We start from the raw sequence: 144,179 nt of genomic DNA, 5'->3' as shown, positions 1-144,179 counted from the left end.
TAACTGAAAGAAATCCAAAGAGGATTTTTGCTTTTATGACAAAAGGTGAAAATTGAAAACAGAGTGCAACATTTGTTTGGCAGGAGTCACTGTTGTAGTATTGCCCTCCTATCAAGATTCTAGGACTCCAACTCCCCCCTCCCCAGCCCCCAACTTTTTCCTTACAACACAACACACCTTTATTTCCCTAACTTCCTAACATGAAGATTTAAAAGAATTGGGTCAGTACTTATATTATCGAATGACTATGTACATACTGTTCACTGTAGTGGACCATCATGACCTTTCCTTTCCGGTACATCTTTGTGTTGCTGCAGTTAGTAGCTACCTTTTTTCTTTTCATTGGCTTAGATTTCTATGCGCCCAACACCATTTATCACCCTACTCTCCAAGAGCATCTTAAACCTGCTCTCACCCCTCAGGCTACTTCTCAGTGGTATTCCTTTTGGACCTCTGTCCAGGCTGCACAGGTTCATCCCTGGCCTGCTGCACAGCCATGGTTTGGGACTTCTTTTTACTATCATTTTGGAGATTGTCTTCCTTCTTTTCTGCTTCCTGGGTCCTCTGGTCTTTTCTTTTCCTTTTTCTAAATGTATTTTAATAAGCACTGCCTTTATAATTATTCAAAGTGTGTATATATTTTTGGGACACCCTGTATATACAATGGAGTATTACTCAGCCATAAATAGGATGAAAGCTTACCACTTGGGACAACATGGATGGACCTAGAGGGTGTTGTCTTGGGTCGGTTCCTCTGTCTTTTCTATTCTTCTGTTTGAGAGGTACATCTTTTAGAAACCTCCTGTGAAAGGTTGCATGGGCGGTATATTTCTTTGCAGACTGTTTTATGAAATGTCATTATTTTACCTCCTCACTGGAGGTTGGAAATAATTTTTCCTCAGAATGTTATGGGCATTTCTCCATTGTGTTGCAGGTTCCAACAGTACTTTTAAGAAGTCTTGTTATTTTCTAGCTAGATCATTTTATCTTCTCACCCTCCCACCCCTCCACCCCCATCAGCCACACTCAAAGCTTTTTAGGATCTCCTCTTGATCTCTGGTTCTAAATTTCACTGTAAAATATTTGGGTAACTTTTAGAAATGTAAGCTTTTTTGTTGTTGTTGTTAATCCTCACTTGAGGATATTTTTCCATTGATTTTTAGAGAGAGTGGAAGGAAGGGGGAGAGACAGGGACAGAGAGAAACATCAATGTGAGAGAGACACATTGATCAGTTCCTCCCAACCCAATCAGGGCTGGGGATCGAGCCTGCAACCCAGATACATGCCCCTGACTAGAATCAAACCTGATACCTTTCAGTCTGAAGGCTGATACTCTATCCACCGAGCCAAACCAGCTAGGGAGAAATGTAAGCTTTTTATAGAAGAATAGAGGCCCGGTGCACAAAATTTGTACACGGGGGCTGGGGGGGTTCCCTCAGCCCAGCCTGCACCCTCTTCAATCTGGGACCCCTCGGGGGATGTCCAACTGCCAGTTTAGGCCCGATCCCTGTGGGCCTAATCGCCCCCAACTGCCCTCCCCTGCTGGCCCGATGGCCCCCAACTGCCCTCCCTTGCAGACCTGGTTGCCCTTAACTGCCCTCTCCTGCCAGCCTGATCGCCCACAACTGCCCTCCCCTGTTGGCCATCTTGTGATGGCCATCTTGTGACGACATGTGGGGTGGCCATCTTGTGATGATGTGAGGGCATCTCGTGAGGGTGTGAGGGCCACCTAGGCTTTTATTAGTATAGAAGGGAGTGTAAATCATAAATATCATTTGCTGAACTTTACAACATGAACATACTGGGTCATTCCTAGATTAAGAAACAGAATAGAGCTGCTTCCAGCCTCTACCTGCCCCTATGGTAACCACTATCCTAACTGCCAACACCATAGATCAGTTTGCCTGTTTTTTAATTTTTATAGAAATGACATTGTATACTATGTACTTTTTTGCTACTGGTCTCCTTTGCTCACTATTAAGTTTGTGAGATTCATCTGTGCCAGTGCATACAAGTGTAATTCATTAATTTTTCTTCCACTATATTAACACATCACAATTACTTTACCCAGCTCTAGAGCCGGCAGACTTGATTGTTTGCAGTTTGGGGCTATTACAGATATTGTTGTCACCAACATTTTTGCACAAGGCCTTTGCTGAGCAGATGTATCACTTCTGCTGGCTTATGACTCAATGAGCCTTTCGATCTGAATATTTACTTTTTTCAGTTTAGAGAAATGCTTTGGTAATTTCTTTTTTTTTCTCTCAGTTTCATTGATTCTTTCTTTCTGGAACTCTATTATTCTCCAGTATTGATCCTCTAATCCTCTAAACTTTTTTCTCATATCTTTTTTTCATTTATTTTCTAGAAAAACATTTCAACTTTGTCTTCCAATACTTTTTTTTTTATTAAATCTTTATTGTTCAGATTACATTTGTTCCTCTTTTTTCCCCCCCATAACTCCCCTCCTCCCAGTTCCCTTCCCACCCTCCGCCCTCACTCCCCACCCACTGTCCTCATCCATAGGTGCACGATTTTTGTCCAGTCTCCTCCCGCATCTCCCATTCCCCTTTCCCCCCCAAGAATAGTCAGTCCATTCCCTTTCTATGTCCCTGATTCATTATAATCACCAGTTCATTCTGTACATCAGATTATTTATTCACTTGATTCTTAGATTCACTTGTTGATAGATGCATGTTTGTTGTTCACAATTTGTATCTTTACCTTTTTCTTCTTCCTCTTCTTAAAGGATACTGTTCAGCATTTCGTATAATACTGGTTTAGTGGTGATGAACTCCTTTAGCTTTTCCTTATCTGTGAAGGTCTTTATCTGACCTTCAATTCTGAATGATAGCTTTGCTGGATAAAGTACTCTTGGTTGTAGGTTCTTGGTATTCATCACTTTGAATATTTCTTGCCATTCCCTTCTGGCCTGCAAAGTTTCTGTTGAGAAATCAGCTGACAGTCGTATGGGTATTCCCTTGTAGGTAATTGAGTTTCTTTCTCTTGCTGTTTTTAAGATTCTCCTCTTTGTCTTTTGCTCTTGGCATTTTAATTATGATGTGTCTTGGTGTGGTCCTCTTTGGATTCCTTTTGTTTGGGGTTCTCTGCGCTTCTTGGACCTGTAAGTCCATTTCTTTCAACAGGTGGGGAAAGTTTTCTGCCATTATTTCTTCAAATAGGTTTTCAATATCTGTCTCTCATCTTCTGGCACCCCTATAATTCTGATATTGGTGCGTTTGAAGCTGTCCCAGAGGCTCCTTACACTATCTTCGTATTTTCGGATTCTTTTTTCATTTTGCTTTTCCTGTTGGGTGTTTTTTGCTTCTTCGCATTTCAAATCTTTGACTTGATTCTTGCGCTCCTCTGGTCTGCTTTTGGGTGTCTGTATAATATTCTTTATTTTAGTCCGCATATGCTTAATTTCTAGTTGGTTCTTTATCATAGCATCGAGGGTCTCATTAGTTTTCGTGAGGCTCTCATCAAGTTTATTGGCAGCTTCTAGCACATTATTGCAAGCCCTCAAAATTGCGTTTTTTAGCTCTATATCCTCCATTTCTGTCATGTTTTTTTGTCTCTGCATTTTTTATGCTTTCTTGGTGCACCCCCTTGTGGTCTTTGTGCGCAGTCTTGTTCTAGTTAAGCCTTGATTGTTGTAGTTAATCCAAATACTTCTATTGCTTTTTAAAAACTTTGTATTATTTTAAATCTCTGAGGTTAAAACATTTTCACCTTGTTTTTAAAATAGCATTCTGGCCGCAGCCGGTTTGGCTCAGTGGATGGAGCGTTGGCCTGTGGACTGGAAGGTCCCAGGTTCGATTCCGGTCAAGGGCATGTACCTTGGTTGCGGGCACATCCCCAGTGGGGGGTGTGCAGGAGGCAGCTGATGGATGTTTCTCTCTCATCCATGTTTCTAACTCTCTATCCCCTTCCCTTCCTCTCTGTAAAAAATCAATAAAATATATTTTTAAAAAAAATAGCATTCTGATCTTGTCTTATTGCCGCAATAGCTTCTCTTTAAAAATATTTTTTCTTATGTTTTCTGTAATATCTTGGTTTCAGTTCTTTCGTTTTTCCTGTTTGTATTTCTCTCCTTTTTGGCTGGGTAGCTTCCCTGAAATGTATGGTGGCCCTGGCTTGCCTAGTCATGTTTAAGAGTGAGGCATTAAAACCTGCCTGAGAGGAGCGCTCCATGAAGGTGTGCTTGCTATACAGTTCTGAGGTGGCATGCCAGATACACTACAGGGCAGAAATAAATGTCTGAATTTGTAGCTCTTTCCTCTTTGGCAGGTCAGTTTTTCTTAGAAAGTAATCCTCTAAACTGGGTCCCAAGAAGCAGAAAGGGTTGCAAGATCTCACCATTTAGCGTGAAGAAACTTATTTACTTTTCTTGCTTTTCAGTAAGATAATCAACCCATCCCTATTCCCAGCAGTGCCTGCTTTGCTGTCTCCATGCCTAGAGTTGTACTGTCCAATATGGTACCCATAGCCACATATGGCTACCTGAATTTAAATTAATTTCAACTAAATACAAAATGTAGTTCCTGGGCCACACTGGTCACTCTAACCACCGAGATGCTTGATAGTAGACAATGCTGGTATAAAACATTTTCACCACAGAAAGTTCTATCCGACAGTGTTGGAGAATAAACCTCTTGATTTATGCTTGGGGAGCGCAGTTTCTTAACTATACTGTGGACAAGGAGATTTGAAAGTTTGATTAATTTTTATGCAACCTTTAATTAATTCTTTAATTTTCAATCGGGCTCCAAACCCAACTTCAGAGGTACTCAAAGGCCCGTTTCTTGAAATTTGACTCTTAACTACTCCCCACTCCACCAAACACACTTGAGGCAGTAGGTTGCTTTATGCTGTTAGTAACCACTATCCATCTATCTTCCATCTTCTAAAACGTATTTCTATCTATCCTACTCCTTTCCTGTCATTTTAATACATTTTAGGCAGGGAGCACAGACAAACAAGTGTTCGATCTGTCATGTTAAGTTTGATGTCCATTTGAGAATGTTGTTAACAAAGCTGATGACAAAGTGAACAGGTTAAAAACAGTCTGAAGTTTAACTCTGTCAAGCAGAATCTCCCCAAGGTCTGCTCCTACTAAATGTTACAGTTTTCAGAAAATTTTATCACCTCTGATTTTTTTTCATATTCCATTGCTTTGTTCTTTTTCCAAATATTATTTGAGAACTTAGTGCAAGTAAATCTCTTGCTTACTTAGTGCAAGTAAGTTATCTTTATCCTTTCGCTTGTGGAAAATACTGTTGATAAACGTTTTAAGTGAAAGGCTGATAATATGTATGGTGGCAAAACCTAAAACAGGGCGAGGTTGTTTTCATTTGACTAAATATTAGTGTCCTTTAACCGGAGCCTGAAGCAGATTGCCCAGGCAAGCCCATCCTATATAAGTGAACCCTTTGGCAATTTTAAAACCCACGAGAATGAGAATAAACTGACATTAGCCACTGTATTTAAGGCAATTTGTTACACAGCATTATGGATGCAAGGGAAGTCTAGTAGCATGGGATGACAGGTCTTTACAAACAGGACTCCAGCATTGAAAGAAATAAAGGTGTGAGTTAGTCATGTATGTGTAGAAAATAAAAACTCTCACTCTACAATGGAAAGTCCCTTGTCATCATTTGTTGCCTTTTATTTAATGACTAGAAGCCCTGTGCACAAATTTGTGCACCAGTGGGGTCCCTTGGCCTGGTCTGTGGAATCGGGCCCAAACTGGCTGACATCCCCTGTGGGGTCCCGGATTGCGAGAGGGCACAGGCCAGGCCGAGGGATCCCACTGGTGCACAATCCAGGCCAAAGAGGGACACAGGAGATTGGCCAGCCACGGGAGGGCTCCAGGGCATGTCTGGCCCATCTTGCTCAGTCCCTACTGGCCAGACCCCAGGAGCAAGCTAACCTACCAGTCAGAGCGTCTGCCCCCTGGTGGTCAGTGCACATCATAGCGACTGGTCAACTGCCCCCCGGTGGTCAGTGCATCATAGCAAGCAGTTGAGTGGCCTTAGCATATCAGCATATTCTGCTTTGATTGGTTGAATTGACAACTGTATGACCAGACACTTAGCATATTAGGCTTTTATTGTATACAGACAGTCCTCGGGTTATGTCGGACTCGACGCACATTGTTTCGTGGTTATGTCACCATCTTCCATTTATTTATGTAAAAAAAGTTCCATCATTTCAACATATGTACATATGTACTTTATGTTTTTTTTATTTACTTACCACACGTAAAGGTCAGGAATTGTTATCTTTCTTTTAATTTTTTTTTACTATTTCACTTAATTACAGCTGTGTATATGCTCCATGTGAGTGACGTAGGTGCTCATGTAGGTGGGTTCTGACTTATGGTGAAAATCGCGTTATGTTGTACCGTAGGAATGGATCTCTGACGTAACCTGAGGACCTACTGGTAGGATGTTTTTTTCCTAAGAGAACTAGCAATAGCAACACTATTATGTTTCAGATTTTGTTGTTGTTGTTAATCCTCACCTGAGGATATTTTTTTCCATTGATTTTTATAGAGAGTGGAAGGGAGAGGAGGAGAGGACGGGTGAGAAGAGAGAGACAGAGAGAAAAGAGAAATACCAATGTTAGAGAGACACATCGAGTGGTTGCCTCCTGCACCCACCTGACCAGGGCCGGGGATTGAACCTGCAACCCAGGTACATGCTCTTGACCGAGAATCGAATCTGTGACCCTTTGGTGCATGGGCCAACACTATAACCACTGAGAAATACCAGCCAGGGCTGTTTCAGAATTTTAAATGGTGACATAAGCACCCATTGTGGCAAACCCTGATATAACAAATATTTTTTTCACTTCCATTAAGAAGGATAGTTCAGTAATAAGCTGTGGCTAGCACACAAATTACATTAAGATCTGTTTGCCTCTTTCCCAAAAGATAAATTACATGAATTGTAACAAAAAGAACAATGATTGTTTTCAGAATTCTTAGGAGAGAAGTCCCTCTTTGCCCAGAATTATGCTTGCTTCTCAGTGTTTTCACTCAGTCATGATAAGATGTCACTCAGGTCCTATAGTCATTGCTCCAGGGGACCTATAAAGAGTCAGACCAGCCCTGGCCGGTTTGGCTCGGTGGATAGAGCGTCAGCCTGCGGACTGAAGGGTCCCAGGTTCGGTTCCGGTCAAGGGCATGTACCTTGGTTGCGGGCACATCCCCAGTAAGGGGTGTGCAGGAGGCAGCTGACTGATATTTCCCTCTCATCGATGTTTCTAACCCTCTCTCTCTCTCCTTTCCTCTCTGTAAAAAATCAATAAAATATATATTAAAAAAAAAAGAGTCAGACCATCTCTCTCATGCTAGAAATTGCCCACAGAGCTCTTCTGTGAACTGTGGACCAACTCCTCAGGGCTTGTCCCTGAGACCGAATGAACCACACCATTTGGAAGTGCTGGCCTTGGACGGCAAAGGCCGTCACTGCAGTGCAAAGAGCTGGACACAGTCACTGTTAACAGTGTCCCTGACAGTCAATAAACAGTATGAGCTCATTTTGGTTGCTTTCTCTCTTGGTGTCCTGAAATTTAGTTTTATTGGGATCAAAAGAATTAAAGAAAAGTTGGGCCAGATTGGGGCAGCATTCTAAAATAACACTTTAGCAATGAATGCTAATTTTTAAAGCACACAAGCTTAAATTTTTAAGTTAATATTCATATTTACTATAAAGACTGTAAATGAAATGTGTGTGTGTGATATTAAAACAATTTCATGCTTTCTTTAAAACACTAAATTTAAACTCATTATCAAGTAAAAGGATGATAGTAGTCCTGTTATGACTATTGGGAGCTGTGATCCTTTTAGGAAGTCATGTGTGTTTACTTTTCATATGTTTATTCACATATGTAAGGACTATGGACCACTGACCTTGTGCTAGGCACCATGCTGAACACTAGGGATGCAATGGTGGTTGGCTTTCCTAAGACCTATGTCAGTCAAGAGAGGAAAGCAGACAGTTACTTATAAGCTATTATAAGTATGGTGAGTGCTGAGGGTGAGTAGGATGAGAGCATGTGGCCTTCCTAACATTGTGGGGGAGGGATGTCAAGGACAGAAAATCTAACTTGCGTCCTGAGGTCAGTCGTGTCTCCTTGACTTATGGAAGTTTCTCTTTGTACTATCATTTACTTGCCTTCCTTGTTCATCTCACCACCCACCAAAGGAATCCTCTTATACAATCCTCACCTGAGGATATTTTTCCACTGATTTATAGAGAGAGTGGAAGGGAGGAGGAGAGACATAGAGAGAGAAACATCCAACCAGGGCAGAATGGAGCCTGCAACTGAGGTATGTGCCCTTGACTGGAATCGAACCCAGGACCCTTCAGTCTGCAGGCCAATGCTCTATCCACCGAGCCAAATAGGGCTCAGCCAACTTCTCTTTTGCCAGAGCATTTGTAATGTCTAGGTGAGGTTAGCTTCAGCACCTTATTTGTTCTATCACTGCTACTCAAGCACAGGCATCACTCCCAAGAGGAAATTTCTACATTTGAAAACTAATGTAGCGCCCTGGCCAGGTAGATCAGTTGGTTAGAGCATCATCCCGATTTGCCAAGGCTTCAGGTTCAATCCCTGGCCAGAGCACATCAACCAATGAATGCATAAATAAGTGGAACAACTAATCACTTATTTTATTGTTTTTATTGTTTTTTCTTTCTCTCCCCCTTCCTCTTGCTCTCTCAAATCAACAAATAAAAAAATTAACAAAAATAAATTCATGTTGCACAAAATGTGTTTCCTACTTTGCAAGTTCTGTGAATGCATATTTCATGTGTTAAGTTTACTAAGAAGAAGAAATATTTGTATTTTCTAAACTGAAACAAACTAGCTTGTGGAAGGAGAAACAAATTCTGGACACATCTGATAGATTTTTAAAATTGCAGGTACTTTGAGTGGCACTAACTTGGCATGTGTTCACTTTAGATTGCATGTAAATCAGTCCAACAGGTGTCAGAAGACAGCTGTTCAGCAAATGCTTAGCCCTCAAGGAGAAAACATTCACAAAATATAGAGCATTTCCCCCTGAGTATCAGCAACTGAAGAAAACATTTTATTATCCACTGTAATTTCTATAAATAATTTTATAAAACTTATTGAATAACTGCTTTATGCCAAACAGTATTAGATATGGTGACAAAAGAGAAATAAAACACTGATTTATCAGTGATAACTAAAGAAGTTCTATATTTTATTCTTCCACAAGTCTTCCCTTTGGGCTTAAAAGACTCACCAAACTGAACTGAACTAAGTTGGCCTTCTTACGAATTCACTGAGTGAAATTGATTGCCAAGACCTGTTGACACTTCTGCCCTATATAGTTTTTAAGCTGTTTGCTCCATTTTCTCTCTGGCACCTTTTTCCTTTAGGTCTACATCTAAACTGCCGTAATATCATGTGAACTATTTTTTCTGTCATAGTGTTGCCCCTTTCTATACCATGCTTGTTAAACTGCTACTAATGCAATCACCTAAAACACAAAAGATGTGGGGAACCCTTCAATGTCACCCAAATGCCTCCAGGACACAGCCCAGCCATTCTAACACAGCCCACTGCCTTCTCTTGCCCCACTTTTGTCACTGTCCTACCATAAGCATTTAATGTTTCAGTCACACCTAACCACTTGAAATTTCTGAAAAGCCTCAAGCTTCCTCGTGCCTTGGTGTGTCTGTCACAATCTCATCTGAGATCAATCCTCCTCACCTTTTCCCAGTCCCTGGCCCATGGCCCCAATTCACTAACCTTTCTCTACATTTTTTTTAATTTTGGAAAATTTCAAAAGTTTAAGATTAATACAAGAAAAATCCATAGTCCTAGCTGGTTTTGCTCAGTGGTTAGAGTGTTGGCCTATAGCCCAAAGGGTCACCAGTTTGATTCCCAGTCAAGGGCATGTACTTGGGTTGCAGGTTCAATCCCCAGACTTGGTCAGGGCATGCTTGCAGGATGTGTCTCTCTCACACAGATGTTTCTCTCTCTCTCTCTCCCTCCCATCTCTCCTCCCTCCCTTCCAGTTTCTGAAAATCAATGGAAAATAAATCCTTAGGTGAGGATAGACAACAACAAAAAGAAACACCCATATATACTTCACCTATAATCATCAGTTGCTAACATTTGCCATACTTGTGTTCATTTACTCTCTCCCTACACAGATTTACTTTTGCTGAATTATTTGAGAGAAACTTGCAGACTTTATGATACTTTACTCTCAAATTCTGCAGCATGTATCTAACCACAGAACTTCCTCTTACCATCACCACAATACAACTATCACACTCAGGACATTTAATATTGAAATTTAATTGGAATATACAGTTAATATTCAAAGATTTCCCCAACTGGCTATTATTTATCTTTCAAGACTAAGCTCTGATAAAATGACATAACCATCTAATACACACACACACACACACACACACACACACACAATATGCACTAGGTGTCTCTTTTCTACAAAAGGTGGGGCAAAAGTAAGTTTATAGTTGTGAGTAGGTGAAAGTTTATTCTTGTATTATTATTTATTATTTATTATTATATTGTATTCCATATGAACAACTGTAAACCTGTTTTTGCCCACCCTGCATTTCTACTGCCTTTTGTATAGTTCTATTAAAGCACGAACCACATTTTGTCATATTGTTTATTTCTTTTTTTGTAGTATCTGAAATTTAACTAGACTCACTTCAACTCCTCTTGCACTTCATACTTTACCTGGTATTTGTTGTTGACTGAATGGATAAATGAGTGAATGAAGGGTGCCATTTGAGATCCTTATTCTACTCTCTCATTATAACTGTGTCTGGGTACCACTCAGGTCTTCTTGATTTCACCTGATTTCAAAAGCTGCCACTGGTGCCAGTCCTGCAAAGACTTCTACTGGCCTCGTGAAGGTGCCACTGACAGTACCTTGCCTGTGCCATGAACTCCTGATTCTGGCCACAGGGCCACACTGGTGCAAAGCTGGGCTCCATTAAATATTGATGATGGAATCCTGGACTATAAAGTCACTTTATAGTTAAAAGGGCTTTTGAGTTCTCCTAACACAATTCTCTACCATCCTACTTTGCAAATACCCAGCCTTTGCAAAAACCCTTCCAGGGAAAAGAACGCCTCTAGGCCAGTGGTTCCCAATGTGGGGCACACGCCCCACAGGGGGGTAATTTGATTTTTAAGGGGAGCAATTGGAGAATGAGTTATTAACAGTGGTTTTTTTTTGCATTTCTTATGGTTCTAGGGGCCTCATACACAGTATATAAACATATATTGTGACATATTTATGCATTTCAGTTTTCTATTATGTTTTGAAATTTTATTTGCTATTTGTTCATATCACTTCATATTATTTTTTAACAGTTTCTTAGTGATTTCTTCCTCATTACTTCAACTGTCCTTTCGTTCTTTTATTTTTCTCTTTCATGGATGCCATGTTCTCTGGAAGCTTGTTCAGACCAAGTTAATGGCCTTTTAGGCTTCTTCCATGTGAATAGGAGTTCACTTTTTGAATAATAAGAATTATATGTCACAAAAAAGGTTGGGAACCACTGCTCTAGACCAAGTAAATTTCATTTACCATGAAAATGCTGCTACATAATTATTTCTTAAATTGAGTCAAACTGTCTCTTTTTAGTCTTTCACCCATTGGTCCTTGCACTAACCTAGGAAATTATATAGAATACGGTTATGGAAAGAACAGGGGTCGCTGGGGAGAGAAAAACACAGAAAAAAAGAGTTATCCCTCCATACTCAGAGATGGACTTGAAATTCAGGTCTACCAGTTGGTCTGGGTTGAAGTGGGTTTTGAGTCTGGTGTCTTGTTACATGTGTCCCAGAGGTTCCTGTACCTGGCTCCCTCCTCTTTTCATATGTCTGGCATATCTTGTGTATGCTTGAGAAGGAGCCATGCTAAGGGTAATGACATATGTTCCTAAATTAGGATCACACAACTTACAAAAGTCGAGCCTATGCAAAAGCTATTAAAAAAAAAGGATAATGGAGGAAGAAGGATTTAAGTTGCTGCTGAGTTCTTCCTTCTTGCCTTTCCCTTGGAGCTTTCCCAGGCAAATGCTGAACAGAAAGCTCTTTTCGTCTCTTTGGACTTGTGGCAATCTGGAAACTTAACCCTTGCAACCTTAATTGCCTGACTACGTTTTTCAATAGAAAGGGGAAAAAATGAAAAAATAAAATATTCTAGAAACTCTGTAATTTTTTAAAAAAATATGTTATCAATTTTTTACAGAGAGGAAGGGAGAGAGCTAGAGAGTTAGAAACATCGATGAGAGAGAAACATCGATCAGCTGCCAAGTTCTCGCAACCAAGGTACATGCCCTTGACCCGAATCGAACCTGGGACCCTTCAGTCTGCAGGCTGACACTCTATCCACTGAGCCAAATCAGTTAGGGCTAGATACTCTGTAATTTGATGCAATTCAGTTTATGCTGATTTGGCAAAAGTGAACAGTGTTGAATTTAAAGAACTAGTGTCTATATTTTGCATATCACTGTTAGCCAAAATTGTGGAGTGTAAATGTAAAACCATTTGCTCACCAAGACCCCAGGAGGAAAATATAAAAAGATCATTGGCATGAACACATAATTCACATAAAAAAGAGATGGACATTTTTTAATTTAAAAAAAGATCAACCTGATCCGGCCAGGTGTCTCAGTTGGTTGGAGTATTGTCCTCTGCACCAAAAAGGTTGTGGGTTTGGTCCCAGTAAGGGAGCATATGGGAGGCAACCAATCAATGTTTTCTCTCTTTTTCTTTCTCTCTCTTTCCCCCTCTTTCTAAAATCCTCAGGTGAGGATTACAAAAAAATTTTAAAAAGTTCAACCTTGCTGACTTTAGGGAAATATAAGTTAAAACAGTTGGGCTTTCAGCAATAATACCAGTTCTCAGTGAAACACTGAGTCTATCTCTAGCAGCCATGGACTCTGAGATTTTCAAAAGACATTCTGATTGATACAGTCAACTCTTCCAAGTGTCCAATAAGTACTACAAATGTTAATCCTCAAAATCTGTTTTAGCTTGGCTACTATAACAAATTACCACCAACTGGGGATGGCGAGTGGGGGAGGAACCTTACACAACAAATATTCATTTCTCACAGTTCTGGATGATGAAAATCCAAGATCAAAATGCCAGCCAGCATGGTATGTTTCTGGTGAGGGCCCTCTTCCTGGTTTACAGATGCCCATCTTTTTTATTTTTTTAATATATTTTTATTGATTTCAGAGAGGAGGGGAGAGGGAGAAAGAGAGAGAAATATCAATAATGAGAGAGAATCATTGATTGACTGCCTCCTGTATGCACCCCACTGGGGATCGAGCCTGCAACCTAGGCATGTGCCTTTGACTAGAACCAAACCCGGGACCCTTGAGTCTGCAGGCCAACGCTCTATCCACTGAGCCAAACCAGCTAGGGCAATGTCCATCTTCTTCTTTCTTTAAAATTTTTTTTAAATTTTATTTTCTTGTTTAAAGTATTACAAATAGTAGTACATATGTCTCCTTTTTTTCCCCATTGACCTTCCCCCATCTTCTTACTGTGTCCTCACAAAATAGAGCAGAGAGGAAGCAAACTCTCTCATCTCTTCTTAGAAGGACACTAATCCCATTACCAAGGGCTCCACCCTCAGGGCCTACCTCCCAAAGGCCCACCTCCTCCAAATACTATCACACTAGGGGTTAAGATTCCAACATGTGGATTTTAGGTGGTGGTGGTGGGGACACAAACACTCAGTCCATAACAAAACCACAGGGGTTTCCTTTTCTGTTCTCCCTAACAATGATTCTCAAAGTGTTATCCTGGGCCAGCTTCATGGGCACTACCTGAGAACTTGTTAGAAATGCAAATTCTTAAACCCTACCCCAGATCTACTTACTGAAAAGGAAACTGGGGGGGGGGGGGGGGGGTGCATCAATGCATATTAAAGTTTAAAGACACCCATGGGTTATGCCCTTGAGGGCAGGGACCAAGGGTTGCTTAAAGTTGAAACCCTGGCTCACGGCTCATAATAAAGTGTGTTGAATGAGTGACAAGCCTATACATTTTCCCAGAAAACTCTGAATCTATCATTATTTTTTAAATGAAAAGTACCTTTTGAGTACTTCACTAGAAATAGGTAAATCAGTTTCTTGCATCTATCTTTAGGCACAAAGACACAATTATTACATATCCATTATCTCTTAGATTAGGATTTCTCACAAATGTCTCCACACATTGCCAGATGTATGAGGATGGGGGCAAAATCATCCCTGTGGAGAACCACTACCTCAGCTCATTCCTTACTGACATAGATTAGGCGCTTGCTGTGCTTTTAGAATGGTCAGAGAAGGACATCATGGCAGAACTGCTTTCTCATCATGACAATGGCCACTCAGAAAACAATGGACATTTTTATAGGTTAAATCCCTAATCCCAGTCAGATTGCTAGAATTTCAATACTGATTTTCAATGCTTCCTTGAGAAGCAAATTCAAATAATTTGTCAAAATTATGAAATGGTGGAGGTCAGATTCAAACCATATACTCTGTCCATACTTCCTTAAAACATGGGGTGTCAAAAGGGAGTGTTCATAAGTGTGCTTGTAGTAGGCTGTTTACTCTAACACATGAGACCTGCATTTACAGAGCTACATGTAGAAAATGCAATTTTTGAGTAAGTGGACAGAATTCAGTTTCAGATAGATGGACAACTAGAATGCTGTGAGTTCTGTTGCTGCTCAAGTAAGGCATACTGAAGAAAATTTACAAAAATGTGTTTAAGCCCAAGTCTCTACATAACTACTAATAGAAGGCTGGGAAGGAAAAAGCTAAAAATATAGAAAAAGTATAGAGAAAGGCTAAAAATATCTCTATTTGAAGACAGCAAATTGTGAAAGGATATGTAACTGACAATTATTAAATAATTAAGGGTATCACTAAGATGAATATTCATTTACTCACCAAAATCCCACATTGAAAAAATAAGAAGTAGTATAGTATAATAAATGACTCCTATGTTTGTTCCAGATCTCAGCTGCACCAAGATCAGGCCCCTAACCTATGCTCACACAATGCTTAGCAGAATCCGTAATGGTTAATGGCTGTTTGTGTGATTATTTGATTGGCTCTCTTTCCTTGAATCCTATAAACTCCACGAGGGCAGGGACTGTATTATACTCATTACTGTAGCTCCAGGGTCTAGCTCAATAAATATTTGTTGAATTAATCAAGAGGAACCCCAAAGCTGTAGGAGAGGAAAAAGCTAGAAAGTTGGGATAAGTGCCAGGGAAAGTAGGAGCATGTAAATCAAAGGAGAAAAGTTCCAAGGGGGAGGGTCAGCTGTGTCTAACATCACAAAGGCACAGTGTAAGATAAATTCAAAAAACCATCCATTGGTTGTGGCACCTTGAAGCTCATTAGCAAGTTGGCAAGAACGGTTTCATCAGAGGTTTGGGAACAGAAGCTAACTGCAATGGGTTGAGGAATCAGATGCACAAGAAAGTAGGGATTGCCAATATGAGGCCACTCTTTCAAGAAACTTGAATCTCAGGGTCATAGAGCGGGGAGAGTAGCTAAAAGGGAATATGAGGTCAGAGACTCTTTTTCCCAAGGAGGATAGAAGTATAACACTGCATAAAAAGTCAGCATCAACAGAGAAGTTCAGAACACAGTCCTGGAAAGTGGGAAGGGATTGAATCTGGCTGAGAGAAATGGAAGCACATTTCTTCTCTTGGGACAGAAAGTAAGGAAATAGGTTCCCATGGAGGTATATTTCTAAGTGTTAAGGAAGAGGCTGAGGAAATTCTGGCATGATGGCCTCATTCCACCACCCTGCCCATCACCACCTTTTTTTCCTTGTGAAGTAGGTGGCAAAGCAATTGCCAAGAGAGAGGGTAGTAGTAACAATTCTAAAGAATTTGAAGAGTGAACTGCAGTGGGAAGGCCAGAGAGAGTTGGGGGGCAGGAGGGAGGGGAGTAAGAGATCAACCGAAGGACTTGTATGCATGCATATAAGCATAACTAATGGACATAAGACACTGGGGGGTAAGGGAGGGTAGGGGTTTGTCAAGGGCGGGGGGGAAAAAAGGACACTTATGTAATACCCTTTGTAATACTTTAAGCGGAAAAAAAAAAAAAAAAAAGAATTTGAAGAGTGTTGGAAATTTGGAAAAATCACTTAGACCAGCAGAGGATGGAGTTCATATATCAGAACTAGCTTCAGGTCATATAGTTATACTGGAGGCCCAGTGCATGAAATTCGTGTACTGGGGGGGGGGGGGTGGCGGGGAGGAGTTCCCTCAGCCTGGCCTGTGCCCTCTCACAGTCCAGGACCCCTCGCTCCTTACTGCCAGCCTGCTCGCTGCTCCTTACCACTCAGCTCACTGCTCCTTAGTGCTGCCACAGAGGTGGGAGAGACTTCCGCCACTGCCACTGCGCTCGCCAGTCATGAGCCCGGCTTCTGGCTGAGCAGCGCTCCCTCTGTGGAAGTGCACTGACTACCAGGGGGCAGCTCCTGCATTGAGCATCTGCCCCCTGGTGGTCAGTGTGCATCATAGCGACTGGTCGTTCTGCTGTTTGGTCGATTTGCATATTAGGGTTTTATTATATAGGATACATGGAGCAAGAGACAAGAGAACTAGATGTTTGAAGAAATAAAAGATCAGCTGAAGGTAGTTAGGGCTAGCATGAGGTCAGAAGCACCCAGAAAAGTAGGGGGGGGAGCCAGATAATTCCCAGACTTATAACTCACACTGAATTCAAATAACAGAAGTGCTTTATTAAGTAGGAAAGTGATAGATTTAAGAAGACAGTAATATTCGTCAAAGAAAGTAGGAAGAAAACCAAGGCCTTCTGGAGTCAGGTGAGCCAAAAGAAGAGAGTATTTACAAAGGTGGGGATGGTCAATGACGTCCTTGTCTAGAGCTCAGAATGAGGAGGTAGCTGAGATTACCCAGCCTGTGTGTCAAATGAGCAGAGAAAAGGAAGATCCAGAGGAGCACAAACATTAAATGGGGTAGTGGTAGGAATATAAGAAGACAGGTTTGTGAAGGCTGAGCAGCTGTCAGGTTGGTGGACTCTGAGAAGCCATGGGGAGATAATGTATCTAGAAGGAAGGACAAATGAGTAACAGTGAAACTGCTGCCATATATAGGTGGCCAATAGTGACAAAGAAATCTCTAAGGACCCCTCTGAGAACAAAGTCAGTGCAATAGTAAGACAGACAGATGACATTGGGTTGAGGACTGAGAAGAGCATGAGAGTGTGTAAGTGGAAATAGAGTATATATTACTCTTCTAAGGCATTTAAGTATGGTTACGAAAGGGAATTAGCTAGAAAGGAGCATGTGGCTGAAGAAGAAATTTTTATATAAGGTAGGAGATACTCAAGCATGTTTAAATGTTGGTGGGATGAAGTTCATAGATCCTGAAAATAGACCTCTCTCTTGGAGACAAGAGTCAGGTTATGGCCACTCATTTAAAGATGATAGAATTACTTCCAGGTTGGCTGAAGGTGGTACTACTATTGTAATGGCAGGGGTTTGGCCTTGATGACAGGGAGCAAAACAAGGAAAAAGTTTCTGGTTTTCCATGTTAATGTTGAAACTAGAGGATTCCAAAAGGGTATGGTTAAGATGGTTTATAGAAGGCAAAAGATCAGTAACCATGAAAGCTTAGCTCTGGAAGAGGAAAGGGAATAGGTTAATGACCATGGAGTCAAACAGTTGGAACAGGAATGAATGTTCTACACACTTTGGAGTATAAATCAGGTGTCAGAGCTGAGAGATTTAGGTCCACACAGTAGTAATAGCAGAAAGTCCACTAGCCCTGCCTTCTAAGAGCAAGTACTCCAGCAAATTTTCTAGAATAAGAAAGATTTGCTTCAAGGTCAAAATAGATTCCTGCCTTTTATAGAAGCAGCTAGAAGTTTTCTTGTTTAAAGAATAGGGGGAAATCCCCACAAATTTAATTTCTAGTAGGGTGTCCCCCTACACTGCCTGGCCAATATTAATGTCACCTGGCTATTAATAAAACATTTTATTTGTTTCACTTGGTACATGATAGCCATGTGCTTCAAAATCTAGGAGTTTTTGTTGTTGTTTTTTCTTAAAATCTACATTTAAATTCTAGCCAAAAGTAACCTAGGACTTTCATGTTAGAGGTGTCTTTGACGTAAGTGCTAGATAGGAGAAATGTATTAATCAACTGAGGATTAAGACACCTCACTGCCAACTGAGATATGGTTTAAGGATTTGATGTATCCAGTTCATTTATTAACAACTTGTTAAGTTTAAGTTTCATTTGCTGGTTTTCTACTCTATAACTGTGTTCTTTTTTAAATTTACAAGGCAATGAAATTAAAATAGTAAATGGAAAACCTATCTTGCTTTTCAATAAAGAGTTAATTTTAATAATTTCAGGGGCATTGTGCTCAAAGTGTTTTAGTTGTGGAAATAAATTCAATTTATATTTTTAGGATCAATTTTATTGCAGTGATAGATTCTCAAAGGAAATGTGCATAAATGATGAAGGACAGCACATGCTTAAAATACCAACCTGTGCTTGCAGAGGTCTGCTTCTCTTTCGTTCTAAAGAGTGCTAGAAATAAATTTTAGTAGGTTTATGGTAACTAAGAACAGTCATTTCTGTCCTACATAAAGGTTCTGCCAAGGTTTTCTATTGTGGTTAGTAGTGGCAATAACCCAGAAGTCATATTTAAAGAATACAATTAGAACACCCAGCAGTTTTCAAATATGTACTTTTTAAATATCTATACTAATAATAGCCTAGGTGGCGTCACACCCTCACGTCATCACAAGATGGCCGTCACAAGATGGTCATCACAAGATAGCTGTGTGTACAGTGGAGGCGGGACCCAGAGGCCACTCTGTGTGGTGAGACCGGGGGTCCCACGGCTCTGTGTGGTGCAGAGGAGGCAGGTCCCAGCAGAGAGAAGGTGGGTTGTGTCAGGGCAGCCACAGGGAACTGTGGGAGATCAGGCTGGCAGGGGAGCAGTTAGGTGTCAATCAGACTGGCACGGGAGCGGTTAGGTGGTGATCAGGCTGGCAGGCAGAAGCGATTAGGAGCCAGTGGTCCCAGATTGTGAGACAGATGTCTGACTGCCAGTTTTGGACATCCCTTGAGGGGTCCTGGATTGGAGAGGATGCAGGCTGGGTTGAGGGACCCCCCCACCCTATGTACCCTCTCAGCCTGGCCTGCACCCTCTCCAATCCGGGATCCCTTGAGGGATGTCCAATTGCCTCTCACAATCTGGGACACTGGCTCCTAACCACTCACTTGCCTGCCTACCTGATTGCCCCTAACCACCTCTGCCTGCCTGCCTGATGGCCCTTAACCACCTCTGCCTGCCTGCCTGATCGCCCCTAACTGTTCCCCTACCAGCCTGATCGCCCCTAACTGCTCCCTTGCTGGCCTGATCGTGCCTAACCGCTTCTGCCTTGCCCCACATCCAGGACCCAGGATTCCCTCCTCCAGCCAGTTGCAGGCACCTGGGATCCGGGCTTCCCCCTCTCTGGCCAGCTACAGGCATCCAGGACCCCGGCCAGCTTCGCCTGGGCTGGCCACAGCCACAGGGGACCGTGGGTGGGTGGCTTCACTCAGGCCACAGCCGCAAGCACCCAGGACTGCGGGGAGGGTGGCTTGTCCCTCTCCCAGGCTGCAGGCATAGGCACAGCCACTGGTGCCGGAACCATGGGGCGGGTGGCTTGTCCCTCTCCCGGGCCACAGCCTGGCTGGTCCCCATTCCTTTCTTGCAAGCTCATCTGTGCCTGGCTGGTCCCCATTCCTCTCTCTCCAGTGTTGAGTGTCTGAGCCGTTATGGTGTGATGGTGTGACAACCGTTTGCATATTTGCTCTTTATTATACAGGATATATTGATTTTAGAAAGGAAGGGCGAGAGATAGATAGAAACATCAATGATGAGAAAGAATCATTGACTGGCTGCCTCCAGCACACCCCCTACTGAGGGGGATTGAGCCCGCAACCCAGGCATGTGCCCTGGGCTGGAATCATACCTGGGACTCTCTAGTCTGCAGGCCGATGCTCTATTCACTGAGCCAAACTGGCTAGGGCTCAAATATGTACTTTTATCCCTCTAATATTCATGATTCCAATTTATCAAATTGACGTGATGGCATAAACTGCACTCTATGATACCTTGTGATGACAGAAACTGGAGGCATAAATAGAAACTGGAGGCCAAAAAATCTGTAATCCTAAAACTCAGCATAGATCTTTTAACATTATAGTTATAACAATTCTCTTGCAAAGTGAGTTGGTAAGCTGTCACACCTTGGTTTAACTGAAGCATAAAAGACTATGGTCTCCTAAGTTAACAAATGAAAAGAGACAATGATAGCTATAATTAATGAAATACGTAGTTCTTTCTGGGCACTGTGGTATCTCCTTTACATAGCGATTATCTTCTATACTCATATTCTTAATCCCATTTCAGAGATGAAAAATTTTGGCTCAGGGATGTTATGTAAAAACTAGAGGCCCGGTGCCCGAAATTAGTGCATGGGAGTGGGGAGTCCCTCAGTCCGGCCTGCATCCTCTCCAATCTGGGACCCCTCGGACATCCCTCTCACAATCTGGGACCACTGACTCCTAACCACTTGCCTGTCTGATTGCCCCTAAACACCTCTGCCTGCCAGCCTGATCGCCCCCTAACTGCCCCCACCCCTGCTGGCCTGATCTCCCCTAACTATCTCTGCCTCAGCCCCCACCACCGTGGCTTTGTCCAGAAGTACGTCCAGAAGATGTCCAGTCTAATTAGCATACCCTTTTATTAGTATAGATGACAAAATAAGTGACAGAGCTGGGACCTGAATCTAAGTATGACTGAATTCATATTAAGCTTCCATTTCTGAATTTACATTAGGTCAAGAACTCACCTTTGGCCCTTAAAAATATTATTTGGGCCCCTAACCAGTTTGGCTTAGTGCAGGGGTGGGCAAACTTTTTGACTTGAGGGCCACAATGGGTTCTTAAACTGGACCGGAGGGCCGGAACAAAAGCATGGATGGAGTGTTTGTGTAAACTAATATAAATTCAAAGTAAACATCATTACATAAAAGGGTACGGTCTTTTTTTTTTTTAGTTTTATTCATTTCAAACGAGCAGGATCCGGCCCGCGGGCCGTAGGTTGCCCACGGCTGGCTTAGTGGATAGAGTGTCGGCCTGCAGACTGAAAGGTCCCAGGTTCGATTCTGGTCAGGGGCATGTACCTTGGTTGCGGGCACATCCCCAGTAGGGAATGTGTAGGAGGCAACTGATCAATGTTTCTCTCTCATTGATGTTTCTGACTATCTCTCTCCCTTCCTCTCTGTAATAAATCAATAAAATATATTTAAAAAAATATTATTTGGCCCTGGGACCTATACAGGCCAGTCATCATTTTCAAACCACCCATTATCCACTCATTGTAGGGCTCCTAGTGTGCTGCCACTAAAATTAAAATGCGAACATTTTGGAAGTTTTAACTCTGAGGGTTTAAGAAAGGAAGAAACCAAAAGCAGGCATAGCCTAGGGGAGTAGATTTCTAGGCAGAGCTGTCATGTGTATGAGTAACCTCCCAGGGTGAAAAATATATGCGCCGAAACTGCCAGAATATATGTCCTTTCACTTCATAACATTGCCTGAAGTCCTCAAAACTAGGACTTTATTTGGATCTCGTCTCAATTTTCAATGTACATATAAATCATCTGAGGATCTCGTTAAAATTCGGAACCTGTTTCAGGAGGTCTGGGGATGGGCTGGAGAGGCTGGCTGCATTTCTAACAAGCTCCCAGGTGACGCAATGCTGCTGGTGCTACAACCACATTCCCAGCAGCAAAGCCATAGGTGTCTGATTAATCTTCTCTAGCTGCCCTTTTGGAGGAAATCCTCTTTGTGCATTATACTAGTAGTGGGAGGGATGAGTTGAAAATTAGCATTTAGAATTAGAATGAGTTCTTCACTCCTTTGATTTGGTTAGAGTAAGTTCCAATGAGTACCTGGCAAGTGGCCTAGGTTGGGCCAATCACAAACTTCTTTCCAGGACCATGACCCCTGCGGCTACATTGCAGAGATGCAAGAGCAATTTAGAAACAGTTCCCAGCACGGGTGGCACTGGGAGTTCAATGTCAGTTGTTCCAGAGGCAGTGTCCTGTTCAGATTGTTCCACTCTGTTTGGCCATTTTCTAAACATGGTGGTGTCTGCCCAGCTTATAGGGAGGTGCCTGTACACTGCCCTCAGTCCCCAGGAGGGAAGTCTGGCAGCGATTTGATATAGGGCACCCCTATTTTTCTTGGGCTCAACGACAGATCCAGGGGACAAGTTCTCAATATTCTGAAGTTCAAAAATCAGCATTTTGATAAAGGTTGCACTGCATCAGTAGTCAACAGGCTTTTTGTATAATTAGCCAGCGAGCAAATGTTTTAGGCTTTCTGGGCCACATATGAATTCTATCACAACTACTCAGCTCTGCCACCATAGGGCAAAAGTAGACAATACATAGGGAATGAGCTGTGTTCCAATCAAACTCTGTGGACCCTGAATTTTCTGAATTTAATATGCTTTTCATGTATCATAAACTATTCTTTTTTTTTTTTTTTTTTTTTTAATCTCTGTCCATCCATTTAAAAAGGTAACAACCACTTTGGGACTGCAACCACTTTGGGACTGCAGGCCATACAAAAATAGGCAGTAGGCTGGGTTTGGCTCAAGGGCCATAATTTTCTGACCTCTGTCCTGAAATAGCAATACCTTGATCCGATTTATACAAATAAAATTTTCACCTTGAAACCAGGCATTTAATTCTTCTTACCGAGACAACAGGAAGTTATTCTGCAAAATGAAGACTAGATACCTACTTAATCTAGCATTTAGATCATGTCATTTACTTCTCAATAGGTTGATCGTTATGCAAATCAGTTATAGCATTTTTTTTTTCTTTCTAGTTACAGCATTTTAAAATTGAGTGGTGATGGAATATACTAAATAATTGACTGACTAAAAAATCTACACAGGCACTGTGATAAGAACAACGAATGCAAAAAATAATGCAGTAATTAACTTTGAGAATATCTCAGTCTAGAGATCTGATGAACAAATGAGTTTTGATTTTAAAAACTTGTGCAATGCTATTTTCATAAGCAGCTTGCTATGTGTATTGGTAGAAAATGTTATACAGAGTTACAACTCTCTGTCAGCCTGAATTGTCTTCAACTACCATTCCAAATCAATTTAGGGAGAGCTACCAGGGTCAAATTCTAAATCTCTGGCAAAAGGCCCTAATTATAGCAACGTCCTTTTTCTAGTCACAAGTCATACTATGGTGAATAAAATTTGGTCATTTCCTTATCTTTCCTTATTCAGCCCTTGTAGCTAATTCCCAGTGCTCCATTCAAAGCAAAATCCAAAATGTCAATACTAACCACTTCTGCTTATTTACTTGGCAACCAAATTTCCATTAGGTGCACCAAAGCCATGGTAAATTCCTGATGAAATGGGTGATGGTGGTGAAGTGGGGGAGGGACTGATAAGTACTGGTGATGGTGGTGAAGTGGGTAGAGAAGCTGACAAGTTCTGATAGCTACTGATACCTTTTTTAGCTGGTGCTGCTTAGAATATCCCATCATGACTCTTAAGCCTAACTACATATATATACTTCTAGCTCCTTTACTTGTTCTTTATCCAAATACAGCTAACAGGCTCCAGAAACTAGAGAGCATTGGCAAAGCTCAAAAAGAAAACTGAGCCCTGGATAGTTGTTCAGTGGTTAGAGCATTGACCCATGGACTGAAGGGTATGAGGTTCAATTCCTGGTCAAGGGCACATGTCTCAGTTGTGGGTTCTATCCTAGGCCCCAGTTGGGATGCATGCAGGAGGCAACCAATAGATGTGTCTCTCTTACATCGATGTCTCTAGCTCTCTCTCTCCTCTTTCCTCCCTCCCTTCCACTTCCACTCCCTGTCAGAAAAAAATATCCTCAGGTGAGGATTTAAAAATAAAAAGGAAAGAAAACTAGACAATGCCCTTAGGCAGTTCACCTGCAGATGAAGATGGACATTTGCCCACTGGGCAGAGGTGAACTGTACCTAAAAAATTAACTTTTGGTGGTCCTATGACAACTGGTAGTGAAGTGCTAATGTTCCACTGGGTGGAATCTTCAGGAAGTATATAGTTTTCCTTTACCAGTTCACCCTCCCATTCTCCTCGGATCTGGTTCTCTCACACAGCATACAGTTGTTGAATGGGGTCAAAAGGCACCCTGGAAATTGTGGATGGAAACATGTTTTTTTGCAGATATAATTAAATTCAGGCTCTTGAATGAAGTCATTCTGGATACAGAGTGGGCCCTAAATCCTCTGACAGGTATACTTATAAGAAAAAGGCAGAGGGAGATTTAAGATAGACAGAGGGGAAGGTCATGTGAAAAGAGAGGCAGAGACTGGAGTGATCAGCTGCAACTCAAGGAATACAAAGGAATGCCGGAAACCACCAGAAGCTGAGATAGATGGAGCAGTTTCTCCTTCAGAGCCTCCAGCAGGAACCCAACTTATCAACACCCTGACGTTGGACTTCTGGTCTCCAGAAGTATAAAGAATAACTTTATGTTGTTTTTAAGTCACCAAGCTTCTGAGTAATTTGTTACAGCAGTATTAGAAAACTAATTCACAGTATGACAAAGTAAAAATGGTTCATTCTAGGACAGTGGTTCTCCACCTGTGGGTCGCGACCCCTTTGGCGGTTGAACGACCCTTTCACAGAGGTTGCCTAAGACCATCCTGCATATCAGATATTTACACTATGATTCATAACAGTAGCAACATTACACTTATGAAGTAGCAACGAAAATAATTTTATGGTTGGGTCACAACGTGAGGAACTGTATTTAAAGGGCCAGAAGGTTGAGAACCACTATTCTAGGACATAGCCAAATCTTTTTTTTTTGTTAATCCTTACATGAGGATATTTTTTCCATTGATTTTAGAGAGTGGGAAAGCGGGAGGGAGAGAGGGGAGGAGGGAGGGAAGGAGAGGGGAGAGAGAGAGAAACATCACTGTGAGAGAGACACATTGATCGGTTGCCTCCTGCATGTGCCCCGACCAGGGCCGGGGATCGAACCTGCAATCCTAGTACGTGCCCTTGACCAAGAATCAAACCCATGACCCTATGGTTCAAGGGCCGACACTCTAACTACTAAGCAACACCAGCAAGGACCATAGCCAAGTCTTAAGTAGCAAAAAGAGGTTGACAAAGGTCTGTGGTTCTGTACTTAGCAAAGCGAGCAGAGGTGCTGGGATAAGCTCTGTTAAAGGAAAACCTTTTCCACCAACTAACTGTATAACATTCCAAATTTCATATTTAGAGGTTATGTCCTTAAACCCTGTTAAAAGGTGAGTTTTTCTGGAAAAATAACACTTTACCTAGTTAAGTTAAATGCATGAATCTTAATGCAAACAGGTCTAGTTCCATTTCCATTTCCAGCTATTTAGTCTGCATTTCTATATGCTGGGTAGTATACTAAGCATGTAAACATACTTCCTTGTTTAACCTCTGCAGAATTCTACTTAATAGATTAAAAAAAAAATGAGCAAGCAATGCCACTAGCTGCCTCACTTATCTGAAATGATATATTCATTGAGTGGCAGAGGTAGGCAATGAACTACTTAGGGTCTGATTCCCAAAGCCTTTGTTCTGAATTCCTGTAACACCTTTCCTCCTATATTGCCTTCAGAGAATGCTTTCATGGATACAGAACAGAAAGCACAGGTCACAACACTGGAGGAGGACTGGGGTGGGGGAGGGGAAGGCGGGGTGGGAGGGAAAAAAAGGCTTTAGGACACCAAAACCAAATTTATATACTTTACAACCTGGATCAGTTCTTGTGTTAATAAGGCCAAAGGTTATACATTTGATCTCTGCGTGTTTATCTATCCTTGCTCAAGTCTGTAGAAGACTAGGATGATCTAAGCAGAGTCTATAGCTATCAGGTTCTCTAACAACCTGCCCAGAAGTTTTTAAGTGAAAGTGCTTCAATAGAAGATAGACTAAAGCAAAACAGATGATAGGAAGCTAGTGCATCCCTGAGGATGGGTGTTTGTTTCCCTCCCCGACTCATATGTTGAAGCCCTAATCCTAAGTGACGATCTTTGGTGGTAGAGCCTTGGGGGTGATTAGTCCTGAGGATGGAGTTCTTATGAATGGGATTAGTGCCCTTATACCAAGAGATAATCAGACTTCCAGCTAAATGTCGATTAAGCCACCCCATCTATGGTAATTAGCAGCCTGAGCAGAGAAAGGCTTTTCTTTGCATGTGAAGTATAGCACACTAGTCTTGATGACTCACAAGCAGAGAAGGTAGGAGTGAAAAAGAAGTCTGAGGCTTTGTGCAGAAGCAACCAACCCTTCTGTTTAAATAAGACCACTATTAAACAAGCAATAAGTGATTCAAATTCTCATTCTTTAAAAAAATCACTTGTGAATTTCTACACGTTAGTGAAAACTTCTAAGTGTTGCAAAACTGCTTTGGGGCATAATTGGGTCCTTTTATTCTTAGCTTAAGGTGACTTTTCACTTTGAAGTTCTGTGTCTTATTTTATGACCACTTAGTTTTCATAAAGCAATTTCAGAAAGTTCTTAACTTAATCTGCACCTACACACTGACATGTGTGGCTCTACTTATATATCCTTCATGTGAATGGGCTTCCAGAAAGAAATCTTGATCTTTCTTCATGGTGTACTGATTTTGTGGCAGCTTCCTTATACAAGCACAGTATTAAATAAATGCTCTGCTTCCTACATTCTTAGGGAAAATGAGAATAAAAGCAGTTTTGGTTACTTCTTCATATCAAAGAAAGTTCATCTCCTGTTTATTATAAGCTTTTGTTAATTGCCCATCTTTTTGTGCCATGTACTAGACACATCAAATAGAGAGGGCTCATGCTTCATACAGATAATGATATATTCCCTATATTTTTGGGGGCGGGGGGGGGGGGGGAATCCTGATTTTATGCAACTCCCTCTTCTTAAATAAAGACAATTTCCTTATTCTTATAAGACTTCTCAGGTAAATTATTTCTCAAAAAATAGTACTATGAGCCCTTTAAAAAGGCTTGTTCAAAAGTCAGCCTCATGAATAAGTATGAGTAATTATAAGTTATATTTTCATAAATTCAAATATAAGAGTAAAACTAGTTGGAAGGCGTTAGAAAAATCTTATTCTGACTAGAAATTCACAGTATCTACTTTATTTAGACATTGGGCTATTTGTTATTCTAAAAAATTTTTAACAAAGTAAAATATCTAATTAGCATTACAGTAGCAAAGGCAAAATCAGAATTCAAGACTTCACCAGGTTAAGATCATTTTAATGTAACTTTTAATTAACCAAAATTTTCTTTACCTACACATCTAACTTTTGCTTTGCAAAACATTTTTCTATTATGTCACCAGAGCAAGATATCAGAAGGGTAAGTCTTGGATCAGTGAACTTTGCCAAGTCTTAGTAACTCTGGTATGAATGCAATTTTTCATATATATCTGCTTTCCCTAAATCCTAAGACCACTCTAGAGAATAACTATTCATAGATACTGTTTAAAAGTTGGATTAAGAGAGACCATGATGGGTCCAGGTCAGGTAGCTCAGGTAGTTAGAGCATTAGATATGCCAAGGTTTTGGGTTCAATCTCTGGTCAGGGCACATACAAGAATGAATCAATTAATGCATAAATAAGTGAAACAATAATCCAATGTTTCTCTCTTTCTCTCCCTCTCCCCCTCACTCTAAAAATCAATAATTTTTTCTAAAAAGAAACCATGATTATGCTTCATAGGCCTCCCACACTCTTGATTTAATATCACAAGTACCTATCTATCAACAACACACTAAGTAGTTAGTTAACTATAGATGCCAAGGGCTGACAGTTTCACTTTCAGTGTTTAGAGTATCTATTGTTTCAGTGATGTAAGATCATCAGAATTTCTACAAAATAAACGGTTAAAATTGTAACTTCTATTAGATTAGCACTAGAGAAATCAAGAAGGTACAATTCATTAATTATGGGAATCTGACTAAGAATTCTTCTGAGGGGGAGTCTGAATATCAAATGAAGGCATCTTTGTCAGACTCAGCTCCTCACTACTCTGTGATAAAGGCTCCTCCAAATGGTGGCAGAAATGTATTACTGTCTAGAAATTCTAGAGTACTGCTGAAACTTACGTTCTGTACAGAGAAGAACAAACTCAAAGAAATGTATTCTTAGAAGAACATTATTATTCAAAATAAATATGGTATATCATGACTGGATACCAGGGCAGCTTTTCTACAATAGTAAGTTCATTATGATTTTCTGCATATTATTTAGATATTAGAATATTTTTTTCAATGTGGAAAAAGTGAATGAATTGTTTGATATGACAGTTTATGTATAATTTAAGAAAATTGAAAATATGTAACTAGTAGGCTGATATACTCAAATGTTTTTGATAAGCTTTTGATTATACGCAAAGCACATCAATTGTAAAAATCTGTCAACTACTCAAAATTTCATGCAATTATAGTTACCAAGTTGATACTTGAGGGGAGAAAGGGGAGCCAAATGATTCTAGCATTTTCCAACAGGAAGGATCCAGGCCATCAGACCTGGAGGTCTGGCATAGATGGATGGAAGGGAAAACTAGTGGATTTGAAATGCCCAAGATATCAGTAGGATATTCTTTAAAGTCAACTCAAAAGTCACTTTCTCTATCAACTCTTGCCAAATACTCCCACCTCTACCTGAAATGCATTTTTCTTCTGGGCTCACACACCTTGCATTTTGACAACAGCATATCTATATTTTGTTGGTAGACACTTCTATGCCTGCCTGGCTATTTTATAGTTACTTGTCACATTTCTCTTGCACATTATCTTCTTCATCACAGCTGTCTACAAGTGTTTCTTTTCCTCTTCTCTCTACTTTCCCCCAAACCCTCTGCTTGGAGGCCTGTCTTATTCATTATCATTTCTGGTGCCAACACAGTGTCGACACACTGGTGGTGTTCAATAAGCGGTTGCTAAATATATCCCCTTGTGATAATAGTACTATGATAATATGATCCCCAGTCAAAATTTCTTCGTAATGTTTTATTTAATGGACAAAATGCATTGATTTAATAAACACTAAGAGCCTACTAACTTCCATGAACTATAACGGGAATATTAAATGACAATTGTAAGCTCCCCATTCTACTGAAAGTCTTGACTAGTGCAGCATTATAGATCAAACTTTTCATGAAATGCCTTTGGTGGTAAGATTTCTTATTTGGAATAACACATGTTACAGATTCTCCCAAGATTCTGGTATGCTCTGAAACTATGATTTGCCTATTTCGTAATTTTGCTGAGGGCTCTGCCTGATACCATACCACTGTACCCATACATGAAAATTCTTTTATGATGCTACTTGAATGTTACCTACTCCTTTTATATGATGCTTGCATAAACCCAGCTTGATTTATTTTCCACATAATGTACTCTTGGTAATATGCATGTACCACATAAAAATTCTGGTAATGGCCTGGTACCAAGGTCCTGTCTGTTAGTGAATCAGTTATTCTGTATAATTCTATCTTTGTTTTATAAGGTTGCACAGAAAAGCACCACAAGATGATCTTATTTATTTTTTATTTATTTTTAGAGAGAGAGAGGAAGGGAGAGGGGGAGAAACTTCTATCAGCTGCCTCCTGCACGCCTCCACTAGGGATTAAGCCCAAAACCCAGGCTTGGGCCCTGACAAGGGACTGAACCGGCAATCTTTTGGTGCATGGGATGACACCCAATCAACTGAACCACACCAGCCAGGGCTGTATAATTCTATCTTATTTTTTTTCTTTTAATCTTCACCCAAGGATATTTTTGCCATTGCTTTTTAAAGAGATATTAGAAGGAAGGGAGTGGCAGAGAGAAATATCTATCTAGAGACACATCAATTGGTTGCCTCCTGCATGTGCCTGGACCAGGCCTGGGGATTGAACTTGCAACCCAGGTACGTGCCCCTAACTGAGAATTGAACCTGTCACCCTTTGGTGCATGAGCTGATACTCTAATCACTGAGCATACCAGCCAGCGCTATATAATTCTATCTTAATCAGTATGTTAAAATCCAACAAAAATAGGGAAAAACCAAGATGGCGGCATAGGTAAACACCGGAGATTGCTGCCTCACACAACCACTTCAAAAATACAACTAAAAGACAGAACAGACATCATCCAGAACCACAGGAAGGCTGGCTGATTGGAAATTCTACAACTAGAAGGAAAAAGCATACCGAGACGCAGAGGAGGGTCGATGCGGAAGTTAAATACAAAGGTGCGGAGGTGCATGCGGAGAGGGCTGGAGGCTGAGGACACTCTTGTCTTTTTCAATCGGGAGGGAGTCTCAAGCTCTGAGCTCCAGTTCCGGGTGAGTTTCTGGGGACCCAGACTCATACGGGAGAAACGCGACTGTCTAGCATCGGTCGGAACTCGAGGGCATCTTTCTCTCGGAGGCGCTCACAGCAATTGCCGGGGCCTCTGAGGGCAGAACTGAGAGCAGCCATACTGCTGGCTCGCTCGGCCCACCCAATTGATCCCCTGGGACCCCGTCCCGCCCAAGCTGTGCACGGAGGCTTTTGCATATGAAAGGCCCGGCCCTTTGTAATCTGAAAATTACTTAAACTGCAGCTGGCCCAAGGCCCCACGGCAACTTGCATTGGGTCACAGCTGGCTTCTGCTGGGTAGCCTCAGGCAGAGGCTAGATTAGCACCTCCTTAGATCTAAGAGCCAGTGTACGCAGTGGTCAGAGTGGGACCATCCAATTACAACTCTTCAGATCAACAAGGGACACACTCAGGGGGCAGACTCAGTGAGCACCAAAGCCCCACTGAAGCAAGTCTTGCCCCATAAGAGTCTCTTCAGCACAGAAGTTCTCCCACTGTAGACACAGCTGATTCTCACAGTCAATTGGCCTGCAGGTCAATTCCTCCCAGTGATACTTACAACAATCAAGGCTTAACTACAACAAGACTGTGCACAAAGCCCACAAGGGGGTGCACCAAGAGTGGCTACCTCAGGTAATTGGGGAGGCTGAGCCACTGGGCCCTACAGGACACTTAGCACAGAAAGCCACTCTATCGACACAGCGAAGCATAAAAAATGCCAAGACAAAGAAACAGGACACAAATGACAGAAATGGAGGAAAGCAAACTACTGGATATAGAGTTCAAAACCACAGTTATAAGGTTTTTCAAGAATTTTCTAGAAACTGCCAATAAACTTAATGAGACCCTCAAGAAATCTAGTGAGACCCTCTATGTTGTGATAAAGGACCAACTAGAAATTAAGCATACACTGACTGAAATAAAGAATATTATACAGACTCCCAACAGCAGACCAGAGGATCGCAAGAATCAAGTCAAAGATTTGAAATAGGAAGAAGCAAAAAACACCCAACCGGAAAAGCAAAATGAAAAAAGAATCCAAAAATACGAAGATAGTGTAAGGAGCCTCTGGGACAGCTTCAAGCGTACCAACATCCGAATTATGGGGGTGCCAGAAGAAGAGAGAGAGCAAGATATTGAAAACCTATTTGAAGAAATAATGACAGAAAACTTCCCCTACCTGGTGAAAGAAATAGACTTACAAGTCCAGGAAGCGCAGAGAACCCCAAACAAAAGGAATCCAAAGAGGACCACACCAGGACACATCATAATTAAAATGCCAAGAGCAAAAGACAAAGAGAGAATCTTAAAAGCAGCAAGAGAAAAACAGTTAGTTACCTTCAAGTGAGTACCCACACGACTGTCAGCTGATTTCTCAACAGAAACTATGCAGGCCAGAAGGGAGTGGCAAGAAATATTCAAAGTGATGAATGCCAAGAACCTACAACCAAGATTACTTTACCCAGCAAAGCTATCATTCAGAATTGAAGGTCAGATAAAGAGCTTCACAGATAAGAAAAAGCTAAGGGAGTTCATCACCACCAAACCAGTATTATATGAAATGCTGAAAGGTATCCTTTAAGAAGAGAAAGAAGAAAAAAAAGGTAAAGATAAAAGTTATGAACAACAAATACATATCTATCAACAAGTGAATCTAAAAATCAAGTGAATAAATAATCTGATGAACAGAATAAACTGGTGAATATAATAGAATCAGGGACATAGAAAGGGAGTCGACTGACAATTCTCGGGGGGAAAGGGGTGTGGGGGGGTGTGGGAAGAGACTGAAAAAAATTGTACACCTATGGATGAGGACAGTGGGGGGGGGGTAAGGGCAGAGGGTGGGGTGGGAACTGGGTGGAGGGGAGTTATGGGGGGGAAAAAGAGGAACAACTGTAATAATCTGAACAATATAGATTTAATAAAAAAATCCAACAAAAATACAGAGCAAGAGTATCTTTACAGTGAATATACTTATTTTAAATGTTAGCTTATATATTTTCAAACTATAGCATTATAAAATGAAAAAATTAGGCTTTTTATTGTGTTAAGTCAAAGTCATGCTTGCTTAGCTGGTTAAATAAACAAGAAAGCATTTAATATATAAGGCAAGATGATAGTTAACCCTTCTTTGTTTTTTATTTGTTCTTTAAAATTTGGAAGTGATGAACAGCAGGCTCACATATTTTTAATAAGTCCAAAGAAGACATGCTGGCACTTTGACTACACTGACATCATCAAAATATCTGTGAGCCTCAAGGTTCACATGACATTGTTCCTATTTGCCACAGGCTCTACACGTCTTACAGAGGGACTCTATTCATTAATACAATCTGAAGTGCTTCACATAGTGATTTATAGTAGACACTCAAATGAACTTCATTAATTGAATTACAAGATAAACTGTCTCTCTGTTGCTATAAGAGAATTCTCACTTGGGGAATCCATGTGGCTGAAGGCAACTTTGAAATCTTGTGAAAGAGCTGCTTTTCTCCATAAGTAATGAAGTCTGTCAGTTTCAAGCCTATAAGATAGTGTCTTAAAATTAATTTTCTAATACAGTATTGCTATACACCTAATAGGAGGCTAGTCAATGATAAAAATAATATAAGGAGTCACATTTAAAAGTGTGTGCCCAGAGGATAACAGGTGATGTGCTGCTTCTACTCTAAATATAGTAAAGACAGAAGCCCTGTAAGTCCTCTTCCACTAGTCATTTTTCTTACCACTATTCAAGGTCAACACTACTATCTTTCCTCTTAAACAAATTTTAGACATTTTTATATACTACATCTTCCTTTCCCCAAATGCACATAATGAAATTCTTAAGCTTCTTTCTCCACTTTAGTGTAATTTTTCAACTTGGATCCACTTTTCAAATCCCACAATGATAGATTCACTTTGATATATTGTGAAAAGCACTGGATTGATGTCAAGAGGCTTGGAGACTTAAATTCTGGTTCTGCCTGGATCATGATGGAGACAAGTCACTGGGCATTGCATGGCCTCAGCTTTCTTGTTTGTAGAATAAGGAGAATTGTAAAGGCATCTCTATGGTCCCATTAGGCAATAAAATGCTATTAATTCTATGTTTTCTTGGATCACCTAAGAACACAAAAATGACACACATGAGGCTGAAGGATCTGAGTGCTAACAATCCCTATTGCTTGAATTTCTCTCTTTGTTTTTTTTTGTTTTGTTTTTTTAATATATTTTTATTGGTTTCAGAGAGGAAGGGAGAGGGAGAGGGAGAGAAACATCAATGATGAGAGAGAATCATTGATTGGCTGCCTCCTGCATGCCCCCTACTGGGGATTGAGCCCGCAACCCAGGCATATGCCCTTGGCTGGAATCAAACCTGGGTGCCCTTGGCCAGAATCGAACCTGGGACTCTTTTCAGTCTGCAGGCTGACACTCTATTCACTGAGCCAAACCAGCTAAGGCTTCTCTCTTTCTTTGGATTCAGGGATGAAGGTCTCTTATTTCTTAAGTGTCCCTGTTTTTCCATTTACCTCATATTTTCCATGTTTGGCAGTGCCACCTCTTTTTTTCCCTCCACATATTTTCTCTAGGTCAGTGGTTCTCAACCTGTGGGTCACGACCCCTGTGGCGGTCAAACGACCCTTTCACAGGGGTCGCCTAAGACCATCCTGCATATCAGATATTTACATTACGATTCATAACAGTAGCAACATTACAGTTATGAAGTAGCAACGAAAATAATTTTATGGTTGGGTCACAACATGAGGAACTGTATTTAAAGGGCCAGAAGGTTGAGAACCACTGTTCTAAGTGATTAGACTCAAACTGTGGTTTAAACTGCTATCTACGTGCAGATTCCTCATCTCACATCATCAACTATCTCCTGAATGCTTTCTAGGGCCTTCTAATTTACTATAGCTCCAACTGAACTGTTAATCTCCCCAAATTGGCTCCTTTATGTCCTCTGTGAGAAACTCCAGAGCCATCCCAACCTCTTCCTTCTCCCTTGCATTCCACATCAAATAAATCACCAACTTGTGCTGATTTTATCTCCTAAATATTTTCTGGAATTGATGCTATGTGGACTGAATGCTTGTGTACACCCGCAAGGAAGTAATTAAGGTTAATTAGGGTGGGGGTCCTGATTTTAAAATTAGTGTCCCTATGAAGCATCAGAGAGCCTGCTTTCTCTCTCTACATGCACACACACAGGGAAGGCTACGTGAAGGCCTAGGAATAGGCAGTCATCCACAAGCCAGACAGAAAGCCCTCACGGAACACAACCCTGACCCTGACAGCACCTTGATCTTGGACTTTGAGCTTCCAGAGCCATGAGAAAATAAATTTCTGTTAGGCCACCCAGTTTAGTGTATTTTGTTATGGCAGCCCAAGCAGACTTTCCTCTGTCTGCTACCATTACCCCAGGGCAGCTCATCATAATCTCTTCCCCACATTTACCTTGTACCGTATCCCTGTAGATTAGAGTCAGAGATTGGGTGCTGGATCTGCCACAAATGGTGTAAACTTGAGAAACAAGGCGACTAATGTGAAACGTTTTAATAGTTGCTGAGAACATTATAAGCACCCAATGAAAGTTAATTATTATTCCTGATCCTTGGATAATGGCGAAGGTGGTGTGCTCCTGGCTCCAGCACTTTAGACAGTGGCATCCTATGCAGCTTCTAGATTCACCGTCTTCTGACTGAACCAGAAATGCTCTCCTTGACAGGATCTATGGTCAGAAGAATATAAAATGGCGGCCGAAAAGGCAGCAGTGTCATGCACTTCCTCCTAGGGCCAGGCCAGAAAAGCAACTAAATCAGAGAACATTCACCCTGAATTAACAAATCAGACATGGCTGAGGGGATAATTTTCAATAAGGAAGGGCAGAGGATACCTAGAAAACACCGCTTGCCAGCCATAACCTGCGTGAAACCACCACCGGGTCTGGGCAGTAAGTGGTGCAGTACTTCCCGGCAGGCTCCCAGATATCTGCAGGGAGCGCACGCCACCAGAGTGAGCTCCCGCACCAGGCCTCCTCACCAGCCCCCTGTGACCCAGTGCCCTAGGATCTGGCTCCAAGACCCCACAGTGAGTGCAAGCCAGGGGGAGCCTGTGCTCCACCCCCGCCCTGGACCCCGCAAGCGTGCTGCTAGCCTGACCCAGAGCCATCCAGCACTTGCTCCACCCCGAGCCCTGGGACCTGCTGCAGGGACGACTCAGAGCTACCCAGAGCACACCACACTCTGGGCCACAGGAGAGCGTGAACTGTGCAACCCAGAGCAACCTGTGTGACTCAGAGAAACCGGTGCCCGCTGAACCCCGGCCCCCTGGACAGCCCTGCTGGGGTGACCCGAAGCAACCCATTCCCGCTTCACCCTGGCTAGGGAGGAGTGACCAGAGCAACCCAGTGCACGCCTCACTCAGGGCCACAGGGGAGCTTCGACTGTGCAACCCACCCCCACTCCACCCTAGCCTCAGGACAGTCCTGCTGGGGCCATGTGGAACAACCCAACACGCACCTCACTCTGGGAGACAGGAGAGCATGGTCTGAGTGACCCCGGCAACCCTCCCCCACTTCACATTGAGGAGGGGTGAAGTGGAGCAACTCAGTGCGCACATCCAGAGCAACCTGTGCCCACTTCACTCCAAGCCCAGGATCTTGCTGCCAGGGAAACCCAGAGTAACCCAGTGCACGCCCCACTCAGGCTACAGGGGAGCTCTGACTGTGAAATGCAGGGCAACCCATACCGCTTCTCCCTGACCCCGATGACAGTCCTACAGGGGCTACCTGGAGCAACCCAGCACACACCTCACTCCAGGCCACAGGAGAGAGCTGTGAGGGCGACCCAGAGCAAGCTCGTGTGTGCTGCCAGAGGAACCTAGGGTACCACCCTGCCATAGGTGCCAGGGCCACATGGCGAATTACATGCCAGAGGTCTCTGCGTACTCACAGGAAGTCGCACACCAGAGTTACTGTGCATGCGCTCCCACCGCCCTGGGCATCTGAAGCAGACAACTGAGGGACCAGATCTGTGGGAAAGGGAGATACAACTCAGAGCAAAGACAATAAAGGTGTGAGACTCAAGACAGACCTAGCCGCTGGGCTAGCAATTTCCAGACCATTGCCCTGAGAGTGGTTTCAACCTCTCAAACCCCATGCAGGGTGTCCAGGGCCAGAAAGAGACAACAAAAATGGGGAGACAAAGAAACAATCTCCAAAGGAAAGAAAAGGGGGGAAATCGCCAGGAAATGAACTAAATGAAACTGAGGCATGCAATATGTCAGAAAAAGAATTCAGAGTAAGGGTCATACAGTTCATAAACCAGATGGATGAGAAAATAAACAAGTTATATAAGAATCAAGTAGAAGTAAAAAATGATACAGGTACAGTAAAAAACACAATGGAAGGTTTCAACAAAAGACTAGAAGAAGTGGAGGACTGAATTAGTAAATTAGAAGACAGGGCAGAAAACACACCCAATCTGAACAGCTATTGGAGAAAAAACATTGGAAAGCAGGAGGACAGCCTAAGAGAACTTTGGGACAAGATGAAATGAAGTAACATACTTATAATAGGGATGCCAGAAGGACAAGTAGGGGAGCAAGTTTTAGAAAACCTATTTAAAGAAATAATGACAGAAAACTTCCTGATTTGGAAAGAAAAAAGTCACACAAGCACAAGAGTCCCAAACAAGATGAACCCAAAAGACACAAACCAACACATGTCATAATTACAATGGCAAACATTAACAACAAAGAGAGAACTTAAAGACTTCAAGAGAGAGACGGAGAGTTACCTATAAAGGATCTCCCATTAGATTATCAAACGATTTCTCAACAGAAACACATCAGGCCAGAAGGGAATAGAATGAAGTATACAATGTGATGTAAAGCAAGTGACTGAACCCAAGAATACTCTATCCAGCAAAGATATCATTCAAAATTGAAGGAGAAATCAGGAGCTTCACAGACAAAAAAAGACTAAGGGGATTTATCACTACCAAGCCAGCAATGCAAGAAATACTAAAGGGACTGTTGTAAAAAGAAGAAATAGAAAGGAAAGAAGGAACACAGGCATAAAGAATAAAAATGGCTATGAACAAGTACCTATCAATAATAACCTTAAACTTAAATGGACTAAATGCTCCAATCAAAACACAGAGTGGCTGAATGGATAAGAAAACATGACCCATATATATGCTGTCTTCAAGAGACCCACCTCAGAACAAGGGACTCACACAGACTGAAAGTGAAGGGAGAGAAAAATATTTTTTCGGGCAAATGGAAATGAATAAAAAGCTGGGGTAGAATATTTATATCTGAAAAAATAGACCTCAAAGTGAAGGCAACAGCAAGAGATAAGGAAGGGCACTTCATAATACTAAAGGGATTGATACAAGAGGATATGTCTCTAGTAAACACATATGCACTCAATGCAGGAGCACCCAAATAGATAAAAAACCAAACTGCTGGGAGATATCAAGGGAAAGATGGACAGCAATACAATCATAGTAGAGGATTTTAATACCCAATTGACATCACTGGATAAAACCTCTAGACAAGAAGTCAGCAAAGAAACAGCAATCCTAAACAACTCACTAATCAGATGGACTTAATTGACATCTTCAGAACACTTCACCTCCAAGTTACAGAATAAACATTCTTCTCAAGTGCACATGGGACATTTTCAAAGATAGACCACATATTGGGACAGAGGCAAAGTCTCTTCAAATTCAAAAAGATGAAAATCACATCAAGCATCTTATCAGATCACAATGGCATCCTATCTAATAAAAGAGAAACATGGTAATTAGCATATGACCGCTACCCTTCCCATTGGCTAATCAGGGTGATATGCAAATTAACTGCCAGCCAAGATGGCGGTTAACCGCCAACAAAGATGGCGGCTAATTTGCATATGTAGGCACAATGCTGGGAGGCGAAAGGACGGAAGAAGCCCCCTGCCACTAACGGTGATCGGAAACCCAGGGGGGAGCTAAGAGCCGGGGGCAGGGCAAAGGCGCCCGCTATGATCAGAGAACCAGGCACCTTTGCCGCCCCGGCCAGCGATAGCGGGAAGCAGGGGGTGGAGCCAGCAATGGGAGCTGGGCAGGGATGGAGCCGGCAGTCTGGGGAGCTAGGGATCCCTTGCCCAGGCCTAAAGCCTTGGCCAAAGACGTTAGGCCTGGGCAGGGGTGGAGCCTGCAATCGTGGGGAGCTGGGGGTCCCCTACACAGACCTAACACCTTGGCCAGAGGCGTTAGGCCTCGGCAGGGGCGGAACCAGCCATCGCAGGGAGCAGGGGCAAAATCAGCGATCCTGGGCAGCTGGGGGTCCCCTGCCCAGGCCTAATGCCTCGGCCAGAGGTGTTAGGCCTGGGCAGGGGCGGAGCCTGCAACCAGGGGGAGCTGGGGGTCCCCTGCCCAGGCCTAATGCCTCGGCCAGAGGCGTTAGGCCTGGGCAGGGGTGGAACCAGCCATCACGGGGAGCAGGGGCGGAGTCAGCGATCCTGGGCAGCTGGAGGTCCCCTGCCCAGGCCTAATGCCTTGGCCAGAGGCATTAGGTCTAGGCAGGGGCAGAGCGGGAGATTGCGGGGAGCTGGGGGTCTCCTGCCCAGGACTAATGCCTCCACCAGAGGCCTTAGGTCTTGGCAGGGCCGGTGCCAGAGATCGTGGGTAGCAGGGGCAGAGCTGGGAATGGTGGGAGCTGGGGGTCCCCTGCCCAGGCCTGACACCTCTGCCGGAGGCCTCAGGCCTGGGCAAGGGGCTGATCCGGTGATCGGCGATTGGAGGGTGATGAGGGTCAACTCCTCTGGCCGAGGCATCAGGCCTGGGCGGGGGGTGGAGCCAGCAATTGGAGGGGGCTGGCGGTCCCCTGCCCAGGCCTGATGCCTGGGCCAGAGGCATCAGGCCTGGGTGGGGGGCGGAGCCGGTGATTGGGGGGATATGAGGGTCCCCTTGCCCAGGCCTGAAGCCTGGGTCAGAGGCGTCAGGCTTGGGCGGGGGGTGGAGCAAGCAATCAGAGGGAGATGGGGGTCCCCTGCCCAGGCCTGACGCCTGGGCCAGAGGCATCAGGCCTGGGCGGGGGACAGAGCCAGTGATCGGGGGGAAATGAGGGTCCCATGCCCAGGCCTGACACCTCTGGCAGAAGCATCAGGTCTGGGCAAGGGGCCAATCAGGCGATCGGAGGGTGATGGGGGTCGACGCCTCTGGCCGAGGCCTCAGGCCTGGGCGAGAGCGGAGCCAGCGATCGGGGGGGGGGGGGGGGGGGGGGGGGGGGAGAGGGGGGGTCCCCTGCCCAGGCCTGAATCCTGGGCCAGAGGCATCAGGCCTGGGCGGGGGGGCAGAACCAGTGATCGGGGGGGAAATGAGGGTCCCCTGCCCAGGCCTGAATCCTGGGCCAGAGGCATCAGGCCTGGGCAAGGGGCCAATCCTGCGATTGGAGGGTGATGGGGGTCAACGCCTGAGGGATCCCAGTATGTGAGAGGGGGCAGGCTGGGCTGAGGGACACTCCTCCCCCGCCCCCACCCAGTGCACGAATTTCGTGCACCGGGCCCCTAGTATTAAAAATAAACGACAATAGAAACAACCACAAAAATTCAAACACTTGGCCTTTGTTTTGAAGTCTATTTTGTCTGGTGTGACTATTGCTACCTCAGCTTTTTTTCCCTTTCCATTTGCATGGAATATATTTTTCCATCCCTTCACTCTCAGTCTGTGTGTATCTTTTGTTCTGAGGTGGGTCTCCTGTAGACAACATATATATGAGTCATGTTTTCTTATCCATTCAGTCATTCTATGTCTTCTGACTAGAGCATTTAACCCATTTACATGTAAGGTTATTATTAATAGGTACTTATTTATTGCCACTTTTATTTTCTTTATGCCTATGATCCTCTCACTCTACTTTTCTTCTTCTTAAAGCAGTCCCTTTCACATTTCTAGCATTGCTGGTTTGGTGTTAATATATTTCTTTAACCTTTTTTTGCCTGGAAAGCTTTATAACTTCAATTTAAATGATAGTATTGCTGGATATAGTACTCTTAGATTTAGGCCCTTGATTTTTATTACTTTGAATACTTCATACCACTCCCTTCTGGCCTGAAGTGCTCTATTGAGAAGCCAACTGACATTCTAATGGGAACTCCTTAGTAGGTAATTTTCTCTCTCTCTTGCTGTCTTTAAGAGTCTTTGTCTTTTGCCATTTTGTTTTTTAATTAAATCTTTATTGTTCATATTATTACAGTTGTTCCTCTTTTTCCCCCCCATTAACTCCCCTCCACCCAGTTCCCACCCCACCCTCTGCCCTTACCCCTCCCCCCACTGTCCTCATCCATAGGTGTACAATTTTTTTCAGTCTCTTCCCACACCCCCCACACCCCTTTCCCCCCGAGAATTGTCAGTCGACTCCCTTTCTATGTCCCTGATTCTATTATATTCACCAGTTTATTCTGTTCATCAGATTATTTATTCACTTGATTTTTAGATTCACTTGTTGATAGATATGTATTTGTTGTTCATAACTTTTATCTTTACCTTTTTTTTCTTCTTTCTCTTCTTAAAGGATACCTTTCAGCATTTCATATAATACTGGTTTGGTGGTGATAAACTCCTTTAGCTTTTTCTTATCTGTGAAGCTCTTTATCTGACCTTCAATTCTGAATGATAGCTTTGCTGGGTAAAGTAATCTTGGTTGTAGGTTCTTGGCATTCATCACTTTGAATATTTCTTGCCACTCCCTTCTGGCCTGCATAGTTTCTGTTGAGAAATCAGCTGACAGTCGTGTGGGTACTCACTTGAAGGTAACTAACTGTTTTTCTCTTGCTGCTTTTAAGATTCTCTCTTTGTCTTTTGCTCTTGGCATTTTAATTATGATGTGTCCTGGTGTGGTCCTCTTTGGATTCCTTTTGTTTGGGGTTCTCTGCGCTTCCTGGACTTGTAAGTCTATTTCTTTCACCAGGTAGGGGAAGTTTTCTGTCATTATTTCTTCAAATAGGTTTTCAATATCTTGCTCTCTCTCTTCTTCTGGAACCCCCATAATTCAGATGTTGGTACGCTTGAAGTTGTCCCAGAGGCTCCTTACACTATCTTATTTTTGGATTCTTTTTTCTTTTTGTTTTTCCGGTTGGGTGTTTTTTGCTTCTTTGTATTTCAAATCTTTGACTTGATTCTTGCGATCCTCTAGTCTGCTGTTGGATCTCTGTATAATATTCTTTATTTCAGTCAGTGTATGCTTAATTTCTAGTTGGTCCTTTTTCATATCCTCAAGGGTCTCACTAGATTTATCAAGGGTCTCACTAAATTTATTGGCAGTTTCTAGAAAATTCTTGAAAAACCTTATAACTGTGGTTTTGAACTCTATATCCAATAGTTTGCTTTCCTCCATTTCTGTCATTTGTGACCTGTTTCTTTGTCTCTGCATTTTGGCTGCTTCCCTGTGTTGATAGAGTGGCTTTCTGTGCTAAGTGTCCTATAGGGCCCAGTGGCTCAGCCTCCCTAATTACCTGAGGTGGACACTCTTGGTGCACCCTTTTGTGGGCTTTGTGCACAGTCTTGTTGTAGTTAAGCCTTGATTGTTGTAGGTATCACTGGGAGGAATTGACCTGCAGGCCAATTGACTGTGAGAATCAGCTGTGTCTACAGTGGGAGAACTTCTGTGCTAGAGACACCCTTATAAGGCAAGACTTGCTTCAGTGGGGCTTTGGTGCTCACTGAGTCTGCCCCCTGAATGTGTCCCTATGGATCTGAGGAGTTGTAATCTGGATGGTCCCACTCTGACCATTGGGTACACTGGCTCTTGGATCTCTAAGGAGGTGCTAATTTAGCCTCTTCCTGAGGCTACCCAGCAGGAGCTATGGAGAGATCTGCAGATTCCTCTTCTTTGTTTGGGGTTTGGAGGTGCCCAGATGAGGCCCAGCTGTGAAGCAATGCAAGCTGCTGTGGGGCCTTGGGCCTTCTTTTGGATGTTCTAGGTCTCTCTGACCCAGCTGCAGTTTGTTAGGTAATTTTAGATTGCAAAGGGCCAGGCCATTCATATGCAAAAGCCTTTGTGCACAGCTTGGGTGGGGTGGCGTCTCAGGGAGTCAACAGGGTGGAGCAAACAGCTATGGCTGATCCTCAGCCCTGCCCTAAGAGACCCCGGGTCTCAGTGTCCCATGGTAATCGCTGCAAGCACCTCTGAGAAAAAGCCCCCCTCAAGTTTCGCCTGCTGCCAGACAGTCCAGTTTCTCCCTGTATGAGTCTGGGTCCCCAGAGACTCGCCCGGAACTGGAGTTCAGAGCCATCGGGAGCTTGTGACTCCCTCCCAACTGAAAAAAACAACCGCATCCTCAGTTGCCAGCCCTTTCCACGTGCGCCTCCGTACCTCTGCACTTTACTTCCGCACCTCCTCTGAGTCTCAGTGTGCTTTTCTCTTTCCTTCTAGTTGTAGAATTTCCACTCAGCCAGCCTTCCTGTGGTTCTGGATGATGTCCGTTTTGTCTTTTAGTTGTATTTTTGAAGTGGTAGTTCGAGGCAGAAATTTCAGGCGTTTACCTATGCCGCCATCTTTGTTTCTCAACGTCTGCCATTTTAATTATATGTCTAGGTGTGGATCTGTTTGTGTTCATCTTCATTGGGGCTCTCTGTGTGCCTCCTGAACTTGTGTGACATTTTCCTTCACCAGGCTGGGTAAGTCTTCCGTCATTATTTCTTTTCTTAAAAAAATATTTTGGAGAGAAAAAAATGGCGGAGGCTTAGACGGACGTGTTGGTCCTTCGTCCTGGAGCAGATAGGGGCGAGCAGCTGAAACGGGTAACAACCAGCCCGATCAAGCTGGGGAGGTTCAGCTGAGAGACAGTCTGCAGCCAGGAAAGACAGAGAACTCCTGAAAAATGCGGATGGTTAGAGATTGAGGCTGAAACTTCCCCCTGGGCGCCAGCGCAGCGGCGAGACCACGCCATCTTGGGAAGCGGTTACCTACCGGCATCCAGAGATCGGCTACTAACCCAGCGGCTACTAACCCGGAGGCGGCGACTTGCGGGCGGCGCGACTGCGGGAGCCCAGAGGAGGCCTGCGCCCCTCCACGGAGGGGCGGACACTCCTGGGCGGCCAGCAGAGGCACAGCGACCACGCCATCTTGGGAAACAGAGCTGCTTGAGACTAGGATCCTGGCCTCAGCACCACCCAGTCTGATCTCAGACGCATACCAGGACCCTGCAGCCACTGGGGACAGAGACCTGTGACCACAGCTACAGACCTGCAGACACGGAAAGTTCGGAGATCCCTGCTGCAGATCCGTGAGTAGCAGAGCCCATCCCCCCTTCCCCCAGGATCACGGGCAGTGCCAGAGTAACTAACTGATAGACCTACCCCTTGCCGGGGCCTCAGCGCTGCAGAAACTTTGGCCTGAAAGTGCGCGAGCACCTTAGAACTGATCCTATGCGCACTTCGGGCTTCAGAGCCCTGGGCTGGGAGCAAAAACGCGCACAGCACCAGGAACTAATCCTGTGCGCACTGCTGGCATCAGAGCCCTGGGCTGGGAGCAAAAACGCGCACAGCACCAGGAACTAATCCTGTGCGCACTGCTGGCATCAGAGCCCTGGGCTGGGAGCAAAAACGCGCACAGCACCAGGAACTAATCCTGTGCGCACTGCTGGCATCAGAGCCCTGGGCTGGGAGCAATCGCGCGAACGGGAGTTTGTCCGCCTAGCACAGGCCCAGAAACCCCGTTTCTCAGGGCAGGAGGCAGCACCAAGCACCAGTGACTTGACTGTGTTTCTTATCACCTGCGCCTGAGATCCTGATTTCCTGTGCATTCATACTAAGAGCCAGTGAATCCAATTCCTGGTGCAAGGGCACACAGGGACCCTGATTCTCAAGGTGAGGTTGCGCGAAGCAACAGAGACTCTGATACTGAACTCTTGGGGAACTCTGACTCCTGGCGCAAGCTAGGGGGCTCTGCTCTGGTGCTAAACACACGTCAGGGGGGCCTCTATTTCAGCACAGTGCAGGCAGGGTCCCTAATTCTAAGGGCACGCGCGAGGCCACATTGAGTGTTGGCAACACTGACACAGAGCGAGCCTGGTTCCCACCAACCAACAACAACCACACATCTTAGTGTCAGAGCTCTTCAGTGACACTAGGGTGGTGGGAGCCTCCCACTGCGCACGGCCCAGGCCCACGCAACTCAACCTTTGAACCATCAGGAGATAATCAGAATGAAGAGACGACACAATACCCAGAGGAAAGACAATGAAGAATCACCAAGAAAGGAAATTAATGAAGCTGAAGCGTGCAACATGACAGAAAAAGAATTCAGAATGATGGTTGTACAATTCATTCACCGGATGGATGAGAAAATCAACAACCTATGCAAGAATCAGGAAGAAATGAAAAGTGATATAGCTACAATCAAAAACACCATGGAAAGTTTCAACAGCAGACTAGAAGAAGCAGAAGACCGAATTAGTGAGTTAGAAGATAAGGCAGAGAAACAAGCTCAATCTGAACAGCAACTGGAGAAAAGAATTAAAAAACAGGAGGAGAGCCTAAGGGAGCTTCAGGACAACATGAAACGAAGTAACATACGCATAATAGGGCTGCAAGAAGGACAAGAAGAGCAGCAAGGATTAGAAAATCTATTTGAAGAAATAATGACAGAAAACTTCCCAGATATGGGGAAGAAAAAAGTTACACAAATACAGAGAGTCCCAGGCAAGATGAACCCCAAAAGACTGACACCAAGACACGTCATAATAACGATGGCAAATGTACAAGACAAAGAGAGAATCTTAAAGGCTGCAAGAGAGAAACAGAGAGTTACCTACAAAGGGTCCCCCATCAGATTATCAAACGATTTCTCAACAGAAACACATCAGGCCAGAAAAGAATGGACGGAAATCTACAAAGTGATGCAAAGCAAAGGACTGAATCCAAGAATACTCTATCCAGCAAGGCTATCATTCAAAATTGAAGGGGAAATAAGAAGCTTCACAGACAAAAAAAGGCTAAGGGAGTTCATCACCACCAAGCCAGCCATGCAAGAAATGCTAAAGGGACTGGTGTAAAAAGAAGAAATAAAAAGCCCAGAAAGAAAGCAGCCACAAAAAAATAGAAATGGCTACAAACAAGTACCTTTCAATAATAACTTTAAATGTAAATGGACTAAATGGTCCAATCAAAAGATATCGAGTGGCTGAATGGATAAAAAAACATGACCCATACATTTGCTGTCTACAAGAGACCCACCTCATTAGAAGGGACTCACACAGACTGAAAGTGAAGGGATGGAAAAATATCTTTCAGGCAAATGGAAATGAAAAAAAAGCTGGGGTAGCAATACTTATATCCGACAAAATAGACCTCAAAGTGAAGGCCATAACCAGAGATAAGGAAGGCCACTTCATAATACTAAAGGGATCAATACAACAAGAGGATATAACCCTGATAAACATATATGCACCCAATGCAGGAGCACCCACATACATAAGAAAACCCCTGGAAGGTATCAGGGGAGAGATCGACAACAATACAATCATAGTAGGGGACTTTAATACACCACTAACATCACGGGATAAATCCGCTAGACAAAAACTCAGCAAAGAAACAGCAATCCTAAATGACTCACTAGATCAGATGGACTTAATTGACATCTTCAGAACACTTCACCCCACAGCTGCGGAATATACATTCCTCTCAGGTGCTCATGGGACATATTCAAAAATAGACCACATATTGGGTCACAAGCAAAGTCTCCACAAATTCAAGAAGATTGAAATCATAAAAAGCATCTTCTCAGACCACGATGGCATAATGTTAGAAATAAACCACAATAAAAACAACCCAAAATACTCAAACACTTGGAAGCTGAATAGCATGTTATTAAATATTGATTGGGTTACCGATGACATCAAAGAAGAAATTAAAAACATCCTGGGCACTAATGACAATGAAAACACAACAATCCAAAACCTCTGGGACACAATGAAAGCAGTCCTGAGAGGGAAGTTTATAGCTCTACAGGCCTACCTCAAAAAACAAGAAAAAATGGTAGTTAATCATCTAACTCTACAACTCAAAGAATTAGAAAGAGAGCAACAAGAAAAGCCCAGAGTGAGCAGAAGGAAGGAGATAATAAAGATTAGAGCAGAAATCAATGAAATAGAGAACAAAAAAACAATACAGAAAATCAATGAAACCAAGAGCTGGTTCTTTGAAAGGATAAACAAGATTGACAAACCCCTAGCCAGGCTCACCAAGAAGCAAAGAGAGAGGTCCCAAATAAACCAAATCAGAAATGATAGAGGCGAAATAACAACAGACCCCAAAGAAATACAAATGATTGTTAAACAATACTACGGACAACTCTACTCCAACAAACTAGACAACCTGGAGGAAATGGACAAATTCCTAGAAAAATACAACATTCCAAAACTCAATCAGGAAGAATCTAAAAATCTCAATAGGCCAATAACGATGGAAGAAATTGAAGCAGTCATCAAAAAGCTTCCAGCAAACAAAAGCCCAGGACCAGACGGCTTCTCAGGGGAGTTTTACCAAACTTTTAAGAAAGAACTGAAACCTATCCTCCTCAGATTACTACAAAAAGTCCAAGAGGATGGAACACTTCCAAACACATTTTATGAAGCTAGCATCACCCTAATACCAAAACCAGGTAAAGACAACACAATGAAAGAGAATTACAGGCCAATATCCCTCATGAACATAGACGCCAAAATCCTCAACAAAATCTTAGCAAATCGGATCCAGCAGTACATCAGAAGGATCATACACCATGACCAAGTAGGATTTATCCCAGGGATGCAAGGATGGTACAACATCCGTAAATCAATAAACGTGATACATCACATAAACAAATTGAAAGAAAAAAACCACATGGTCATATCAATTGATGCAGAAAAAGCATTTGACAAAATCCAACACCCATTTTTGATAAAAACTCTCAGCAAGGTGGGAATAGAAGGATCATACCTCAACATAATAAAAGCCATATATGACAGGCCCACAGCCAACATCATACTCAATGGACAAAAACTAACACCATTTCCCCTAAGAACAGGAACAAGACAGGGATGTCCACTCTCTCCACTCCTGTTCAACATAGTCCTGGAAGTATTAGCCATTGCAATTAGACAAGAAGAAGAAATAAAAGGCATCCAAATTGGAAAAGAGGAAGTAAAACTGTCCTTATTTGCAGATGACATGATATTATACATACAGAACCCTAGAGACTCCATCAAAAAACTACTAGACTTAATACATGAATTTGGCAATGTAGCAGGATACAAAATTAACCCCAAGAAATCCGAGGCATTTCTATATACCAATAGTGAACTTTCAGAAAGAGAGATTATAAAAACAATCCCATTTACCATCGCACCCCAAAAATTAAGATACCTAGGAATAAACTTAACTAAAGAGGTAAAAGACCTCTACTCAGAAAACTATAGGATGTTGAAAAAAGAGATAGAGGAAGACATAAACAGATGGAAGAACATACCATGTTCTTGGATTGGTAGAATCAACATCATTAAAATGTCCATATTACCCAAAGCAATCTATACATTCAACGCACTTCCCATTAAAATACCAATGGCCTTCTTCAAGGATCTAGAACGAACTCTCCAAAAATTCATCTGGAATAAAAAAAGACCCCGAATAGCTGCAGCGATCCTGAGAAAAAACAAAGTAGGTGGGATCTCAATGCCAGATATCAAGCTGTATTACAAAGCCACTGTTCTCAAAACTGCCTGGTACTGGCACAAGAACAGACATATAGATCAGTGGAATAGAATAGAGAGTCCAGAAATTAGCCCGAACCAATATGCTCAATTAATTTTTGACAAAGGAGGCATGAACATACAATGGAGCCAAGATAGTCTCTTCAATAAATGGTGTTGGGAAAATTGGACAGATATATGCAAGAAAATGAAACTAGACCACCAACTTACACCATACACAAGAATAAACTCAAAATGGATAAAGGACTTAAATGTACAACAGGAAACCATAAAAATTCTAGAAGAATACAAAGGCAGCAAAATCTCAGACATATGCCAAAACAATTTCTTCACTGATACAGCTCCTAGGGCAGTTGAAACTAAAGAGAAACTGAACAAATGGGACTACATCAAAATAAAAAGCTTCTGCACAGCAAAAGAAACCATCAACAAAACAACAAGAAAACCCACCTCGTGGGAAAACATATTTGCCAACGTCATATCTGATAAGGGCTTAATCTCCAAAATTTATAGGGAACTCATACAACTTAACAAAAAGAAGATAAACAATCCAATCAAAAAATGGGCCAAGGATCTAAATAGACACCTTTCAAAAGAGGACATTCAGAAAGCCAAGAGACATATGAAAACATGCTCAAAGTCACTAATCATCCGAGAGATGCAAATCAAAACAACAATGAGGTACCATCTCACACCTGTCAGAATGGCCATCATCAACAAATCAACAAACGACAAGTGCTGGAGAGGATGTGGAGAAAAAGGAACACTTGTGCACTGCTGGTGGGAATGCAGACTGGTGCAGCCACTATGGAAGGCAGTATGGAGGTTCCTCAAAAAATTGGAAATGGAACTCCCATTTGACCCTGTGATCCCACTTCTAGGAATATATCCCAAGAAACCAGAAACACCAATCAGAAAGGATATATGCACCCCGATGTTCATAGCAGCACAATTCACCATAGCTAAGATCTGGAAACAGCCTAAGTGCCCATCAGTAGATGAATGGATTAGAAAGCTGTGGTACATCTACACGATGGAATACTATGCTGCTGTAAAAAAGAAGGAATTCTTACCATTTGCAACAGCATGGATGGAACTGGAGAGCATTATGCTAAGTGAAATAAGCCAGTCAATGAAGGAAAAATACCACATGATCTCACTCATTCATGGATAATAAAGACCATTACAAACTTTTGAACAATAATAGATACAGAGGCAGAGCTGCCTCAAACTGATTGTCAAACTGCAGTGGGAAGGCCAGGGAGGGTTGGGGGGGAGGAGGGAGGGGATTAAGAGATCAACCGAAGGACTGGTATGCATCCATATAACCATAACTAATGGACATAAGACACTGGGGGGTAAGGGAGGGCAGGGGTCTGTCAAGGGCGGGGGGGAAAAAAGGACACTTATGTAATACACTTTGTAATACTTTTAGCGAAAAAAAAAAATAAATAAAATAAAATAAAATAAAATAAAATATTCAGAATTAAAAAAAATATATTTTTATTGATTTTTACAGAGGAAGGACGAGGGATAGAGAGTTAGAAACATCGATGAGAGAGAGGCATGATCCCTACTGGGTTCAAGGCCACAACCAAGGTACATGTCTTTGGCTGGAATTGACCCTTCAGTCTGCAGGCCAATGCTCTACCCACTGAGCCAAACCAGTTAGGGCTGTCATTCTTTCTTTAAACAGATTTTCTGTTCCTTGTCCACCATCTTCCCCTTCTGGCACTCCTATAATGCAGATGTTGTTATATGTTTCATGTTAATACAGCACTCCCTTAAGCTATATTCCTGCTTTTTAACTCCTTTTTCTATTTGCTGCTCTAATTGGGTATTTATTTCTACCTTGTCTTCCAAGTTGTTAATTCTATCCTCTTCTTCATCCAATCTACTTTTAATACCTTCCAGTGTGTACTTGATGTCAGATATATCATTCTTCATTTCTGTCTGGTTCATGTTCATGGCCTCTATTTCCTTTTTTTATGCTGTTGTAATTTGCACTAAATTTCTTAAGCATGTTTATAACCGTTCCTTTGAACTCTATGTCTGATAAATTGCTTTCCTCCATTTCATTTAGTTCTTTTTCTGGTGATTCCTTCTTTTCCCTCATTTGGGGGTTGTTTCTTTGTCTCCCCATTTTAGCTGTCTCTTTGTATTTGCTTCTATGTATTAGATAGAACTGTTATGCCTCCCGGTCTTTGTGGGAGGGACTTATGTAGAGGGTGTCTTGAGGGGTCCAGTGGTGCAGTCTGTTCACCTGAGCTGGGTGCTCTAGGAATTTCCCTGTGTGCGTTATCTGGGGTCTGCTGTTGTAACTGGGACTTGGTTATTGGTGTCCCATTCGTGGGAGGGATCTCTCCTCTGACTGCAGCTAGTGAGGTTCAACCCTAATGCTGTCATGCCAGCTCTTATACAAGGGGTGACAACAGAATAAAACACAATAGAGTCAAACTCAAAACACTATGAAAATCAAGCTACTCCATGCAACAACAGGATACACTAAGAAGGAAAAAGAAGAGAAAGCAAAACAAAGAAAAAATAAAAAGAATATTAAAAAACAGATGACCAAAGACTTAGAGGGGATATAAAGAAAAAGGGAGAAAGAAGAAGATGAAAAAAATGTCTATATGGAAGCAAGGAGGAAGATAAAAGAACTAGTGTAGGAGGAAAAAAAAAAGAGGAAACAGAAAAGAAATGAAATAATAATGAATTTGAAACATAGTAATAGTGGGTATATTAAGAAATAGACAGGAAAATTAAAATCAGTAAGAAAAAGGGAAAACAACAAAATAAGAAAAGTTAACAATAGACTAAAGTAGAATAGAACCAAAGGGAAGAAATCAGAGATATGAAATAAAAAAAAAAAGAAGAAACAAAAGGGGTGGAAAGAAACAAACAATGAAAAACAAAAAAAAAATTCACTCACACACCAAAAAACAAAACCACACACACACACACACACACACACACCCCTTTGGGTTTGCTATTTGTGGGGCTCACCATATTTTGCTATGTTGTTGAATCTGGTCCTTTGGTGTGTTTATCTATCCTGGGCCTCCTGGGAGCTTCTCTAGTGCAGGAGAATGTGAGTAACTGCCCCTTTATAGCCCAGGGCAACCTGATTGAGGTCAGAGAGGTTGAAGCCTCTAGCAGTACAGTGGTCGGGGACTCCTTAGTCCAGATGCTGATTGTCCCTGTTCTGAGCTGTACTCCCTTCCCCCAAGGAGCTGGTCAGCTGCAGGTGCTTGAGGTCCTGCTGGCTTTTGCCTTGCTGCGTGGTCCAGGGTGGTGTCTGTGTTGTTGGATGGAAGAGGGGGGCGCACAGGTGAGGTCCTGCTGGCATTCACCTCCCTGCAACATCTGGGGCAGTGTCTGCCATGGGGACCCAAACACTATTTCTGGCTAATGACATCAGGCAAAAACTCAAAGCCTCCAAAGACCCGCCTCTGCCGGCAGACTGATTGGATTCAGTCATGAGTAGCCTCAGGCAATGGTCCATAGGTGGGGTGAGGGTTTCCAATGGGGTGGGGCTATTGCTTCTGCCTGAAAGCTGATTGGTATTCTCAGTGTCTTAATGGATCTCAGGGACTCCACAGGGTGGGGGCAAGGGGTTTTCCAACAGGGTGGAGCAACTGTCTTTCCCCCAGGCATAAACTGCCTGGATAGTAAAGGTCTGCCTGAGAAAGATGACCTCTGCAGCATGACAGAATGACTGAGCAGAGGAAACCAAGGTATCTGCCTTTCTAGCTCTAACATCAGAGCCCTCAACCCTGGCATTTGCTTACATAGCTCCAGTCCACTCTATACCCCCTCTGCCGGAGACAAGGTGAATGGCTGCACAGGAAATTTTGTGCACTGGCCTTTTAAAAAGAGGCCAATTTCCATCACTCTCTTCCTGGCAGGCAGCAACCCTCCTGTTTTTCACAGTCAGATGTTATGTGGGCATCTCTCTCAGTTCTACTGCTCTTTGCTGGGGGGCCAGCGTGGGGATTATACCCAAGTTCAGAGTGGTAACCCCCCACAGCTGAGATCTCTCTCCAGAACTTCAACTGCTGTCTGTGAGAGCCTGGCCAGCCCTTTTGCGCCTCCATCCTTCCTACCAGTATCTATGTGGTCTCCATTTTCTGTCCTTCGGTATCAGGGTTCTCTCCAGCTAGTCTTCAGTTGATTATTCAGGATGGGTTTTTGGGGGGCTTTTTTTTAGTTGTAATTCCAGTTTGGTTCTGGAAGCGTGTCTATGTAGCATCTGTGTACTCCACTGCCATTTTCTTTCCAGTTTTTTGTTTATTTTTTTCAAATCAGGACTTAATAAAAGTCTTTGCATTGCATTTGGTATCATGTTTCTTTTGTCTCTATAATGCCATTTTGAAAAGACCTGTCTTTAGAATGGAGCTGGACTGATTTTATGATGCCATTTAACTTGTTCTGTCCTAGAAGGGAAAGCTTTTGAAGGTAGTAAATATATTCTTCCTGGCAAAATAGTCTAAAATTAACATTTCCCAACTTTCCTATATTTCTCTGCCCTTTAATTTTCAGAAAATAATTTGTCCCAAGTTTTTTTTCATTTAATTGCCAACTGAACAATTTTCATGGTTTATATACTCCATTTTCAGAAAAAAATATATTACCCTAGCTGGTTTGGCTCAGTGGATAGAGTGTCAGCCTGTGGACTGAAGGGTCCTGGGTTCAATTCTGGTCAAGGGCATATGCCTGGGTTTGGGCTCAATCCCCAGTGTGGGGCATGCAGCAGGCAACTGATCAATGATTCTCTCTCATCATTGACATTTCTATCTCTCTCTCCCTCTCCCTTTCTCTCTGAAATCAATAAAAATATATTTAAAGAAAAAATATATTACTACCTCTCATTTACTCTAAGAATTCATGGGAGATCTCATCTTAAAGCTAACCAGTACTCAAACCAAACATCATTTTATTGATTAATCATAGCAAATTACATTTGAAAAGTAAAATGAATTCTCTGAAATTTCTTTCCTGATTAGGAAAACAGTTCCTCCTAATACTTGAAGGTGAAAGCTGCTATCAAATATGCCTACATGACTAAAAATTATGACAACCAAATGAGACCACTGGTCTGGTACTAGGTCACGAGCTCTATACACTCTTCTGTCTGTGTAGGAAACAGCTTAAATACAGATAAAACATTTGCTCATTATTGCTTCTATAACTGGTCTTTCATGTATAATTTCTTTAAAGAACTTAATGAACATTCTTTAGCAACTTAAAATGCAAATTGATCCAACAAATTTACGGCTAGAATTCCAAAGAACATTGAGGCGATGTCAGTTAAAATATTTTCTGCCATAATCTTCAAATTATTGTCGTTTCCACTATTGGAAAGTATTAAAAATAGAATGTTTTTTATATAAATGCTTTTTATATAAATCTTATATTCTGTATTTAATGAACATTTCAAGTTCCCCCTAAGTTATATTGCCTTTTTTTCCCTATCTTACAAAGCCTAAAATTATTTAGTATATGATATGAAGTCTAAAGTATAATGAAATGAATGAGTTCATCATATTTATGAGTTCAAATTAAATAAATGACTGAAATAAAAGGGTTCACCTCATATGATGAAATAAATGAGTAAAATAAAAATGGATACATTTTAAAAATTTTCATTAAGTACAGTTGGCATATAATATTATATTAGTTTCAGGTGTCTAACCTAGTGATTCTATATTTTTATGCCTTACAATGTGATCACCATAATAAATCTAGTAATCATCTGTCACTGTATAAAGTTGCTACAATATTATTGATGATATTCCCTGTGTTGGAAGCATCATTAAGTGTCCATCAATAGATGAATGGATAAAGATGTGATATATAAATACAATGAATATTACTCAGAATAAAACCTTGCCATTTGCAACAACATGGATGGGTATTATGCTAAGTGAAAAAAGTCACAAAGAAAGACAAATACCACATGTATATATGGAATCTAGAAAACAAAGGTTAATTATTTTTGACCATTTTATTTCACTTACTTGTACTTCTTTAGGTTTCTGGCATTAGAATTTTAATCAAACCACTGATGCTTACTTGAGTGATTTTTCAATTCCTCTGGGCCTTGGACTACTGTAGTGAGGTAAATTACCTTCACTACTATCTAGTCCACCTAATTCTGATTATCACTGCAAAAAATCCTCACTTGACTAAACCAGATGCTGGAAGTCAGACTTTATAAAGCACCTCGCAGGAGACCAGAAGTAAATTATTAATTTATACTGAAATCAAAATTGTATCTATCACCACTTTAGCATAAGGTGCCTGTAGATCACCTGAACTTTTACAGACTATCTGGAAGATCATGAAAATTAAGAGCAGTCCCTGATCACACTATGTAAATTTCTGATTTAGATACAGAGCTAGACAGGGAGGAGGGAGCATTAGTAGACAATCATCCTCTAAACTTATTTTCCAGCTAGGAAACTATACAATATACACAGAAAAATACAATTATCTCATAAAACTACCACTAACATTTCAATAATTTTAACAGGACACTAAACATCATTGAATTATTTGAAGCAATGCAAGGAAACAAAAATCAAACTAGTCCTAGCCAGTTTGGCTCAGTGGATAGAGCATCGGCCTGCAGACTGAAGCATCCCAGGTTTGATTCTGGTAAAGGGCACATACCTCAGTTTCAGGCTCGATCCCAGGCCCTGGTTGGGAGCATGTGGAAGGCAACCAATCAATGTGTCATCGTTGTTTCTCTCTCTGTCTCTTCTCTGTCCTTCCACTCTCTCTAAAAATCAGTGGGAAAGTATCCTCAGATGAGGATTAACATAAAAAAAAATTCAAACCAACTTGTTGTATAATTGTGGTAGCAGCCTCCATGATGGTCTCCAATGACCCCTGCCTCCCGGTAACCATTGTGTAGGTTCCTCCCATATTAAGTCAGAGTGGGTCTGTACAACAGAGTGATGCTATGTCACTTCTGAGGCTATAATAAAAGACACTGTGGTCTTTGCCTCTCTCAGGGCACTTGCTCTGGTGGAAAGCCAGCTGCCATGTTGTGAGGCCACTCACGCAGCCTTCATATGACTGCAGCTACATGAAATGCCCTGAATTGGAACTACCCAGCTGAATCCACTCCCAGACTCCTGACCATCAGAAACTGTGTGAAATAATAAATGTTTGTGTTTTAAGCCGTTTGGGAGTAATTTCTTACATAGTAAATGATAAAACAATCATATACACTAATTTAGCTGGTTAAAGCTGTAACTTTATAACTTCTCATTTAGGTATTAAAAATCACAGCATGCTGATGTAATGCAAGCAAGGTATTAAAATATCCATTAACAAATAACTACTCAGTACCTTTGAAAGCAAGAAAACTCATACTCCACATAAAACTTCTTTAAAGTAATATTTACAGCTGATCTCACTAACCCCTCCCTCGAGTAGAAGAAAGTAAATGGTCTGACAATTTTGAGAAGAAATTCTGAGGCTCAGCCACTTCCATTATCATTTCCATTTGGGATTTGTCTGACTGAAGAGAGCCATTTGTTCCGGTCTGCTCTCTGATACACTGTAAATGTAGTGGGACAAGCTCTATTCTTGTAGATAGAGAAAGGTAAGGTTTACATCTGCTTAATTCTAGAGTGCAATACAAGGAAGCTCATTGTGGCTGCAAACCTTAGCTACATTTTCCAAACAACTTTCTAAGTAATTAAACTCACATTTGAATCTTTACCTATGTGACTTCTGCATCTTATATTTTAACTGTATTCAAACTTCAGCAGAGGAAAAAAAAAGGACATTACTTATCCTTTAACCTCTAAACTAAGTACAAAATAAAGTACTATGTAGTATTTTGCACCCTTGTGGAGTTTAAAGTATATCTTGGGTGCAAACTAAAATACCTGAAGGGTTACTAATATTACAAGAATTACCTAACAAATATAAGCTAGAAGAAGCACAGAATTATTAACAAATAGGTGAGAAACTATGATTATCAGTAAGCATCAGAAAATCTAAAGGAGAAAGATAAAAACACTAATGTCCAGACCCTATGCTGACCTCACAGAACCAGGAATGGGACCCGAGCAACTGCATTTTTAATATGTTCACAATATACTAACTCATACCAATTTAAGACCCCAAGGTATATATGATGAGTGCAACCACTCCAGAAAAAAGAGACTGCTCTGAGCTAGCAAAGGAAAGATGATAGCAGACAGAACTTCAAGTAAATTTTAAAGGACAGATGAGATTTAGATGAGATGGGAGAGGGTCAGGGGAAACCAATATTTGCTAAAGGCTTATTAACTGCCAGATACTGTTCTATATACTAGTATAACCTCATTTAAGATAATTTCATATATGAAAAAACTGAAGCTCAGACAATTAAATAATTGACCTGAGCTCACAAAACTAGTTAAATGACAGGGTGAGATTTGTAAATATTTTCATTTTATAGATGAAATCGAGCCTCAGGGAGGTTACATATTTTGTTGGGGGTAACAAAACTGGAAAGTGGCAGAACTGTGATTAGTAAGTGGCCAAGTTGAAATCATGTCTGTGAATATAAAGCTGCTTCTTTTCTTTCTTTTTTTAATAAGAGGGGAAGGAGAAGGTCTATATTGCTTAGGAAAATACACAAGGTAGAAAAAAAAAAAGTAAACTTAAAGAAGAAACCAAACTGAACCATCCAAAAAATAGTGTACATTTTAACCTGTGACACAGCCTGACAACCAAATGTTAAAAACCACCAATCGCTTAAAAATCACTTTTTAAAAAGTTTTTTTAAAAAATCATTCAACAGCCGAAACCGGTTTGGCTCAGTGGATAGAGCGTCGGCCTGCGGACTGAAGGGTCCCAGGTTCGATTCCGGTAGAGGGCATGTACCTGGGTTTCGGACACATCCCCAGTGGGAGATGTGCAGGAGGCAGCTGATCGATGTTTCTCTCTCATCGATGTTTCTAACTCTCTATCCCTCTCCCTTCCTCTCTGTAAGAAATCAATAAAATATATTTTAAATAAATAAATAAATAAAATAAATAAAAAATCATTCAACAGTTTGTCTTAACTGATTAGTTTACTAAATAATTACTAATTTAAATTAGCAATGAATTAGAATCCTATTATTAGATTAAACCAATGACTTAGCAACTAGTTGGAAAGCACCAACCTAGTCAAAATAGTCAAGTTGGTTTTATGGTTAGTCTCAACTTTAGAAGTGTAATGTTTAAGGCCAGAGTAATTTTATAACTGAAATTTTTAAAGATCGCTTTATTTTTAATACTAGGTGTTTATTTTTCTTTATTAAGGTATTACATATGTGTCCTTATCTCCCCATTGCCCCCCCATCCCACCACTCATGCCCTCACACCCCTGTTGTCTGTGTCCATTGGTTAGGCTTATATGCAAGCATACAAGTCTTTTGGTTGATCTCTCCCCCTTACCCCCACCCTCCCCTACCTTCCCTCTGAGGTTTGAGCATCTGATTGATGCTTCTCTGTCTCTGGATCTGTTTTTGTTCATCAGTTTATGTTGTTCATTATATTCCACAAATGTGTGAGATCATGTGATATTTATCTTTCTCTGTCTGGCTTATTTCGCTTAGCATAATGCTCTCCAGTTCTATCCATGCTGTTGCAAATGGTAAGAATTCCTTCTTTTTTACTGCAGCATAGTATTCCATTGTGTAGATATACCAGTTTTTTAATCCACTCACCTGCTGATGGGCACTTAGGCTGTTTCCAAATCTTAGCTATGGTAAATTGTGCTGCTATGAACATAGGGGTGCATATATCCTTTCTAATTGGTGTTTCTAGTTTCTTGGAATATATTCCTAGAAGTGGGATCACTGGGTCAAATGGGAGTTCAATTTTTAGTATTTTGAGGAAACTCCATACTGTTCTCCACAGTGGCTGCACCAGTCTGCATTCCCACCAGCAAAGCATGAGGGTTCTTTTTTCTCCACATCCTCACCAGCACTTGTCATTCGTTGATTTGTTGATAATACATTCTGACAGGTGTGAGATGTTACCTCATTGTTGTTTTGATTTGCATCTCTCGGATGATTAGTGACTTTGAGCATGTTTTCATATATCTCTTGGCCTTCCTTATGTCCTCTTTCGAGAAGTATCTATTTAGGTCCGTTGCCCATTTTTTGATTGGGTTATCTTCCTTTTGTTAAGTTGTATGAGTTCCCTGTAAATGTTGGAGATTAAGCCCTTATCGGTAATAAAGATCGATTTATGACAATGCTTTGTAAGATTTCTTTGTGGTCAATATTACTATTTTAAGCACTTTTTTTTTAAAGGGAAGCTAAACATTCCTTTCTATTCTGCATATAGAGACTTCAGTTCTATTTTCCTATCTTCAAGACCAAAGTTAAAATTCAACTCCAACAGGGCCCTCCTATAATTAAAATTAATCATTACTTCTTCATTACTGCTACAGAACATTGCTTCTCTATATACCATTTATTTCATTTTGCCTTATATGAAAGCTATTTGTTTATAATGTTTCTACTTCTTTTTAGGAATAATGATTATGCATTATTCACCTTTGTATTTAACTGGCATTTAGCATACTGCCTTGGCATATTCATGAATAAGTTAATATTTTTCTCAATAAGATGAGCATGTAAGTTACATACACATCTTCCACCAAACCAACCCTGAAGTAACAAATTTAAGTACATGAGGCAATATACTCTTAAAAATCTTTCATTTTAAAAGTTTGGTGAGCCACCTAAATTGGTGATTGGGAACCACCAAGATCATTCACTCATTAACAAATATGTACTATGTACTAAATGCATATGTAATGGTGAACGACATAGATGTAGTCTATGTGCTCAAGAATAAAGCAGGTGGTAATAATAAGGAATTGGAATGGGAGTGGAGGGCAGAGGGTTGCTCATGTAGACTGGACAGATTGACAAGTCAGCAGAGTTAAGGACTCAAAAGTGTGCTGGGAGCTTCAGGTGCTTTAATGCCAGCTTCAAGGGAAGAGTTAACTACAGCATAGTCTCTAATCTATCACCACTTATCCTTTTCTGATGATTTAGATTTTCTTGGCTAAATTAAGCGATGGCATGAACTCTGCAATGTAAGACTATCCATTTCCAAATAATTCTAATTTCCTTCCAGTCCTTATGACTGATAAACTCATCTGGAAGTGACAACAATGTCCCGATTAGGAGTGTTTCTCCATTTCAGCTTTAATTTCTTTGATCTGGAGACCTCCTGATGGCTAATCAACATGTTGTGTAAATACTTCAATGATTACTTATAGAATGTTATTTTGTCATCAGAAAAAAGAACTGCCGCTTCTGAACTCCAGATTGTTCTAAAGCAGGAGTGGGAAATGCCCGGCCCGTGGGCCTTATTTGCTCTGGCCCTGTCAAGGCAGTAACAGGCTAATTTTTAAGTTGATAATTTTGTATGACCCACGAATGATGTTATAAATATCCAAATGGCCATTGGCAGGAAAAAAGTTCGCCACCCCTGCTCTAGAGCTTAGGCAAAGTAAATGTATCTAAAGTAGTTCCGAACCACTGGGCATTCTCAGATCTACTGCTAGAGCCACATGTTAAATTATGAGAGCATGTGAAATACTGGAAAAAGTCCTGGATTAGAAATTAGATGTAGGTTCTAGTCCCAGGTCTGCCACTTTGTCATGCAAATCTGGGTAAATTGTTTACTTCTTTTAGGCTAAGTTTTCTTATCAGTAAACGGGGAGTATATAGAAATGACATCTTACACAAATTCAACTACAGGATATGTGCTTGGCAAAAAATCTAAAAGAAAAATATCAATTTAAATAGCATTTAATGAGCATATGCCATGAAGTGAGCATGAGCTGGCAAGCACAAACCTATTGTTACATCAATCAGTCTCAGTTCTTACATGCCCCTCAATGAAAGTCTTGCTGTGTATGCTACATGATTTGAGTGTTTAAATATTAATATATTTATTTGTATGTTTAGGACAAGTTCCCTAAACATAATCCACTTGCTTCATCTAAGGCTCAAATGAAGAGATATGATTTATTTCATGTTTACTTTAGAAACTAGTAGGGTGTTGACTTCCCTATACCACTCTATTATACTAGCATGGGGAACATGTAAGTCAAAGTTGATGGAATCCTAGAAACACACTGTTGAGAGCCTGATTTATCAATCTGTTTATGTTATTGGTTATTAAATAACAGTTTATCAATATGTCACTACCCCAACTGAGCTATGCCACTGTCTTTGGCACAAATATATACACATATGTGGAAAATGATGGATATACAAAGTTACTCATTGCACAAAACTTTTAATAAGGACCAGAAAAAAATTAAATGTCTAAAAGAAGAGGAATGATGAAAAGAAACATATACAATGAAATATTTTGCAGCCATAAAAAGGAATGAAGAGCCATCTTATATAATGATAGAACAACTTCTAAAATCAGTGAAAAATTAAATTATGTACCATTTATGTAAAAAGGAGGGGAAAGAAAAATAAAAAATATATAGTATTTATTCCTTTGTATATACATAAATTTTTTGGAGGGAAAACTATATAACCAACTGTTGGCATTAGGTGTTCCCTAGGCAAGGAACTGGGTAGCTGAGGAACCAGAGTGGAAGAAAGACTTTTAACTGCATATCCTTTCTACTTTTTGAATTTTGAACATGTGAATGTATTACCTAATCCAAAAGGAAACACAAAATTTAGATCAGCAAGAAAGTACTTTGAGATGAAATAGGATCATGTTCTTAATGGGAAACATTTATAAAAAGTAGGTATAGCCCTGCTGGCATAGCTCAGTGGTTGAGTGTCAACCTATGAACCAGGAGGTCACAGTTCAATTCCCGGTCAGGGCACATACTCAGGTTGCAGGCTTGATGGTGGGGGGAGGGGGTTGTGCAGGAGGCAGCCAATCAGTGATTCTCTCTCATTATTGATGTTTCTATCTCTCCCTCCCTCCCTCTTCCTTTCTGAAATCAATACAAATATATATATATATAGCTTAAAGGGAAATAAATGCCTGCAGGTAGAATGTTTGGATTATAAGGGACCTTCCTTAAGAGACCCATCTATCCCAAACTTTTCATAGATCTATAAACCAAGGCCTTGAAAATTAAGTGATTTGTGTAAGGTCACATAGCAGAAGAGTTAGGAATAAAAATCAGATATTCCAGCCGAAACCGGTTTGGCTCAGTGGATAGAGCGTCGGCCTGCGGACTGAAAGGTCCCAGGTTCGATTCCGGTCAAGGGCATGTACCTGGGTTGCGGGCACATCCCCAGTGGGGGATGTGCAGGAGGCAGCTGATCGATGTTCCTCTCTCATCGATGTTTCTAACTCTCTATTCCTCTCCCTTCCTCTCTGTAAAAAATCAATAAAATATATTTAAAAAAAAAAAAAATCAGATATTCCAAAATCTACTCTAAGACACTTCTTTATCATACTGTCTTCTCATTTCATGTGGGCAAAACAGAGCCAGGTAAGTTTAGACTAAAAAATAGGTTATCATGTTCTATCTAAATTTTAGAGTTTAAAGTACAAAATAATCTTAAACCCTTAGACTACCAATTTCTTACGTAGTTTCTACATGGCTACACTAATAAGCTGTGCATAGCTCTATCAGTGAACACATTACAGTATAAGTGTATTTTCTCTTTAAAAAATATTTTTATTGATTTCAGAGAGGAAGGGAGAGTGAGTGGGAGATAAAACATCAATGATGAGAGAGAATCATCAATCGGCTACCTCCTGCACGCCCTCCACTGGGGATCGAGCCCACAACCTGGGTATGTGCCCTGACTGGGAATCAAATTTCGATCTCCTGGTTCATAGGTCGACTCTCAACCACTGAGCAACACCAGCAGGCTAAATGTACTTTTTTCTATCCTTCTAACACAAGTGAATTCACTGAGGTAAAGAACTCAACTGTATTATGCTGTTTTAGTTTTTTAAATATACAAATGCCTAGCACAATTGTATTGCCCAAAACATTAATATCGGTTTGCATTCTTTAACCAAAACCTAGGGGATGGATATGTTTTAGAAGTAAATAATTTCTTGGAACTTTAAAAATGTTACAAGGTACACAAACCATTATGTAACACCTAACATACCAGGGGCCAAAGGCCACATCCCATAATCAAACATAATCTTTCTTCAACAAAACATATGTGATACATGACGACTATATATAACTTCTGGGTTTAGGTCATATTTTGCTACCAAATTAATTTTGTCCCCAAGCTTAAAAGGGTTTGGGTTTTTCAAAGCCTTCTAATGTTGGAATCAGGTGAGAGTTTATAGACTGTACTCACAAAGGTGCTGCTAGAAAATATGGTTAGACACTTCAACCAGCATTTTTTTGATGAGACTAGACAAGCAGGCAGTTTTTACATCCTAGGTTCAGCCAAAGGCTTGTTTGTTATTAAGGAATCTAACCTAGCAGAGGGGGCAAAAGCTGAAAAAAGAAAATTCTAATTGTACAACACTGTATTCCTATTGCAGCTGCTCATTGGTCATAAATTTAATAAAAGCTCCCTTTGATTAGATCATGCTATTTTTTAAATATAAATGAATAAAACTCTGTCCCACATTGCTGAAAAGAGACAGAGGCAATGAGCTTTAACCCTAGGAAGGTATCTGGACTCTTGTGGGGTCCAGTGTAATACACAGAGAGAGGCATTCGAAATACACTGGTAAGGAACAAGCAGGAGTGTATATAGTGTGTGTGTTTCTAACATGATACCATTCCTCTGATATAAATGAAAGGAGAATTTGTAGTTGACTTCTCCTGATTGACTGTTCTATATTAGTACCTTTCCTTTTATTTTATGAAGCCTTATGTGACTTTCTCTACCTTTTACAGGGGGAAAGCTGTGGAACATATATGAAAAATCCCTTCAATTCTTTTCACAATCCCAGCTCCACCTTCATTTTGTTTGTTACAATTACATATTTTTTCCTGTAAAAAAAAAAAAATCAACTTTGCAGAAAACAATGTTTGACTGATATAATTCAGTTTGGGAATGTTGATTTTTCAATCTTACAATTTCAGCTGCATTTTAACTGAATCAATTACTTTGTTCAATTTATGAAGCTACTCAGCAAGTGTTTAATTACAAAAAAAAGTGTACTCCGTTCCAAAGAATGGAAATGGCAATGGTGAACAAGAAAAACCCTGAGTTTCAGCTACTAGTTCAGGAGGAAATACAACATTTTCATATTTTCATAACTCATTTAAAAAAATCCCAAATAGCTAAATGTAATAACAAATATACCAACACATTAATAATCGTGCACAACAAAAAAGGTAAACAAAAACTAACCTGCCTATATTTCAGTCTGGAAAAAGCAAAACAAACTTCCTGCTGGATTTCTTGACCATTTGCATTCAGAAGCACCAAAAACTAAAATGCTTTTCACTTTAGAACTTCCCGGTGTACAGGACTCGGTCCCTCTGTGCCACCCTATCAACACGGTCAGCGTTACTCCACAAGACCAGCTCGGGCGGCCATTCGGCCCGAGACCACGAAGAGAACCAGTCCACACGGCCGCGGGTGCTCCGCGAAGAACGGGGCAGAACCTGCATGTCGTTATTCTAGGACTAGAACCAATCGAACGAGAGGACTACGCTGCCCCCAGGTTCGGATTGCAGACTAGGAAGCAGCGCACGCGGTCACGCTGCCCCGGAACCACATGACCTTCCTACGAAAGCCGCCCGAACTCACAAAGGAGAGCTCTCCCGTTCTCCTGTTACAACAAGTCCGGAGACCGGAGTCGGCGTGGCAGGGACGGAGCCGAGGCTGACGGGCTGGAACCGGTCGTGGACAGGGTCCCTGTGCTTCTGCCCTTACCGTTAGAAGATCTGGGAGGGAGGGAAGGAGGAGAAACATCCCAGAATCCGGGCAGAAAAGCCCCTGGCCCCGAAGATGGGGCTTGGGACATAGGGAGGGGCAGCTCCGTGTGTGGTGACCTTTCTGAACACGCACTCGGGCAGCTCGACTCTCACGGAGGCTTTAGCACGGCGGCCTATGCAGGCCTCGCGCGGCCCACAGTCGGCGAGATGGCGGTGCCGCGTGGACGCACCGGCTTAGAGCCTCCAGGGCACCCTCCGCCGGCCCGGGAGCCCGCCCCTCGCCCGCCCACCAGGTCACTCAAGGGCGCGTCGGATTCCGACTTGGGGTCTCGCGGGCCAGACCTCAGCAAAACACGTGCTACTCTCTTTCCTCAGCGAAATCCCTCCGCTGCCGGCAGCGAACTAGTTTTAGTCACGCCCCACCCCCAGTGACGTCACCTCCGCCACTAGAGCGCTTTCCAGCAGCTTCCAGATCCGTCGCCTCCCCCAACGCAGCCATTCTCAGAGGGCGGGCTCTGCGGCCACCGGACCCGCCCCCAGCCGTCGTCGCGGCTGAAACTGCGGTAGCAGAGGCCAGGCGTAGGGCTGAGCCTCAGCCGAGGCCGGACGGAAGTGCTGCGGTCCTTGCCTTCCGCCACGCTTACGGACCTAATCCTCTCGGGCCCCAGGCACAGTCTGGAGGGGAACTCTTTGGCGGCGGACTGAAACCGGAAGCCGCTTTCCTAGCGGGAGGTCGGTGGGGGAGGAGCGGGCTGGGGTTGAACGTAGGGTAGACGTTGCTGTGTGCCGTGGAACAGGAATTCGGATCCAACGTGTGCGAAGAAGTACCCGCCTCAGGTAGGGAGAAGGAGTAGTGTTCTTCTGTGCCCCAAATAGGGAAAAGGGACAGAACTGGGTCGATCTGTGGAGCTTTGTGCGCGCTGAAAGGGCGGGCTGGTCCGGGAGGGAGCGGCTGGGACCAGGTTCAGATGGGAGGGTTTAAGGTGTCGAGTTAGAGGTGTAGATTCGTTTGGGCTCAGAGAGGTAAATGCTGAAGAGAAACCAGAGTTGTTCTCCCCTTTCCCGTGGAACGTGGATATGGGGAGGGTGTACGGAACCCTGCGCCTCCTCGGGTTTCCAAGGTTGAGGTTTGAAACGGACCTCTATGGGCCCTCTCCATTTCTGATTCATATCGGCTGGGTTTGGTATCCGACCCGATTGGGCCCGAAAGCCGACCTTGCTCCTCGGTTTCAAGTCTGTTGTGGCGTCGCCTTTGACAGTTCACGTGCTGAGCCCACTTGGTCTTGGAGGGCAAATAGGAGTAAGGCTCCTCTTGGAACATTTTGTTCTCTGGGTTTTCCCATTTTGCACGTGGGACTGGGAATTAAGCTTAATTGCATCTTTTTCGCTTTTCCCAGGGCCAACTTGACACTATTCCCTGGGTCCATATTGGGTTAGTAATTCACACTCGGGCTTCTGGAGTATCAGTGGCTCAGAGAAGTAATGAAAAAGGGGGCGTCAAAAGAACGATGCTGGAGGCAAAGAATAGGGGGTCAGGCTGGGAGGTCACAATGCAGTGACCTTTCTTTTAGGTCATACCTTTAGGTCACACTGCGCTGATATAATCAGCTGGTGTTAAGAGATGATTTTAAGCTGGGCAGGGACAAACTCAGACTTGGGCAGTGATACGGGGTGTAGATGGCCTGGAAAGAGGTGAGGCTTTGAGACGCTTCCAAAGAACTGTCTACAGAACTTAGTGATTTATACTGGGTGAAGAAGAGGGAAGTGAAAGAGTAGAGAACCACTCAAATTTTCTAGTGTATGTGTTTGGAAGGATGAAGATGCCAAAATATAGATGATACACAAAAGAGAGGAGCTGTTAGTTTTGAAGGGAGGACAAAGAAATTGTATTTGGAAGACCTGAGTAGCCCACTTCTGGTATTTTATTAAGTGAATTTGCTTTCGGGGGTTCTGCATATTTAAGATTTCAACCACCGGTCTACCTGCTATTTTCTTTGAAATGTTAGTGGTGGGATCATGGGAGCAGATTTAAAGGCTCCTCCTGTTTCAGTTTTATAATTGAGAGAGAGCCTACAAGAATCAGTGGAAAAATTGTTCTTGATCCCTCAAGCAAATGGAAATTTTCGTTAAAAACAGTTTACTCAAGATACATAGATTACCGATTTTTCTCTTGAGAATGATACAAGATGGGTTGCCTGCTTTCTACAGAATGAAGTGTAAAATTAGCACCAAATATATAGTAGCTAAAATTTACTGTGTCAGATGCTAAGCATTTTAAATGTATTAGTACATTTAATTCTTATAACCACCAATTTTACAAAGAAATTGCTGAATCCAAATCTTCAGGTCTAAACCATGCCTTTAGCCACGCTGAAACCATAGAAGTTTGACTCTTTCCTATATAGTTCCTTTTTGTAAGCAGATTATAAATAGAACCACCCAAAGATAATAAATTGGTATTGCCTGTGAGCAGCTTAAAAAGAAAACAATTTAGCACCAAACTCGTTTTTACCCTTTTGTCAATGATTCTGGATAAGGCATTTTTGCCTCCCAAGAGACACAATTGGGAATGCCTGGAGACATGTTTGTCACAATTGAGTGGTGAGGGCTTTGGCATCAAGTAGGTAGAGGTCATAGATGCTCCTAAACATCATGTACAGCGCACAGGGCAGCCCTCACAACAAAGAATGAGTTGGTCCAAAATGTCTATAATGCTATAGTTGAGAAATCTTGCCCTGTGGATATTTCTTCAGGAATAGGAAATTGTGATTCACTAACACTGGCTTTTTAAAAAACACTTTATTTTTAAAAATTATTCCTTGGCTTGGAAGTATATACTGCTGGAACAGAATAGCATAACTAGTTGCCTTTTTCTTTTCTAATGTTTTTATTGATTTTTAGAGAGGAGGGAGGAGAGAAAGAAACATTAATCAGTTGCCTCTCACACTCGCCCCGACCTGGGGTTGAACCCACAACCCAATTATGTGCCCTGATCAGGAATCTAACCTGAAACCTTTTGGTGCACCCTGGGATGACACTCCAACCATCCGAACCACCCAGCTAAGGTGCATAACTAGTTTTTCAAGTGACCCCGTGAACTGCAATTTTTTAGGAGATGATTGTTATGGAATCATAGATTCTTAGATTTGGGAAAGACTTTTGCTTGAAATCATTTTACAACATCCCTACTAAGTGATGATTCACTCTGCTTATAAGTTTCCTGTGTCTGGTTTCCCTGTATTATAAATGCATATGAGCTCTACTTTTAACAATCACTTTTCTTATGCTGAGCTCCAGTCTCATAATTTTTACTTTCCTGAGTGTGATTCTAGGCCATGGGACTAACACTCGGAACAGGCTTGTTATACATGTAATTTGTACTGTAATAGTGTTTATGTTTTCTGTTATGGTACAGATCATTTACTTTAATATGAAATAGTATTTTGTTGGCAACTTTTAAAAAGTGGCATTATTCTCAGTTGGTGAAGTATATTCTTGGTGGTTGAAAGTGCTAGGAATGTATGGGGTTCTTTGGTCCTTGTCATGTAATGGCACAATGGATCTAAGATTTGTTTTTTTTTTGTTTGTTTTAATTGATTTTAGAGAGAGGAAGGGAGAGAGAGAGAAAGAGAGAGAAACACCAATGTGAGAGAGAAACATCGACGGCTGCCTCTCCCAGGCGCCAAACCACGAGACGGAACCTGCAACCAAGGTATGTGCCCTGACCAGGAATCAAACCCACAACCTTTCGGTGTACGGGACGGTGCTCCAACCAGCTGAGCCACACTAGCCATTACATTTCTTAATGTAATGCTGACATATTTGTTTCAAATTGTACATAGACTCTGAAAACTTAGGCTTTCAAATTCTGGTCAATAAAAATTGGCTTTAAATAATAGTTACCTCTGTTACAAGTGTTAATAAAGTTGCTTACAAATGAGTCTATGAAAACCCGTCCTGTTGCCAGTCTTCTCCCTCTCCCCACAAACTGTCTAGATTTTTAAATGTAGTTAAGTATTTTTTTTTTACTTCCAGATTACAATTTTATAATATGTTTATCCTAGACATATAGTTCTCAAAATATACTTAACACATCTTATAAAATAGCATTATTTCTAGTTAAATAGGATTTTTGTTTAATTGTCTATTGACTTTTATTTTTCAGGATTCATTGAAAAAATCCTTAGTGATATTGACATGTTTCAAGTGACATAAATTAGCCAGTGACTCGGAATGATGGATTCCCCGAAGACTGGAAATGGTTTGCCAGTGATTGGACCAGGGACTGATATAGGGGTATCTTCACCCCACATAGTGGGGTATTTGGGAAAAGTTAGTCAATTTATTTTTTGCCTCAGTGCAAAGTTGGTATTTTTTCCTCTTGTTTTTGAGATTTGAATTCGGTTAACTTATAAATAAATTGTATCATCTTCCACGGAAATCTTACAGTATTGGCGAAAGATTGTTTTAATGTATTTACCTCTCTGTGTTTTATTAACATATGAAAGTAGAAATTATACAGACTTTATGGTTTACTATTCTTTGAAAATATGGAACATGCATTTTCCCTTACAATTGACATTACCTTTTTTCTTGCAAGTAAAACATTATTTTTAACACTTAAGACTTAATATTTAAAATAACAATATATTCTTTTTGGATTAATAACTACATTTAAGGCCTGTATGCATTTTTTTTATTTGCCATGTTGAAAATATCATGCCAGGATACTTAGAGGTGAAAGTTGTAATTCTTTTCTGGTTGCTTTTCCACTTAACATTTTGTAATTTGGTACTATCTAGTAATGTCTATATTTTAATTGACTTTATTTCTCTTTTAGAATTATGATTCTGCTAACATCCTGTCAGATGGGTATTGCCCTGCTTGTAGAGAGAAGGGAAAGTTAAAAACCTTAAAGACTTACCGAATTAGTTTTCAGGAATCTGTCTATTTGTGTGAGGATCTACAGGTAAAGTATTAATTTTATCTTTTTTAAAAATTATTTTTATTGATTCCAGAGAGGAAGGGAGAGGGAGAGAGAGATAGAAACATCAATGATGAGAGAGAATCATTGATCAGCTGCCTCCTGCGTACCTCATACTGGGGATCGAATCCGAAACCTAGGCCTGTGCCCTGACGGGGAATCAAACCATGATCTCCTGGTTCCTAGGTCTGATGCTCAACCACTGAGTCATGCCAGCTGGGGCTAAAGTATTAATATTAGAGTATTAATTTTATTTATTTTTTATTTTTTAAAAATATATTTTTATTGATTTCAAAGAGGAAGGGAGAGGGAGAGAGAGAGAAACATCAATGATGAAAGAGAATCATCAATCAGCTGCCTCCTACACACCCCCCAGTGGGGATCAAGCCCGCAACCCTGGCATGTGCCCTTGACTGTAATTGAACCTGGGATCCTTCAGTCCGCAGGTCGACACTCTATCCACTGAAGCAAACCAGCTAGGGCAGTAGTCGGCAAACTGCGGCTCTTGAGCCATATGCAGCTCTTTGGCCCCTTGACTGTGGCTCTTCCACAAAATACCGACTTCTGCGCATGAGCCACGAAGTTTCCGTCGCACTGTACATGCGTGCCCGCACGTAGTATTTTGTGGAAGAGCCACACTCAAGGGGCCAAAGAGCCGCATGTGGCTCTCGAGCCGCAGTTTGCCAAACACTGAGCTAGGGTAAAGTATTAATTTTAGATAGTATTGAGGTTTTGGCCTTTTGCTTTTTTTCTTCAATTTTACATTAGTGTTCATTTTATACTTTTTCTACTGTACATTTTTTTAAAAATATATTTTATTGGTTTTTTACAGAGAGGAAGGGAGAGACATAGAGTTAGAAACATCGATGAGAGAGAAACATCGATCAGCTGCCTCCTGCACATCTCCCACTGGGGATGTGCCCGCAAACCAGGTACATGCCCTTGACCGGAATTGAACCTGGGACCTTTCAGTCCACAGGCTGACGCTCTATCCACTGAGCCAAACCGGTTTCAGCATCTACTGTACATTTTTAATATTTAGATAATCAGAATTTCTAAATCTGTCTAGTACTCTTAAATATTTTCTATTTTAGGAAACCACTTGGTTTCTTGAATTATTGCAAGAAGATGTTTGTTTTTACTGTTATTAGACTCATGAGAGGAAAAAATATATTTCAAGATTTATTTTTTTTAACATTTGTGGGGGCTTTGTTAGCTGTTGTAGTTAATCTCTTCACTTTGATTTATTAACTTTGGGAGTTATTTAAAAAGTTATTAATCTCTACATGTTATGTACTTAAGGTTCTAAATATCTTTTAGGATTAATTGTAATTTATATCTGTGGTACAACTTGAACTTGCTTAACTCCATAATACTCTACATTTTATTGTATTTGGCAGTTATGAAACTGTTATTACAAATTTAATTCTCAAAACTTTGCAAGGTAGGTGTTTCTATTTTGTGAATAAGAAAACAGGGGCAGAGAGTTTAGGAACTCAAGATCTCCGTAAAGCGGCAGAGCTGTGATTGGAACACAGTCTTCTATTTCAGATTCTTTTATTCCAGGTAAGCTAGCAGTCAGAATTACCTGGAGTGCTTTTTAGAAATTCCTGGGTCTCATCCCCAGATGCTTATAAAGTAGAATTGACCTAGAATTCTGTAGTTTTATAACTTTTGAGGGTGAGTCTAATGATTAGCCAACTTTGGAATATACTAGATTAAGCACACTGTTGGTGATAGATACTTTGCTGGATACAACTTGAAAAAAATCCCAGGCATTCTTACAATTAGGGATAAATTGTTTTTGCATTTATTTGATAAATATTTTTTTTGAGCATCACCTTGTTGGCATTGTTTCATATGCTAGGATACAATGAGTAAAACAGAATTTCTTGCTCTCAAGGAAGTTATGTTCTAGAGTGGGGAAGAAAATAAACAAGTAAAGTATATATTTTTTGTGTGAACTGGTGAAAAGTGCTGCAGAGAAGTTCCAGTTGGATGGCTTAGTTGGTTGGAGTGTCATCCCTTAAACCAAAAAGATTGCAGGGTCAATTCTGGTCAGTGCACATACCTAGGTTGTGGGTTTGTTCCCTGGTTGGGTTGTGTATGGGAGGCAGCTGGTCCATGTTTTTTCTCTCAGGTGAGGATTATTTATTATTTTTATTGATTTTAGAAAGGAAGGGGGGGGGAGGGAGGGAGGGAGGGAGAGAGAGAGAGAGAGAGAGAGAGAGAGAGAGAGAGAGAAAGAAAGAGAGAGAAAGAACATCAATGCTGAAAGAATCATTGATCGGCTGCCTCCTGCATGCCCCACACTGGGGATCGAGCCCGAAACCTGGGCATGTGCCCTGACTGGGAATCGAACCGTGATGCTCATCACTGAGCCATGCCAGCTGGGCTTGGGTGAGGATTATTTTTTAAAAAGAAGAAGAAAAGTGCTGTGGAGAAAAATAAAGCCACAGGGACTGAATTTCAAGGAATGGGGAGATCTCAATTTTAAATAGTATGGTAAAGGAAACTCTTTCTTGAGAAAGTAACATTTGAGCAAAGACCTGAAAGATGAAGAGGAACGAGCCTCGTAGGCAGGGGAAGTCACAGGTATAAGGAAGGCCCAGAGAGTGGAGGCTGCCTGTCTATATTTGTGCCACTGCAAGGAAACACCAGAGCTGAATCTGAGTACATGAGCAGTCATAGGATATGGGTCTGAAAAATAATGGAGAGGGGGCTAGACCAAGTAAGGTCTTTATAGGCCATTTTAACATCTCTGGATGATAATCTGACTTACATGTTAAAAGGATCACAGTGGCTGCTGTGTTGAAAATAATAGGTCATGGGCAAGACCTGAAGCGGGGTGACTAGCTGGAAGGCAGGTACAATATTTCAGGGGGACCAAGTATGACCAAGGTGATGAGGTATGATTGGATTCTGTATATGTTTAAAAGTGGAGCCAAAAGGAATTGCTGAAAGGTTGGGATACATGATAGGAGAGGGAGAAATCATGGATGATTCCCAGAATTTTGGCTTAAATGATTGGAATAATGGAGTTGCCAGTTACTAAGATGAGAAGGCTTTGGGGAGAGGAAGATTGAGGGGAAGACCAGGAGATTGGGACCAGTCAAATATAAAACATCCTACATAATAAAAAGGTAATATGCAAATTGACCATCACACCCTCACAAAGATGGTCGCCCCCAAATAGTCAAAAGATGGCCTCTACAAGATGGCTGGCAGGGGAGGGCAGTTGTGGGCAATCAGGCCAGCAGGGGAGGGCAGTTGGGGGTGACCCGCCCGGTTGGGGAGGGCATTTGGGGGCAATCAGCTGGCAGGGGTGTGGTTAGGGGATGATCAGGCTGGCAGGGGAGTGGTTAGGGGATGATCAGGCAGGCAGGCTAGCGGCTAGCCAGCAGTTCTGGATTGTGAGAGGGATGTCCGAGAGGCCCCAGATTGGAGAGGGTGCAGGCTGGGCTGAGGAACCCCCCCCCCCCCCCCCACCAAGTGCATGAATTTCATGCACCGGGCCTCTAGTTTGTCTAATAAAATACTTTGCTGGTTTTCAAACAGGGGAAATTGATTGGTTATTTTAGTGGCTTGTTTACACTGTTGCTGTTTGGCTGAAATTGTGTTAATGTTCTGTGAGATTTAATGAAGTCATTAAAATCAGCCAGTTTGACCCTTAAACACAATAAGGATGTAAAATTGATGTTCTTATTACTCTCAGATTAATATTCAGTTTCAAAATTAAGAAACAAATTACTCCATGCAACTTATATTTGTAAATACTTTTCTCATTTTTAGTGTTACTCAGTTTACCTGTCCCAAAAAGAATAACACTCATAATACACTGTTGAAATTTTTAAATTTACTTGACAGCTTTTTATTGAGACAAAAGAATACATATTTTCCTTATTAGTTTAACCTAAGAATAAGAAAAATTATTCTTTGGGAACCAAAATTTTAATTAAGTAGTTGTTTATCCCTAGTTCCTTCAAATTTAGATTGGTTATATTATACCCTCTCATGTCAAATTAATGCTAAAGTTTTCTACCTATTTTTAATGACTTAGAAACAGTAAAGTAAAATTTGAGCTTATTTGAATTTTTGTAGTTTTATTGTTTTATTTTTTCTTCCTAGTGCATCTATCCTTTGGGCTCTAAATCATTTAATAACTTAATTTCTCCTGATTTGGAAGATCTTGCTCCAAATAAGCCTCAAAAAAGAAAGCTCTTGGAAATCAGCTATAAAGATTCACCTTCTTTAGCAAATTCCAAAAAGATTAAAAGTGATACTGTTATTGATGGTGAACAAGTTTTGAACAGCAAACATAATGGAGAAGCATATGAGGAAACCTCATCAGACTTACCTGACTCACTGCACAGTGGTCAGCAGAGCCCAGTTAAGGCTGCTGATTTCTTGGGACCGGATGAGATTTTGGAAGCTGCTGTTACTGACTTGGCTGCTGAAGAAGATGCTACTGCAGTTGATATTTCTGAAACTGGAGAGACTGCTCTTCAAAATGAAGGAGGCACATCTGAACTGGAAATGCCACAGGAGAACAGATGTATACCATTTTGTCAGACTTCATGTGTTCAATGGAAAAATTCTGATGCCCTCTGTTGGTTAGACTGTCTCCTGTCACTATTGGTGCACTTGGAAGTGGTAAAAAAGGCAGTGATGACGGACCTGTGCTCTAAAGAGGAATCTCTGTTCTGGCAGTTGTTCACAAAGTATAATCAAGCTAGTAAGCTTCTGCACGCCAGTCACTTGGATGCAGTTAAAGGTTGGTAATACTATTTTATTTCCCGTTAATTTGTAAAGAGGTTCAAGTTGAGTTTTGTCTCACAGTTTGTGGAAAAGATGCCATCAGTGGCCTCTGTTGAACATTGAGACCTGGGAGCATTGTGTCCTGTGAGCATTATGAAGCTTGAGATAACACCAATTGCATTGCTTTTTTTTTTACAATTTTTAAAATTCAGTTTTTCACAAGCATTTTTTCTTTTGTCTTTTCTCTGTTCCTGTTTTCTGTTATTACAGGAACCCCAATACTGACTCAGTGACTATTCTTCAATTAATTGTTACAGAAGAGCAGCAACTCCTGTTTAAGTTTTGACTTAAATATTAAATTAATTGTATTTTTATATTTCAATCTTGTATTACTCTTTTACAGAATAATTGTTTTTATAATATGGTTGTAATTAATTTGTTTTAGCTGCATTACTTTGAATTGTGTTTGAGGAAATATATGATATACCACAAAGAGGGGAGGAAGAATTAAGAAATTTTTGTGTTTTGCATTTTGTCTATGCAAAATTTATTTCCTGATAAACTTTCATTCTTGGCAGTGTCTTAATTTTCTTGAAAAGATATAAGTTGAGGAGAAATTGATAATCTTCTGTATTTTATTTTTAGATAGAGATTTTACAAAACTTATTGCAGTATTTGCAGAGATAGAGACCTGTCTGAATGACGTCAGAAGTAAGATTTTTATCAGGCTTCAGCCTCAGCTTGGGTGCACATTAGGTAAGTAAATTTGTGTAATTTAACTGTATAACTCATCTACCATAAAGAAAAACTTACATCATAAAGAAATGTAATACTGTTTTATTACTTAAATGATCCAGATTCTTGGGGGAAAGAATCTGAGTGGTTTCATTTAGGAATTGACGACTGGTTAAATGATCAGGGCAGAGCTGGTCCATATAAATATGCAGGTTGTGTTTCACCATAGAGTGGATGCTGGTCTCAGAAACAGGTGAAGACTCGGGTACCCTGATTGTTTATTCAGTACTTTCCCCCAGTAGGCTGTTCAGCATTTTCAGCACTGTCTGTGCATTCAAAAGCACCTAAGGAATTTAACAATAGTGTTAGGGGCCAATTAAATAATCTCAAGATGGAGCTCAGGAATCAGGAATTTTAGAACTCACATGACTCTTTCAGGTGAACAAGGTTGAGAATCTGTGGTCTAAACCAACCAGAGTAATTCTACTTTTTCTGCCAGTGATTAGTTTAGAAATGGACAGATGGTACAGTTTTTGCCAGTGGGATATGAAGAGAAATATGCTGATGACCTTTTGGGGACACTCCCTTAACTTTAAAATAGGGTACAAGAATAAGACCTGCTTTGTCCTTTATTGGCTTTTGGCTCGGAGCAGTATGGAGCAAGGGCACTACTAGTACATCTCTGTCTGGGCTTTTCTAAATGTTTTTGTAAAGAGGAGCTGTAATGATTTGTTTGTTTGTTTGAGGGGGATGTCTTTTATTTCTATTTATCCTTGTTAAACTCTTTTATTGTATTATAGAAGCAGAATATATCGTACCCCTATTAGTATATTACCCATTATTAAATTATGTAAAACACCAATGACTTCAAGTTTTTCTCTCAGTAAGTACATTTATTTTATCAGAACCAGATACTGTATCTGAAGCAGTGCTTTTTTTGCATGATAGTATCTCCTACTTTGTTTCACAGTTTTGTCCCCTAGTTTTACTATCTCGTTTTTCATGAACTCATATAGATAAGAGTTTATTCTGTTTTAATAAACTTATTTTCAGTATGCCAAGTCTTTGGTATTGCCTCCTCTAGATCTAAAGGGTTCTAATTTATCATTAGGTGGGGTCTCAGATGGGATGATTATTCTTTTTTCTTTTTATCAAAGTATAACAGTAACACCCTTTTTATTTTTTATTGTTGACAGTATTACAGATGTCCTCTATTTTTCTCCCCTTGGTCCCCCTCCACCCAGCCCCTACCCATCTCAGGCCTTCACCACACTACTTTCTGTATCCAAGGGCATTGCATATATGTATGCAAGTTTTTTGATTAATCTCTTCCTATCCTCCCCTCTCCACCACCCAGTCTTCCTCCCCTTTGAGTTCTGTTAGTCTGTTCCATGCATTTATGCTTCTGGACTTACTTTGTCATATCATAGTTTTGTAGGTTTTTTAAAAAAATCTTTATTGTTGAAGGTATTACATATGTCCTTTTTTTCCCCATTGACCCTTTCTAGTCCTCCCCACCACCCCCTAGCCAGGGGTGGGCAAACTTTTTGACTCGAGGGCCACAATGGGTTCTTAAACTGGACTGGAGGGCCGGAACAAAAGCATGGGTGGAGTGTTTGTGTGAACTAACATAAATTCAAAGTAAACATCATTACATAAAAGGGTACGGTCTTTTTTTTTTTTTTTTAGTTTTATTCATTTCAAGCGAGCTGTAGTTTGCCCACAGCTGCCCTAGGCCTTCACTACACTATTGTCTATGTCTATATATGCATACAAGTTCTTTGGTTGATCTCTTTCCACCCACCCACCTACCCCAGTCTTTCCTCTGAGACTTGACAGCCTGTTCTACATTTCTATGTCTCTGGATCTGTTTTGTCATCCGTTTATTTTGTCATTAGATTCCACATATGAATGACATCATGTGATACTTGTGTTTCTCTGACTAACTTATTTCGCTTAGCATAATACTCTCCAGGTCCCTCCATGCTGCTTCAAAGGGTAGGAGGTCCTTCTTTTTTACTGTTGCATAGTATTCCATGATGTAAATGTACCATAGCTTTTTTATCCACTCATCTGCTGATGGGTACCTGGGCTGTTTCCAGATCGTAGCTATTGTTAATTGCGCTGCTATGAACATAGGGCGCATATATTCTTTCAGATTGGTGTTTTTTGTGTGTTTTTAAAATATATTTTATTGATTTCAGAGAGGATGGGAAAGGGAGAGAGAGTTAGAAACATCAGTGATGAGAATCATTGATCGGCTGCCTCCTGCACGCAGCCCACTAGGGATCGAGCCCATAACCAGGGCATGTACCCTTGCTGAAATCAAATCCGGGACCCTTCAGTCCACAGGCCAACGCTCTATCTACTGAGCCAAACTGGCTAGGGCTATTTTGGGGTTCTTAGGATATATTCCTAGAAGTGGAATCATTGGGTCAAATGGCAGTTCCATATTTAGTTTTTTGAGGAAACTCCATACTGTTTTTCACAGCGGCTGCACCAGTCTGTATTCCCACCAGCAGTTCCCTTTTCTCCACATCCTCATCACCAATTGTCATTTGTTGATTTGTTGATCACTTTTTATATGTAAACAGTTGTGTAACCATGACAATAATCAAGATATGGAATGTTCTATCACCCTAACATTTTCCCCAGACTCCTTAGTAGTCAGCTGTCTTCTTCACCTCAAATACTGATCTGTTGGGTGAACACTCATTTCAAGGAGTCTTTCCTAAGATCACCAGAGTACAGACTTGTGGGTCTCCCATGTTGCATTTTGCAATTATCATTTCCCTCCTAGCATGACCTGAGATGTTTTATTCAGGGTCCACACTCCAGGTTCCAGTTGAATTAAAGAGTGGCTTCTTCCCCAGTCTGAATCATCACCCTTATTCCTGATAATTATGTTTGGAACAAAGTTGAATCTTGCTCACCGCCACCTTGGGCCTGATTTTCTTTCTTACAGAGAAGGGATTTTTAAAGGATTATTTGTGCAATGATAGCAATTAGGCGAGCCCCCTCTCATTTGTGATCTTACTACTCATTCATCAGTGCTAGGTGCTACATTATAGTTATGATCTAACTAATGAAATCTAATCTTTGCTTCAGAGAGTACTATAAAATCTTACCATGTGATTTCTCATTCTGAATATTAATGTGTATTTTAAAGTACTAAAGAAAGAATAGAATTTGTTCTGACCCTGAATTTTGTTTAAATTTTTAAGATTAGCCACATTATCACTTTCATTATTGTTTTTGAAAAACACACTGTAAATTATTCTCTGTTCTCCCTCCCCACAGTTTAAGAAATATAGCATTACAAATACAACTCAGGCCCCCTTGTACTCTTCCCCAGTTTTTCCTTACCTCCTCACAAAGGTAATTACTGTCTTCAGTTTAGTGTTTTCTTTCCCTCTAATGCAGCGGTGCTCAACCGGTGGGTCGCAACCCCTTTGGTGGTCGAACGACCCTTTCACAGGGGTCGCCTAAGACCATCCTGCATATCAGATATTTACATTACAATTCATAACAGTAGCAACATTACAGTTATGAAGTAGCAACGAGAAACTGTATTTAAAGGGCCAGAAGGTTGAGAACCACTGCTCTAATGTCTGTATTCCTTTTTTGTTGTTTGTTTCTAAGAAAGAGCTAATATTATGGTTTCTACTTACTTTTGTGTAAGTTAACAGAGTAATTTAGTCTGCATGTTCCAGCATAAGGATAGACAGACCAATCTATACTAATAATCTATACTAATAAAAGGGTAATATGCTAATTAGACCGAGCATCTTCCGGACAAACCCATGGTGGCAGGGGCCGAGGCAGAGGTAGGTGGTTAGGGGTGATCAGGCTGGCAGGGGAGGCCAGTTAGGGGCAATCAGGCTGGCAGGCAGAGGCAATTAGGGGCAATCAGGCAGGCAAGCAGGCAAGCAGTTAGGAGCCAGTGGTCCCGGATTGTGAGAGGGATGTCCGAGAGGTCCCAGATTGGAGAAGGTGCAGGCCAGGCTGAGGGACATCCCCCCCCCACTCCTGCCTACATGAATTTTGTGCACCAGGCCTCTAGTAGAACAGAATAGCCCAGATCAGGACCCTCTCCTTTTGGTTACTTGATACCGTTAGGGAGGCAGAGATGCAGATATGTAGGAAAGAAAAGGCATCAATTGGTTCTTGATACAGGGGAAAGTTGGGTTGGATCCCTACTTGACACCATAATCAGAAAGAAACTTCAGCATGTTTAAAAAGCTAAACTTGAAAAGCGGAATTGTAAAACTTTGGAAAAATATATAGGTGAATATTTTATCATTCACTGGGGAAGCATTTCTTAAATAAGATACATAAAAGATTGTAGATATGATTACATTAAAGTTTAAAGCCTCTGGTAAAAGATAGAGCAAAGAAACAATATCCAGCATATCTCATAAAGAACTCTTGTGCATTAGTTAAAAAAGTGATCAGAAGATGTTAATGAACAATTAACAGGAGAAAAAACTTGAATCCTTAGACAGCAAAGTCACTGAAAGGTTTGCATCACGGCAAATGAAATAGTTGGGTAGGAGTTGGTATTAGGTTATTAAAGGCAAAGAAAAACCACTTAACTGATTTAGGCAGGAGGTTATAAAAATTGGAATTTTCACTGGTATTATGTGTTCTCTAGTAGGTTGCTTTATATTTCATTTCCATAAAATTTATAATCAAAGGAAAAATAAGGTAAATTTAGAAGCTATAGAAATTACCTAAAATGATCTTTGACCCCACAATTTATTTAAGAATGTGTTTTGAGCTTTTTTGTATTTTGATTCATTGAGAACTTTATGTATTTTTAGATTTGAAGATTTTATGTTGTCATTATGAAATGTAAATTATTTACTTTTTAAATTTATCTTTAGTTACAATAGAGTAAGCATTTAAAGGCTGAGAACTAATTAAAGACTGTGCTATACGGCATACTGTTTACATGTGGGGTGTTGCATATGTTCATTTTAGGAGATTGATTTGTATTTATTTCTATTTATAAAAATACTTTGTTTTGCCTGGCCGGTGTGGCACAGTGGTTGAGCATCGACCTATGAACCAGGGGGGTCATGGTTCAATTCCCGGTCAGGGCCCATGCCCAGGTTTCGAACTCCATCCCCCGTGTGGGGCGTGCCCGAGGCAGCTGATCAGTGATTCTCTCTCATCATTGATGTTTCTATCTCTCTCGCCCTCTCCCTTCCTCTCTGAAATCAATTTTTAAAAAATTTGTTTTGACTTTGTTTTTGTGCAAAAATAGCAGCAGGATTATACCACAAAGGTGACTATTAATATAGCCTTTGTAACTTCTGATATTTATAGATTATGTTTAGGCAATAACAGCTATTACTGTTCTGCCTTTTTGGTCTTGCTAAGGTGACTCTTCCAGGTGTGGTTCCAGGCTGAGAGGAAAACTGAATGTAAGACTGTCCCAGGGGAAGGAGGGGATGGAAGAACTCAGATTTTTTTCTAGCTTCTAAGCTCCCCTGAGGACAAGCAGGAGAAAAACCCATTGGAGAAGGAATGTAAGGGGAAATGTAAATCCTATTTAACTTGCTTGCTGATCTCCACATTGGAAGATAGTATTCATGGTTCAGTTTTTGTTTTAATGACAACAAAATTCAGATCTTTGCTAGTCTTTTTGTTTTTTAAATATGCTTTTATTGATTTTGAGAGAGAGAGGAAGGGAGAGGTATAGAGAAATACACTGAGTGGCCAGATTATTATGACCACCCCATCAGTATTTCATGGACACTTCCAAAAATACTGAATATTGAAAACTTCCTAAGCAAATATTCTCAAGGTTTTATTATTATTATTTGCATAACTAATTCACTTCATTGTACTGATGGGGTGGTCATAATATTCTGGCTGGTCATAATAATCTGGCCACTCAGTGTAGAAACATCAATGAGAGAAGATCATCATTGATCGGCTGCCTCCTGCGCACACTGCTACTGGGGATTGAGCCTGCAGCCCCGGGTATGTGCCCTGACTGGGAATCGAACCAGCAACCTCTTTGGTTCCTGGGTCGAACGTCAGAAGAGTGGTCAGTAAGGAGATTTGAGACTGGTCCTTTTACTTGTGTCTGTCATGCTCTTGCACATGGAGAACAAGAAAATCAGAATAGAAACGGCTTCTAAATGCTTTTATCCAACTCTGACATTTTTCTACCATGGTTTACCAGTTATATTATTTTTAATATCTGTAGCAAACCGTTGACATATATTTATTTTGTTTTTATAATACTCTAGAGCAGCGGTTCTCAACCTATGGGTCGCGAACAATGAAAATACATCCTGCACATCAGATGTTTACATTACGATTCATAACAGTAGCAAAATTACAGTTATGAAGTAGCAACGAAAATAATTTTATGGTTGGGGGTCACCACAACATGAGGAACTGTATTAAAGAGTCCCGGCATTAGGAAGGTTGAGAACCACTGCCTAGAGTAATTATAGCTCTGAGGAATTTTTTCTTCCTGAGAAAAGCTAAGGCGATTTGAAAAGATAGTGTGGATCTTTTGTTTCTTGCTTTAAGGATTTTTCATACATGTCCACCAAGAAAAATGAAAGAGACTGAAGTGATAATTAAATCTTTATTGTGGACTTTTTTTATGTTTTTACTTTTTGGTTAATCCTCACCTGAGGATATTTTTTCCATTGACTTTTTAGAGAGATGGAGGGGCAGGGAGAGAGAGAGAGAGAGAGAGAAAGAAATAGCAACATCAATGTGAGAGACACACATTGATTGGTTGTCTCCTGCACATACCCCTGCCTGGGGATTGAACCTGCAACCAAGGTACTGCCCTTGACCCTGAATCAAACCCGAGACCCTTAAGTGCTGGCGCTGACGCTCTAACCAGGGAGCCATACCAGCCAGGCTATTATGGACTTTTTTTTTTTTTTTTAGAAAAATGCTTTAAGAACTTACCCTTGCCCAACTGTGAATAGCATACTCTGTCACATGTGAATATGAATATATGGCAAAGTATGTTATTCACAGTTGGGCCAGGTATAGTGAGAAAAGACAACAGGTTCATAATTTGGATTTACTGTTTTTGGTTCATTATAAGCAATCATTTTTCCTTTTCTTTTTGAAGGTGACATGGAAAGCCCTGTGATTGCATTTCCCCTGCTCCTAAGAATAGAAGCCTGCATTGAAAAGCTCTTCACATACTCTTTTTCTTGGAACTTTGAATGTTCACAGTGTGGACACAAGTATCAAAACAGGTTCGTTTTTCTTTTTTTTTTTAAATGGATTCATTCTATTGAAAATGGTTTTAAGTAATCAAATTTGAATAAAGCTTGTTTCCACTTACAACACCTCTTTCTCGATGGCTCCTTCTACCCTTGATAAAACTTCCCACCCTATCTTGAAGTCTCTCTGCCACTAAGGTTAAAAGGAAGAATTCGAGCTCCAGAAACTGCAATTTGCTTGCTGCTTTAAACTGGAAGAAAACCCATGGTTTGATAGATTACGAGTGGGAGTTTGCTTAAGGTTTTCAGTGGTGAGTGGGACAAATGGGAAAAGTAGAACCATCCTCTCCAATCCTTTGTGAATTCCCTGCTGAGTAATACTACCTCTCAGAACCCCTTGAAACTGTGTTTTTGTTTACTCTTCTGATAGAGACCAGGTTTTTGTTTGTTTTTAATATCATGGAAGCTTATTTTGGTCTCCCAGAGTTTGGCAGCAGCTCTCAGAGGTAGTAGGTGCTTTCCTGTACCTAACCTTAGTCCCTGAAAGACCAGCCAGCCCCAGAATCCTCCATGTACTCTGTCAGCTATACTTTCCACTTCCCTGCCACCTATTGGAGGGGTCATGGTTGGTGTACATGGCCCTGTGATTAGTACTTAGGAGGAGGCTGGAGAAGAAAGCAACTGCAGGATTCTTTTGCTTCCACACACGTACCACATAATGCAGGAGATTAGGTTTTAGAAGAGGTGTTATAGGGAGAGAAAGTTTCCATCAGACAGGATACCCTCACTTTGTCAATATATGAGAAAGTTGCTAGCTGAAGATTGAGAAGATTACCAAACTGGTTTTGTTAGTCATTTATTCAAAATTTTCTAATAGAGATAAATCCTTTTCTTATTTCTTAAACTCACCTACTTGGTAAATTAGAAAATTTGAAGTCTTTCAAAATTATTTGTTAAAATGAGAAGAAAATGTTACTTAGATGTTTATTATCTAAATTGAGATTATTTTTATATATTTTAGGATCAGTTGAGAGTAGTCTACGAGAGAATGACTTAGGGCAGTGGTCAGCAAACTGCAGCTCTCGAGCCACATGCAGCTCTTTGGCTCCTTGACTGTGGCTCTTCCACAAAACACCAACTTCTGTGCATGAGCCACGAAGTTTCAATCGTACTGTACATGTGCGCCTGCACGTGGTATTTTGTGGAAGAGCCACACTCAAGGGGCCAAAGAGCCGCATGTGGCTCTCGAGCCGCAGTTTGCCGACCACTGACCTAGGGAATGCAAGCAACAGAACCAGAAACTTTTTTTTTTTTTTTTACCAGTTAGCTCGAAAGTACTAGAATAGAATACGAATTAGCATTTCACTCATACCTAGGACTTAATATAATTTTGTGTAAGTGAATGAGTATGAGAACAAATATTTGTTTCCTGATCTATCATTGATTATATAAATTATCTGATTTTCTTCCCACTTGGCAAATGTGGAAAGTGAAGCTTGAAAGCGGTTATTTAAACAGATGTCCAAGGGGACACACTAACTAGTAAGTGGTAGAATTCAGGCTTAAGTTTTCTTGCTCATTGTGGTAAACTCCCTAATCACAACCTGGATTTTACATAATATAAACAAGCTTGATTAAAATTAGCTCAATTCTACTTTTCTAAAATCTACATCTCAGTTTGACAGTTTTTCATTGAATATATTCTGTGTGCCAGAAACTCAACTTGGTTTGGCCAAATTCAGACTAGTTAGGGAGATAACAGGTAAACATGTAAGAGAGGGTCAGTGACTTCATAATTACTTTGAGCTGTTAGCTGCTTTAAGTTACTTTGAATATGTGGTGATAAATGCATTTGGAGGTGTATAGAGTAAACTCTTGAGAGTTCAAGGGAAAGAAGCCACTTTCTCTGCTTTTCTTTTTTTAATTCCTTTGTTCTAAAAATAAAAGTAGAGCCCTAGCCAGTTTGGCTCAGTAGATAGAGCCTCGGCCTGAGGATTGAAGGGTCCTAGGTTCAGTTTTGGTCAGGGCCCATGCCCGGGTTATGAGCTTGATCCCCAGTGTGGGGCATGCAGGAGGCAGCCAATCAATGATTCTCTCTCATTATTGATATCTCTATCTCTCCCTCCCTCTCCCTTCCTCTCTGAAATCAATAAAAATATATTTTTTTAAAAAGTAGATATAGAGGAAAATCTAAAGTGACATGGTATTTCATGAAATAAATTTTAATATATATGGGTTAAAACTTATGCTTAATCTGCTGGAAGAATATCCTGTTAAGAGCTTTAACTTGATTTAGAAGGTATGTTCTGGAGTTAAACACGTGGTCTACCAAGTCAGATTCCCTGGATTCCGATCTCGGGTCTGTCATTTACCATGTGATGTGCATTCTGCATTTTACTTTCCTCATCTGTACAATGGGGATAAGAATAGCATCTGCTATGGGAGTTGTTTGAAAGAGAAGTGCTTGGTATAATGCCCTGCCCTGCACATCATCAGTGCTCAGAAATGTTGGATGTCATATGGAGCATTAACACTTCTTTGCTGAGATAGATTCTCTTTTATAAACTAAGAAATGAGATCCTTTACTTAACAGTTATCTTTGAGAATAAAAAATTTAGTAGAACTACACCTGATGCATTTATTGATCCCTTTATGCTGTTTTGCTTTTAAAGTGTTAGCTTCCTTGAGAGCTGTTGCCGTTTTATCAGCCCGTGCTTATCTTTATCTCACTTGTGATTTATCAATATTTGTTATTGTTTAGAACAGATGCTGATGTCCCTTAGGTAATAAATAATTGTTCTTTTGAAAATAATTTTTATTAAATCAAATGCAGATAAGGTGCAGTGTACATCCTTAAAGATCATTGTTTTAGATGCCTATTGCTATCAAGTATTTAGGCCGAAGTGTACATTTAGAACTTGTATAACCTATGAAAACAAAATTATTTCACAACTGATGTTCTAACTTTTTAAGGATCAAGAAAATTAAGTTACTGTCACATTAGTTTTGGCTGCCAAAAAATACAATATTACCCTGAACGGGTGGCTCAGTTGCTTGGAGTGTCATCCTGTAGATTGGAAGGTTGAGGGTTGTGGGTTACGGGAGGCAACCGATCGATGTTGCTCTCTAAAATCAATAACAATATCCTTGGGTGAGGATTAAAAAAAAAAGAAAATTAAGTTGTATTCCTGATTCTCTATGTGGAAATTGCCCCTTTTGTTTTTGGGAGTCACAGTCTGATAGACGGATTGTGAATTTTTTGAGTAAGGGGTGCAGCTCCTTTTTTTTTTTTTTTTAAATATATTTTATTGATTTTTCACAGAGAAGAAGGGAGAGGGACAGAGAGTTAGAAACATCGATGAGAGAGAAACACCGATCAGCTGCCTCCTGCACACTCCTCACTGGGGATGTGCCTGCAACCAAGGTACATGCCCTTGAACGGAATCAAACCCAGGACCCTTGAGTCCGCAGGCTGACACTCTATCCACTGAGCCAAACTGGTTAGGGCAAGGGGTGCAGCTCTTAATACATTTGAGAGCGTAGGACAGTGGGTCTGAACTAGGAATGACTTTGTGTGCCGTGGGTGGGACAATCGGCAATGTCTGGAGATCCTGGGAACTGCAGTTGGGGGCTGTTACTGGCATGTAGTGTGCACAGGTCAAGCATGGCACAGTGCTAAACACCCTACAGTGCACAGGACAGTCCCCACAACAGAGGAGTACACAGTGCAAAATGTCAGTGGTACTGCTCTTGAGAAACTCTCCCTGTCTCTAAAATGTTCTTCTCATAGCTGGAAAACGATAGGTAATTCATGTGGAGAGTCTTAACAACGTGTTTTACCAGGGTTAGGAAGCAACATCAGCCTATTATATGTTTTGGGGGATAGGTTAAATATGAATAAGCAAGTGAAGGAAAGTACCATCTATTTTAATAACCTTTTTTTAATTCTCACTCGAGAATATGTTTTTACTGATTTCTGAGAAAGAGGGAGGGAGATCTTTGTAAGAAAGAAACATCGATTGGTTGCCTCCTGTATGCACCCTGACAGGGAATTGAACCCACAACCTTTTGGTGTATGAGACTGCACTCAAACTATAACTAAGCCACCCGGTCAGGGCAGTACCTTCTATTTTAGACATTGATTTAAATTAACATGGATGAATTTAATGTAAATGAATTTATGCCTTTTTTTTTTTTTAGATGTATGAAGAATCTGGTCACCTTTACAGATCTTGTTCCTGAGTGGCACCCACTTAATGCTGCCCATTTTGGTCCCTGCAGCAATTGCAACAATAAGTCACAAATAAGAAAAATGGTATTGAAAGAGTGAGTTAAGATTAATTTACTAATTTTAAAATAAAATGAAGGTGGATTTACATATTTTTTTGAATGTGTAGGATTGAAAGTGATGACTGCAAACTACTTTTCAGGAGTTTGAGTTAACACATATTTATGAATTGCTAAAATGCTTTTCTGTTAGGAACTTTGGCCAACAAGCAAGCTGTCTCCTAGGTGAAATGAAGAGCACACTCGGGGTGATTATCTGACCCCACTCTCCTACTGTCTTTTGTTCTTTTGCCTTTTTCTCCCTTTAAGAATATTAAACATCATTTTTTCTCTCCTCTGCCAAGTGCCTGCAGTCACTAGAATTCTGGCATTTCCTTAATCTAATTTCAAGAACTCGTGATTCAGAGATGAGCTACAGCCTCATCAGTCTGAATTTCCATCATCCAGACCTTGGCCTGCTGATTCCTCATCCTCTTGTAAGCTTTCTGCTGCCCTTAAGCAGATGTCTTTTATTATGTTCTGCCAGCTTTTCTATTTATCCTCAGTGGGAGGACTGGTCAGAATTACCTTTTCCAGTGGCACCAGAAGCCCCATGGCTTTAAACTCACAGGCTAATTCCATTTTAGGTAGTTTGTCTCTCTTGTCAGTACGCTCACATGGGTGTACATCCTCTTTAATCTTCATTTTCTGTTGCCCTTATCTCTAACTCTACAATCAGGAAATGTTTTGAGATATAATTTGATGTAATAAAGAACTAATGATATTCTTACCTTTTCTGGATGTGCCAAGAAACCCCTCAGGTTTTTTTTTTTTTAATTTATTGACTTTAAAGAGAGAGAAAAGGAAGGAGGGAGGGAGGGAGGGAGAGAGAGAGAGAGAGAATCACTGATTTGTTGTTCCACTTATTTATACATTCATTAGTTGACTCGTGTATATGCCCTGACTGGGGATCAAATCTGCAACCTTAGTGTCTCATGATGATGCTCTAAACAACTGAGCCACCTGGTCAGGGCCTCTAAAGGTTTGTTTTCATCCAAGTAATAAATTCCCAATCAGATAGTGCCAAGACTTAAAAAGGAAAAAAAGAGCAATGCCCCTCATATTCCATCTCCAGGCATCTACTTTAAACCTATTAGGTAGTATTTACTTTGACTTTTCAAAACAGTGTGCTTATTCCACCTTTATACAATCTTCTTTTATAGTAGTTAAGGATTAGAGCTTTTAACCGACATCTGGGCCCAGTTCTAACTTTTCCCTTTCTATGTGATTGCATTTTGGATAAAATCAGTACTCATTGTTTATTATGAATATGCATATATTCCCTCCCTAGCCAAGCAGTATACTTGGTTCTGTTTTATTTCTTTTACAACTCCTTATTTTTCCTGGAATTATTAATTGCCTTGTGTTTGTATTTGCTTTATGTATGCATTGTGATTTTTTTCCCAAATTCTTCAAATGCCTATTAATACTCGAATGCTTCACAACTTCTGAGTCTTCCTCCCCTTTTTTTTTCTTGGAAACCTCTCTTCTGCCTTTCATCCTTCTGCTCCAGTGTTTCAGTCTATACTGGTTCCTCTCTGGGCCTGGTGCATGAGAGTGCTCTATACACACTTTCTGTCACTCTGCCAGTTTTTAGTGCAGGGCCTTACCACCACTCTTACACATTGAGTCTTTTAGGGGTTCTCTTCTCGTCAGTATGCCTGCTCTGTTGCACTTGCGTCATTACTTCATCCATTCTGCTGAGTTACCACTTTTCTGTTTGCTTTTTGTCTTCTAACTATTTATATTTTTTTCATGACTTATTTTTTTGTCCTTTCAGTTAATTACCTTTTTTCGTCCTTCACTATCATACGATAGCATTCACATGGGAGGGCAAATTGGGAAAGAAGAGGCAATGTCCTCAACCAGAAGGCCATAATCTGTGTTGGCTGTCTGCAGTGCAAGTTTTGAGATCTAAGTGTCAAAGGAGACTCATTTCTTTCTTTTTTTAAGCCCTCTTCCTTGATGAGGTAGAAGGGCTGCAGATGTAGGTGTGTGCCATCTGCAGTGGACCATTGAATTACTTGAGGCTTCTGGTGTTAATAATTTCATCTAAGAGTTTATCCATGCTTTTTTTCAAGCCCCAGCACTGAAGATAAACTCATATTACTATTTTGTTTGATCTGTTAATTGGTTGCATTGCAACATAATTTTTACATAAACATGTTGCTTTACTTACATTAAAGATTTGTGCTCTGATCTGGAAATGTATCTGCAGGGTGTAATGGTGTTTGAGCAGGAAATGTGCTTAGAGTTCTAGTGGGTCAGTTTATAAGCAAAATTTATAATTTGGACATTTACTGTATTAAAAAATAAATGGAACTAGTGTGTAAATTTCACTTAAAACTTAAATGAGGAGGTCTTTATAAAGTTCTTCGTAGTTTTTTACTTTGAAATTTATATAACTTGATTTCTGGCATTTAATGGAATTTAGAAACAAACTTAGTATAGTTTTTAGGGATAACTTAAAAGTAATTAGGCCTATCATGATATCATGCATAATTCAGTCTTATAGCATTTTAAAAACTATTACTGTTATTAAGTTCCCTGAACACCTTGTCTCAGGTAATTCACATCTCTAATATGTTCCCATTAGAAAAAGAATCCATTGGGAAATCAGATGAATGATAATTTAGTGGGTTCACATCTACTTTAAGTAACTTGTTTGGGAATTCCATTCAGAGCATGGTGGTGACATGGAGTACCAATTTAGAATCTGATTTAATTTTATTTCACCAACTCTAAAATTTTTTTAATCCTTATCTGAGGATATTTTTTTCATTGGTTTTTTTCAGAGAGGGTGGAAGGGAGGAAGGAAGGGAAGAGAGAAAGAGAAACATTGGCTTAAGAAAGACGCATCGATTGGTTGCCTCCTGCAAGTGCCCCGATTAGGGCTGGTGATCAAACCTGCAACCCTTGACCAGGAATCAAACCCGCAACTTTTTTTTTAAAAATATGTTCTTTTGATTTTTTTACAGAGAGGAAGGGAGAGGGATAGAAAGTTAGAAATATTGATCAGCTGCCTCCTGCACACCCCCTACTGGGGATGTGCCCACAACCAAGGTACATGCCCTTAACTGGAATCGAACCTGGGACCCTTCAGTCCACAGGCTGATGCTCTATCCACTGAGCCAAACTGGTTAGGGCACTGTTCGGCAAACTGCGGCTTGCGAGCCACATGCGGCTCTTTGGCCCCTTGAGTGTGGCTCTTTCACAAAATACCACATTCGGGCGTGCAAGTACAGTGCGATTGAAACTTCATGGCCCATGCGCAGAAGTCGGTTTTTGGCCTGGGAGAGTCTATTTTGAAGAAGTGGGGGGTGTTGGTCAGTCGGGCACAGATGGGCCGAGGGATAGGCAGCGCAGGGGAGGTACATTGTTTTGAGGTACGTTCACTGAGGTCGACCCCTTCCAACTCTCCCATCCACATTCATCTATCTGAAACAAGTATAAAAGAGGAGTGTGGATGGGAGAGTTGGAAGGGGTCGACCTCAGCGAACTTACCTCAATCAGACTGAGGACGTTTTTAGCAAAGTCCAGCTTAGGAGTACCCTAATCTACACTAATAAAAGACAAAGATGCTAATTGACCATACCTTTGCTACGCCATAAGCCACACCCAATCAGAGCGACTATATGCAAATTAACCCAAACAAGATGGCGGCAGGCAGCCACAGAGCTGGAGCAAACAGGAGGCTTGGTTGCCCGGGCAATGGAGGAAGCCAAGCTTCCCGCCTGCCCTGAGCCGGCTGTGGCCTCCGCTCATGGCAACAGAGTTTCAATTATAGAAGAAAAATAAATCCCAGGTATCTGCTTCTAGCCAGCCTCCACAGGGAGCTTGGGTGGCTGGGGGCTGTGGCCAGACTGCAAACAGCCATCAGCCCCTCACCCAGGCTGGCCAGGCACTCCTATATAATAAAAGGGTAATATGCAAATTGACCCTAACAGCAGAACAACTGGGAATGACTGGTCACTATGACACACACTGACCACCAGGGGGCAGATGTTCAATGCAGGAGCTGCCCCCTGGTGGTCAGTGCGCTCCCACATTGGGAGCTCTGCTCAGCCACAAGCTAGGCTGACGGCTGCCAGTACAGCGGTGGTGGTGGGAGCCTCTCCCGCCTCCTCAGCAGCGCTAAGAATGTCCGACTGCAGCTTAGGCCTGTTCCCCGCTGGTAAGTGGACATCCCCCGAGGGCTCTCAGGCTGCCAGAGGGATGGCTGACTGCCAGCTTAGGCCCAGTCCCCCCAGGGAGAGGGCCTAAGCCAACAGGTGGTCATCCCCCAAGGGGTCCCATTCTGCGAGAGGGCACAGGCCGGGCTGAGGAACCCCCCCCCCCCCCAAGTGCATAAATTTTTGTGCACCGGGCCTCTAGTTAAGTTAATAACAATGTACCTACCTATATAGTTTAAGTTTTAAAAATTTGGCTCTCAAAAGAAATTTCAATCGTTGTACTGTTGATATTTGGCTCTGTTGACTGAGTTTGCCGACTACTGGGTTAGGGCAAACCCGCAACTTTTTGTCTGTGGCCTGACGCTCTAACCACTGAGCCATAGGCCACAGCTTCACCAACTCTTGAAATGACCATCTCATTTTCATTACTGCCACGATCTTTAGGAGTCTGGTCATACACTATCCTGGATTGTCATCTGAAAAGCATATTTACTTAAATTTCAATGGAACCACAAGGAAAATAAACTGGAAAAAGGGGAGGAGGCATATGCTTTATTTTATTGACTCCAAGGTGCCATCATTTATAAGTTGTACTGTTTTTTAAATATGCCATTAAGAAATGCTGCCTATTTAACATTTTCCATGTGTAAACTCACACTACTGAGATTGCGAAATCTAGGGATCAACATTAGTAAGTAGCCTCAGAAGATAGCTTGAAAAAGTATCATAAGACCAAGAGAGAACTAAATATTAGTACTTACAGAGTCAGGCAGGTGCCTATAGCCTGCCTTTCCAGCTCTGAGAATATATCTTTAGTTTTACTGTGGATGGTTGATTCCAAGATACACTCTTCATATTTTAACATACTTGAAATGGGAATACATCTAAATTGTATAATTTAATTGCAATATTATTTTACAGTGGTGCATTTTACAATCTGTGGCATCTTAGATTGATGAAATAGGTCATTGGGAGTTGAGCGTTACAGATAGTTTTGCAGGACTTTTTATTTGTAGGTACTTAAATTTTGGAGATTTCATTATTTTCTAACAATGATTGACAACAGATAATTTACAAATTGTCCTTGTCAGTCTGAATAACCGGTATTTTAGACATTGATTCAAGTACATTTTCAACTGAAAAATTTTTACAAACTACGTTTTGACAGCTGTTTAAATATTCCTTAAACTTTTCTTAAATCCTGAGAGCTTTGTTAAATTTAGTTATTTAAGGCTCATCTTGAGTTCTCTTTTCTGGCTAGCCATGTTTTTGTAATGATGTATTTTTGAAGTTATGCATATCTTGAAGTTTATAGTAGATTAACCAGTATGTTGTATTTTCTTCTACTTAGTTATAAATTAAACTTTTCCTAAATAGAGATTTTAATTTCATGGGCCTCTCTACTTCCTGAGATAACGAAGATGTTAGCATGTTGGGGTTTTTAAATGTTTATTTGAACATCTTGGGCTTGTTACTTTGTTTTACATATTACCTATCCCCTCTAACAAAAGCAGTTATTTGGGTACTTGATGCCAAGAAAATTCCAATAGGTCTGAATTTTTCCTTTGATTCTACAAAGTAGTTACCAATAGATCATCTTCTTCTCCTTCTCCCTTCTTTTCTTCTTCCTCTTCTTCTTCCTCCTCCTCTTCCTCCTCCTCCTCCTCTTCTTCCTCTTCCTCCTCCTCTTCTTCCTCTTCCTCCTCCTCTTCTTCCTCTTCTTCCTTCTCCTTCCTCCTCCACCTTCTTTCTCGTCTTTCCTCCCTGGCCTCACTCCTCCTCTTCCTCCATTGTCATCTTCTACCAGGATCGAGCCTGTAGCCTGGGCATGTACCCTGACTGGGAATCGAACCAGCAACTTTTTGATGCACAGGGCTATGCCCAATCAACTGAGCCACACTGGCCAGGGCCCAAGAGATCTTTAAGCTGAAGCAGCACTGTGGTTTACTGAGCAATTTTTGTTTAATGGTCTGTGGTCTTATTGCATGATAGCTTCCAGTCAGTGATCACATTCTGAGATGGGTTTAAACATTACCCATGTCTTAGAGTGAGTTCTCCTTTTTTTTTTTTTTTACACAATGGGATACTACGTGCCTGTGAAAAAGAGATTTCTCCAATTTTAATTAAGGCTCAAGAAGAATTAGTGTGGTTTGCCTTGAAAGCACTGTGTGACTCACTAACACCAGACCGTCTTTTGTATTACCACAGTGGTTCTCAACCTGTGGGTCGAGACCCCTTTGGGGGTCGAATGACCCTTTCATAGGGGTCGCTTAAGACCATCGGAAAACACATATATAATTACATATTGTTTTTGTGATTAATCACTATGCTTTAATTCAATTTGTAACAATAAAAATACATCCTGCATATCAGATATTTACATTACGATTCATAACAGTAGCAAAATTACAGTTATGAAGTAGCAACGAAAATAATTTTATGTTTGGGGGTCACCACAACATGAGGAACTGTATTAAAGGGTCACGGCATTAGGGAAGGTTGAGAACCACTGTATTACCAGGTACATTGTTTGATCTCTCTTGCCTTTCTCTCCCACAGAGTGTCTCCCATATTCATGTTGCACTTTGTAGAAGGCTTACCACATAACGACTTGCAACACTACTCATTTCTTTTTGAAGGCTATCTTTACCAAGTAACTTCTGTAATTCAGTACTATGCAAATAATCATTTTATAACATGGATTTTATGTGTTGATGGTAAGTGTTCAAAATTTCTTTCTTTTATGATAATACTAAAGGCCCAGTGCACAAATTCGTGCACAGATGGGGTCCGGCCCGCCTGCCCCAATTGGGTTAGGCCGGCTGGGTGGAGGGGCCATGGGGTGGTTGGTGGGCCGGTCCCGCCCCCAATCGGGGGTTTTGGGGGCTCAACGGGGGCCAGGCCAGCCGGGGATGAGGCCGATCAGGGTCTGGATCAGGCTGGTTGGCTGCTACAGTGCGTGTCATAGCCACCGGTCGTTCTGGTCGTTCCGCCATTCCAGTTGCTGGGCTTTTATACATATATAGATGCATAGAGACTAAACTCTATTGTGTGCTGATGGTAAGTGTTAAAAAGTTTTTATTTTATGATATGTATAGAGTCTAAACTCTATTAAAAGACAAACTTTGCTTTGACTCTTTCTTTCTTCTTGCCCTTGCCTTTATTTTTCTGCTCTTTCCTATACCCTGTCACTATGGTTTAGAACTACTCCTAACTTTTCCTTTGCTTATGTCAGCATATTTATGTGCACAAATATGCATAAGCATGTTTCTTTTTTAGACAATGAGATCATATACTACCAGTGGTTTACAGTTTGCTATTTTCCACTTAATATCTTTATTTTTGTTATTTTTTTATTATATGAGTAATATATATGTTCAGTATAGAAAAATGAATGGTGGTAATTTGATTTTTTTTGGTATATAACCTTGTATTTGTAAAGAAAGTGCAACTAAAGGTTTTTAATTGAGAATGAACGAAAAGAACAGGTTTCACTTACTTTATAATTGTTAGTAATATAAATAAAAGTAAACATCTATTTCTGAAACTATTAGACCTTACAAACTATGTAGCCTTCTCTCACTGTGAAATAGTTTGCTGAACAGTTTCAGTCAAGGTAAAGCCCTTACTTAAATAATTAAACTTTTTAATAGAAGGATAAATAGTACAACTCATGGATTTTGCTAATTTTCCCCTTTCATTTATCTAATGTAGTTTACTCTTGAGTTTTTTCCCTCACAATGTTCACTTTGTCTTAGGCAAGACAACTCAGTTCCCTTAAACTGTTCTATCGGGCCATTGATATTTTTTTATTTTTCTATCTTTTATTGTTTTGATATTGCTTATATTTGATATTTTTCTTCTGGGATGGTTTAGATGGGTGAGACTATAATGTGTTATAAAAGTACTTTGCAAACTAAGACTTGCATTATCAATGTAATTAATTACCTTAAAGTTTTACCCTACTTCGGAATTTGGGGTAAGTTGTTCTCAATAGCAAACAAAAACTAAAAAAAACATTTATTTCAATTTTTTAATGTATTCCAGGGAAGGAAAAATCCTCTTTAGGTAAAAGAGGTTAGATGGTTTCCATCCTTGGCAGCATATAAAAATCATGGTTAGCTTATTAAAAATGTCCTGGTTCTCCCCTAGACCCGTGGTCGGCAAACAGTGGCTCGCGAGCCACATGCGGCTCTTTGGCCCCTTGAGTGTGGCTCTTCCTAAGCCTTAGGAGTACCCTAATTAAGTTAATAACAATGTACCTACCTATATAGTTTAAATTTAAAAAATTTGGCTCTCAAAAGAAATTTCAATCGTTGTACTGTTGATATTTGGCTCTATTGACTAATGAGTTTGCCGACCACTGCCCTAGACCAATGATCTGTCTCGGGATTGGGCCCAAATATTAATCAGGTGTTTCTTATGTGCACATGTGGTGGGGAACCACTGACCAAGGCAAACAAAAGATTCTCAAAGTTTTAATGGGTATAGATTGCGAAGCAGTGTGTTCAGGTAGTTTATGAGGGTGTATTAGTATTCACATAAACTTGGTGAATGGTTTTGTTTGGGGTGGATTTGTGTGTTGAAGGGGTTAACCTCTTCTCTTGTATTCATCATCCCATTCCCTCTTAACAAATGAGAAAACTTAGGTTCAGAAATAAAAAGTAGACACCTAACTTCCTAAGCTTTATTTTTTTAACCAAAAAATAAAAGAGAAAATAAAAATTGGAACAAATGTTGGTACTTGAGGTAGCAGCTTCATTTATCTTGAGGACTCATATATATGGGAAAAATCTGTTTTCTGATGTTGTTGGATAAATTAGGTGACACTGTATTCTAAGTTCCAAAAGTTAAATATTTGTCTATCTTGACTTTTGCATTTCAAGAAAGAGTAAAAATTCTTTCTCAAATTTCTGGATGTTAGTCCATAACTTTCATTATCCAGTAAGGACTTTAAGATTTGGCAGAGAATAATGGTGACATGAGGATATGGTCATGATTTCTATTATTCTCTTCAGTGGATATTCAATGATATAGCAGTTTCAGTGGCCAGAAGAAAGTTAACCTAGGGTGGTGGTTTTAAATGTTTGATCTCTTTCACTTTCTCCCTCATTCCCCAGGAAGTTGGCTGGAATGTGATGACCTAAAAGGCCCATGTTGTAAAAGGTTTAAGAAATTTGAAGTTCCTGCTTCAGAGATACATATTGTTATTTGGGAAAGAAAAACAGCCCAAATGACAGATAAAGCATCTGCCTGTCTTTCACTTCAAAAGACTAATGATCAACATGCTTTCAGTGATGAGAAACAGCCACCTCCAGCATTGCGTTTTATGGGTGATGCTTCCTCAGCTGAAATACCTTCAGAAACGTACCCCTCAAATACATCAGTTACTACTAATACTCTTTCCCAGGATAAAGCTGTAGCTCATCAGCCTCATTTACTTTCAGTTCCAAAAGGTTTGATTGGCAATGATATTATACCTTTGACACTTGAAAAAGTACAGGTTAACTCTGAAGGTTTCCTATTAGAAAATATACCTGTGGCAGAAAATGGAGTGGTCATCAAAACAAATACTTTGCAACAGCAAGAGTCACTAATGGCTTCTTTAGTATCAGCTCCATGTAAGGAAAAGTTTACCCAAGACCAATTTGTAGACTTAAGCTTTCCTTCTCCGATTGTAAGTACAAATATGCAATCAGTACAGCCAAATTCAGAAAATACTATAATTACTAACTCTGTGACTAATATTCATGCTACTGGTCCTATACAGGGAGTAAAGTCAGTAGAAATCGAAGGTACAGTTGCCCTAGAGAAGGATGTTTCGTTCAACCATTTTCTTTCACCAAAAACCGAGAAATTAAAAATAGAACAACACATTACACCCCAGGTATCTAATTTGGAGAGAAAATTTTCTCAAACCATAGCTGAGTCATCACAGAACCCATCTCTGAAAGAAAATCTGAAGAAACCATTTATGGGAAGTTGGGTTAAAGGCTTATTAAGCAAGGGTGGTTCTTTTTTGCCACCTTGTGTTTCAGCTCATAATATTAACGCTATAACTGACTTGCAGCATTCGGTTAAGGGGGCACGTAATTTTGGTGGCTATAAAACTAAAGGGGTGAAGCAGAAGGCTCACCGGGCACCCAAGAAACCTCGTAGGTGTGCAAGTAAGCCTTCTCCAGCCAGTAACCCTCCACCAAGTCTTCCATCATCAGGTAGCATGGCTCCTCCACATGCTGATGTTAATGCTGACCTGGAAGTTTTGAAGAAACATGAGAATGCCTCATATGGGGTTCACCTCAACCACAGATCTGGTGGAAACGAAAATGGTGTTTCTTTAGCAAACCATGAAGACTCCGTTGAGGGTCAGATTCATAAACTTCGTCTAAAACTTCTTAAAAAACTTAAGGCAAAAAAGAAGAAATTAGCTGCTCTTATGTCTTCCCCCCAACATGGAAAACTTCCAAGTGAAAATTTAGAGCACGTTTCTCATTGTGGGTCTCCAAATGATGGCCATGGGTCTCCAAATGATGGCCAGTCAATAGAAGATGTGTTAAAAGAACTGCAATATCAAATTGATATTGCTGATAATAAATCTGGAAGAACCACTGTTGCTAGTGTTTCTCCATATAGTGGTCAAACTCATGAAGAAATTTTAGCAGAATTATTGTCTCCTACAACTGTTTGTTCAGAACTCTCAGAAAATAGGGAGGCTGACTTTAGATATTTAGAAGTGGGAGATAACCATATCCCAGCACCAGTACCTAGTGAATTAAATGGTATTCCCCCAAACACACTCTTGAGACAGGACCATAATTATTGCAGCCCTGCCAAGAAAAATCTGTGCCAAGTTCAGCCAGACCCACTAACAAATAATGAGTGTGATAAAACATTGAACTTGGAAAGTTCCCTGAAGACTGATGTTTTTGATGAGTTTTTTTCCACTTCAGCATTAAATTCTTTAGCAAATGACACATTAGACTTGCCTTTTTTTGATGACTATCTGTTTGAGAGTTGTTGAATGTTTATTAACTCTTTAATATTTATTATTGTCTTGGAAAAACTTATTATGTTCTTGAGTAGTGTTTATACACTGGCCTTGTCATGAACAAAATGTAAGCAGCTGAAGGTTTTACCTTCAGTTCTGCCCATAAAGCTTGTAATTTGTTTTACAAATTAAAATGACCAGAAATCTATTCTCCTTGTCAATTTCATTTTGTATTTATAAGACAATGAGGATTTCAAAACGCTAAAAATGAAAAGTGTCTAGTTTCTGGCAATTAGTATAGTTTGGGTACATTAAGTTTCTACATTTCTCAGGAAAAACTAGTTTATATAAACTTAAGTCACTGTATATATATATGATTACGTGACTGTTTTGTTAATGGTTCTGTGGTCTTGTATAAGAGTGGAATGTAAACTTCCCCCATACAACTAGTCTCCTTACAAAGGATGGCAGGAAACCTGTTACTAGAACTTTAAGTAATGGTAGTAATCAATAAATGACCTATAATAGGAAAAAGTAATCTATTTTTGCATTGATGGGCAAAGAGTTTACGTTATCCTAAGAGTTTACATCTTTCTCTCCAAGGAAATTTATTTCTGTAACCAAGTAGGGCACCATCCAACAATTCAGTTTTGGAGAAAATAACTAGTGCTTACAAAGCTTGCTATGTATCAGGTTCTGTTATTTATGAAACAATTCATTTAAACCTTGACATTCCTATGAGCAAGATACATATATCACATTTAACAGATAAGGAGACAGCACAGAAAGTTGTAGAGCTAAGACTGGGAAGTGTGGTTACTACAGCAGTTGAAAGTGCTAACCTTGCCAATGTAGTTCCCCCCCTTTCGAACCTCCTTGAAAGTTGTGATGCCCAGCAGCACTGCTACTGCAGTGTCTTGGTAGCAGTAGTTACTAAGGTTTAAGGATGGCAATCTTGGAGTAAAATACTTTACCAGGGATTCAATATTTTATAATTGATTTGTCAAATTTACTCCCAAACCTCCCTCTCCTTTTATTTTTTAAACTAGTGGCCTGGTGCATGAGATTCATGCACAGGGGGAGGGGGGGTGCGGGTTGTCCCTCAGCCAGGCCTGCACCCTCTCCAATCTGGGAACCCTCAGGGGATGTCCGGACATCCCTCTCACAATCCAGGACTGCTGGCTCCTAACTTGGGAGTGCCAGTGGGTCTTTTATTAATTTTTTTTAAGGGCAAAAGTCTATGATTTTTTAAAAATATATTTTACTGATTTTTTACAGAGAGAAAGGGAAAGGGATAGAGAGAAACATCGATGAGAGAGAAACATCAATTCAGCTGCCTCCTGCACACTCCCTACCGAGGATGTGCCCGCAACCAAGGTATATGCCCTTGACCAGAATTGAACCTAGGACCCTTCAGTCCGCAGGCTGACGCTCTATCCACTGAGCCAAACCAGTTAGGGCAAAAGTCTGATTTTTAATTAAACTGAAAAACTGTCAGGGACAGGAATGGTAGGTCCCATCCTAGGTGGATGGGATCCTGGGGGTGGGGAGTGAGGAACATTGTTGACACAGTTGTCAGAATTCAAATGGGGTCTGTGGATTGAACCTTAATACCATTTGAATGGAGATTTCTTCACATGGTTGGGTAAAGAATTGTCATGTAGGAGTGTCTGCTTTTGGGAAATACACGGGAGTATCCGGGCAGCCACTCATGTGTAGAGCATGCTCTCAAACAGCTCAGAAAAAGACTGGAGGAAATGGACATATGTGTATAAATGCACACACACAGTCTAACCTTGCTATTTTCAATTCCACCTTTGTGCACCTGCCTACTTGCTAAGATCTGTAACTCCAGAATCAAGGCTTGCAGAGCTTCCTCAGCCATTGGGCCATGGCCAGGGTGCAGGAACCCTACAGACAGACCCGCAGGCACAGTCCCAGCTGAGGACAACAGGTGCCACTTTTCTTGTTTCCGCTCCAGTATGTGAACTGGGGTCTGTTTCGCGACGGGTTCCATTGGGGCTTTGGCATTTCTGTGCTTCCTGGTGGCGTCTGGCTGTGTGGGATGGCCAAGCTGGTGCTCCAGTGGCTGCTTATTCCCTGAGCCCAAGAAGACTGCAGTAAAATACGGAGAAAAGATTGCATCGTAAGCAAGTTCAGGCTGCCCCATTTCAACCTTAAGGAATAAACAGCACCCATCACATACGGGGTCCTTTCAACAGAAACACAATGCTGCCCCCAGCACGCACGGTGCTGGCTCACAGGGGCCCACAGACCAGTAGCAATGGCCACTTGTGGGTGATGTCGTGAAGTCATGATGCTGAGGCAATGCCGGGGGTGAGTCCGACTGCCACGGCCACGCCTGGCCCACGTCCGGGCCTATCCCCCATAGTGAAGCCTGTGGTTGGGCACTGACAGGCAGCTTGGGGAACTGACAGCCATGTCAGTACCGCCGCAGTTTATGCACATTTAAACCATCCGAGTTCTTCCGGAAAGAAGGGCTTTTTCTCCCACTCTGGACAGCCACGCTCTCCCAGCAGCGCCCGAGGACCTGGGGCCTACCTGGCACCCCAGCCTTGCTGACCCTGTGGGCCAGTGTCCTAACAGCTGCGTACCTCTGCAGCCCTCTGTGCAGCCCACCGGCGCCATCCAACACAGTCTGTCCATCTGCATGGCCCACGAGGCTGTCCGGCCACACGCGCTTGGGCTGCTCCCGCCCAGATTCTGCTTTCCCACGCCTGGCGGTGGGCCCAGTGCACATGCGTGGAGCTCCCACCCAGACTCCGCTTTCCCGTGCCTGGCGATGGGTCCAGAGCTCCTGCCTGGACCGGTCATCTGTCTGGTGGTGACAGTCCTAGTCTGTTATTAGTATAGATTACAAAAATAATGTATGTTTATTGGAAGGGAAAATACAGTAATACCAACACTTTAGATCATCCATCTTCATACTTGGTAATAACTACAAACATTTTCATATTTTTATGCATATGGACTGTAAGAAATAAAAGTGGGATTCTATTTGATCTATTTTTACTTAATGTTTAGTGAGCCTTTTTTCCATCTTACAGTTTTTGACAATTTTTGGATAGCCATGTAATATTACGATTTTATTTTTTTGTATTTGTTTTCTTTTTTCACCAATCTTTAGATGTTGAGGTCATTTGTAATGTTTTATTATTGTTAGTTGCACTACAGGGATTATTCTTGTTGATAAATTTTTGCACAGATGCAGGTCTTATTTCCTGGGAGTGGAATTGCTGGGTCAAAGGATATGTACTTTTAAAAATTCTTAATAATTACAAATTGACTTTAAAACTTAAGCTCCTGAAGGTTTTACCTTTGGTTCTCCTTGAGAGTTGTTGAATGCTTGTTAACTCTTATTAGTTTAATATTTATATTTGTCTTAGAAAAACTTACTATGTTTTAAATAGTGTTTATTGTGTCGGACCAGCACAGCCAAGGATTCAGTGAGCCTGATGGGGGGTGGGGGAGGGTGGTGAAGGATTAAAGAAAAGACAAAGAGAATATAGCTGGGGCTCTGTGGGTCTCCTGTGCCTGGCTGAGGCCACAGAGAAGGATCCAGCCAGTAAGCTGAGGCTTTATTTTATAGTCAGAGTAAAACAAGGTAGTGGTCACCATAGTTACAATGTTCTTATGAGTTTCACTTGTTTTGGCAGCACTTGCTGCATCTCCCACAGGCCATTAGCTACCCAGGAAGGATCTGGGGGGTGGCCATAAGGTCAAGCTTAATTGTGCTAAGAGGGCTCTTTCCTCTAAGCTTGGACGTGTTTGTGGCTCTGCCACAGGTCAATCTGAGGCTTAACTCTATAGCCACTCCTACAGTTTATAATACACTAGCCTTGTCAAGAACAAAATGTTCCTAAACTCTCACCAACACGAGGTAGTAGCATTGGTGGAGGAAAACTCTTAGCTGTGTTTGTTTACACTTTCATGATTACTAGCAAGATTGGATATTTTATATAAATTTATTGGCCAATTGAGATTTTCTGAGGAACTGCCTATCCATCCTTTAGTTGTTATTGTTCATTCAAGGATTTTTAGATTTCTGCTTAGTGGTAATGCACTGTTCTAACCTTAGAGATAAGGTAGTTTAAAAAAAAAAAAAAAGTAAGTTAAAAAATTTTTTTGCCCTTTAGGAGTTACACCAGGGGTCCTCAAACTTTTTAAATAGGGGGCCAGTTCACTGTCCCTCAGACCATTGGAGGGCTGGACTATAGTTTTAAAAAAACTATGAACAAATTCCTATGCACACTGCACATATCTTATTTTGAAGTAAAAAAACAAAACAGGAACACAATATTTGTATTTGCATGTGGCCCACAGGCCGTAGTTTGAGGACCCCTGAGTTACACCTTTTAAAAAAATTTTTTTTTAAATATATTTTATTGATTTTTTACAGAGAGGAAGGGAGAGAGAGAGAGGGAGAGAGAGAGAGAGAGTTAGAAACATCAATGAGAGAGAAACATTGATCAGCTGCCTCCTGCACACCTCCCACTGGGGATATGCCCACAACCAAGGTACACACCCTTGACTAGAATTGAACCTGGGAGCTTTCAGTCCGCAGGCCGATGCTCTATCCACTGACCCAAACCAGTTAGGGCAGGAGTTTTACCTTCTAAACAAGGAGATACTTTTATAATATTAGGTGGTAATAGGAGATGTGTATAGTCAGTTCTTGTTTTTTGTGGTAGTTCTGTTAAATTCGCCGTTAATGCTGAACCATTGCCCCTAGGGGAAATAGAAGGTTTTAGTGAGCCTCTAGTCAACATTTTTGTCAACTTATCAACAAATAAGCTTGTTGTGTGTTTCTGTTTAAAGAGACCTTATGGAATACAGTGGTTCCTTCCCAAGCTACAGATAGTACCAACCTCTATATGGACTTTTTTCCTATACATACAACCTATGATAAAGTTTATGGCTTCTCTAGCACTTCTGAATTGCACCATCACTGCTTTTGCACTTTGGGGTCATCTACACTAATAAAACAGAAACATGGTAATTAGCGTACGACCGCTACCCTTCCATTGGCTAATCAGCATATCCTTATGCAAATTAACTGTCAGCCAAGATGGCAGCCGGCAGCCATGCACTGAAGCGAACAGGGAGGCTTGCTTGCTCCAGTGATGGCAGACTCCAACGTTCCCCGCCTGACTTGCCGGCCTCTCAGCTGCAACTCTAAACAACTATTTGCAAATATAGAAGCTAAACAAAACCCCAGAAACCTGCGTTAGTCAGCCAGGCTTCAGCCAGCCGGACCACAACATTGTATCAAATACAGAAGGTAAAGGCCAGAAACCTGCTTTCAGCAGCGAGGCCTCAGAGCTAAAGCTGGCCCAGAATAGAAAAAAAGAAAAAGAAAAAAAGGAGCAGTTGGGAGCTTCAGTCACCCGCCAGCCTGAAAACAGCCCTCAGCCGCTCAGCCAGACTAGCCAGGCACCCAAGTGGGGACCCCCACCCTGATCCAGGACACCCTTCAGGGCAAACCAGCCGGCCCCCACCAGGCCTCTATTCTATGTAGTAAAAGGGTAATATGCCTCCCAGCACTGGGATCAATGGAGCCGCGAGGCCTCCCGGCACAGGATCAGCCTGACAGGGGGCAGCGCCCAAACCCCCTGATCGCCCTGCGGCTCTGTGTGTGACAGGGGGCGGGGCCACAACCTCCCTATCTGCCCTGCTCTGTTCATGACAGGGAAAGGCGCCCCTACCCCCTGATCAGCCCTGCTCTGTGCCTGATAGGGGGGAGCTCCCCAATCCCCTGACTACCCTGCGGCTTTGTGTGTGACAGGGTGTGGCGCCCCAACCCCCTGATCGGCCCTGCTCTGTGGGTGATAGAGGGTGGTGCCCCAACCCCCCTCCACGGGCCTTGCTCTGTGTGTACCGGGGTAGAGCCATAACCTCCCCTTTGGCCCTGCCCTGAGTGTGACAGGGGGGAGCTCCCCAACCCCCTGATAGACCCTGCTCTGTGTGTGACAGGGTATGGAGCCCCAACCCCCCTGATGGGCCCTGCTCTGTGAGTGACAGGGGGCAGCACCCCAACCCCCTGATTGGCCCTGCTCTCTGCATGACGGGGTGGTGCCGCAACCTCCCCATCGACCCTGCCTTGAGTGTGACAGGGGGCGGTGCCCCAACCCCCCAATCGGCCCCACCCTGAGTGTGACTGAGGGTGGCATCACAACCCCCCGATCTTCCCTGCTCTGTGCATGACAGGGGGTGGCGCCCCAACTCCCCAATCGGCCCTGCTCTAAGCCCGACCAGGGGCTGCACCTAGGGATTGATCGTGCCCTCTGCCACCTGGGAGCAGACCTAAGCCAGCAGGTCGTTATCTCCCGAGGGGTCCCAGACTGTGAGTGGGTACAGGCCGGGCTGAGGGACCCCCCTCCCCCCCCCCCCCGAGTGCACAAATTTTTGTGCACTGGGCCTCTAGTCTACACTAGTAAAAGACAAAGATGCTAATTGACCATACCTTGGCTATGCCCAAGCCACGCCCACCAGCCGATCAGAGTGACTATATGCAAATTAACCCAACCAAGATGGTGGCCAGCAGCCACGGAGCTGGAGCAAGCAGGAGGTTTGGTTGCCTTGGCAATGGAGGAAACCAAGCTTCCCGCCTGCCCTGGCAGGCTGTGGCCTCTGCAAAAGGCAACAAAGTTTCAATTATAGAAGAAAAATAAATCCCAGATATCTGCTTCTAGCCAGCCTCCACTGGGAGCTTGGGTGGCTGGGGGCTGTGGCCAGCCTGCAAACAGCCATCAGCCCCTCACCCAGGATGGCCACACCCTCATAGGGTGAGGGTCCCTGCTGGGGGGCTTGGCCAGCCTGAAAACAGCCATCAGCCCCTCACCCAGGCTGGCCAGACACCCCAGCAGGACCCCCACCCTGACCCAGGATACCCTTCAGGGCAAACCAGCCAGCCCCCACCCATGCACCAGGCCTCTATCCTATATAATAAAAAGGTAATATGCAAATTGACCCTAACAGAAGAATGACTGGGAGTGACTGGTCACTATGACACACACTGACCACCAGGAGGCAGACGCTCAATGCAGGAGCTGCCCCCAGTGGTCAGTGCACTCCCACAGGGGGAGCTCTGCTCAGCCACAAGCCAGGCTGCCAGCTGTCAGTACAGTGGTGGTGGTGGGAGCCTCTCCAGCCTCAGCAGCGCTAAGGATGTCCGAGTGCAGCTTAGGCCTGCTCCCCGCTGGCAAGTGGACATCCCCCGAGTGCTCCCAGGCTGCCAGAGGGATGTCTGACTGCCAGCTTAGGCCCAATCCCCTGGTGAGCAGGCCTAAGCCAGCAGGTGGTCATCCCCCAAGGGGTCTCAGACTATGAGAGGACACAGGCCGGGCTGAGGGACCCGCCCCCCCCCCCCCAAGTGCACAAATTTTTGTGCACCAGGCCTCTAGTCTATACTAATAAAAAGGTAATATGCTAATTAGACCGGGTTGACCAGACATCTTCTGAACGCCTGACTTCCGGACAGTTAGGGGGCTACCAGGCTGGGAGGGGGGTAGTTAGGGGGAGACCAGGCCAGCAGGGGATCATTTAGGGGGTGATCAGGCTGGCAAGCAGAGGCAGTTAGGGGCAATCAGGCAGGCTGGCGAGTGGTTAGGGTTTATCAGGCAGGCAGGCAGGTGAGCAGTTAGCAGCCAGAGGTCCCAGATTGCAAGAGGGGTCCTGGATTGGAGAGGGTGCAGGTTGGGCTGAGGGAAACCCCCCCCCCCCCGCATGAATTTCATGCACCAGGCCTCTAGTATTAAATAAAAGTTTCCTCTAACATAAACACTGCGATACCAAGACAGTTGATCTGATAACTGAGATGACTACTAAGTGACTGATGGGTGGGGCATGGAAACACTGGACAAAGAGAGGATTGATGTTCTGATCAGGATGGAGTGGGATGGTGCAAGATTTCATCAAGCTACTCAGAACAGCATGCAATTTAAAAAGTATAAACTTTAATTCTGGAAATGTTATTTAATAATTTTGGACCATAGGTAACCACAGAAAGTGAAACCACAGATAAGGTAAGATTGTGGGGGAGGGGGTGAGATTAATGTATATGTTGTTCATTAACATTGACACAAACCCAATAGCACTGTACCTGGTGTGAACAAAGCTTGTCTAACTTTTTTCTGTATTTTCTCTATCAGGCACGTCACACCTCACACTTAGAAACACTGGACAGCACTTTAGCACTACACTTGGGAGTCATTTTAAACAGTGGAATCACCAACAAAAAAAACACAAAAAAGTGAAAAATGTGGCAAAATATACTGTAAACAGAAAAGTATAAGAACTTGTTAGGTCAACATGCGGACCCCCACGGTGGGAACTTCCTCAGCTGAATACCGCGATGACCCCCGTGGTGGGAACTTCCTCAGCTCATGCCCTCCGCCCCTCATTAAACACCTATATAAAAAGGAGCCCCCCTCCCCTGTTGGTGTGAATTCACTGGCCCTGACTTTGGGGCTCATGGATTTCGCCTGGGGACGCAGATTAAACCTTTCCTTTTCTTTCTTGTCTGGCTGACTCAAATCTCTTTGTTTTCCTGCTTCACTAACTTTACATTTCGTGCCGAAACCTGGGTGGTGCGAGCACCCCATTTGGCCATCCCTCCACGGCTCGGGGTGCCCTCCTCTCCCTCCTCGTGGCTCAGGACCCCTCAGGTCCACATTTCCTCAGCTTAGCAGTTCTCTTTCCTCGGCTTGGCAGCTTTCCCAGTTTGGCAACATTAGTGGTAAGTCCCACCCCATGTTGATCCCTGAGGTCGCCCTTCGGCGTCTGTCTGTAAAACGCAGCCATGTCAGAGATTGCTCTGCTCTCCGGATCCTTCCAGGAAGGGCTCCTCCGGACCCTGGAAGATAGCGGAGATGTCCCTATCCTTCCCCGTTCCTCCGTCCGTCTGTAGCCCTAGCCAAACCTCTGGGACGCTGGCCCTTTGGCCTCGGCTACTGGCCTCAGGTATCGAGCATGGGGAATCGAAATTCCAAACCTGATCTGAGCACACCTCTAGGGTGCCTGCCCGCCAACCTGGCTAAACACTAGGACTGCCCTGGACCTGCGTCCTAAATGCCTCATTTATTTCTGTAACGTAGCATGGCCTTAGTATGAAAACGGAAAATTTGACTTTACCGTCCGTACCGAACTCAGTAATTTCTGCCGATGAACCGGGAAATATGCCCAAGTCTCTCTCTGTCTGTCTGCATCCCCGTCCCTTCCCCCAAAGTCCCTCCTGCCTCATTGTCCCCACCCTCTCCTCCTCCCTCCACTACCCCGCCTCTGGCAACGCCTTCTCCTGTACCTGCTGACCTCCCCCCTCTTCCGCCCACTGCCAGGACCACTGCAAGCTCAACTCGCCAGGCAACCCCCCCCCCCCCCCCCCCCCCCCCCGCCTGCTTCCCTGGTCAGTAAACACACGCGTTTGCAGGCGCCCCTCCCCCGCCCCTCACCCGGAGGTTGCGGCATCTGAGGGCGATTGAAAAGCGGCTGGGGTCCTTCTCTGCCAGCCTCACCATGTTCCTCAAGAAATTCCGATACCTCTCCTGGGCCTGCCCAGGATCATTCATCTCCACCTCTCCTGCTCCCGCTCCCCCTGCCCCCCACCACCCTTACAACCCTGCCATAGAAACCTGTGCCCTACGCTGTACCCTCTGAGAATTCTAACTGCTCGCCTTCCCCTGTGCGCTCTGCCAAATCTCTGCCCCCATGACTGCCAGCAATTGAATTCACAGGTGGCCGGCCAGTTCCCTTTGCGAGAGGTTGCAGCTGAGAAGGATATTATCTGAGTAGCCATTCTCTCTCACTTTCTGATCTTCCTCAAATTGAAAAAATGCCTTGGCTCTTTCTCTTCAGACCCTTAACCAGTAGCCACCTTCTCCCTTATCCCCGAGAGCCCAAATCCTGAGAATGTGAGCTCCAAAACAGCCTTTCCCAACTAACACTCATTCTCAGGCCACCCAAAGACTGCCTTCCTCAACAGCCTCTTCCATTTCTGCATTCATTCTACCCCTGAGGGAGGCAGCAGAAACTGAGGGCATAGTCCGAGTCCACGTCCCATTCTCTCCTTCCAGCTCCTAGCCACCCACTTCATTTTGCAGTTGGCCCCAGATATTCGGGGAAAAAAGTTAAAAAAGGCTGAGAATGGCCCTCAGATCCTGGTCCAAGATCCAGTGAACATGGCCTTTAAAGTTTTTAATGCCTGTGAGGAGCAGGCAGAGTTATATCGAGAGGCCCGGCTTCGACAGAAGGTTGACCTGCAAATTCAAGTCCTGGTTGTGGCTCTGCGGCCGACAGCAGCTGCCCATGGCCCCAAGGGGGCTGTGCTTGGTGGGGGTGCAAGGACAAACGCCACCCAGAGAATGCTTCAAATGTGGAAATAAAGGCCACTGAGCAAAGCAGTGCCCCCAGCCCCGGGCTCCAACCAAGCCCTGCCCGGTGTGCGGTCAAAGCGGTCACTGGAAAAGTGACTGCCCCTGGAAAAGTGGTGGGCCCTCTGCGCCCCTGCATGGAGGGGCTGCCCTTCCAGGTCATGACCCACTCCTGGCCATGCTGGGACTGGACAAAGACTGAAGGAGCCTGGACTTGACGACCCTCATCACCCTCGCCGAGCCCAGGGTCACGCTGAAGGTGGTGGGTATGTGGGTCTCCTTCCTGGTCGACACGGGGGCTACCTTCTCTGTCCTGCCCTCCTTTTCAGGGCCCCTTTTTCCTTCTACAATCTCGGTCATGGGTATTGACGGCAAATTCATCTGCCTGCTGACCACCAGACCCCTTCCCTGTCTCCTTGATGATAGCCCTATAACCCACTTCTTCTTAGTCATGCCTTCGTGCTCCATACCCCTTTTAGGACGAGATATTCTCACCAAACTAGAGGCCACTCTGCAGCTCACTCGGAGCCCTTCAGCCTCCTTGCTCCTTTTGCTCCTGGCCCCCTCCATGGGGACGCCAATCCCCCACTGCCAGGGGTCCCCTTATGGGGCCCAGCTGTCCCAGACCACAGTCACCTACCTCAATTTCGCTCTCTCACCCCACAGGGCTGCGCCATTCCTTGGACTGTAGATGCCTTATCTCCTTATCACCTCTGTCACTGACCCCTCCTCTGAACAAGAAATGTTCTCCTTCCTCAGGCTCACTGGGTACTCTCACCTCTGGGTTCACAACTGTAGTCTTCTTGCAAAGCTCTTCTATGAGGTGACATGGCGAAGGGACCCCCTCACTGAGCCCAGTAGATCCCACAGCCAACTTTAGTGGGCATTAAAGGGCATCCCCTTTAATTCCCTTAAAACTGCTCTGACCTCGGTGCCTTCTCGCCCCCCCTCCCCCACTCCACCCTTCCTAAAGGAAACTTCCTTGACTGCATAGGTTTACTCAACAGTCCAGCTATTATCAGAAACTGAGATCATTATCTCTAGGGAAAAAATGCAGCAGCTTTAAAATCCAAGTGGCTAGAGGCTTGGGAACAGGGGAGCCTGCTCCCTCCCCCCCACCACCTTTTCTCCAGCCTCATATCCAGGTCCCTGGATTCCACTGCTCCTTTCCTTCCCTTTTTCTTTTCCCTTGGATAACAGCGCATTCTAACATTCCCTCCCACTTTCACTGCAATACCTACCTCTCTCAGGCTCACCGAATGCCTCCCACCATCCCCGAAGAGGACTCAGCAACACCATCCAGAATCTGATGACCCATCATTTCTCACAGGCTCTTACCTGGCAAGGGATCCTCCAATTTTTACTCTGGAAGAAGCTCAGGTTTTTAATATTTTAGGTGAAACGGACATGGAATGATAAGGTAGTCATCAATTCTACTGTCTGGGATGGGAAATCCTCTAGTGTCACTCTCTATGAAACCTGGAACTACTCCTTTGCCCACCCTCATCAACACAACTTTCCATCTACTCTCTAACATCATTCCCTCATTCTCTACATCCTGCTGGATTTGTCTGTCACTGGCTCGAACCCTCATCATAGCCACTCAATTCCAACCTATTGGACCATCTAACTAAACTCTCTTTCTAGAAATGCACAGCTCCTGGCCGAACCTCCTGCTCATGGCCCTGACCAGAATCCGGGCTACACCAAGGAGCCCCACCTTCTTAAGCCCTTTTGAACTCCTATATGGGAGACCCTTCTTGCTGAACCACCGTCTCCTACTGATCCTCCTCCCCTGGGTACGTATCTCCCATGTCTGTCCTTACTCAGGCAGCTGCTCTGAGGTCACACAGACAGGTTTCTGCCCAAGCCAGAGCCGACCGACCAGGGCTCGCGAGGACCAGCCGTTTACCCTGGTGACTCGGTCCTCCTTAAGAATCTACATCCAAAAAAAAGCAACCATGTTTGTTACATTTGTTGCTTGGTGGTAAAAAAAAAAAAAAAAAAAAAAAGAATCTACATCCAAAAACTTTGGAGCGTAGGCAGACAAGACCTCACACTGTAATCCTCACAACCCCCACTGTGGCCAAGCTGCTTGGCAACCCGTCATGGCACCACCTCTCCAGACTCAAGAGGACCCCGGAGCAGCATGACTTCTATAAATGTGAGGTGTTGGGACCCACTAAGGTCCGCCTTAGTCGCCCTCCCCCTCCTCCTTCTCCTCCTGGCCCTGAGTAACCTACACCCACCCTCACCCACTTATGTGTGGAGGTTCAAGGTCCATGATGCCTCCTGAAACTCCAGAGCCCACCCTACCCCCACAGATATGCTACCAGACCAGTAATCTGGTAACTGGGGGATGAGTCACTTGGAACTGTACCCAATACCACACCGCAGCCAGTCTCACCAAGGCCAGCCTGGGTACCTTCTTTTGGTGCAATGGCACCTTAAGCAACTGCATAAACTCCTCTGACCCCGGGCCTTGCTTCATAGTCACAGTAGTTCCCCAACTAACCTTGTATGGAGAGTTGGAGCTTGCCTGGCTGCTCCCTTCATCCCGCCCCCAGGCCTGCCATGTTAGGGGTGAGTGTCACTGCCTCAGTAGGCCTCGCCAGGGGGGCCCTCAGGAACAGTCTGGTCTCTGCTCAGGATTTCAATGACAAGCTCCAGTTAGCTCTGGAGTCTAATACTGCCTCTTTAGCCTCCCTAAAGCGGCAGGTAACATCAGTAGCCCAAGTAGCCCTACAGAACCAGTGCACCTCAGACCTTCTGACTGCGGAAAAAGGAGGAACCTGCATATTCCTTCAGGAGGAATGCTGCTACTAAATCAATGAGTCCGGAGTAGTGGAGCAAAATGTGCAGAAGAACTACATGCAAGACACTCCCGGGACAACTCTCTTTTTGGCTGGTTCCAAAGCCCCTTAGCTACCTGGGTCCTACCCATGATAGGGCCCCTGATTCTCATCTGTGTTTTTTTTCTCCTAGCCCCCTGCCTCCTCAAGTTCATCTGCTCCCGGATCATGGAGATGTCATGGGTGACTGTAAATCAGCTCCTGCTCCATCCCTACACTCGGCTACCCTTCGACCTGCCTCTGCCTGACCCTGGCCTTTAAATCGCCCACCCCCTCATCATCCCTGGTCAGCTGGAAGTAGTCAGAACAAACCGGCGCCCCCATCACCAAAAAGCTGGGATGTTAGGTCAACATGCTGACCCCCACAGCGGGAACTTCCTCAGCTCATGCCCCCCGCCCCTCATTAAACACCTGTATAAAAAGGAGCCCCCCCTCCCCTTCCCTGTTGGCACAAATTCACTGGCCCTGCCTTTGGGGCTCATGGATTTAGCCCGGGGAAGCAGATTAAACCTTTCCTTTTCTTTCTTCTCTGACTGACTCAACTCTCTTTGTTTTCCTGTGCCACTAACTTTACAGAACTAAAACAAAGGCAGTGTTGGCTTGTTAGACCTCAGCTAGGAACATAAGTGTTGGGCAACTCAACATTTTTCTAAATTTTGGAAAGGCAAATTCACAAATATAAAATCTGCAAATAATGACATCACATGGCCTTATTGAGAAGAAAAGTGGATGGTGAATTGGGAGGACTATGAAGAGAACAAAAGTCCTGAGGAATGAAAGTACTTAGCATGAATGAGGACAGGGAAGAGGCCAGTGTGGTTAAGCAGAGTGAGCAAGGGAAGAGTTAGAAAATGAGGTTAAAGAGGTTGATGGAAGCCAGATCTATGGCTCTGTGGGCCATATTGAGGCCCCTCTCTGCACATGAGAATAATGGGAAGCCACTGGTGGTTTCAGGCAGGGGAGTAACATGATCTAGTCTGAGTTTTAAAAGGATCACTGAAGTGTGAAACATGACTACAATTGGTCAGAGTAGATGCATTCTAGTCTCCTTAGAGTTGGACCCCCCTCCCCCCCCAGGGATTGATAACTGTGGAGGTGTGAGAAAGTAGTTGGATTATTCTCATTTGCAATTCAAAGAGCCAACAGGATGTGTTGATGGGTTGGATGTGGGGTAGAAAGAGCAATCAAAGATCAATCTCAGGTTTTGGGGGGATTTGTTTTTGGAGGGGGTTATCCAAAATTTATTTTCCAACTGTCAACATCAGCAGGTTTTCTCCATAGATCATACATTCACAAGGTATAACAGTGAGAAAGCATCCAGTGTGTCCTCTAACTATATCTACTTCACAGTGTAAACAGATACTAGTATTGTGTTCACTTACAATTCCAGAAGGAAAGGCACAACTTGGGAAATACATATATATTTTTTATCCTAAAGTCAGGTGCAGTAACTCAGAGACCAACTTTGATATGTCTTTTGTTTTTTTAAATCCTCACTTGATATTTTTCCATTGATGTTTATGAAAGGGCGAAGGCTACGCCCTCCACCTTCCCCCAGGGTAAGGGCTACGTCCTCCATCTTACCTTGGCCACGTGTTGGGCAAGGAGCTTCTTCACGGAAGTCTAAGACTCTGCTAGCCACACCCAGGAACGGGACATCGACTTGTGCCTGGCCAATCGGCAAAGCACAGTCCTTTCTCCTCCCTTACTCCAACCCCCCCCTATATAACTGATCTCGGGGAGGGGTTTGCTCTCTCTTGGCCACTAGGCTAGCCGATGTGTCGGTGAGTCTGGTGGATGGAGAGCTCAAGTTAACTTGAATACAGATTCTTATGCTTTTACATCGAATTGGCTCCCTGATGTGGTTTCTTGGGAATCTTGTAATCTGGGCACAACATTTGGGGGCTCGCCCGGGGTTCCCAAGACCATGTAGGGACTCCCCCAATTCGTAGAATCTGCATGGCCGCGGTAAGTGTCTGTGTATTATGTTTGTCTGTTCTGTGTGCTTTATCTGTTCTGTGTGAGCTCACTTCTGAAATCTGTATTCGCCCACATTGACCGTGGACGCACATGGGGGTCAAAGGGCGGGAGGAGTCGAGGGACGCCTCGATCCTCCATCTGTATCTGTAGGGGTGTAATTTTGCTTCCGAAAAGTCGGGAGGTCTGTAGAAACCCCAATCTGAGACGAGGTGGGTAGTTCCCGCCGGTTTGGCGTAAGCCATCGTCTGTCTCTTCCATGGAAGTGGAAGGCTGTTTTGGGCCCTGTTTGTGCCTGTTTCTCTGTTTTATGTGGACTTACTGGACGGATGTTATGGGAAGTTGTTGAACTCTGAATGAATGTCTGGTGGAAGTGTGTGAATGTAAAGGCAGGGAAGGTGAGCTGGGAATCACTGGGCCTTGGGCCGCAGGAGAGGAAAGATGCGCCTGGATGCGGAGGCTGAAGCCGGCGCGCAGAGGCTGAGGCCAGCGCACTAAGGCTGCTTGCTACGCAGTAGGGGCGGGCGCCCGGGGGCAGGTGTGCAGGAGTGCGGAGCGAGGTGACCGCAGCCCTCGCCCCGGAGCCCGGCCAAGCCGCGGCCCTGGGGGCTCGGCCTCCGGCCAGGTCGGCGGTGGGCGCTGGGCCGGAGCCGGAGCTCGAGCGGCCCGGCCTGGAAGAGGCCGGAGGCCGGGAGAGGCGGCAGCTGCCCGGGCAGCCTGAGCCCCGCAGCTTGGACCTGCGCTCGGCGCCATCGGTGGCGCGCCTTCCGGGGGGGCGGCCCTGGGGGCTCGGGCCGGGCGCGGACAAGCTCGTTCGCGGAGCCTGGCGGCGGCGGCCTGCGTTGGCCCCGGGCTTGTGGCGAATGAGTGGAGCCAGGTGGAGCGCGGGGGGGGCGGGGCCGGCGCGTCGCTCACGGGAGGCGGGAGCAGCGAGGCCCCAGTCGGCATCGGGTCGGGGGAAGGTCCCCCGCGGAGCCTGAGGGCCGGACACCCGGGAGGCCGGGGGCGGCGGCAGCTCTGGATGCGAGCTAGCCTCTTCCCATGGAGATCGCCCCAGCTAGAAATGTAAAAGTTTTAGAATGCATCTGGGATTTCTGTGCACGTGTAAAGGGAAAGTACAGAATAAAAACCCGAGACTGTTTTGGCCTTAAAAATGGCAGAGATGAACCTGACAAAGAAATGTTCAGATTGAATTGGGAAAAATTGTGTTATTGTGGTAACTAAATGCCTTTGCTTATTGGTACAGCCACCATTTTGGGCTCCAAGCCTCGGCATCCGCCACGTTGGCCGCATGGTTTGCTGCTCCCCTGGGGGCCGCCATCTTGAAACAGCAAAGGCCCCGCCCTCTGATTTACTCAGGGGTGGAGCTTTAAGGCGGAGTTTTATGGGGCTGCAAGCGTGCTTGCTTCGAGGATTTATTTTTAAACTAATCTCTTAAATCTAGAAAACCCTGCTTTCCTTAAACTAAGGACAATCAAAGGTTATGTCAAAGTCTTTAAGAGAGTCTGATAGCAGAAATCTAATTTCTAAAGTACGATTATTTCAGGTAGAAACTGGTTTCTGTAAATTGATCTGTCCTTATTGCTTAAATATGTATCCTTGTTGTTAAATTTGAATATATTGTTAATCTGAGGAATGTTAATTATTTACATGTCACCTAAAAATTAAGGCTAAAAGTTCTAACTAACTAAAAAGCATGGCTTTGGTGTAATGGAAGGAAAGAAATGTTAAATGAATATTAAGAAGCTGGAACTGGTCACTGGTGGTGGATTGTGAGAAGGGCTGGACACTGCCTAACTTCTCCTTCCTTGGTACCCCTAAAACATCAGAGGGTACTTCTGGCCTTGATTTTCTTGGTTTTGGATTTGTTTGTTTATTTGTGATAAAAACCGTTTCTATCTGAACAAGACATAGGTCAAGAATCCTGTCCTGGGATGTGGGAAAGGCCCCCACATCTGTTCCTGTCAGGCCCCCATCAGGGGACTTGGATGATGTTCCTGTTATCTGCTCAAGAGCCCAAGGCTGTAAAAATACTTGTTCACTGAAAAGGTGTAAGTGTAAATGTTTATTTGATGTTTATAAGCATCTCTGTTGTTTACTGGGAACTTTAATTTTCTATGTGATATTCTGTGCTGGGTTGGGATTTTGAAATTAATCAGATAAAGAAAGCTCTTTTAGCTACTCCAGCCCTGGGCCTACCAGACATTACAAAACCCTTTCGCCTCTTTGTAGATGAGCGCAAAGGAGTGGCAAAAGGGGTTTTAACCCAGGCTTTAGGCCCCTGGAGTCGCCCAGTAGCATATTTGTCTAAAAAGCTGGATCCTGTAGCCGCCGGCTGGCCACCGTGCCTAAAAATCATTGCAGCAACCGCGCTCTTAGTCAAGGATGCTGACAAACTGACCCTGGGGCAGGAGATCTGGATCACAACCCCGCATGCCATTGAAGGGATCCTAAAACAGCCTCCTGATAGATGGATGAGCAATGCTCGCATGACATTGTGCTTATAGACCCCAGAGTTCAGGTCAGGTAGAAAGAATGAATAGAACTCTAAAAGAGACCCTTACCAAATTAACCATGGAGACTGGCGGGGACTGGGTGGCTCTCCTACCATATGCCCTTTACCGGGTAAGGAACTCCCCTTATACCCTGGGCTTTACTCCCTATGAAATCATGTTTGGCAGGCCTTAAGAGGGCTCCAGAGGGCACACGAGGACATTTGGCCACGCCTTCGTGCCATCTATGAGACCAGCCCAATTCCAACTCCTCATCGACACAGACCAGGAGATTGGGTCTACATCAAAAGGCCTCATCAAGAAACTCTTGAGCCACGTTGGAAGGGTCCCTACACTGTAGTGCTAACGACCCCCACTGCTAGACGGCGTTGCGACCTGGATCCATCACACTCACGTCCGGTCAGCGGACCCATCCACGGTCCAAAAAGACTTCATCACCAAATGGAGCGTCGAAAGAGATCAACGCAACCCACTGAAGCTCAAGCTACGGCGTGCTCCACCTGCCTGATGCTGGTGACATAACTCGCGATCACTCCTGTCGCCAGGAGCCCCCACAATAGACTTAGATGATGCCTGCATCTTCATGGACATGGCTCCAAAGAGACAAGGACAATTTATAGGATCACATGTTTAGTAGCAGAAGATGTGGCTGCCTGAAGCGGCCATGATGCCAATATTATGTTTCATTGTATTGATGTGTTATATTGACCTTTAATTCTCTTGCAGGTTTGAATGTATGTTGGCTGTCCTGGAAGGAAACTATATGGGGTGAACCCCAAAAAGTAAAGGGTGCCTAGCTGCCAAGAGGGCAGGTGCCCACCTGGGCAGGGAACGGTGCCCATCAGGTTTTGGTCTCTGTTGAGAGACAGCTAACAGTTGGCAGCCTGTGTACTGCTTGCAGGCCTTTGTGACCATGCCCATGTCAGGGATAGTCTGAAAAAAGCCTGTTTAGAGTAGAAGATCTGAGGCATGGTTATGCATAGAAAAAAAGTTTAATGCCAACAATTAAAAGGAATTGGCAAGGAAAGTCAGAAAATCTTAGAGTAAATCAGTATGTCTTTCTTCTTATGTAATTCCTCCGAAATTTGGCAATGCTAACATGGCAATACATTTCTTTGCATAGATTCAATAAGACCGGTTCCTAATAGTGGTTTTATTAACGGAAAACTTTGACTGGAGTATCATGTTTTAAAAAGCCCTGTCTGAGCTCTAAAGACTTGAAGCCAGTAAAAATGCCACGAAGAAAGCCTGGTATTCTGCTTGGAAGCCCTGAAGATGGCTGGCGCTGGAGTGTCAGGCCGATGCCCTACCATCACTGGCGGTTGGTAAGAGTAAAAGGGGAGCAGTAGGGATGCCTCTGCATTCCTGCGGAGCCCCCACACGCTCTGGGCTGCAACAAGTAGGAGGGCTACTGAGATGGGCTTAAAGCCTAAAGCATGGGCTCAGGTGGAGTTGCTGCAGGTGAGGGATTCACCTAACTCAGCAGATACTGCAGGCGGGCCTGATGGCAGCTGGATGGCGTGGCTTCCTGGCCCTACGGGGCACATTAAGATTCAACCATGAGATTCCAGCAAAGGTAGTCAGTCACCATTCTTGTTGTGTTTATGCAAACATCAGGACAGTAGATAAATTAATCTTGATTTGGCTTTTTAATAGCCATGGAGGAATTTTAAGAAGAAAAATCCTATTTCAATAAAAGTTATTAAAGCTAAAATGATTTCTTCCCCTTCCACCAGACCATTTGTTAAAATATGCCCAGTACGGGCCTCTAGCAACGGTGGAATAAAAGTGCAGTCCGTCTCATGATTGAGCCGGAAGTTCCAAGACAAAGGGGGGAATGAAAGGGCGAAGGCTACGCCCTCCACCTTCCCCCAGGGTAAGGGCTACGTCCTCCATCTTACCTTGGCCACGTGTTGGGCAAGGAGCTTCTTCACGGAAGTCTAAGACTCTGCTAGCCACACCCAGGAACGGGACATCGACTTGTGCCTGGCCAATCGGCAAAGCACAGTCCTTTCTCCTCCCTTACTCCAACCCCCCCCCTATATAACCGATCTCGGGGAGGGGTTTGCTCTCTCTTGGCCACTTGGCTAGCCGATGTGTCGGTGAGTCTGGTGGATGGAGAGCTCAAGTTAACTTGAATACAGATTCTTATGCTTTTACATCGAATTGGCTCCCTGATGTGGTTTCTTGGGAATCTTGTAATCTGGGCACAACAGTTTAGAGAGAGGGAAAGACAGAAAAATGTCAATGTGAGAAAAGCACATCCATTGGTTGCCTCCTGCATGAGCTCTGACCAGGACCGGGGCTAGGGAGGAGCCTGCAACCGCAGTATGTGCCAGAGGTCTGTGCCCTGGATCGGGATCAAACCAGGGACCCTTGGGTTCGAAGGCCGACACTCTATCCACTGAACCAAACTGGTTAGGGCTTTATATAAGTTTTGATCTACATTTACACACTGATGGGAAAAGACTCCTCCACCCAGAAATTAGGGTCTTTCCTTCTTCCTCCTTAAACATTAGGGCAAAGTTTCAGCATTTGCTTATTACATACACTTCTTTCAAAAATTAAAATAAAAATTACTAGTCTGTATTTGTTTTGTATGTGTGGGGGTCTTTGTTTTGTTTTACAAAGCAGCATAGCAACATCGTGATTGTAGGAAGAGTCTAAGTTGTGTTCACAATTGTAAACATTTGCACATAAGTAAAAAAACAAACAGGAGGAGATGGGTTCTTAAAACAACAACAACAAAAGGTCCAGTTCCAGTGGAGCCATTGGAGAGAGTGGTGTTATTGACTATGGAGCTGGCCCCCAGGAAAACTGGGAGAGTAGGAATGCCTCTGCTCTGGATCACGGAGATCTGGTTGGTCTTCATGGCCAGATCACACAGTTGAGCGTGATGGTGTACTGGTTCCACACAACACAGTTCACGTTCACTGAAGGGGCCATGATTTCCTTGGGAAACACCTCTGGGACCCTCTTTGTGCCTGTTCCCAGAAGAGCCATGGTGTTCTCAATGGCCAGCTTCCTTCTGCTGTTTTTGGTGCCATGTGTCATATAGTGGACCTTCAAGTTGCCTTTGGTGGTGAAAGCTTGCCCACATATGTTACACACAAAAGATTTCTCCCCACTGTGAGTCAGCTCATGCATCTGGAGGGCACTGGCCAACGAGAAGTTCTTCCCACACCATGTGCAGGCATGCTTTTTGCCCTGGCTATGTGACTGGACCACTAGCAAAGATGGCATGCCTGGAGACATGGTCGCAGGTCCAAATGCACCAGGAACTTTGACTTTGACATAGGTTGTCTGGGCTCAGACAGATGTTGACGGGAGACTGCTCTGGCCTTCCACCTCAGTGTGGCTATTGTCCGCGCTGTCTGCTTGCCACCAGCATCAGGAGACTTGGACTTGATGCTTTCTGCTTGGCCATTGGCCGGGGAGAGGGCTGAAAGGATGTGTTCTCCAGGATGATTGGACTTTGGCCCTGATACTCCTGATTTCCCATCACTGAGGAGAAAGAGCCATCGCTCTCCACTGAATCATTTTCTCTGCTGCTGCAGGACCACTGGAGTAGGACCCACCTTCCCCAAGGCATCCGGGAGGGAGGGGGGCATTATGGTGAACCCTGGAGTGTGTGATGTGGAGTGGATGCGGGGAAGAGGCATGGGGGCCTTCCAGGAGTTGCTGGGAGCATCCTGGGAGGCAACTTTGTCTACATTGATGCTTTCAATAGTGTCATCGTGACAGATGGCACTGGTGCTGCCATTCTCACTGACCGTCATCAACTCAGGATCCATAAAGTCACAGGGACTCTCCAGTGGGGTGTGTTGGGAATCTGACCATCATGTGCATCTGAATATGTTGCTGCAACATGACTGCATTGGTAAACTTCTGGCAGATGGGGCATGAATGCTGGTCTTCATGGAGGTGTTGGTTCGGTGTGTCTTCAGGTTGCCTTTGGTTGAGAAGGCTTGATCACAGATCTTACAGCAGAATCGCCTCTCCTCAGTGTGGGGTGTAGTAATGCATTTTGAGGGAGCTTTAGCCGCTTAAGACACAGTGGCAAATGATACATTCGTTGGGGTTGGGGTTGGTGGTGGCCTTGCCAATGTTCTCCACCAGCTGCTGCAACTTGAGGGTTTCTGACCCTAGCTCGGGTGCCCCTTTCCCTTAGAAACTACCAACCCTTGGGAATTATGGTTTAGCCCACCCTGGAGAGTAGGGGTCCATCCTCACTTTCTGGAGAAGGCCCAGGCTACAGGTCGGTGACCAGTGGGACACCCATTAGGTCCTTGGGGTTAGTCCCCAAAGAGAGAATCTGAGAAAGACCTGCACTGGGTGTCCCTGTGACCAGGACAGTTTTGCTGTCTAGAGAGAGACTCAATTCATCTATGAGGAGAGGTACAGAGAGTGCATAGCTAACACTATTGCCTGCCATCATTTTTTCGTGGAACTTGGCAAACAGTTGGGGCGTGTCTTCCCCTGGGGGTGTCGATGAAAGTGTACCTTGAGGTTGCCCTTAGTGGTGAACCAGTGGCCACAGACAGAGCACATGAAGGGTCTCTCTCCAGAATGGGAACGGAGGTGGATTTGCAAGGAGTTATCAGTCCCCAAAACCTTGCTACTAAAATTTTGCCTGTAAGAGGGTGGCCTCATCTTTGGTTTTGACATCCACTGGAGACACGTTGGGCGGCTTCCCTTTCCTTTTCTCAGATGGGTCTAACACCACAGTGGAGAAAGGGCTCTAGAAGTGCACAGAGCTTGGGGCTGGGGGTATCAAAGCACCAGGGATGTGGTTTTGGAGCACCCTCGGCCCGTCTGCGCTTCTTGGACCTGTAAGTCCATTTCTTTCACCAGGTGGGGGAAGTTTTCTGCCATTATTTCTTCAAATAGGTTTTCAATATCTTGCTGTCTCTCATCTTCTGGCACTCCTATAATTCTGATATTAGTGCGCTTGTAGCTGTCCCAGAGGCTCCTTACACTATCCTCACACTTTCGGATTCTTTTTTCCTTTTGCTTTTCCAGTTGGGTGTTTTTTGCTTCTTCGCATTTCAAATCTTTGGCTTGATTCTTGTGCTCCTCTGGTCTGCTATTGGGTATAATATTCTTTATTTCAGTCCGTGTATGCTTAATTTCTAGTTTCTTTATCATAGCATCGAGGGTCTGATTAGTTTTCGTGAGGCTCTCCTCAAGTTTATTGCAAGCCCTCAAAATTGCGTTTTTTAGCTCTATATCCTCCATTTCTGTCATGTTTTTTTTGTCTCCGCATTTTTTATGCTTTCTTGGTGCACCCCCTTGTGGTCTTTGTGCGCAGTCTTGTTCTAGTTAAGCCTTGATTGTTGTAGTTAATACTAGAGGGATTTGACCACCAGGCCGACTGGCTGTGGGAATCAGCTGTGTGGAAAACTTCTGTCCTCTGGGGAGGTGCTAATCTAGCCTTTGCCTGAGGCGATCCGGCAAATGGCTCTGCGCAGGGCTTGGGCGGGGCGGGCTCAACAGGGTGGGCGGAGGGAGCTGTTATGGCTGCTCTCAGTCCGTCCCCAGGGGCTCTGCCTCTCTGTCCCAGCAACCACTGCAAACCTCGGAGGGACCGTAGCCAGACAGTCCTGCTTCTCCCGTTTGAGTCTGGGTCCCTAGAGACTCGCCCGGATCTGGAGCTCAGAGTCTGAGACTCCCTCCTGATTGAAAACGACAACCGCACCCTCAGCCACCAGCCTGCTTTGCGCGCGCACCTCCGTACCTTTAAATTTTCCACACTGCGCCTCCTCTGAGCCTCGGAATGCTGTTGTCTTTCCTTCTAGTTGAAGAGTCTCTCCTCAGCCAGCCTTCCTGTGGTTCTGGGTGATGTCCGTTCCGTCTTTTAGTTGTAATTTTGAAGTGGTTGTTTGCGGCAGCAGTCTCTGGTGTTTACCTATGCCGCCATCTTTTTTTTTTTCTAGGGCTCCTGTCTTTTAAAACACCTTTTCTGTATGCGCCCTAAGGTCCCTGAAACCGAGAAGGAGACCACCCTCAACTTCTTCTACACTCTTCTAACCATCCTTTATTTATTTCCAACTTCTATGAGAGCCTCAGGAATAACTTAACAGGGACTCTCTTTGAGAGATGGCTGCTGTCCTAGGTCTCCTAAGGGATCGGGGGCCTTGGGGAACATGAAAGGCAAGGCTACAGGTCACTAGCCCAACAATTAGAAACTAAAGTTGTAGGAAGAGTTTTCTGTCCCAGGCTACGAAGATAAGGCTGGCTAAGCCCGGAGGCAGACAAGGAGGGATGTCTCTCTTGGGATTGGTTTCATAGAGTGGAGTCCATCTATCTGAGCAGAGTAAGTCCATCATTCCAGTGCGTTGCCATCACTACAACCCTTGGTTAGTCTGCCCTCAGGATATGGGGTATAAGTTTACAGCCGGGTGGCACCTGGATGCTAGGATATCCCTGTGGAGTGGAGTCCACCTGACTGAGCAGAGTGAGTCCATCCTCCCTGTGACTGGCCATCATGGGGATCATTGATAAGTCTATCCTCAAGGTAGACAAGGTAGTTGGTAGTATACAAGGTAAAACTCCATGTCCCAGGTATTTCCCAGGTGAAAAGGGACTTGTGCTACTGTGGTACTCTGACCACAGGATGATGGCCCCGTACAGCCCAGAGGCTAACTTCCAAGCTGGGAATTTTAATCTGCCTCTTCCTAGATGGGGAACAAGTAAACAGTTACTGGAGATAACCCCTTTGGGTGAAATTTGACCCTGAATCCCTCAAGCTTCTTTTGCAACATAGCCTGGCCCCACTATAAAGTGGACAATGGAGAGATTTGGTCAGCTAATGGCACCTTTAAGTTTAATACTATCCTGTAGTTAAACCAGTTTTCCCATTCTCAGGGAAGTGAATGGAGAATGAGGCCTCCTTAGATCAAGGTGTTTTTTCAATACATACAGCTGTTATGACTCGCAGAAATGACCCTCAGCTATATGCTACATATAAACTAAACCTCTATAATTGCTACAAAGTCTGAGAGAAAAATTTACACAGGTGGAAAGAAACATCCCAAAAATAGATAAATAAATTTTTTGGTCTTTTGCCAACATTTGTCAATCCTTGAGGTATTAAAAATGAGTATCCTTGTTTTATAAATAAAGTCTTTGTGCTAGGGTGAGGGACTGCGGCATGGAAGGGTTACGGAATGTGCTAGGGGGAGGGACTGAGGCATGGAAAGGTTACCGATTGTATTAGGGTCCGGGATCCTACCAGAGAAAAATTACTAGATTGTCTTAGAAAAACAATGTATTATGATTCAACCCAGCCAGGTGTGACTCCGTTTACCTCCCCATTCGTACTTGTAAACTTTGTGTGAACCCTGCCAGTGCCAGGAAATGCTTTGTAGTGTTGCAGATAAAAGGCTTTGCTGTACCCTCGGTGGACACTACAAGCTGTGAGGCTCCCAGAGGGGGAGGGACGCGGCTGTAGTCAGCTGGCCAGCTTAATAAAGGCTTCTAAATTTAAATTCTGAGTCGGTGGTCTATCTCGATGATTGAACCTGTAACATTTGGAGCCCACAGCGAGATCCCCGGCAGGGGTGAGAGGGACCCCCTATTTAGGGCAGGAGGCTCTCCCCCATTTATTGCCGGGCACGCAGTGAGATACTCCACACCTGTGGGGAATGACTACCAAGGAGGCCTCCAGTCTCCGTCTGGGTCCCAGGGAGGCGGAGGAAACTCCACCCAAAACTTTTGATTCGGAAACAGAGCCACATGAACTCTCGAGAGAGGTAAGAGACTGGTCATTAAATTGGAATTGGGACATCCCACCGAAGGACCTATACAGAGGGCTGGATGCAGCGGTACTCCTGGTCCGGACCTGCAGCCATGACGGTGGCCGGGGTCCCTGGTTCGTGCGGCTATAGGCTGCACTGGGTTTGTCTGTCTGGTGTTTGTTGTCTTGGTGTTTGTTGTCAAAAAGTTGTCTGCTTCTGTGTGCACCCTGCTGCAATGTTTTTTTGAAAAATTTTCAGGACTTCAAGGAGTGAGCTGCAGGTTACAGGCAACCTTAGGTTGCATTTGTCTGGTTTGTTTTGTCTTTGTTCTTTGTTGTCTTTGTCTTTGTCAAAATGGGTTAGGGTCAGTCATCTTCGTCGACCCCCTATCAGTCAGGCCCACTCCGAGTGAGTGGAAGGGGAGCTTGATCACCTCCATGGAAGCTATAGAGCTCCCTCAGGAATTGGGAAACTGTTAGGAATTGGATAGATTGTTTAAAATCTGAGTGAATGTCTAGTGAAAGTGTGTGAGTATGGAGGGAGGGGGCCTGCCTTCTCTTCTCTTTTGTGTGGTTCCACGACTTCGGTTACAGAGTCTGAGTGGGACCTAACCTGCGGTTCCTCGATTCGTCATATGGCATAACGGTGACTCACACCCACGTGGAGGTGACCAGGCCCGGGGTTTATACGGGTGCACCTTAGCTAAGATGAATCTAAGCTCCCAAGGGACGCGGCTAGGTGGGCATCTGAGTGAGGATCTGTGAAAACAGGTCACCCCCTCCCTTGTCTGTCTCTCGTCACCAATCATCATGGGGTCGGGACAAAGTAAACCCACTGTTCTCAATAGCATGTTGGAAACAGCTGTTTGTTTATGTGGGACTAGCCAATTTACTACAGAGAAGGGGGACTGGATACAGCTCCAGCCTGGGCTAGTCTAAGAAAGTGTAAATACAGGTATTTGTCTGCCTTGGCTGCTCATTAACTGGTCTGTGTGAAGTGAAAACTACTTTGATTTATTCTGCTTTTCTATTGATACACTTGGCTGAACTTTTGGGCTGGACCCATAATGGTCTGCAAAAGTCTCTTGCAGCTGAGAGAATTATTTTTCTCAGAGTCTTTTGCTCACTATTAAAGGGGAATCAGCCCACTTAGTTAATAAAGATTTCTGTCTATCAGTTGCTCTTACCTAGGTTGTAAATTTACTGTATTAAACTAGAGTTCTGGGGTAGATTTAAAGGTTATAATGTTAATGCTTTTGATTTACAGCGATTCTGTGAATGGGAGTGGCCCACTTTCCAGGAGGGGTGGCCGGATGCAGGGTCTTTTGATCTGACCACTGCCTACTGGGTCCATTAGGTCATATACGGCCACCCAGGGCATCCTGATCAAATTCCTTATATTTAGGTTTGGGTTGACATATTGTCCAAGAAACCCCGGTGGATGAGGGCTTGCCTCCTGAGGAGAAAATCGGGACAGAGACAGACAATTCTTTTGGCAGGGCCCCAGAAGGGAAAGGCTCCCCTGGTCCTTCAGGGAGAGCAGGAAGAACCCATTAGCTGGCCTCCCCTTATGGTCCCCGAGCGCCGGATCCAGGTGAGCCCCGGCCTCAGGCCCAGGCCACGCCACCAGCTCTTGACCCGGAGCCCTTGCCTCCCCCAATGCCAATTGTCTTCCCTCTGGACCCATCGACGGGAGGGGCTTTGTCGTCCTTCAACCCCTTCAGTCCATCCCATACTAGACAGGGACAGCATATGGAGGGGGGGGGGGGTGGAGAACCTGCAGGACCCTGCGACATCCGCCAGTCCTGCAGTTCTTATGTTGCCACTACAGCAGGCAGGCCCTCTAGATCTGGGGCCAGACAGGCAGCCCTTTGTGGATGCAAGGCGGATTGAGGTGCTATTCCCCAGCTTCAGACCAGATTGGGGAGTGCATGATCAAAGAAGGGGGGCTGGATGCCTGAGCTTCCTGCAGTGGCCCTGAAAAAAGAAGCAGCAGCAGCAGCAGCAGCAAGAAAGTGGAGAACAGCAGAAATTTACCTGACACTAGAGCTGCCCCACTGCTGCCCAGTGAGTAATGAGTGTTTTACAACAAGCAATACAAGACTTGGGCCTTTGGCTTGCAGGTTACAGCAGTTAAGCCAGAAGCCAGTGACTAGTACTAGCCTTCCTACAGCCCCAGGAATAGAGCAGCAAGCCTAGGATCTATAAAACCTGCACATAGAGCTAGTAAAAAGTTCCTGTTTGCAAATGTGCTGAAAGAGTTTAGTACCTGTTGCTACTGGAAGAGAAGGGGCTGATATCCCCTTCCAGTGTACTCCCTTCGAAGAGGCCTGGTTGCTGCTCTGCCATAAAGGGGACTGGTGGGAAAACAAGAAAAGCAGGGCCCTGTAACTAATTAACAGTGTTAACAAAAGGGCAAAGAAAAGGGCACTCTCCCTGGACCTGGGAGCCATAAGGACTTTAAAATTCTCCAAGAGAGGAGGAGTCTGACTCAGAGACTGGCTGAAACCTCGTTGGGTTAGGAGGACCGGAGGCTGCATATTGAACTTACAGACTGCAGTTTGCTAGGCAGAGGTCCAAGCCCAGTTGTATAGGGGTTAAGCTACCTATGTACAGCAAAACAACTTTCTCCTGTGCCAGAATACATTTTAAGGAAATTGGACAAACTGTATTTGTGGCTAGAAAGAAGAACTGGCCTCAATGCACAGCCCTGACAGTAGCCTACAGAAAACTGTATAATAGACTTAGATGATGCCTGCATCTTCATGGACATAGCTCCAGAGAGACAAGGACAATTTTGCCTTATATAGGAATGTCAAGAATAGACTTTAGTCACCTCCCTAAAATGTATAGCCCTACCATATGTCATGTTAGTAGCAAAAGATTTAGCTGCCTGAAGCGGCCATAGTGCCAATATTATATTTCATTGTATTAATATGTTGTATTAACCTTTGATTCTCTTACAGGTTTGAATGTAGCTATAGCTGCCAGCAGTTGCTGTAGACTGGTAATAGTCTACAGTCCTTAGTAGTCCTTGGGAGTAACTTGCAAGTGTCCAGTCTCCCACACTGAGGGCCATTATTATGGCTATGTGTTAGCTGTCCTAGAAGGGGGCTATGTAGGGTGAACCTCAAAAGTAGAGGGTGCCTAGCTGCTGAGAGGGAAGGTACCCAACTGGGCAAAGAAGAATACCCATTAGGTTTTGGTCTCTATTGAGAGACAGTTGACAGTTAGCAACCTGTATACTGTCTTGCAGGCCTGTGTGACCATGCCCATGTCAGGGGTGGCACAAAAACTCAACTGTAGGAAACTGGGGAAGGCCTGTCTAGAACAGATGGGGTTAGAAAAGTGGTGAATACTAGCCCTCTGTTACAGGAATTACAGACCCTGTAAGATCCTGTGACATGTAAGACCCTATAAGGAAATAAAGCTCCTTTAGTCCGTTCTGAGAGAACAAGTCAAGTAAGGGGAGCCCTACTACAAGGACAGCTGTAACTATCTATTTAAATATAGACACATTGTAAATTTCTCCTTACCATTTAAAGACAGATTAAAGGCTGTGTTTCCCTCCAGGTGACCCAACTGGAACCCCAATAGTAAGAGGGGAAAGGAGGCTCTCGATCGGTATCGCCAGACTCTAATGGGGGCATCCGAGCTGCTGCTCGGAGACCCACAAACCTCTCTAATATAACAGAGACAGTCCAGGGGCCTAACCCTGGCTGTAAATGTTACATTTGTTTCCCAGTCGGCCCCAAATATTAGGAAAAAATTGCAGAAGTTAGAGGGCTTTGAGGGGAAATCAATCTCCAAGTTAGTTGAGGTGGCCCAGAAGGTTTTTAACAATTGGGAGGACCCGATAGCAGGTTTAAACACCCGGATGGCAAAGGTCCTCCTGGCCATAAGCAAGGAAAAAGGTCCAAGGGGCCGGAGAGACAACAAGGGCAAAGAAAAGCCTCACGGGAGAAAAGGAGTCCAACCCCGGCTTGGGAAAAATCAATGTGCATTTTGCAGAAAGGAAGGACATTAGAAAAGGGAGTGGGGAACCGACTCCCACGTTAGTAGAGGAGTTAGATTAGGGTTGTCAGAGCTCAGCTGGCCCCCAAGAACGCAGGATAACCCTGACAGTGGAGGGCCAAAAGGTGGACTTCCTTATGGAATTCATAGCACTCACTCAAGCCCTCTAATGAGGAAAGGAAAAAAAAGAGTAAACATTTCAGCTTCCTGAAAACAGCTGCCTTGAACTCTGCCATACTCCTCCCTGACGAGGAGGCAGAGGCCCCTTTGCATGACTGCAAGGAGACACTGACTACCCTCACTTCCCTCTGCGAGGACCTTATGGACCAGCCCCTACAGAATCCGGATGAGACCCTCTACACAGACGGGAGCAGCTTCGTAGAAGAAGGTACCCGGTATGCGGGGGCGGCAGTAGTGACATGAGGAGGAGCCAGGGGAGATCTACAGTCTGCCAGGATTAGAAAGAAGCCCTGGCGAGTGCCCCGGCACTCACCCTCCAGACCTACCCAGGGACTGCAGGGATATATCTCCTCACACTGCCCTTACAGGAGAACACGGGAGCCACCTTAAAGAGAACTCCTGACCTCAGGAGTAAAGGACATTAAAAAATGCTCCTGAGATACTCAACCTCCTGGCAGCCATATAGGGGCCAAGGAAGTGGCTAAAAGACCAGTAGGGCCCCTAGAAGTTCTCGTAGCCCTGCCAGCACGAAGGCTCCCAGAGAAGCCTAATTATCTGCCGGAGGAACAGATGCTAGCTGAGAAATAAAGGGCCTAGGAAGGAGAGGCTGGATGGTTAATTCTGCCAGATGGGAGGCCTATAGTGCCAGAAGCCCTGGGGTGGACCATCGCTTCCCATACCCACCAGAGTACCCACCTGGGGGAAATGAAGCTATCAGAACTACTGGGAAGAGAATTTTACATCCCAGGGCTCCAGAAAATATCCCAAGACTTAGTTAGAAGGGGCCAAGTGTGTGCCCGGGTAAATCAAGGGCCCCCTGTTGTGGCTGCGCCGGGGCAGCGATTCCAAGGTCAGAACCCTGGAGAACACTGGGAAGTGGACTTCACCGAGATATCAGGAAGACAAGGAGGATATAAATACTTGCTGGTTTTCATTGATACCTTCTCTGACTGGCCTGAGGCATACCCAACCAAGGCAGAGACAGCACAGGTAGTAGTTAGGAAACGCCTCACTGAAATTGTCCCCCGGTTTAGCCTACCACTATACATGGGGTCCAACAATGGCCCGGCATTTATCACCAAAGTTACACAATCCATAGTTAAGGCCCTAAGAGTTACTTGGAAATTGCATTGTATTTATAGACCACAGAGTTCTAGACAGGTAGAGAGGATAAATCAGACCTTAAAGGAAACATTAACTAAGTTAAAATTAGAGACTGGCGAAAACTGGGTAAATCTCCTTCCTTTTGCTCTCCTCAGAGCTAGGTGCACCCTGTATGTTTGGCAGGCCGCCACCTCTCCTTCCCCACCTAAGGGAGGAAGATCTTGCCCGGCTGTCTACCCGAAATTTGCTTAAGTCTTTACAGGCTTTTCAGAGTAGCGCCACGTCAGCACAACGGGTGGTGAGAGCCATACGGGAGGAGGGCGTGCTGAGATCCAGTCCAACACACTCTGCCTTCTCTCCGGGTGATCTCATCTGGGTGAAGCACCACAACCCTAGCAGTCTGGAACCTAGATGAGATGGACCCTACCAGGTGGTGCTGAGCACTCGAACTGCCATCAAAGTCGCAGGAAAGAGGCACTGGAAATTGTAACCCCGTCCTCCTCATGCCTCTCGCCTGGTAGACTAACCAACGGGAAAGAGAAAGACTGGGGGACTAAGACTCTATGTCAGCGGCCGAGACCCTGGCCAATTCTTCACCATCCAATGCCGGACTCTTCCTCGACGGCTCGACCCCTACATTGCCTAATGCCTCCTCAATTTCATATCGTAGAGGAGGGTGCTGAATCAAAGATTTGATTCGGGCATAAGACCAGTAGGGAATGTGCTAGGGTGAGGGACTACGGCATGGAAGGGTTACGGAATGTGCTAGGGGGAGGGACTGAGGCATGGAAAGGTTACCGATTGTATTAGGGTCAGGGATCCTAGCAGAGAAAAATTACTAGATTGTCTTAGAAAAACAATGTATTATGATTCAACCCAGCCAGGTGTGACTCCGTTTACCTCCCCATTCATACTTGTAAACTTTGTGTGAACTCTGCCAGTGCCAGGAAATGCTTTGTAGTGTTGCAGATAAAAGGCTTTACTGTACCCTTGGTGGGCACTACAAGCTTGAGGCTCCCAGAGGGGGAGGGACGCGGCTGTAGTCAGCTGGCCAGCTTAATAAAGGCTTCTAAATTTAAATTCTGAGTCGGTGGTTTATCTCGCTGATTGAATCCATAACAGTCTTCACAGGGTCAGAGGTATAGCTCTGAAAACAATTTTAGCCACCAAATCCTTTTACCTTCTCCAAACCTCCCCTGTTGGACTCAAAATGCTTATGAATAATTAAAATTATGAATCCAAAGCCCTAGTACCTTTAAAATGCAAATGCCTGTTCAGTACAATGTCCCATCATCAAACAGTTTTTTTTCATTTGTGTGCCACATTGAATTAAGTAAAAAGTAAATTAAAAAAAAAAAAAAAAAGCAAATACCTGGATAGAAACTCTAATCTAGGCCATCTTTTAAAATGGAAGTTTTTGGGAGGTAACCCTTATTGAAAGGAAAGAAAAAAAACACCCTTAGCCACGTGAGCTGATCAAATTAATTAATCTCAGCTGTTAAATATTTATTGCTAGACAAGTTTTAAGTTTACCTAATTTGGGCCTTTTAATACAAAAAGATATGGTTTTGGTAATAAAATGTATCAGGTATAAAAATATATTTTGAAAAAAAAAAGGAAATGAATTTTCTAAAGCTGGTTGTTTCTGAGTGGGTAAGAAAGTGGGTGAAAGTTAAGCAGTCTGCAACCTTCTAGTAAATCCTATCTTCCCTAAACCAAGGACACTTAAAAAACAAGTGATTTGCATTTTTCCTCCCCAGCCAAAGGGTAAATAGCTTAAACCACCCTACTGAGGAAGACAAATAGCAAAAATCTAATTAGTGCCATTTTCGGACCACACCCAAAGATAAATGAAGTTAAGACATGGTTCTCAACCTTGGCTGCACATTCGAATCACCTGGGAATCTTTTTAAAATCCTGATTTCTGGGCCTCTTCCTTTGGAAATGCTGTTTCTTTGTTACTAATATTGTGGCCCCACCCCATAACAAAGAAACAGAATTTCCGGAGGATGAGGCCCAGAAATCAGGATTTAAAAAAGATTCCCAGGTGATTCTAATGTGCAGCCAAGATTGAGAACCACTGAGTTAAGAGAATAAACCTCATTTTGGTATCTATTTATATAAAAACCCTGGGTGTAACATCACAACCTGAGGCTGGACCAACCGGAAGGAAGTCAGTCCTACAGGAGTTGTCTTGGAAATGGCTGCGCCCTCCCACAAGCTGTTTCCCATGAGGGCGAGGTTTGAGGCAGGAAATGGACCTCAGAGCGTGGAGGCATATCTTTATAAAGTGTGCCGTGCCAGCATGACCAAGGATGAACCTGAGTGGGGGCGGCTGAAAGGCTTAGAAAAGACAGACAAGAGAATGGAAGCTGGGTCTCGGTGGGACGCTGCTTCTCTGAGAGACAGCGAGCATGCCCACAGCCGTGTCTTTATTTTATAGCAGATGCCATGAGGCAAAGTAAGGGCGTGACCAAGATGTTTACAACATTCTCCTGTGCTAGGGTGAGGGACTGCGCCATGGAAGGGTTACAGAATGTTACAGAATGTGCTGGGAGGGGGGACTGACGTATGGAGAAGGATTGTGTTGCCAGGATATGAGGATTGTGTATGTGCTGGGAGGAGGGACTGATGAATGGAGGGGAGTTGCAGGGTTAGGAACCATGGAAGAAAAATTGCTAGATTGTCTTAGACCAGCCAGGTGTGACTCTGTTTACCCCCCCCTTTGTACTTATGAACTTTCTGTGAGCTTCTAAGGTAACACTGTTTTGCTATAAAAATCATAATGCACACTTGCTCTTTGCCACATGCCGCGAGGCTTCCCAGAGGGGGAAGGTACGGGCTGTGGTCAGCTGGCCAGCTTAATAAACGGCTTTCAAATTTAAATTCTGAGTCGGTGGTCTATCTCGTTGAGCCAACCCATAACATTTGGAGGCCCGCAGCGAGAAACCCGGTAGGGAGGAGAGGGACCCCTTATTTAGGGCTGGAGGCTCTCCCCCGGTAGGGAGGAGAGGGACCCCCTATTTAAGGCAGGAGGCTCTCCCCCGGCAGGGGTGAGAGGGACCCCTTGTTTAGGGCAGGAGGCTCTCCCCCGGAAGGGAGGAGAGGGACCCCCTATTCAAGGCAGGAGGCTCTCCCCCACTGGTCGCCGGGCACTCAGCGAGATACCCCACACCTGTGGAGAATGACTACCAAGGAGGCCTCCAGTCCACCCAAAACTTTCAATTCGGAAACCGAGCCACCTGGACTCTCGAGAGAGGTAAGGACCGGTCGTTAAACAGGAATTGGGACGTCCCACGGAAGGACCTATACGGAGGGCTGGACGCAGCGGTACTCCTGGTCCTGACCCGCGGCCACGACGGTGGCCGGGGTCCCTGGTTCGTGCGGCTGTAGGCTGCACTGGGTTTGTCTGTCTGGTATTTGTTTGTCTTGGTATTTGTTGTCAAAAAGTTGTCTGCTTCTGTGTATACCCTGCTGCAATGTTTTTTGAAAATTTTCAGGACTTCAAGGAGCAAGCTGCAGGTTCCGGGCAACCTTAGGTTGCATTTGGCTGACTTATGTTGTCTTTGTTCTTTGTTGTCTTTGTCTTTGTCAAATGGGATAGGGTCAGTCATCTTTGTCGACCCCCTATCAGTCAGGCCCACTCCACGTGAGTGGAAGGGAGCTTGATCACCTCCCGGGAAGCTATAGAGCTCCCTCAGGAATCAGGAAATGGTTAGGAATTGGGTGGATTGTTTAAACTCTGAGTGAATGTCTGGTGAAAGTGTGTGAGTGTGGAGGGAGGGGGCCTGCCCTCTCCTCTCCTTTATGTGGCTCCACGACTTCGGTTACGGAGTCCGAGTGGGCCCCAACCTGCGGTTCCGCGATTCGTCATATGGCATAACGGTGACTCACCCCCACATGGAGGTGACCAGGCCCGGGGTTTATACGGGTGCACCTTAGCTACGACGAATCTAAGCTCCCAAGGGACGCGGCCAGGCGGGCACCTGCGTGAGGATCTGTGAAAACAGGTCACCCCTTCCCTTGTCTGTCTCTCGCCACCGGTCATCATGGGGTCGGGGCAAAGTTTGTTTGTGTGGGACTGGCCAAATTACTACAGAGAAGAGAGACTGGATACAGCTCCAGCCTGGGCTGGTCTATTAAGAAAGTGTAAATCATTACTGGTCTGTGTAAAGTAAGAGCTACTTTGATTTATTCTGCTTTCTGTTGATACGCTTGGCTGAACGTTTGGGCTGGCCCCTTAGCAGTCTGCAAAGTCTCGTGGCAGCTGCGAGAATTATTTTTCTCAAAGTGTTTTGCTCACTGTTAAGGAGAATCAGCCCACTTAGTTAATAAAGATTTCTGTCTATCAGCTGCTCTTACCTAGGTTGTAATTTACTGTATTAAACTGAAGTTCTAGGGTAGATTTAAAGGTTATAATGTTAATGCTTTTGATTTACAGCGATTCTGTGAATGGGAGTGGCCCACTTTCCAGGAGGGGTGGCCGGATGCAGGGTCTTTTGATCTGACCACTGCCTACCGGGTCCATTACGTCATACACGGCCGCCCAGGGCATCCTAATCAAATTCCTTATATTCGGGTTTGGGTTGACATATTGTCCAAGAAACCCCGGTAAATGAGGGCTTGCCTCCCAAGGGAAAAATTGGGACAGACAGACAATTCTTTTGGCCGGGCCCCAAGAAGGGAAAGGCTCCCCCGGTCCTTCAGGGAGAGCAGGAAGAGGCCATTAGCCGGCCGCCCCTATGGTTCCCAGGCGCGGGATCTGGGTGAGCCCTGGCCTCAAGCCCAGGCCACGCCACCAGCTCTTGACCGGGAGCCCCTGCCTCCCCTGATGCCAATTGTCTTCCCTCCACACCCACCGACGGGAGGGGCTTTGTCATCCTTCAACCCCTTCAGTCCGTCCCATACTAGACAGGGACAGCGTATGGAGGGAGAGAGAGAGGCGGGGGAAACTGCAGGACCCTGCAACATCTGCCAGTCCTGCAGTTCCTATGTTGCCACTACGGCAGGCCGGCCCTCTAGGTCTGGGGCTAGACAAGCAGCCCTCTGGGGAAGCAAGGCAGACCGAGGCGCTATTCCCAGCTCCAGACCAGATTGGGGAGTGAATGAACAAAGAAGGGAAGCTGGATGCCTGAGCTGCCTGCAGCGGCCCTACAAAAAAGAAAAAAAAGAAGAAGCAGCAGCAGCAGCAGCAGCGAGAAAGTACTTGGGCTTTTGGCTTGCAGGCTACAGCAGTTAAGCCGTAAGCCAGTGACTGGTACTAGCCTTCCTACAGCCCCAGGAATAGAGCAGCAAGCCTGAGATCTATGACCCTGCAGATAGAGTTAGTAAAAGCTCCCTGCTTGCAAATGTGCTGAAAGAGTTTAGTACCTGTTGCTGCTGGAAGAGGAGGGGCTGAGATCCCCTTCCAGTACACTCCCTTCAAAGAGGCCTGGTCGCTGTTCTGCCGTAAAGGGTACTGGTGGGAAGACCGGGAAAGCAGGGCCCTGTAACTAATAAACAGAGTTAAGAAAAGGGCACTCTCCCTGGACCTGGGAGCCATCAGGACTTTGAAATTCTCCAAGAGAGGAGGAGTCTGACCCAGAGACTAGCCAAAACCTCGTTGGGTTAGGAGGACCGGAGGCTGCATATTGAACTTATAGACTGCAATTTGCTAGGCAGAGGTCCAAGCCCAGTTGTATAGGGATTAAGCTACCTATGCACAGCAAAACAACTTTCTCCTGTGCCAGAATACATTTTAAGGAAATTGGACAAACTGTATTTGTGGCTAGATAGAAGAACTGGCCTATGTGTAAACTGTCCTGGAAAAAGGCTCTGTGGAATGAACCCAAAAAGTAAAAGGTGTCTAGCTGCCGAGAGGGCAGTTGCCCAGATGGGCAAAGAAGAATACCCATTAAATTTTGGTCTCTATTGAGAGACAGTTGACAGTTAGCAACCTGTATACTGTCTTACAGGCCTGTGTGACCATGCCCATGTCAGGGGTGGCACAAAACCTCAACTGTAGGAAACTGGGGAAGGCCTGTCTAGAACAGAGGGGTTAATAAAGTGGTGAATACTAGCCCTCTGTTACAGGAATTACAGACCCTGTGAGGTCCTGTGACATATAAGACCCTGTAGGGAAATAAAGCTCCTTTAGTCCATTCTGAAAGAACAAATAAAAAACAGATTAAAGGCTGTGTTTCCCTCCAGGCAACCCAACTGGAACCCCTATAGTGACAGGGGAAAGGAGGCTCTCAATCGGTATCGCCAGACTCTATTAGGGGGCTCCGAGCTGCTGCTTGGAGACCCACAAACCTTTCTAAGGTGACAGAGACAGTCCAAGGGCCTAACCCTGATGCCCTGGAAAGTCGGAGGGCTGTCAATGTTGCATTTGTTTCCCAGTCGGCCCCAAATATTAGGAAAAAATGACAAAAGTTAGAAGGCTTTGAGGAGAAATCAATCTCTGAGTTGGTTGAGGTGGCCCAGAAGGTTTTCAATAATCAGGAGGACCCGACAGCAGGTTTAAACACCCGGATGGCCAAGGTCCTCCTGTCCCTGAGCGAGGAGGAAGGCCCAAGGGGCCGGAGAGACAACAAGGGCAAAGAAAAGCCTCGCGGAAGAAAAGGAGTCCAACCCAGGCTTGGGAAAAATCAATGTGCATTTTGCAGAAAGGAAGGACATTGGAAAAGGGAGTGCCCTGAACGTGCGGGGGAACCGACTCCCTCCCATGCTGGTGGAGGAGGTGGATTGGGGTTGTCGGGGGGCTTGGCTGGCCCCCAGGAGCCCAGAATGACCCTGACAGTGGGGGGCCAAAAGGTGGACTTCCTTGTGGAACTCATAGCACTCACTCAGGCCCTCTGGTAGGGAAAGGGAAAAAGAGTAAACATTTCAGCTTCCTGAAAACAGCTGCCTTGAACCCTGCCACACTCCTCCCTGACAAGAAGGCAGAGGCCCCTTTGCCTGACTGTGAGGAGACACTGACTACCCTCACTTCCCTCCGTGAGGACCTCGTGGACCAGCCCTGCAGGATCCGGATGAGACTCTCTACACGGACTACCGGAGCAGCTTCATAGAGGAAGGTACCCGGTAGCGGGGGAGCACATGAGGAGGAGCCAGGGGAGATCTAAGAAGCCCTGGTAATCGCCCTGGCACTGGCCCTGCCAGACCTACCCAGGGACTACAGGGATATATCTCCTCACACTGCCCTTACAGGAGGACACGGGAGCTACCTTAAAAAAGTCTCCTGACCTCAGGAGGAAAGGAAAAAGCTCCTGAGATACTTAACCACCTGGCAGCCATATAGGGGCCAAGGAATTGACTAAAAGACCAGTAGGGCCCCTAGAAGTTCTCGTAGCCCTGCCAGCACAAAGGCTCCCAGAGAAGCCTACTCATCTGCCAGAGGAGCAGAGGCTAGCTGAGAAACTAAGGGCCCGGGAAGGAGAGGCTGAATGGCTAATTCTGCCAGATGGGAGACCTATAATGCCAGAAGCTCTGGGGTGGACCATCGCTTTCCAGACCCACCAGAGCACCCACCTGAGGGGAATGAAGCTATCAGAACTACTGGGAAGAGAATTTTACATCCCAGGGCTCCAGAAAATATCTCAAGAGTTGGCTAGAAGGTGCCAAGTATGTGCCCGAATGAATCAAGGGCCCCCTGTTGTGGCCGCACCGGGACAGCGATTCCAAGGTCAGAACCCCGGAGAACACTGGGAAGTGGACTTCACCGAGATACCAGGAGGACAAGGAGGGTATAAGTACCTGCTGGTTTTCATTGATACCTTCTCTGGCTGGCCTGAGGCATACCCAACCAAGGCAGAGACAGCACAGGTAGTAGTTAGAAAACTCCTCACTGAAATTGTCCCCCGGTTTAGCCTGCCACTATACATGGGGTCCGACGATGGCCTGGCGTTTATCGCCAAAGTTACAATCCATAGTTAAGGCCCTAAGAGTTACTTGAAAATTGCATTGTGTTTATAGACCACAGAGTTCTGGACAGGTAGAGAGGATAAATTGGATCTTAAAGGAAACATTAACTAAGTTAAAATTAGAGACTGGCGAAAACTGGGTAAGTCTCCTTCCTTTTGCCCTCCTCAGAGCTAGGTGCACCCCGTATATAAAAGGACTCACCCCTTTTGAAATTATGTTTAGTAGGCCGCCACTTCTTCTTCCCCGCCTAAGGGAGGAAGAAATTGCCCGGCTGTCTACCCGAAATTTGCTTAAGTCCTTACAGGCTTTGCAGAGCAGTGCCACGTCAGCACGACGGGTGGTGAGAGCTGTACAGGAGGAGGACGTGCTAAGATCCAGTCCAACACAGCCTGCTTTCTCTCAGGGTGATCTCGTCTAGGTGAAACGTCACGACCCTGGCAGCCTGGAACCTAGATGCGATGGACCCTACCAGGTGGTGCTGAGCACTCCAACCACCATCAAAGTCGCAGGAAAGAGGCACTAGAAATTGTAACCCCGTCCTCCTCATGCCTCTCGCCTGGTGAACTGACCAATGGGAAGGAGAAAGACATGGGAACTAAGACTCTATGTCAGTGGCCAAGACCCTGGCCAATTCTTCACCATCAAATGCCAGACTCTTCCCCAGCGGCTTGACCCCTACATTGCCAAATGCCTCCTCAATTTCATATCGTAGAGGAGGGCGCTGAATCAAAGATTTGATTCGGGCATAAGACCAGTAGGGAATGTGCTAGGGTGAGGGACTGCGCCATGGAAGGGTTACAGAATGTTACAGAATGTGCTGGGAGGGGGGACTGACGTATGGAGAAGGATTGTGTTGCCAGGATATGAGGATTGTGTATGTGCTGGGAGGAGGGACTGATGAATGGAGGGGAGTTGCAGGGTTAGGAACCATGGAAGAAAAATTGCTAGATTGTCTTAGACCAGCCAGGTGTGACTCTGTTTACCCCCCCCTTTGTACTTATGAACTTTCTGTGAGCTTCTAAGGTAACACTGTTTTGCTATAAAAATCATAATGCACACTTGCTCTTTGCCACATGCCGCGAGGCTTCCCAGAGGGGGAAGGTACGGGCTGTGGTCAGCTGGCCAGCTTAATAAACGGCTTTCAAATTTAAATTCTGAGTCGGTGGTCTATCTCGTTGAGCCAACCCATAACACTCCTGGGTTTCAATCCTACTCAACTACATGCACCTGAACTCTATCAAGCCCACATCACTCAGGCACATGGGGCCACGTGTTTGGACCATAGGTTCAAGCTTACAACTATAGCTGTTGGCTATAATTGTACTGGGAGGGCCCTGCCCTGCAAGCTTGGACTTGCACATGGCAATGAGAGGACTGTGCCCTCTCATCAGTCCAAGGCTTGAACCTGTCCAAAACACTGTAGCAGCTCCCCACAATAAAGTTTTAATACATTATATTAGAGGTTGTGGTGGTACTGTTTTACCCACAGTGTCTACAGGAATTGCTGCAAATTTACTTCTCGGTGGAAGGACCTTTGATTCCCAATATAAATGACAAATTCCATTAAATGAAACTTCAATTTTTAGCCTCGATATAAACAGTGAAGCTGCTAAAACTATTAAAAAGGCCCAACTTCTCATTATTGATGAATGTATCATGGCATCCAGTCATGCTATAAATGCCATAGACAGATTACTAAGAGAACTTATGAATTTGAATGTTGTATTTGGTGGGAAAGTTCTTCTTGGAGGGGATTTTGGGCAATGTCTCAGTATTGTACCGCATGCTATGGGATTGGCCATAGTACAAATGAGTTTAAAGTACTGCAATGTTTGGGGATGTTTCAGAAAGTTGTCACTTACAACAAATATGAGATCAGAGGATTCTGCTTATAGTGGATGGTTAGTAAAACTTGGAGATGGCAAACTTGATAGCAGTTTTCATTTAGGAATGGATATTATTGAAATCCCCTGTGAAATGATTTGTAATGGATCTATTATTGAAGCTACCTTTGGAAATAGTATATCTATAGATAATATTAAAAATATATCTAAATATGCAATTCTTTGTCCAAAAAAATGAGCACCTTCAAAAAGTAAATGAAGATATTTTGGATATACTCGACAGAGATTTTCATACATATTCAAGTGATGAGTCCATTGATTCAACAGATGATGCTGAAAAGGAAAATTTTGCCATCAAATTTCTTTTTAAAAAAAAATATATTTTATTGATTTTTTACAGAGAGGAAGGGAGAGAGATAGAGAGTTAGAAACATCAATGAGAGAGAAACATCGATCAGCTGCCTCCTGCACATCTCCTTGACCAGAATTGAACCTGGGACCTTTCAGTCCACAGGCCGAAGCTCTATCCACTGAGCCAAACCGGTTTTGGCATCAAATTTCTTAATAGTGTTATTCCTTTGGGAATGCCATGTCATAAATTAAAATTGAAAGTGGTGCAATCATCATGCTATTGAGAAATCTTAATAGTAAATGGGGTCTTTGTAATGGTACCAGATTTATTATCAAAAGATTACAACCTAACATTATCGAAGCTGAAGTATTAACAGGGTCTGTAGAGGGAGAGGTTGTTCTGATTCCAAGAATTGATTTGTCCCCGTCTGACACTGGCCTCCCATTTAAATTAATTCAACGACAGTTTTTTTGTGATGCCCAGCATTTGCGATGATTATTAATAAATCACAAGAACAAACTCTAGACAGAGTAGGCATATTCCTACCTGAACCCGTTTTCTCACATGGTCAGTTATATGTTGCTTTCTCTCAAGTTTGAAGAGCATGTGACGTTACAGTTAAAGTTCTAAATACTTCATCACAAGGGAAATTAGTCAAGCACTCTGAAAGTGTTTTCACTCTTAATGTGGTGTACAAGGAAATATTAGAATAAGTTTAATCGCTTTATCAGTCATTGTTTGCATCACTATTGTTTTTATATCATGCCTTTGTTGTTATATCCTTTTGTTACTGCAAATTTATATATTATTTTCATATACATTTTACTAATTTCCTTTCATCTCTCACACTTCTATTACAGAGAAAGGGCAAATAGCAATATTAAAATATTTCTGCTAATTAATTCCCTTTTAATGTGCACGAATTTCATGCACCAGGCTACTAGTATCAGTATAAAGCTCATAAATTCTATTGTTACCTCCCCTATATGCCCAGTCTTATAGCCTCTCAGAACAAAGGTCCAGCATGCACTCTCCTAAATAATAAATTTAATTAAATAAAACTTAAAGTTTAAAAATAAACGATTACAGAATTACTATTTGGTTCTTTTCCACTTTGTTAAAAGGATAAGGATTTTCCTCTTGCTTTTCAGATACAGAGAGATTTGTTTCTTAAAGCAATTTGATCAATTATATATTTATCTCCCTATCTAAATCCTCCAAAGTTTGGCAATTCTTAATAAGTGAGTCACAACAATACATTTTTTTGCATTAATTTAATATGACCAGTTTCCAACTGTGACTTTATTAACCAAGACTTTGACTGAAATGTCATGTCTGAGTGAGAGAAACATGCCTGGATTCTGGATGTCACCAAAAAACTTTAAAAAATGAAAACTAACATTGAAGCCAGTTAGAGCCCATTGGAGAAAGCCTGGTACCTTGCTTAGTCGCATGGTTGATAGCAGGTAAGAGACAAAGGTTACTATGCAGCAGTAAAAAAATAAGAATCTCTTACCCTTTGGAAGCATGGAGGGACCTGGAAAGTATTATGCTAAGTGAAATAAGCCAGTCAGAGAAAGGCAAGTATCACTTATCTCACTCATTTGTGAAACCTAATTAACAAAATAAACTGATGAATGGAGTGGATCCAAAGACAAAGAAGCATGGAAAAGACTGTGGAATCTTGGAGGGAAGGTGGGGGAGGTTGGGTGGGTGAGAGGGGTTTACCCAAAGAACTTGTATGCATATATGCATAACCCATGGACACAGACAATAGGGTGGTGAAGGCCTGGGGTGAGGGGGGGGGGACCTAACGGGGGTCAATGGGGGAAAGAGGGAGACATATGTAATACTTTCAACAATAAAGATTTAATAAATAAATAAAGTAATAATAATAAAAAAGAAACAAAGGTAGCTTTCCTGAGAGATGGCAAGAAAGAACCCTCAAAACATTATTGGAAACGTTAAGTGAAAAGGAAAATGGGGGCGGGAAGGGTGGCACTTGCAACCTAGTTCAGTATCTGGTTAAAACTGTAGTCTTACTTCCCCACTCTGACTGACTTGGGCAGAGCTGCAGAGCCTAACCTCAGGGCCGGCCACAGCTGACTTGGGCTGAGCTGCAGAGCATGCCCCCAAAGCCCCGCCAAGACTGACTTGGGTGGAGCTGCAGGGACCCTCAGGGGCCCACCACAGGAGGAGATATATAGGTCAGAGCCTCCCCACGAGTTCAGTTCAGGCTTTGGATCCGGAATTCCCCTGGACTAGCAGATCTGCAAAATGAAGGTTAAACTTTCCTCCCTCAGAGTGCCGGCTGATCATTCTCCTGTGCATTCTGCCACAACATTTGATGCATTGTCTGGGAAACGTCAGTTGAGTTGGCTCTTAGGCCACTGCAGATGAGAGCGGACTTCGGGGCACTCGCTTTGGGCTCTGGGACCCAAGGAAGGTGCACCACTGGCACATTCACCAGTTCCTGAACTCGAAGGGCCTGGAGGGACTGTGGTGGACCCAAAAGAGGCAGGAAACGGGTCTGAGATCTGGCCTGTCCTATGGGACAGAAGAGGTAGCTGGCCCCTACCTAGGTAATTATTTACCTCAGGATAGCTCAGATTATAGAGGAACGGCTTCTAGACGGTATTCACCATCTCTGGAACTTCCCGGGAGGGAAGTCAAAACTCAGACTGGCTGTAAATGTGGTGTGTGCCTCTGTAAAAGTATTTATTTACTGTTGGGGTTTTATGTTTATTTGTTTCTGTGTTTTTTTTTTTAAACCCTTCTAAACCTCTCCTGCGTTTCCGAGGTGATTCAAAGTTTTTAGTGGAGAATGTTATCTGTCTTTATTCTTTAAATATGTCTCTTTGTTATTTGTTTAAATTGTTTAGCTAGTGAAATTTCTGTTTGTGTCTCTTAAAAAATATGAATGTATTGCTAATCTGAGGAATGTTGATTATTTACATGTCACCTAAAAATTAAGGCTAAGAGTTCTAACTAACTGGAAAGAAAGTATGGTTTGGTGTAATGGAGGAAGGTAAAGAGAAATGTTGAAAGAAAGTTAAATAAATGACAGGCCAGTAAGCCAGGACAAGTAGAATAGGGAAACTGAGATGGTTAAATAGCAAGTTGGAGCCATCTTGTAAATCCTGTCTTCCCTAAATCAAGGACACTTGGGAGTAAATGATTTGCATGTTGCCTCCCTAAATAGAGGTTAAATAGCTTATGTCAATGTATTCAGGGAGACTGATAGCAGAAATCTGAAATCTGATTAGTGTCATTTGCTGTCCACACCCAAGGACAAATGAAGTTAGAAAATAGCCTTATTTTGATTAGTTCTTTTATTCAGGTTTTTTTTTGTGTTTTTTTTTTTAAAAGGAGGCAACCCTGGAACATGGGTAATAGCTCTTCCTCAAACTCTACTGTCTTAGAATGTATGTTAAGAAATTTTAAAAAGGGGTTTATTAGGAACTATGGGTAAACTAGTCCCCTGGGAGTTACAAAGGATGTGTGAAATAGACTGGCCATCTTTTGGAGTAGGATGGCCACTGGAGGGCACATTGGATGTCCCCACGATCAGGAATGTTCAGAATTATCACAGGAGACCCAGGTCATCCCAACCAGTTCCCTTACATTGACCAGTGGCTAAAAATAGCAGAGCTTAAGCCGCTTTGGATCCAGTTTTCTGTATATAAGGGAAAAGGGCAGGCCCCTCAGAAGGAGAATAAGCCTCCTATTCTTCAGGAACCCCGTGAGGAAGCCTTGCCAGTTCTACCAACACCTTATGTGCCTCAAGTGGTACCCAGTGCCTCTTTGCCTAACCAGGGAAGCTTAGATACAACATCTCCTTCTGTCTCCCCCAAGCCAGACTCTCCAGAGCCAGTTGGATGACATTTGCGCTCAGCTGATTGGGGACCCAAACCACTCCTGGCTTACCAGATGCCTCTCTGAGAAATGTGGGGTCCTCATATAATTGGAGAAAGTGGGACCCCACAAGAGGGGGGATCGATCTTTTACTACCAGCCTTTCACTACGACCGATCTCTTAAATTGGAAGACATGCCAGATTACTTGGTCCCTCTAATGGGCAGAGACCTTTTAGTCAAAATTGGAGCAGAAATCACCTTTGTCCCAGATGGCTCAGCACAACTACACTTAGGTGAGAAGACCTCTCCAATGATCCTGTCTTTAGCAGTGCCTAGGGAGGAAGAATGGAGACTTAATACCTCCCAATCAAAGGTACATGCCTTGAACTGGAATCAAACTTGGGACCCTTGAGTCCGCAGGCCAACGCTCTATCCACTGAGCCAAACCGGCTAGGGCTCTTTTTTCTTTTTAATCCTCACCTGAGGATATTTTTCCATTGATTTTTAGAGATAGTGGAAGGAAGGGGGAGAGACAGAGAGAGGAAAACATCAGTGTGAGAGAGAACATTGATTGGTTGCCTCCCGCAAGTGCCCTGCTGAGGTTGGTCAATCAATGGAGACCACAATCCTAAGTGGACACCTGGAAAATTACTAAATATTCCATTAAAAGCTTTCCCTGAAATCTCTCCTAAAATCTCCTCCCTTAAAACCCTTAGGAAAGAGGTCTCAGTGTGCTCTCTCCCTCCTTCCCAGGAGCTAGCCCGTGCCTTTCTCTTCCCTCCCCCTCCCCCTCCCCCAAGCAAGTTACCATCAACTTCCACACTCCCAAGCTCCAAAGGCCTTTCCTTTACCTCTATAACTTGTTTCCTAAGCCCATTTCTTTTAAAAAATTACTTTTTCTACCTCTGTAATTTACCTAATAAATGTTCTCTTACAGTTTGGGTCTTGCTTTGACTTCTTTCCTAGCCAGAACCCAAGTACCAAGATTACTAAACCCAGGTTTAGTCTGACCCCATGGGTCAGACACCTGGTGCTGTTCCCGCTGCCTACAACACTATAAGCAGCTAAATGAAACATGACAGTTTTTTATATATCTACTTAATTTCTCAGCAAAAAAGAAAATAGAGAAAAGAAATAAGTTTTGTTTGTCTTTGTCAGTAGTATTAGACATTTCTAGTTGTTTGTGTTACCTTAAAATTTTTAGTTTAGTAATTTTTCCACATCTAAACACTTTGGATTTGACACACTTTATGACCTTCATCAGTAGTTAGAATACAAATTGAATAAGTAAAATACAAAGCTGGGCCTTCAGAATCTGGGGGCCAAGAACACTGCTCTGGATGGTCTGCGACTCCTTTGGATATTGCAAAGAAAGTATTATCTGTGAATATGTACATTCTATAGAAGAGATCCTTAGCTTCCCATTCAGGTTTTCACAAGGCTCCTTGGACCCCCTAAGTTGTCTCTTGGGAAGCTTATCTATCTATAATAATAAAAGCATAGTATGCTAATTAGACCAGATGTCCTTCTGGATGACCTTCCAGATAAAGCCAGGGCTGCAAGGGAAGCCCAGGTCCTGGGTGCCTGCTGGCAGCCTGAGGGAAGCCAGTGCCGGCAGCCAGGGGAAGGAAGGTCTACTCTTGCACGAATTTTGTGCATTGGGCCTCTAAAATATATATATATCCTATCTAATAAAAGACAAAAAGGGTAATTAACCATACCTTCGCTACGTTTCCCATTGGCTAATCAGGGCGATATGCAAATTAACTGCCAAGAAAGATGGCGGTTAATTTGCATACATAGGCGCAATGATGGGAGGCAAAAGCGAAAGGACGGAAGAACGGTGATCGGAAACCCAGGCGGCAGGCAAGAGCCGGGTGGCAGGGCAAAGGTGGCCCTGGGGGTTGCCTTTGCTCTGCCCCCCAGCCCTGGAGCAGAGAAGCGGGGCCACCTTTGCCCACCCCCCAGCCGGTGATCATGATCGGAAAGCCGGGCTGCTGGCGAGGCGGCACCCCCGGGACCCAGGAGCCGCCTTGCCTGCGGCCCATGATCCTGATAGCTATCGGAAAGCCGGGCTGCAGGCAAGGTGGCACCCTGGGACCCAGGAGCCCTTCCGCAAGGTCTGCAGGCGAAGCAGCGATCGAGCTATGGGGCACGGAAGGAGCTACAGGAGCAGCTCTGGTTGGAGACTGAAGA

At 43.4% G+C, this 144,179-nt stretch overlaps 1 protein-coding gene and 1 pseudogene across 4 annotated transcripts; one reads left to right on the top strand and one right to left on the bottom strand.

Moving 5' to 3' along the window:
• Positions 1 to 64,817: 64,817 nt before the first annotated feature.
• USPL1 (ubiquitin specific peptidase like 1) lies at positions 64,818 to 97,467 on the top strand. Of its 4 annotated transcripts, none has more exons than XM_070409388.1 (9): positions 64,818 to 67,798; positions 68,252 to 68,418; positions 68,927 to 69,055; positions 73,199 to 73,844; positions 74,474 to 74,584; positions 81,678 to 81,807; positions 85,975 to 86,100; positions 92,832 to 92,989; positions 95,393 to 97,467. In XM_070409388.1, exons 2-9 carry the CDS (start codon positions 68,320 to 68,322, stop codon positions 97,291 to 97,293), a joined length of 3,300 nt encoding a protein of 1,099 aa, XP_070265489.1. In that variant the 5' UTR covers positions 64,818 to 67,798; positions 68,252 to 68,319; the 3' UTR covers positions 97,294 to 97,467. The 4 variants fall into 4 exon arrangements, with proteins under 4 accessions (XP_070265489.1, XP_070265487.1, XP_070265488.1 ...); XM_070409387.1 differs by having other exon boundaries at positions 64,829 to 64,923; positions 67,690 to 68,418; XM_070409389.1 differs by having other exon boundaries at positions 64,841 to 64,923.
• A 15,504-nt stretch (positions 97,468 to 112,971) lies between these two features.
• LOC139006299 (sal-like protein 4 pseudogene) lies at positions 112,972 to 122,843 on the bottom strand (annotated as a pseudogene).
• Between the last annotated feature and the right edge of the window lie 21,336 nt (positions 122,844 to 144,179).

Source organism: Myotis yumanensis, unplaced genomic scaffold, assembly GCF_028538775.1.
Source record: "Myotis yumanensis isolate MYYU_CA2020_CCGP unplaced genomic scaffold, mMyoYum1.0.hap1 SCAF_3, whole genome shotgun sequence".
Lineage (NCBI taxonomy): Eukaryota > Metazoa > Chordata > Mammalia > Chiroptera > Vespertilionidae > Myotis > Myotis yumanensis.
This window is presented reverse-complemented; position numbering and strand designations above follow the sequence as displayed.

Excerpts from the sequence above, each read along its gene's own strand:
- USPL1 (XM_070409388.1), top strand. The coding sequence starts at position 68,320 with ATGATGGATTCCCCGAAGACTGGAAATGGTTTGCCAGTGATTGGACCA. Across the intron at positions 69,056-73,198 it reads ATTTGTGTGAGGATCTACAG|TGCATCTATCCTTTGGGCTC; the intron begins GTAAAGTATTAA and ends TTTTCTTCCTAG. Across the intron at positions 73,845-74,473 it reads TCACTTGGATGCAGTTAAAG|ATAGAGATTTTACAAAACTT; the intron begins GTTGGTAATACT and ends TTTTATTTTTAG.